This window comes from Pongo abelii, chromosome 4, assembly GCF_028885655.2.
Source record: "Pongo abelii isolate AG06213 chromosome 4, NHGRI_mPonAbe1-v2.0_pri, whole genome shotgun sequence".
Taxonomy (NCBI): Eukaryota; Metazoa; Chordata; class Mammalia; order Primates; family Hominidae; genus Pongo; species Pongo abelii.
The window spans coordinates 188,986,445-189,130,115 of NC_071989.2; the positions used below are offsets into that span (position 1 = coordinate 188,986,445).

The window sequence follows — 143,671 nt, forward strand, 5'->3', positions numbered from 1 at the left end:
TTTGGCCGGGCACAGTGGCTCATACCTGTAATCCCAGCACTTTGAGAGGACGAGGCAGGTGGATCACTGGAGCTCAGGAGTTCGAGACTCGCCTGGCTAACATGGTGAAACCCTATCTCTACTAAAAATACAAAAATTAGCTAGGCGTGGTGGTGCACGCCTGTAATCCCAGTTACTCGGGAGGCTGGGGCACCAGAATCGCTTGACCCTGGGAGGCGGAGGTTGCAGAGAGCTGAGACCGCACCACTGCACTCCAGCCTGGGTGACAGAGTGAGATTCTGTCTCAAAAAAAAAAAAAAAAAGAAAGAAAGAAAAAAAAGGTGCTCTTTACATGGTATCCACTGGGGTCCAGGGCTCCTCTGAAAGCTTGGCAAAAATTTTGTGCTTATGACATTTTTCTTAGAAGAAAGTCACAGATGTCAGCAGATTCTCAAAAGTGTTTATGACTAAAAGAGAAGAGTGAGATTTGAAAGAACACGCTACCCACGGGGTCAAGGCAGACCCACCGCTCCTTCTTGGTGCTGAGGCGCCCAGGCACCCTCTTTCTCGGGCATAAGGCCCCCTCACTGTTGTAGGGTGGGGGTTAGACAAAATGATTCTGGATTTCCCTTCCAACTCTCAAACACCAGGAAAGGGAATGGAAGGAGCAAACACTCTTGCTCACAGTGACCCTTGGGCATTCTAACTGCGGAAGAGCATGCGGTCTCCGGGCCTTGAGGACTCAGCCTGTGACCAGCTCCGAAGGGCTGAGACGCTCATCTCTCTTCCATCATGGTTACACTCAGCTGCAAGGAGATGTGACTGACCACTCTGTCACTGTTGTTACTGATTTTGTTACCAATTTTCCTGATTAAAACAGTATCAAAGAACAGCCTTATTGTCAAAGGTAACCACCTTATGCTTAAATTCAAAAAAGTAGCCACAGAATCTTCCAGATAACACAAGTAGCTAATTATGAAGTTATTTTGAAATATGGGCACTCTCCCTCCTCCCTGAAAACCCCCACCCCACCTATGTGTATTACTTCAGTCAATAAATAAAAAGCATTTCAGTGCTGTCTACAGTGAAAGAGGGAAGAGGGAATAGGACAGAGAAATGGAACCCAGACCCAGACCTTAGTATCTCAAGAAACATCTTCCTTCTTTCAAGACCTTTAAAAACACAACTGGGCTGGGCGCAGTGGCTCATGCCTGTAATTCCAGCACTCTGGGAGGCCGAGGCAGGTGGATCACAAGGTCAGGAGATGGAGACCATCCTGGCTAACACGGTGGAACTCCGTCTGTACTAAAAATATAAAAAGTCAGCCTGGTGTGGTGGCGGGCGCCTGTAGTCCCAGCTACTCGGGAGGCTGAGGCAGGAGAATGGTGGGAACCCGGGAGACGGAGCTTGCAGTGAGCCAAGATAGCACCACTGCACTCCAGCCTGGGAGACAGTGCGAGACTCTGTCTTAAAAAAAAAAAAAACACACACACACTACTGGTACTCATCTCTCTGGAACGATTCTAGTCCTTTTAAGCAGAGCCACTGAGTGTCCTTCTAATCCTGTGGTATTAAGTACTGAACAGCCTAAAGTGCTTCAAAACCAGATGTCAGATGAACTTGGCTCATCCCATGCACAAAGCCACAAGCACCATGAATGACGTTAAGTAATACAACTAAGGCTGACTGGCGAATTCTCCGGGCCGCGCCTCATGCGGAAACAATTACACCAATACTCTGAATTGGACCTGTATGTCGGTGAAGTCAAAACTCACTGCCATTAGTTTTGAAAACACAGATTTAGGAATTTGCAGAATGTTTTCAATAAGAAAACAAACAGCAATGTTTCTGCCTTTCAGTGTGAAACCTCTTGCTAATATTGATCAAAAGCATGACACTTTATCATCTATCTGTGTTCATGTTAAATCTGTCATCAGAGATGGTGATGGAGAAATATCTAATTGTCATGTAAAAACACACAAAAATTGGACATGCTATACATTTATCTTTTAAAATGTAGTCTGTATTATTTTCACCAACCAAAACACACATAATATATTTTATTATAAAACATTAGGCAATGTTACTTTTGAGATACGCAATCTGAAAGGTCACACTTGTATTTATTACCGGGAGGAAATACCAGAGGAGTCACATTAGAAATCAACCAGATAGACTCGTATGTCGTTATCGTGACTTACACAGCGTTAAACGCGGGTTGAAGCAGCACCCGCTCAGCGTTTCAGACACGGACTTGGGGTGGGCAAGGGGCCCTGTAAGAGGGCTTCCTCCTCTCAGTACTGGGGCTCTGCATCTCACCTGCTCCCATCTCCAGGCCCACGGCTGGCACAGTGTGCACACAGCCAGGGTTTCCAGACTGCTCTCCTGCTCTCATACAACTCTGTCTGCTCTCTGGACTCTGCACTTGAAATTGAGACCTGGACATAGGGGAGACAGTCATTTCCTTCTTGGCTGAAAACTAAGTCAACAAATGAAACAAACCTAGTCTAAATTCCAGGATAATAATAAATTACCTGGTTTATAAAAATACATGTCCAAAATGGTTACTTCCTGGGTTGTGTACAATATAAATTACAAAAATAAAATAGAAAAGATGAAAAAGTTGAGCACATTTTTCAGTTCTTTAACCAACATCAGCATTTATCCATAGAGATCAGTTTGAAACCATTTGCGTGGCACCATGACCCTGGCAAATCTAGGCTCAGGAGAGAGAACCCTGAAGCTGGGGTGAGGTATTTCTGTGGAGCCCTGTGGCCTGTCCTAGGCATGTTCGCCTCTACCTGGTGGAAGATGGCCTTTCCAGGAAACCCTCCACACCGTCACGGGCTCCATCTGTGGCAAGTGGCTCGCTGAATGCACACAGGACTGAGCAGAAGGGCGTCTGCGGGCGCCTCGTCCCCCGTCCACGTCTCCCGGGAAGGGAGCATCACACAGTGCAGGGCAACTCGTGCATTTCCAACCTCTCCCTTTTGTTTTTCCTTTTAAAGATAGATTTAGTGAAGTCTTTTAAAAGAATGTGTATTACAGAGAAGGCCATTTTAAGATGTTTAGATAGATAGATAGATAGATAGCCATAAAATAGGTGTTTCCACCTCAATCCAAGTTATTATTACCATTTTGTATTTGAAAGTGTCTAAATGACACAATATAAAAGAACTATTTATTTCAATATTAATTTTGCTAATCAAGGGTTCCAGTTTCCAGTGATATGACCAACCAATAAGATATAACTGGTGCAGAGAGAGCCATATATTTTAGATAATATTTATAATAAACTTTCTTATCACAGTTCCTCCTCAGAACACATTCTATATATAGAATGTTGACTGAAAAGCTTCCAAAATAATTGAACACAAGATATGAATCAGCAACAAAATAAGCTCAAGGGAAAAATCATGGGCACAGGCAGGCAAAATGTGATCATCATAGCTCCATTTCTGCAGTGACACTTAACATACTCAGTATCTTAATGAATTCTGAATAATTTACTGATGGTAAAGTCTAAAAGTATCAATTTCAGGTGAGCAGTTTTAAATCAGAAAATAGTCAATAGTTAATCATGACTCTTCAGGTATTTCCTTCATGTCCTCTGAAGAGTTTCCCAGAACATTCTTGTGAAAAGGAATGCCTCCCAACAATGGAGAGCAACAATAGCAACAGGCATCTGAATCAGCCTGGCCTCTGAAAACAGACCGAGGAGGAATTTATCTGCTTTCTTCCAGTGAAGAAAGAAAATCAAGAACGTGTCATTGGCCGAGGGAAAGTGAATGAGGGAACGTAAGTAAAGGACCCAGGCCAGTCTCTGGCAAAGGAAGCACTTAGGAAATGACTGCAGTGATCTCTAGTGAGCATTTTATAAAATTCTACTCCAACGTTAGGCCATGGATGCAGGAACCTATCTGCCATCATATTTAATTAAGATGGAGTGTTACACACCTAATAAAGAAGGTGAAGTTCTAGGTAGCATTTTAAATTCATAAGAAGTCTAGAAGACCAAGAAGAAGAGAGATAAGGTAGCTAGGATTTCAAGCCGCACTAAGCAAAACTTAAAATTGTATCGTGCAGTAAAGCTGAATGTACAATCATCCCAGACAAGATAGTTTAAAGAAAACAAGATGTCCACATAAGCATCTTGGTTTTAGCCGTGATAATTCTCAGCCCCAAACATCACAAATTTAAGAAAAGCTATATATTTTATTTATTAAATAGATTTAATTATATGTCTTCTGAAATACAAAAGATAGAATAAATCATGGCATAAAAGGGAATAAGATATGATAACATCATGATGGCCAATTAATACACATAAATCGACTTTTTCTGGACAGACACCAAATTACTTAAGAGGATTAAGAGAGAACTTCAGAAGCAGCACTACCTGGAAGATTATTTGGCATTTAGATGCTGATCTCCACAGTGCTAGACGGGCAAGTCCAAGCAAGCATTTGTGGCACATGCACACACACCTCAACAGCTACAGATGATGAGAAAGTGTCACTATTACAATGTGAAACAAATTCACCTACTCTAACTGCTCACCTGAAATGATCTTGAACACAATCTCTAGAAGTGTGGCTTGCACTTTTTTCTTCAGACATATTCTGCCTCATTTTATCATCTAAGTAGGCAATCCTATCAGGTCTGAGTAGGGGCAAGGCATTGTGTTTCTTACATGCAGAACATGGAGTTTTTCTATTTGGTTCCATCAACTCCCAAGCATTTCAGGCCCACGGAGGTGAGAGTTCCTTCAATGATGACAGGTTTGCTATTTCTAACTTATCATCGACAGCCTTCAAGGGGTCCCGTCGAGGCATCAAGACTGCTGTCTGTGTCTGAGGCCAGCGTCTGCTCAGTGGACATGGATGAAATGTCATTGATAGATGAAGACTGAGAAGGAGTGGCGTTGCTACTTACTGCTGCATCTGTGCTAAGAAAACCAAATATAATAAAATCTGAGGCACGACATTGCTGCAAATCCAGGCAACGAGACTTCAGGCCATTTCTCGGCTCTGTACTTCTGCAGTTTCCCAATCCTAACTATGAGTATAAACAAGAAGTCAGTCAGCTGGACTTTCTGAACTTTTCCTTGAGTCTTTCTTTGGGCCAAGAGTCCCATATTCCTGTGTCTTTCCTTGCAAGATTCTTCTTTTTTTCTCAGTAGCTAAACATATATGTGGCCATGTGTAATCATGTTAGCTACTTAAGAAATACCTGCTGCTTTCAAGCAGACACCAAAAGGAAACAGCCGTATTTATCTGAAAACGCAGTATCACAAAAGCTTGAGCCTGAATAGGATTCAAGTGTCACCAGACACTTGAATTGTAACAATTTATAACGTAAACACTAAATCTACAGAAAAAAAAGCATCAACATTCAAAGAAATCTTTTGCAATAAATAAAGACTATATACTAGAAAAAGGAAAAAAATTAGTGGCTTTGTATTTTTTATTGTTTTATAACTCCAGAAAACTGACATTTTAATCTTTTAAAGCAAATGAAACTATCCTACTTCCTACTATCCATATTTTAGTCTGGTTTGAATAAAAATACAACGTGCACTCTCTGAGATCGACGTCTGCAGTCATACATGTGTGCTCAGTTAACAAGCACTTAAGTTCTTGCTGAAGTTATATAATCTCTAGATGCTTGACACATACGTCATGTTGAACATAAAATTCAAGAATAAAAAGTAAGCTGTGCTCTCTGCACATCTGCACGCATGTGTGTGCATGCTTCCCAGTGGGAGTGGGAGAGAGACAATGATATAACATGAGCGTTTCATTTAGTAAACAGGAAGAATCCTTCAGACGTAAGTGAACACGACTCATATTAGAGTCTCATGATCATACAACTACCTGGTCATTAGAGGCTTCCACCACTATGAAGATCAGTAGATCAAACAGAAAAATGGGAAAATGATATCAACAATTTTCTCAAAAGAATACCATACTCCATTTTACTTAGATTGGCATTTTGGGTGGAACCAGTACAAAGGGTTATCAACATTGAAAAGGCTTTAAATTCAATTTCTTCATCTGTAAATGGAGGTGACAGCAGTTATTGCAAAGATGAAAGAGAAATGTTTATAACAAAGTTCAGTGCCTGGCACATCAGTAAAATGTCATCCACCACCAACACCACCACTATGACAAGCCAAAAAGGGTGGCTATTCATACAGTGGTTTTTAAATCTGATGCTAGCCAGGCTGGCATTTCACATGTTGCTGCCATTTATAAAAGTTGAATCAGGAAAGAGGCCAGGTGCAGTGGCTCACGCCTGTAATCCCACCACTTTGGGAGGCTGAGGCGGGCGGATCACGAGGTCAGGAGATCGAGACCAGCTTAGCCAATATGGTGAAACCCCGTCTCTACTAAAAATACAAAAATTAGCAGGGCATGGTGGCGTGTGACTGTAGTCCCAGCTACTCGGGAGGCTGAGGCAGGAGAACTGCTTGAACCCAGGAGGTGGAGGTTGCAGTGAGCAGAGATCGCGCCACTGCTCTCCAGCCTGGGCGACAGAGTGAAACTCCGTCTCAAAAAAAAAAGTTGAATAGGGAAAGAAAAATATCATACAATCAATTAAAGCAATCACTAACCTGAAGGCTGATCTTTTACAACACCATTCTTGCTTCTTTCTTCCCAATCCATGACTTCTTTGTAAATTAGCTCTTTAATAAAAATACAAGTTAAAATGCTTAATCAGTTTCTAAAGAGTTTCACTGTATCTCTAAACTCTGCTTCCAAATCAACTGGAACCACTCCAAAGGCACTGCGATTTGTTATTTTTAATCCTAAGATAGAGTCAATTCAGTAATATAGTCTACCTGGACCAAAATATTCATGTTTTGATACATTATATCTTTTCTTTTTTTTTTTTTTTGAGACAGTCTCATGCTGTCATCCAGGCTGACGTACAGTGGCATGGTCTTGGCTCACTGCAACCTCCACCTCCTGGATTCAAGTGATTCTCATGCCTCAGCCATCCAAGTAGCTGGGATTACAGGTGTTCACCACCATGCCTGGCTAACTTTTGTAGTTTTTGTAGAGACAGGGTTTCGCTATGTTGGCTAGGCTTGTCTTGAATTCCTGGCCTCAAGCCATCTGCCCCACTTGGCCTCCCAAAGTCCTGGGATTACAGGTGTGAGCCACTGCGCCTGGACTACATTACATTTTTTTCAATGCAACTAGTAAGGCAGCAAAACATGTAGGGTGGTTCTGGATCCATAAGGGGGCTTTATGAAGTGGAGTGGCTTCCACAGAACACTGTAAGGGATTGGATATTCTCACACCCATTTGAATATGTTTCTGTATGTGGTTACTTGGGGTTCTCCAAAGGTAACCAGCATCCACATGTGGGTTAGGGGCCCCCCACACTGGCCAGAAATGAATCCACAGGCCTAAGTCTTTTCTTAATTTCAACTTCAGTTTTCCTCAACTTTCATTTGTAAGAAAAACTAATTACCTACTAAGTAAGTGATTAGGGATGCCTAAAATTTCAGTATTCATAAACCAACACTAGCACATTGCAAGCATTGACTGAGGCCAGTGAGCACTGACTGAGGCCAGTGAGCGTGCTGTGTGCATGCGCTGCTGAGCACAGGCACATACAGGTAACCGGCACTCCCACACCCCAGGACGGCCCTGGGGCACGAGCCATCATCAGTGTTGACTCACTCTGACTGTGGTTCTCAGTTACTACTGATCCTGCTTCTTAATGAAAAATTGTTAGTTCAACCTCTTCATTACAGGTATAGTTTGTTGTGGGTTGTTTGGTTAATCTTATAGTGGTAATACCTATTTGCATATTTTCAATCTGCAATTTCCCTCAAACTAGATTTTAAAACATACGTACAACTACATGGCTTAAAAAGAACAGGCAGAAGTTCACATGACCCCCCCAGCCCTGGCTCCCCATTTCTGCATATACTGGGAATTCTATAGGTAACATGCAGCCTGTAAATTGGCATCACCTGACAATTTGCAACGTTATCAATATAAGTGTGATACAATTACTAAGCTCAGTTTAAAAACCAATATGTGAAAAGCCATGAAAAAAATACTATTTTTCCCTCTTGAAGCAAATGATAAGAAATTCGTAAATGTTCCTCTCTAACTCTGTTCTCTTCAACTTCATTTTCTACTGGAAACTGGGGAGAAAGAGGCTAAGTGGGTCGCAGGGTTTCTTGCCCCTTCCTGAAGGGAAATGTCACAAAATGAAAAGCCTCTGCTTTACAGGATTGGAAGAAATGTCATAAGGAAAGATCAAAATAAGCTCCATCTTTACCTTTCCATTCTTCAATTGCATGTTCTCTTTCTTCCAACTGGGCATCATAAATTTGAGGTGGTGGCTAAAAATCAAATCATATGTAAAGTCAACAGTAATGCCTCACTAAAAAAGGTAAAATCGCTTGGAAGACGTCTAGTCTATTTATGATATGGATTTAGTTTAATTCAACACGTGGTTTAATAAAGATTTGTCATGTGATATTATATCAGCTTTAGAATCAAAATAATTATGAAAAAGTTAACCAAAGAAGAGTTATTATGTTCCTCTTAATAATCACCTGACCTCAAAACACAGACATCTGCCCAGATGTCATTAGAAACTCATCATCACAGGCTGTTTCCCAGAGACCCATTACGGACAAGGCACTGTGCTGGCAGCTACGGAAGGTACCGTTGTTTCTTAGAACAAATTTTACATTTTCTTCATGGGAGAACTCCCAAATCCAATGTCCAACTCATAAATGGACTGTTACAAAAGTCTGCTTATAAATTGGATTCTTTTTATATAAAACAATGTTGAAATTGATGGCAAAACCACAGGCCATGACATAAACATGTATTTCACTCATGGCATGAAGGAAGCCTGCCACTAAGCAGTGATTTCCCTCACAGCTAAAGTTCACTCACACCAGTGCTGACACAGAAACACGCACGTGAGCACCAAACTCAGAGGGGAGCTCCTCCAGCGGGGGAACCAGGAGGCACAATGTCTTTAGGGAAGGATAAACAGACGTGTGATTTTTCAGCAAGTTGCTCAGCCCCTCTGGTTGAGTGGCCTAAACAAGAGGATGTAACCAAAGCCAACGGCACAGAACAGATGCTTAATAAACTATGAGCTCACAGCAGCATCTGCAAAATGGAGACTGGTAGCACCAAAGCGGAAGTTCATTCCCGAGGTCCTCTGAGCTGGGGCTCCAGCTGCAAAAGAGCAGGCGACCCAGGTCTCAAGACAACACTTGGCCTTTTTGTAACTGGGAGCCCCCAAATGGAGAACTTGCTGCCCATATGTAGCCACTCTGGACGGACAGACAAGATCCAAGGAAATATTAGCCTGGCCTCTCTATATAAATCTTTTCAAAACAGATACTCACGGCTTCTGCTTCAGCGGGGTCATACCAAACAGTGATGTATGGGTGACGCAGAGCTTCGTCTACAGAGATCCGCTTGTCAGGATCAATCACTAACATTTTTGATAACAGATCTCTGGCTTGACTTGCTAGGGTGACAACAAATATTAAATTAATGCTGTTAATATGAAACAAACAGAATCATACAATAAAGAACTAAATATGACAGCACAGATAGAACAAAGATATATTAATTTTGAGAAATGTTTGATAGGTTCAAGATGAATATAACCCCCCAATTTTTTTTTTTTTTTTTTGGAGACGGAGTCTCACTCTGTCGCCCAGTGCAGTGGCGCGATCTTGGCTCACTGCAAGCTCCGCCTCCCGGGTTCACACCATTCTCCTACCTCAGCCTCCCGAGTAGCTGGGACTACAGGCGTCCGCCACCACGCCCAGCTAATTTTTTGTATTTTTTTAGTAGAGAGAGGGTTCCACTGTGTTAGGCAGGATGGTCTCGACCTCTTGACCTCATGGTCCGCCTGCCTCGGCCTCCCAAAGTGCTGGGATTATAGGCGTGAGCCACCGCACCCGGCCATAACCCAAACATTTTTAAGAAAAAGTCAAATGTCCACTTTCATGACAAACCAGGTTTCCAAATGTAGTTTTACGCCTCGGGATCTACAAGGGAAAGAGAAACCTGGGCCCCCAGGGTGGAGGGGAAGAGCACCAGGCAGCCTCAGACCAATGTGTGGGCAGGGCCCAAGGCTGGGAAACCACAGCAAGGAAGGTGGCAATTGCCGAGCTGCGGGTGGCACTGCCCAGAGTGTGGGCATGAGGCACGGGGGAGTATTTTTCTCTAAGTCACATCAAAATGAAATTAGAACAGACTTTTTAAACCACACAACAATCTCACATTCCCACAGGATAAAACACTCACAGATGCTTCTGGCTGGCCTAGCTGTATACAGTGCTGGCAGCTTACACTTTTTTTTTTTTTTTTTAATCTACAGATTGGTATTTAGGAAAAAAAAAACCAAGTTCAATAACTTAGTTAAATATAAGGCTCACCTAGGTTTTGGCAATTAAAGTTCACAACCCGAATAAGCAAAGACTGGGGCTTTTCTGATGAAGGCACAGTTTACCTTCACGTGGACAGAATCAAATCTTTTCTTTTTCCTTAAGCGACCACACTGTAGTAAAGGGTGCAGGAGAAGGTGGGGAGGACGTTTTTCATCGAACGACTATCACATGGCTTCTGACTCTAGAATCTGCATTCAAGTGTTCTTTTTACCTGAAAACTTTTTGAATTCCAGTTGCTTTAACTGTAACATAAGATTCTTTCAGACTGATTTGATTATTTTTATTTTGGCCAAAGGCTTCAATTAAGCCATCTTATAGAGGATAAAGCTTCTAGACCTTTAAGCTTCCTCTCCTCAGTGCCTTCATACCTCAGACTTCAGGCCTAAAATGACTTTCTCTCCCAAAACTCACAGGTTTTTAGAATACAAACATGAAAGAGTGAAAGCACCACCTGAATTACAAAACACAAGTATAAGAAAAAAAGCGTATCTTACTTTTTATTTTGTCTCGCTCAGATTCTGATGGGAATATCCAATCTGGAAAGAGTTCTTCGAATTTGATTCCAGGATACTTTGGTCTGTTTTCGACATAATTCCTCACAGTTGGCTGAAGTTTCTTCATGAACTCTGCTGATGGTGTTCCAAGCTGCTCAATAACTTTATTCCACTGATCAATATCTAAGGAGTCTCTTGAGGAAAATACAACTGAAATGCCTTGTATTCATAGTACATGCAGCAGCATCGCTTGAGTAATATTTAAACCTATCGACTAGGCCACCCCACTGCATCAGCAGCAGAATTTTGAAATAATATTCAAATAAGGTTTGGGTTTCCAAGTTACACTATTTTTTAAAACTCTTACACTCTGCATCTTCATAAACTATGATCATGGTTTATTAAATCAACACAATGAAGTCTACACACCTTCCCACTCTAGTTCAAAATAAAGTTTATCTTGTAACTAAGAATACCTATGGCAAAAATGATTAAACATGAAATTAGATAAACATTACACAAGCAAATTGAAATCGGTTTTCATACTAATGCTACCTTAGATTCATTCACAGATCTCTAAAGAACAGAGGATCTCGAGGGACCTGTGGAGAGACCTATCTGACCTCCTCAGTTTACAGCTGGGAACCAACCAACCGGGCTTAGACTGAGCCCAGTGACAGCTTTCAAACGATGCTCTGTTTTACTTGGAAGTGACTCTTCCCAACCATCACTGCGATACCTAGGTAATGCATTTTATTTCCTATCAAAGTGCCTGACCTGGGTTTCAGACTCAACTCTGCATTAAACACTCAGTGTGTCAGGAAAGTCAGGCTTCCTTGGGGTCCGTTTCCTTATTTGTTCAATGCAGACATTACCAGCTTTGCCTATTCCACAGGGTGCTTGTTAGGCTTGGGATAATTAGGATTACATGTGGGAGAGTGACACTGAAACTGTACTCGCTATACAAGAGAATGCAAGCGAGAAAAAAATAGCATCAACAGCAGCTTAAAAAAGTGCTTACTGAGGCATGTCTTAGAAAAATGAACTTACATCACCATGAAATAACCTAGGGAACCGGTACATGAACTCAGCTCTTCCAAAATGTTATACTTCCAAAAGACCTGCTCAGGGAATGGGTTTCTGGCATTCAATTCACTAGCAAATTCTCCTTCCTACTCCTGATTCATACATATCGTCAAATCAGAATTATGCCCACATTTTATTTACCTATTTAGCCAAAATGTGAAAACCGTCTCACACCTTTTCCTTCTGCCATATATACATATATAAATAAAGACAGAGTCTCGCTCTGTCGCCCAGGCTGGAGTGCAGTGGCATGATCTCGGCTGACTGCAACCTCCACCTCCCGGGCTCAAGTAATTCTTGTGCCTCAGCCTCCCGAGTAGCTGGGATTACAGGCACCTGCCAGCACGGTCAGCTAATTTTTGTATTTTTAGTAGAGATGGAGTTTGCCATGTTGGCCAGGCTGGTCTTGAATTCCTGGCCTCAAGTGATCTGCCTGCCTCGGCCTCCCAAAGTGCTGGAATTATAGGTGTGAGCCACCGCGCCCAGCCCACCTTATACTTTTGATACCTCTTCTGCATGCTCACTCCCACAGACTCCCCAGGATGCACCCACCCAGCATCTGTGCGCCATTTGCCACACAGCAACCATCTGGGCTCCCGGCTACACTAAGCCTGCTCAGCTCTAGACCCTTACCCCCGTGCTGACTCAAGGATGAGCTCCCTCAACTCTTCCTTCTCCAACATCGTCAACATTTTGCTCTCTACCAATACATTCCATCACGTTGGTAAATGATGGTGTTAACACAGTAGCTGCTTTCTTTTGGCCCTCTTTTGGCCCCCACTACCTATCGCTTTATTTCTTATTCCTATTTGCAGCAAAAACTTCCATAAAGAGCTGTCGGTCGGGTGCTGTGGCTCACACCTGTAATCCCAGCACTTTGGGAGGCCAAGGCAGGTGGATCACAAGGTCAGGAGTTCAAGATCAGCCTGGCCAAGACAGTGAAACCCTGGCCCTACTAAAAATACAAAAATTAGCCAGGCGTGGTGGCGGGCGCCTGTAATCCCAGCTACTCGGGAGGCTGAGGCAGAGAATGGCTTGAACCCAGGAGGTAGAGGTTGCAGTGAGCCGAGATCGCACCACTGCCCTCCAGCCTGGGCAATGGAGTGAGACTCTGTCTCAAAGGGAAAAAAAAAAAAAAAAAAAAGAAAGAAAAAAGAGCCGTCTATACTTGTGTCTCTAATTCCCAGCCTCTCATTTTCTCTCAAACATACTCCCATCAGGCTTTCTTCCCTCCACTCCGTAAACGCTGTGCTCATCATGGCTGCCAGCAGCCAATCCTCCGTCCTCATCTCCTCACGTGAATGAGCCTCCCTCAGTCACCGTGCTCTAGGAGGAGGGGTCACCTGAGTGCCTTCTCCATTTCCCTCCCTATTCCCTTTGTCCCTCCACCTCCAGGGGGCTAAGTCCTGGGTCCTGGTCTCTTCCTCCCTGCAAGTGCTCGCTGCCAGTCCCAGGCTTCAAGGCTACTGACAGATGGATGACACCCACTTTGATCTCTCTATCCCAGACCTTGCCCCTGAGTTCCACTGTCTAACAGACATCTCCAAACCCTAGCAAGGCTCCTTGAAGGGTCCAGCTTCAAAGCAGAGTACAAGCCCATCTCCCCGGCCACACCCCTACCCGCCTGCTGGGGGCCTCCACCTCTCCTCTGGATGATGGCAGCCTCTGCTCTGGTCTCCTGCTCTGCCCTGCCCTTGACGATCCACCCTCAATTCAGCAGCTGGGAGGAGCCTCTTCGCATCTAAGTCAGACTAGGCACCCAGAAATGGGCAGGTGAGAGAAATATCTGCTGGGTTAATGATAAAGGACTAGAAATTAAACCAGTTGTGAGAGAAGACCCACAGATTCCCCAAGAGGCCTCCACCCCAGCATCCTACAGGTGGGAGGGACGGGGGACAGATGAGAGGGACGGGAGAAAGGGAACAATAATTCCGACAAGCCCAGTGGACCTTGTTGTCTAACTCTCGTGAAGCTGCAGGCAGACCACAGGTCTCCTATTTTACAGAAGGGGAAACCAAGGCTCAGAGAGGCCCTAAATTTCCCAAGGATGCATGGCTGCCAAGGGGAGGAGTCTGAGCTGGGGCCCGAGGTGGCCTGGCTAAAGCTTTCTCTTTCTCACAGACCACCGTAGGGACAGGAGTTCCTTTTCTACCCCGAGTCACAAATTAAAGCAAATCTCTGAGAGCCTCAGTCTGATTTCTGCAACTTTTTTCTATCTCCCAAATTTCAATCTAATATTTGAAAGAGTTGGCAAAATTTTCTTTAGAAAATGATGTTAAACTCTGTGTGGCTTTTAGGAATAACATTAGGTAACCTTATATATAACACCATTAATTACTGACATTAATGTTCATATGTATAGCAGGAATTTTAATTTTACTTACTAAAATGTACCAAAAAGTACTCACATTTTTCATTTTTGTACTTTTTAAAGAAAACATTTTGTAATAAAACAAGGAATGGTACAAAATGAGTAAGAATTGAGACAAACTCAACATTAAGTAGATATTTCTAAATTATTAGTCTTTTAATTTTTCAACTTTTCCCCTTTTTAATTAAGTTTACTTGCAAAATAAAGACGTCCTTATTTATAGGTTGAAACAAGTGAATCTGAGGTGAGGCTATGGAAACTGCTAGAAAATTTAGTAGACCAAATAAAATATCTAATTTGACATATTATATAATCTATGATATAGAAAATGTAAAGAAAGGTAAATAAAATGAGGAATAAAAATATTTTCAAGTTTGCATTGTGAAGAATTTATATTATGAGACCACTTTGATAAAATTATTAAAATCTGAAATTATTTTCCTAAGATACGTACAAAACACTGACTATAGAGCTTGATTTCCTTAAAAGCAACCATCAATCTGCCCAAGGATGGAGACCAATTTAAACTTTCATAACGAAAACAAAGTCAAAGACTAATGAAAAACTAAGTGGTTAAAACACAAATGAAAAAGGGAAGATGTGAAGAACCACGTTAGGGTAAAAAATACTAAGGATGGAAGAATGGCAAATGAGGAAAGAAGGCTACTGTAACAATTACAGTGGTTACTCTCCTTTCTGCTGTATCTCCAACATGACTTGCCGACTACAGTATGAGTTTATCTCTTTCATCTTACATTTATTTTGACTTCCCCAGTGTGTCACAAAATAACCCACTAGACAGATTTTTAAAAAAAATTCTACAAAATGTCAGCAAAGTAACAAACAAGAAAGTTTAACATATTGTTCCTCACAAAATTTTCATTTTATTCTCTTTCACTTAGGTCTTTTGTAATGTGCTTCAGTTCTTACTTTGGGGGAAAATATTTCAATGCATACCAGTAACTAACAAAATAGTACTTAATTAAAGCACACAAGCACACTAGCCTATTAAATTTAGATAGCGTCTTTCCTAGTTAAATTAATGGAATAAACTAAATAATACAGTATTTTCATTTAAATATCAGAATATACTTATCAAAGAGTAAATAATTTCTTCTATATGTCCACCTATTTTTGGTAAAATTAAGAGCTAATATAATTGGTTTAACTTAACTCTAAGTCTCAAAATCATCACAGGTAGTCAAGTTAAAAATAAAGAATAAAATTGAACCACTTGGTTTGTGACACTAACGAACAAATACAGTAAAGCCCCCCTTAGAACACAGTCTGGAGTGGATTTTACGACTCTGTCCTGGTGAGCGCTCGTGTAAGCAGGTGGTCATGCTGCCTGAGGCATTACAGAAAGCATGGCGGGACCAAGGTCGCGGGGAAGGATACGGTCAGTGCCTTGGAATATCACACAACCTTTCACCAGCTCTCCCATGATGCAACCCACTGACCAGATATCAACTGAAAATAAAATGAAATGATAAAATTATGAAGTGCCATGAACAAAACAAAAGTGAGGAAAAGGAATTCTAACAGTGCACTAAACACACAAATATGGAAAAATAAACTGCTAGCTAAGGGTGACATTTTACATAATATGAATGATTGCTGACCTCTATTTTAGCCTTCAGTTTGTAGCAATCTGGGGTTTTAGTGCCAAAGAGTCCAATACTTTATAGCTTAAAACAAACAAACAAACAAAAAACCAGAAACAAGAAGTGCCTGTGAACACAAAGCTTTTCAGGGTCACACGCCCGCCCCCAGCCTCCATGGCCAAGTGCCAGGTCCCCCGTGAAGGATACAGTCTCTTCCCGGGAACAGGACTTTATGGAGGACCATTTCTGCCATGATGCACCCGACAGACCAGATGTCCACTACCAAACACCAGGGGATTAAAAACCAGCTAGAGTCCCCCATCTTTTCTTCAAACCCCCTCCCAGAGACAAACCCGGTACACGTCACTAGTTTGCCAGTGGGAGCCTCTGTGCATTGCTGACACCACACCTCCTGAGCGATCATTTTTTAGACTGCCCCGTCAGACAGGCAACAGCACTCAGTGGGGGAACTGGCGGCACAGGCTGGCTGGCTTGCAGGACTGCAGGGGAGGCCCTGCTAGAGGGGCCCAGACTTCGACTTTCACGGTGCCCACCCTCATCTGTGGGGCCTCAGACAGACAGCAGAGGCCTCTAAGCGCCCTGCTGGTGGGCCGAGGGGAGAAGTGAACAGGGGATCAAGTTTTCTCTCCCTTCCACAGGAAGCACATGAAGCTGTGCCTCTCAGGTGGGAACACAAGCTACAACGCAGCAAGATGAACCTGTAGCAAAACTCATTTCAGATGACCTGGGCAAACTTTCAGTCTTTTTAAAAACAAGTAAGCGTGATTTCGTTATTTTCAACAAATTTGCTAAAAGCCAAGTTTCAAAGAGCTCTGATATTGCTAGAATAAGCTAAGTTTTCATGTAAAAAGACACCAATTTTACATGAGAACATGTATTATTCTATTTATATCAAATTCAAAAAAACAGTATGCAGACCAACAAATAAAGCTGATCCACGGCACTGGAGACCAGGAGATCGGCCATCCTCGTGGGCTGTGAGGAGAGGGGTCCATGGCGAGGCCAGAGCTGCTGGTGCTGTGGGTGTGCTCACCTCAGCTGAGCTGCACACTCAGGATCTGCACACTTGGCTATAGGTAGGTTAACTCTGATCACAAAGTTCAAAAATAATAATTTAAGTGAATTTTTAAAAGAGAATGATTTTAACCAATGGAAAAACACAATTATTTCTTATCTCTGGATCATGCTATATTCTACGTGTAACAGTCCCCACAGTATACATCATATGTTTCAAAGGAAAGAGAAAAAACTCGAGCCCACCGCTAGAGCCATTTCTCAGCATCCCAGCCTCTCCCAGCCCCGGCTGCGCTCACCGTTCTCTTTGTAGCCCATGCCCAGGATGACTTCGGGCGCCCGGTAGTACCGTGTCACCACGTAAGGGGTCATCATGAAGTTAGTGCATGCTGTCCGGGCCAGGCCAAAGTCAAGGATCTTCAGGCTGCAGTCCGATTTCACAACAATGTTGCTAGGCTTCAAATCCTAGGAAAGAAATGGCTTAAATTAGCAAAATGAATGAAGCGTGCTAAATAAACTATTTCACATCTGTGAGGGTTGTAAAGCCAGTGTGAGAGTGTAGGGAGTGAACTGAACTCGGAGATTTAGGAACAATTTTGGAAAATCTTACTCTCAAATTGAAACTAAAGCAGATCACCCTAAAGCCGTCAGATGGTGCCCCTCACCCCCAGTGGAAACCTTCATGGCCCTCATTTGCCCTTTCTGTGGTCTTGCAGGCCCTCAGGCTGTCCCATCCACCCTCCATCCATGCATCTACACGTCCAGCGCACACACCCCCCTCCCGCTCTCCACGCCTGGACTTGAGTTCCCCAGTACTCTGACTCTCTCTTGCTAAGGTCCTCATGCTCTCTATCAGTCCAGGGCAGTGCTGTTCCATAGACAATGTCATACTAGCCATGTTCAACAGCATGAATAAAAATAGGTGAAATTAATTTTAATCCTACAGCATATTTTATTTAATGCAATATATCCATAATATTATCCTTCCAAAATGTAATCAACATAAGAAAAATACTGAGCTATTTTACATTCTCTTCTTAGTACCGAGCCTTTGAAGTCTAGTATGTATTTTACAACTGCAGCACGGCCACATCCTGAGTGCTCCACAGCCTCTTGTGGTTAGTGGCTGCCATACTGGACAGCACAGGTCTAGAAACCTCTGACCCTGGAATCTTCCCCTGGCTCTTTCTCTCCTTGGAAGAGCAATTCCATGATCATCCACCTCCAGTCTTCTCACCTCCGCCACAAAGACCCACCAGCACTGGTGCTGCTGTCTCCACCTGTATGTGGCACAAAAACTCACCTGCTCATGTACTGGTTGCCACCTCTCTTCCCCTCCCCAGTGCTGACTCTGTGTGAGCTCCCAGCACTCAGAAGCATGCCTGGCGCGAGCAGACACTTGGGAAGTGTGTGCTGAATGAAGACATGCATCATATTCCACCCGACTTGCAAAGCCTTAACACAACTTCCGCAACCTTTTCCCTCATAACTAAGGGACTTTCTTCCTGCTGGTCCTCCACCCTAGCCCCTTCCTCAGGCCTTAGGAATTTGACTTTTGCTTGGGGACTTCGGCCTGCAAACTCACCCTAGAAACTGTGACTTGTAAACAACCCACACCCATTCTTTTCACAAGAGTAGTGGACCTGCAATGTCAAACTGCCAAGCCACTGACACGGGGTAAGGTGTGAGGATACTTTACTTGGGGAGTTGCAGGTTCGGTAACACTGCCTAGCACTGTAAGACATCCCAACTGATGGGCCACAAGGGAGTTGCAGGTGTGCCTCAGTGAAGGCTGTGGTGCTGTTATCAGGACAAGCAGGAAGCCATTTCAGCATTTACAACAGTCACAATTTGCTAAATTTCTAGGCTTCCTAGATTCTGTAAAATTTAAATGATAAATATATAATGTTTAAACATGCAGTCACAACCTCTACCTGGCCCCAAAAAGAGGCCCCCAGCCCCTCCATTCCACCTTACGGTACTGTGCAGACACCCCCAGTTCCCAGAAAGGCCTGAGAGGAAGAAGCCGGGCTGCCTCCCTGCATGAAGGAAAGCCGGAGAGAAGCAGCCCACATTCAACCAGGGACTCTCCGCTGTGGGGACCCGGTCATGGAGCTAAGACCAAATGAACGAATTTGCTTCTTGTTTCCTTTTTTAACATCAAAGAATACGGCAAGAACAGGCATTTCAGAACACAAATTACTAACAGATAAAATAATGCTCAATCTCACAAAAATCTTCTTTAAAAACCCAAAATGAATGCCCATTTTTAGTCTATCACATGGCAGTGATGGAAAGTAAGCAGACTCGGTGCTGGTGGGAGAAGCAGAAAGAGGCGCTTCCTCAGGCCACAGACGGTGTGCAGTGGGCACTTTCTCTCCAGGAGGCTGATTTCTGAGGTGTGAAATGCACACACTTCACCAGCCAGCAGGCCCTGCAGCCCAGCCCACCCAGAACTAACAGCACAGCCGCAGGAGCAAGGATGACAAGGACAGCCTGGTTCTACCAAGGACAGACACAGCAGTGGAACCATCTCCACAGGCTGCCTGCCAGCTCTGTGAACTCCAGTGCGCCAGAAACACGCTCATCTGAAGACACTGCCATCTGTCAAAAAACTGTCATCACATACTAATTTAGCAGGAAAAGCACACTTTACTGCCATCTGCTGGAAGACTGTGGTGATAAAATCCCAAGCTTGAGTGGGTGCTCTGTGTGGCCAACGGGGAGGTGGCTAAGGAGGTGCTCTCCCCGCACCCTGGGACCCTCTCTAGTCACCCCCGAAATACAACCTGAAGCAGCTTCCCAATGCCTCACTTCAATTTCAAGACAGCAGAGGAAAGACAGTTCTGCCCCTTCGAGTCTTGAAAATCACTCGGAACAAAGAAGACAAATGCCAAGTACAGATCCAAGTGACGCCTGGATTGGGGCTTGGCTCCCAAAGAGCCTGGAACCCAACGCTACCCTGTGGGCAGCAGTGAGGGCACCCACAGCACCCGCAGCACGAGTGGGGCAGGTGCTGACCTCCCCCACTGCCCGCTCAACTCTGGGATCCAGACCCACTGCTTGAGAGGTATCCCAGGAAGGAGCACATCATGACAGGTGTCCACTGTCTGGCCTTCCCTGGTCCTTCCCCACAGGTACCTGTGGCCATCCACCGGGTAAGGAGAACAGCCAGGCACTCTTGAGGATGAATGGACACAGTTCTAAGTAGACACTGAAACCCGAAGACCCCAAACACTATCATGGGTCCTCCACTTGTGGGGTTCGTGGGGTCAGGGGTCAGGTCATAAGTGAAATCTGGGCCAGGTCTCTTCCGGCCATGTTATGGGAGGGTGGGAATGTTAGCGAAGGCTTAGAGCAAGGCTGTGAGAGAACATTGCTGTCCAGCTGCAGCAGTGTGGGCGCTGTCTGGGCCTCTCTTCTAATCAGTGTGGAGGATGCATTTGCCCAATCAACATGTCGGACCTGAGGCCTTATTAATCTGCTCCAGCAACTGCACCTCGACCTGCACAGCAGCTGCAGCCAGGACTGCCAGTGCCGTAAGCCTGTGGCTGTGTAGGGTCATTCTCCAGAATCCATGCGGTTTCTTCAAGGGCTGGACTTGAGTTAGACTGGGATGCAAGAGATCACTGTCCCAGCTCCCCTGAGGCTTCCATGGTGGCACTAATCTCCTCCACCCACCCCGAGTCCTGCAGGGTGTGATCTTGTTTTTGATTTACTATCTTGGGGACAGTTTCAGGTTTCCATTTGGTCTTCCCATTGTGATGACTCTTACTCACAGGCCAAGGAACTCGTGTGGGCGTTACTCCAACTGCCAAGGGCCTCTGCTCCAGCAACACATTGAGGACTGGGGAGATGGCCACCGGGTGGCCTGGGACCCTGTGGCCCACTGAGAGCCAGGAATGAAGGCCTGGGACACATGCCAGGCAAGCCACAGAGGCCTGAATAACAGGAAAGGGCAAGGAAAGAGCCAGCAGAGAAACCACAGTGACAGGGACTATAGAGTGTCCCACCAACCTCTGTCTTCCAGGTTTCCCCTGAGGAAGAGAGAACCGTGGACGCCACAGGAAAGCCATTCCCAACTTATGTGGAGAAGTAGAGCTGAGGGGGCCAGGGTGGACTGTGGGGGCCACGGAAATGCACTCCTTGGTCTCCCGCCACAGGAGTGAGAGTGACCGATGGCCCAGTGCGGTGTCTGCACCCACGCTCTGTCCCTGCCAGGGCATACCTCCCACAGAGCCGTCAGCCAGGGGGCGACCGGGCAGGGGTGCTGAGGCAGGCCCGTTCCTGTGTGACACTGGAGGCCGTCAGAGCTGCACCGCAGTCTGGACCAGCCCTCTGAGGGGCCAGGACTGCACCGCGTTCAGCTAGCATTCGCTGCCTCCTCCGGCTGCTCCCCCTTCCTTCTCGCACAGGCCTCTTTCCAGCCAGTCCCTCACCTGTCTAACCCACCATGGCATGCTGAAGCCGCCCATGAAAAGCCCCACGCTACAGGGACAGGAAGCTGCAGGGCCGCACCAAATGCCCTAGCTGAGCGAAGGGAATGCCAACCTCCATAAATGGCCACAACACCCAGAAAAGGCTCAGCAAGTGAACCGCAGGTGCTATGGAGGCGGAACGAGGCAAGGGCAGCACTCGGAGAAGTTTTCATTTTATTGAAAGTCCAGGTACGTAGCAGTTAGATGTCCCAGATCCCCACTTCCATCCCAGAAGTGAGGCTCCACTCCTTCCTCACTCCTGCTGGCCCTTCATGCAGAGAAACTGATGCCCAGCTTCCAGGTGCAGGGCCACAGGCGCCGTACGCACAGTCCTGTGGGTACCAACAGGGAAGGCACGGCGAGGCCTGCCTGCAACAGGGCTGCCTGGTGAGTCTGTGCTCTGCTACATGAGAAGCCCAGCCCCACCCCACAGCCCTGTACCCCAGCAGCCAGGCTTAGATCCCTCCACCAAGGGACTGAAGGGGCCTTCTCCAGAGAAATTAAATGGTGCCCAGAGAAAAAACCTACAGAAGGTGACACCTGTGGCTGCCTGTGGCCCAAGAGACACCCATTCTTTAACAATTTACCCATTCACTCAGCACTTTCAGTCAGCCTTTAATGCTTCAATCTTTTTTTTTTTTTTTTTTGAGACGAAGTCTTGCTCTTGTTGCTCAGGCTGGAGTGCAATGGCGCAATCTCGGCTCACTGCAACCTCTGCTTCCCAGGTTCAAGAAATTCTCCTGCCTCAGCCTCCCGACTAGCTGGGATTATAGGCGCCTGCCACCACGCCCGGCTAATTTTTGTATTTTTAGTAGAGACAGAGTTTCACCATGTTGGCCAGGCTGGTCTCGAACTCTTGACCTCAGGTGATCTGCCGGCCTCAGTCTCCCAAAGCGCTGGGATTAGTGGCATGAGCCACCGTGCTTGGCCTAATGTTTCAATCTTAAACATGATCCAACCAGACATTTGGGGAAAGCCTTGCGTGTGACAGGGAGGGACCTAACACACTAAAAAAGGAACTCTGGGTAGAGGAAGACAATGCAGGGAGTGATAAAACCCTTCAACAAAAGCTTATCCTCAGAGATGATAGTATATCCATGCAACAAGAACAGAATGCTGTAAAAAGGAACTTTTAAGAGCAAATGAGTGTCAATTAACTCGTGCTTCAGAGAAAAAGAATAAAGAATGGAGTTAAGAGGACATTCTGAAAGAAATGATATAAATTTCTCAACCTCTATAATATGTGCTTCCAGACTGAAGGCCAAGTGCCCAGCAAAACTGAAGAAAAAATGTCCATATCAAGGCATACATCAAAACATCTCAGAATACAGGGAACAAATAACTGAGTTTAAAAGTTTCCAGAGATAAAACCAAACCAAAACCCAAAACCACAGCACTTAAAAAAGGTTAGTCATCAGCCAGGCGAAGTGGCTCATGCCTGTAATCCAGCACTTTGGGAGGCTGAGGCAGGTGGATCACGAGGTCAGGAGATCGAGACCATCCTGGGTAACACGGTGAAACCTTGTCTCTACTAAAAATACAAAAAATTAGCTGGGCGTGGTGGCGGGCACCTGTAGTCCCAGCTACTAGGGAGGCTGAGGCAGGAGAATGGCGTGTGGCGGGCACCTGTAGTTCCAGCTACTAGGGAGGCTGAGGCAGGAGAATGGCGTGAACCAGAGAGGCAGAGTTTGCAGTGAGCCGAGACCATGCCACTGCACTCCAGCCTGGGTGACAGAGCGAGACTCTGTCTAAAAAAAAAAAAAAAAAAAAAAAGGTTAGTCATCAGATGGCACTAAGGAACTCCGGAGCCATGCTAGATGCCTCACTACCAAAGGCACTGCCTCCGCCATTCTGAGCGCAACTGATCTGTAACTAAGAATTCTACACACATTTACACACAACCACACTACTCATCATGTGAGAGGGCAGAATAAAGAGTTTCAGACATTTGAAGCCTCAAAAAATTTCTCTCCCCTGTGGCAATTTAGGAAGCTTTTGGAGGATGCGTCCCACCAAAACAAGGGGGTAATCTGAGAGACAAGGACAGCAAGCAAGGAATCCAACATGGGAGGCAGATGAAGGAAACCCCCAGAAAACCACCAAGGGAGATCCAGGACAGCCCCTTTGAGCAGGTGCAGGGGCAGCCAGTGCAGAGGGGAACAGGGCTGAGGCTCAGGAGAGGTTCCTGAGAAGATGAAACTGATGAAATACCCAAGACATCTGCATGTGCTGAGAGAAGATTTAGATGCCTGATAGAAGAGTTAGGGTTGAATTACCAACAAGAACATAGAAAACTACCCCCCAAAACAAATAAAAACCTCACACAAATAAAAGATAAGTGTTTGTTAACTCCAGGGAACAAAAGGTGAAAGGGGAAGGTCTGCTGTGCAAAGCATTCACACGCTCACGATGATGCAATGAGCCAAACACCATCACATCCGCCAGCCTGGGAGGAGGGCGAGGAAGGCCGAGGGTGAGGGCTAGGTTGGTGAGAAGCTGAATCAGCATCTTATGCCCCAAACTGAGAAAGGATCAATGAACAAAGAGCTAAGCATATTATTTCAATATGGAAATAGACACCAAAATAATCAGCTACGTGAACTGAAGGAGTTTGCTTCTAGGGAGAGAGAAATAAAGGAGGAGGTGGAGGTATCTGTTTTTCATAAATATTTATAGAAATATTTGATCCTTGATTAAAAAAAAAACAAACCAAGCTACTTGTTTAGCAAATTGCTACACAGTTATATACAAGGTGATCCTGTCTTCGAAGAATATAAGTTCAAAAGGACATAAGTACAGATATGTTGGTATTAACATCAGTCAACAGAGAGGTGCCATGCAGAGTGAGGCAGGACATACACCAGTGTGCTTTCACTGGCCATCTCCAGGTGCTAACAGAGGGCTGGGTTACTTGCATATCATTTTTTGAATTATATAAAGTATATACTTCGGTGGGATATCATGGGCAAAACTTTATCTTTCAAATACTTAAAATTTATGTTTTGTATTAAACCATTTTAATAGGCAAAATTAAAAGTGTGTCTATCTCTGTGCATGGTACTGTAGATGGGACAAAGGATGGTGCAGTCCACACAAAACAGTTAACTTAGGGCTCCTCCCTTCCTGGGATGTGGGCAGGGGTGGGGCGGGCGGCAGGGGGCAAGAGGGAGTTTCCCCCTTTGCTTTATACACCTGTGCAATGTTTGGAACTTCCCCACAGTGAGCGTGCATCACTCTCCCACATGGACACAGATGTGGGGAGAGCCTGGCAAGGCCATGGATGTGGGAAGCAGGAGGGAACAAAGTGACAGGGAGGACACAGCAAGATGCCAGGTGGGTGGGGGTGGTGAGCAGGAGGCAGGGATGGCAACGGGGTCATTTTCTGAAGGCTTCTTAGGTTCCTATACCTCGTGTTGGGCAAACCAAACACTCCTTTGGGCCCCATCTGACTCAGGCTGCAGGCACCGACCATTCCATAAAAAAGGCCTGCCAACGCTGCAGCTCTCACAAGGCTCCCAGTGACAGGAGGCCACTGTTTCCCACTTACCTTGGGGCCCAAGGGGGAACAAGTCAGACAAACCACTTCCCCTCATAAAATGAATAAGGCCCAATGTAGTAAGACTAATAATCTGGGAAATTATTCTAAAGCATAAATAAAATGTATTTAAGATATATTAAGAGTACCTTAAATTATATGAAGGTCTGTGGAAATTTCAGGAACAGAAATAGAATGGTACATCAGGAGATCTTTAATTCAGAAGCCTAGAGTTACTATTTTTAAAGCAAAGTCACCAATATATTATTTTAACTGACCATCTGATGGCAGCAAAGGTTCTATTTTAAAAAACAGTACACTAGATGGCAGATGGGAGGCTGTCAGCTAGCCCTGGGAGGACAAGAGCTATCCCTGACGCTGGCCTTGGGCCACAGACCTGAGGCTTGAGATGAGGTAACCCTGCCCTCTGTGGGTCGGTGGGCTCTACCCCCAAGGGAGGCCTTCACTGGCTGTGATGGAACCAATCTTTCCTAGCACAACCGATCTGAAAAAATTATTACCACTCCACCATCTAAAACCCATCTGCTTATTTCTGTAATAACAGGCTCCGCTGTTCTTGTCTCTCACTAGCTTCTTCCCCACAGATTTCCATTCAGCAAAAAGACGACCTCTTGCTGTTGGAACATAAAATCTAATGGCAATCTGTCAATAAAATTAGTACAGTAATAATCCAGGGAATGCTAAGAATATCTATTTCCGATAAAATTATATTATTTCTGCCTCTAGTCTCACTCAATATTTTAGTTGTTTTTTAGAAAAAATTCGGGCCAGGAGGCCCTAGGTGGCTCTGCCACAGACTGTCACCCTGTGGCCTTGGAGACCCCTAAGCAGGATGCCATAGAGTCCTGGAAGCTAGGAAATGGAAACAAATGGGAAGACCAGAACATCGAAAGTCATTTCAATAATTCTGGAAAAAATTTATGAAGTCCTATGGTAGAAGGACTCTGTGAATGTAAAGAAGGTAGTCATTGTGGAGAAATATTCGGCCAGATTCCAAATCTGAACCTGAAGAAAATTTCTGCTGATGTAAATTCATGTGAATGCAGTGTGTGTGGACAAGTCTTCATATGTTCTTCATCCCTTAATAGGCACATCTTATCTCATTCTGGACACAAACTATATGAATGTGAGAAACGTGGGGTGAAGCCATACAAATGTAAACAATGTGAGAAAACCTTCATTTCTCTCATAAATGTCCAAAGACACATGGTAACACACACTGGTAATAGGCCTCATAAATGTAAGAAATGTGGGAAGACATTTAAGTTTCTCTGTTTACTTCAAAGACACAAAGTAATTGACAATGGAGAAAAACCCTGTGAATGGAAGAAAGGTGGTAAAGCCTTGAGATTTTGCAGTTCTTTTCAAAAACATAAAAGAACTCACAGTGGGAAAAAACCTTATAAATGTCAGTAATGTGGTAAAGCCTTTGGACATTCTGGTTACCTTCATAACCTAAAGGTGCTCATGCTGAAGAGAAACCCTGTGAATGTAGGAAATGTGGGAAACGATTCAGTTTTTGTAGTTACTTTCAAAGACATAAAAGAGCTCACAATGGTGAAAAATCTTTGATGTGTTTAAGAAATATGGTAAAAGACTCAGTCTTTCTAGTTCCATTCAGAAACATAAAAGAAATAATACTGGAGAGAAACCCTATAAATGTAAGAAATGTGGCAAAGCCTTCAATCATCCCTGCTCCATGTGAAGACATAAAAGAATACATATTGGAGAGAAATCCTATAACTGTAAAAAATGTGGCAAAGCCTTCAGTCAACACAGTTCCCTTAGAAGACATGAAAGAACTCACACTGGAGAGAAACTCTATGAATGTCGAAAATGTGATAAAGGCTTCAGTCGGTTCAGTTACCTTCAAACACATGAGAGAACTCATACTGGAGAGAAAATTTATGAATATAAAAAATGTGGCTGGGCGCAGTGGCTCATACCTGTAATCCCAGCACTTTGGGAGGCTGAGGCAGGCAGATCATGAGGTCAGCAGTTCGAGACCAGCCTGGCCAACATGGTGAAATCCCGTCTCTACTAAAAAAAAAAAAAAATTAGCCAAGTGTGGTGGCAGGTGCCTGTAATCCCAGCTACTTGGGAGGGTGAGACAGGAGAATTGCTTGAACCCGGGAGGTAGAGGTTGCAGTGAGCTGAGATCACACCACTGCACTCCAGCCTGGGCAACAGAGCAAGACTCTGTCTCAAAAAAAAAAAAAAAATGTGGTAACACCTTCAGGCATTCCAGCTCCCTTCGAACACATGAAAAATCTCATACCGAAGAGAAACTCTTTGACTGTAAGGAATGTGGTCAAGTCTTTAGATATTCCAGTTCTCTACATAAACATGAAAATCTCACACTGGAGAGAAACCCTTTGACATAAGGAATGTGGTCAAGTCTTTAGATATTCCAGTTCTCTACATAAACATGAAAGAACTCACACTGGAGAGAAACCCTTTGACTATAAGGAATGTGGTCAAGTCTTTAGATATTCCAGTTCTCTACATAAACATGAAAAATCTCACACTGGAGAGAAACCCTATGACTGTAAGGAATGTGGTCAAGTCTTTAGATATTCCAGTTCTCTACGTAAACATGAAAGAACTCACACTGGAGAGAAACCCTATGACTGTAAGGAATGTGGTCGTCTTTAGATATTCCAGTTCTCTACGTAAACATGAAAGAACTCACACTGGAGAGAAACCCTGTGACTGTAAGGAATGTGGTCAAGTCTTTAGATATTCCAGTTCTCTATGTAAACACGAAAGAACTCACACTGGAGAGAAACGCTTTGACTATAAGGAATGTGGTCAAGTCTTTAGATATTCCAGTTCTCTACGTAAACATGAAAGAACTCACACTGGAGAGAAACGCTTTGACTATAAGGAATGTGGTCAAGTCTTTAGATATTCCAGTTCTCTACGTAAACATGAAAGAACTCACACTGGAGAGAAACCCTTTGACTGTAAGGAATGTGGTCAAGTCTTTAGACATTCCAGTTCTCTATGTAAACATGAAAGAACTCACACTGGAGAGACACGCTTTGACTATAAGGAATGTGGTCAAGTCTTTAGACATTCCAGTTCTCTAGGTAAACACGAAAGAACTCACAATGGAGAGAAACCCTTTGACTGTGAGGAATGTGGCAAAGCCTTTAGACATTCCAGTTCTCTACATAAACATGAAAAATCTCACACTGGAGAGAAACCCTTTGACTGTAAGGAATGTGGTCAAGTCTTCAGACATTCCAGTTCTCTACATAAACATGAAAATCTCACACTGAAGAGAAACCCTTTGACTGTAAGGAATGTGGTCAAGTCTTTAGATATTCCAGTTCTCTACGTAAACATGAAAATCTCACACTGGAGAGAAACCCTATGACTGTAAGGAATGTGGCAAAGCCTTTAGATATTCCAGTCCTGTAGGTAAACATGAAAAAGCTCATACTCTGTAGAAATCCTGAGAATGTAAGGATTTGGGGAAAACATTCAGTTAATTCAGTTATCTTTGAAAACATGAAAAATTATACTGGAGGAAAACAGTATAATTTACACAATATGCATAGGAGAAATGTGATGATGCCTTTATATGTTCCAGTTACCTTTGAACACATTAAAAAGCACATGGAACTTTTCCATTTCCCTTTGAAAATACGAAAAAAAAACTACTACTGAGGAAAAATTCTGTGCATGTAAACAATGTGGTAATGTCTTCAGTCTTTCCAGTTCTACTTGAAGACATAAAAGAACTCATTTCTAAAAAACCCTATAAATGTAAAGAACGTGGGGATGCCTTTGTTTCTCTCGGGCATATTCAAAGACATGAAGTATGCAAACTGGAGACAGATCTTTAAATACAAGAAGGTATTCTGTATCTAAACCCTAGCAGTTTGCAAGTAAGTTTTCATTTTAATAATTGTTTCAAAAGTCATCTGAGAACTCCCACTGAGAACAGATCTTATAAATTTAAAGGAATTTGGAAAGCCTGATACAAATTAAATATTCCACAATGCTCGAAACATGCACAAGAATGAAATGTTATACAAATTATAAATATATTGTGTTTGTCAGTGGCTCATTTCTAATGACGCTCTCCAGACTGTTGATTTCCACCTTATTTAACACGAAAATATTGAGGTGAGAATTCTGGAGATACCCTTTAAGCAACATGAATTCAACAGGTAGTGTGGGTTTTTTTGTCAGTTAATACAAAATTTTGTCATATGTCTGATCTACGGGTGAATTAAAATGTATTTCTAATAAGTAGGTAACATTGATTTTTACGTAGCTTTTTAATTGTTCTGTAATATGTCATTGAAAACAGATTTTGTTAACTGTTGGGGTTTTCTTACTGGCCTTATTTGACAAGTTTTAATTGTTCTTCACCTATTACATCAATTCCAACTTTCTTTTTTATGAAAAATGTACTGTTTTTTGGCAGGAGGAAGTTTATTTCATTTTCTTTGCTAATGAAGTATTGGTATCAAATTGTAAAAAAAAAATCTATCATGATAGTCTGCTTACACAGCTGTACAAGTAATAATAAGAAAAACTTGTAAAATCAGCTTAGAGAGAATTATATCACAGCTCCCTAGCTTATTAAATGTTTTTCCTGACAGTACAGTCACACTGTTATTCAAATCCCAGCCTCTGCTGAGCCCACAGGCCTGCTCTGAACCGTTGTGGCGCAGGGTCTGGCCATTCCCACCAGTGATGCAGGGAAGCTGGCATGGCAGAATTTTAGGATAAGAGAAATGGATATGTGGGTCATTATTTAAGAAAGAGAGTTCTGAAGCAGCTGTCTCACTGACTACTTGGCCTTTAAGTTCCTTGCTCATTAAAAATGAGATTTCAAATATGGCAAATATATTAACCATAGGTGAATGTAGATAAATGGTAGTTGGAAGTTCTCTGTCCTATTCTTGAAATTTTTCTCTAAGTTTTAAGGTACTTTAAAATGAAAAGTTTAAAACAATGTATTCTTGCGCAGTATCTGATTGAGAGCGCAGTAGCTGGCTGTGTCCACAGCAGCTGGTCTAGCCTGGCAGGCCAGGCGGCTCCACAGATGCTTCCTAGAATGACTCTCTTAAAACACCATATGATTCCATCATCTATTTGGATTTTCAACCCTAACAATTTTTTTTAAATGTTATTTTGCATGTAAAGGATTATGACAACCAAATGATGATGTTTTTAAAAATAAAATTAATACATCACTACTTACTCTATGAATTATACCAGCTGAATGCAGATGTTTAATACCACAAAGCATCTGGTAAAGAAGGTAGGACATTCTTTCATGATCCAGCTCCATATGAATAACCTGACATAAGTTAGCATCCATTAATTCCATAACCAAATACCTGAGGGAGAAAAGGTCAGTTATTTATTTGAAAATTATCCAAAGTTCCTTTATGATTAAATTTCATGAAACTGTAACTTACTTCCAATCACTACACTGGCTAAAGTAAAAAGATAACTTGGTATAATGGAACTTTCTAAAAATTTTCCAAAGAATATATAAATAACAAACTTAACGTCTTAGAAGTTAAAAATTAAAAAAAAAAAAACCAAAAACCTTTTATAGCATGGTAAATAGAATCTCAAACACACAAATTTTCCTACTTCTTACATTTTTGGCTGAAATTCTTCTTACCAGCCTAAAGACCATGCTGTTACAGGCTCATCAATCATAACACATGTACCCTCTGGTGGGAGATACTGATAATGGGGGAGGCTCTGCATATAAGGGGCTGAAGACAGACAGGAACTCAGTACGTCCCGCTCAATTTTGCTGTGACTCTAAATTGCTCTACAATATATACGTTTTTAAAAGTGATTATACAACAACAACAAAAAGGACACTTGACCCCACTCCCCACTTAGCAACTCCCCGATTCTTTGCTCCCTTTGCAAGCAAAACTCCCCAAAGAGGTGTTTCATGTGCTATCTTCAATTCTTCTCCCTTCTTTTTACTTTTTAAATTTTTTTGAGACAGGGTCTCACTCTGTCACCCAGACTGGAGTGCAGTGGCGTGATCTCCCCTCACTGCAACCTCCACCTCCCGGGTTCAAGCCATTCTCATGCCTCCGACTCCCAGAACTGAAAATTAAATTAAAAAAAAAAATAGCCATCATGCCTGGCTAGTTTTTGTATTTTTAGTAGAGACGGGGTTTTGCCATGTTGCCCAGGCTGGTCTCGAACTCCTGACCTCAAGTGATCCACCCACCTCGGGCCTTCCAAAGTGTTGGGATTATAGGCATGAGCCACTGCACCCAGCCTTCTCCCATTTTTTTCTTAATCCCACTTGGATCAGGTTTGTGCAGCCACCACTCTGCTGAAACTGTCCTCCTCAAGGCCACTGATGGCTTCCATGCTGCTAAATCCACTGGCCAGTCCTATAATCCTAGCGGGTCCTGCCCTGTCATGTCTCCAACTTCTCGCTGTCAAAATACCCAGCAACTGGTCCTTGACCCTCTTCTCTTCTGTAACCACACTCACTTTCTTACTGATCTCAGTTATAGGCCATCAGCTCCCAAATTCCTACCTTCAATTCAGACATATCTCCTGAACTCCAGGCTCATTCCTCTGCCTCCCTATTCCCAGTTCCACCTTGATGTCTAACAGGCATCTTAAAGCCATGTCCAGAACTGAACTCCTGATTCCACCCCTAGCCCAATCTGCTCTTCTCACAGCCTTCATCATCTCAGTTGAGAGCTCCTTCATCCTTCAGGTGCTCAGGCCAAAAATCTAGGTGTCATTCTCAATTCCTCTCTCTCACACCACACATCTTATCTATCAGCTAATACTGTGGCTCTATCTTTAGAACCATTTCAGCACCCAGTCTCTTCCCCTCTCACCCTTCCTATTACCCCTCTGGGCCAAACGGACCCTCCATCACCCCTTAACAGAACTGCTGCAATAGCAGTAACTGATGTTCCGTGCCCCCACCCCTTACAGTGGGTTACCAACCCAGAAGCCAGAGTTATGCTTTTAAAACAGAAGGCAGGTGAGCTCACTGCTCTGCTAAGACTCTTACTCTGACTTGCCTTAGAGCAAAAGACATCCTTACAATGGCTTAGAGGCTTGTAGTGTTCACCCTCTTCTCTTCCCCCGCTCCCTCATCTCTAGCCACACCACCTCTTGATGGTCTGGGAAAACACCAGGCAGGCATCCACTGCTGTCCTGAGCGCTGTCTGTTCCTTCTATCTCCATTCTACTTGCCCCCAAAGTATCTGTAGGACCAACTTCTTCTTCTTCTTCTTTTTTTCTTTTTTTGAGACAGAGTCTTGCTCTGTCGCCCAGGCTGGAGTGCAGTGGTGCGATCTTGGCTCACTGCAAGCTCCACCTTCCGGGTTCACACCATTCTCCTGCCTCAGCCTCCTGAGTAGCTGGGACTACAGGCCCCCGCCACCATGCCTGGCTAATTTTTTGTATTTTTAGTAGAGACGGGGTTTCACCGTGTTAGCCAGGATGGTCTCGATCTCCTGACGTTGTGATCCACCCGCCTTGGCCTCCCAAAGTGCTGGGATTACAGGCGTGAACCACCGCACCCCACCAGACCAACTTCTTTATCTCCTTCAAGGCTTTCTTCGCATGTCACCAACTCACGGAGGTCTTTCCCCAGCCACCTTATTTAAAACTGCAGCCTCAAGTCCAACCCTCAGCACTTTTGATCCCCTGACCCAGCTCCACCCTTTGTCCACAGCACCTAGCACATTCTAATGGACTACATGCTTTCCTCATTTATCATGTTGCCTGTCTATCTTCCTTGACAGGCTCCAGGGAAGCCAGGTATGCCAAGTCCCAGAGAGTGCCCAGCACACACAGGGCAATCAGATATTTGTTAATGACTGAACACACCAATAAATTAAGGATGAAGTTGGGCATTATGCCTCTCAATAGATGAATACTTCATTTCACTGTTACTAAGATGATTCTACTTAAGATTCTGGAAATACAGAATCTTAAATAGAATTAGTGACTTAATCATTTCAAGTAATACTCATAAACACCTGAACCCTAAAATCCTGTCTATCAGGGATTTGAGAAAAACATTTTATAGTTCAGCAAAACACATTAGTGATCCTGGTCTGCTCTGAAGAATTCTTTCCAGTCATCCTTTATCTGCTATGAAGATGAAAACCCATGTGGTACAAATAATTAAATATTACCATCAAATTTTCTAAATATTTCTCTGCAACAGAGAAAGTTATTTGTGATGTCACAAAAGGTATTGCCACCTACATTTCCTAAGTATAAAAAGCAGTGGCTGTCTTTTCTAGATGTTCATTCTTTGATGTACAGTGCATTACTGAATAAAAATAATACTTACACATCTTGAAATTCTTCTAGAGTTTTTTGTGGTGTAAACACATTTAACAAACTAATTATCTGAAAAGAGAAAATTAATTATACTTCAATATGTCAGATTACTTGATTACAAAAATTAAGTTTAATATTGAAATACATTAAGACGGGAAAAAAAATCACAGCAGAATTCAGTACTTATTACTGCTTTTACCAATTACATGGCATTTGAGAAAAGTTAAACATCAATTAAAGGAAAGATGCACTTTAATCAAATCACTTTTATGTGTCCCTAGTAACTTAATCACTACAGAATTTAAACACATAATGTCTTTTTAAACATAAAAAAGTAGAATTTATGGGTAAAAAAACAATAAAGCAGTATGTTAACTCTGAAAACTTAAATACTATGCACAAATTTCTAAAAAGTTTTGAAATATGAAGGCTAAGCTCATATTTTTGGTGTGATAAAGTGAAAGGCCTCGTAGCATCGTATTTTTACCTAAAGAGGGTTGAAGAGCTGACCCTGCTGCAGGCCTCCATCCTGGCACCCTGACATGATCTGGCTGTGTCCCCACCCAAATCTCACCTTGAACTGTAATCCCCATAATCCCCCCGTGTCTAGAGAGACCTGGTGGGAGGTGACTGGATCATGGGGGCAGTTTCCCCCATGCTGTTCCTGTGACAGTGAGTGAGTTCTCATGAGATCTGATGGTTTTATAAGGAGCACTTCCCACTTTGCTCTTTACTTTTCTCTCTCCTGCTGCCTTGTGAAGAAGGTGCCTGCCTCCCTTTCGTCTTCCACCATGATTGCAAGTTTCCTGAGGTCTCCCACACCAAGTGCAACTATGAGTTATTTAAACCGCTTTCCTTTATAAGTTACACTGTCTCGGGTATTTCTTTATGGCAGTGCGGGAACGAACCAGGACACACCCCATGGTGTAAACAGCAAGTCCCACGGCTTAGGCACCAAACACATAACCTCAGTCATTCCAGATGACTGAGGGAAAGATGAATTATCCATTTTACAGGATTGGGGTGATTGGTTAGCTAAGGACAAAAATAAAACTGCATCCATATTTCAATCTTTATACCAAGAAAAACTCCAAATGGAACAAAGATTTAAATCTAAAACATGAAATAAAACATCAGAATATAGCTAAACATTTATATAATCCTAGTGTAGAAAATCTTTTCTAAACATGAGAGGAAACCTAAGAGATCTGATTACATTAAAATGAAACAAAAAATGGGTGATAAAAATCAGTATGTCAACAACATAATGTCAAATGGAAAAAAAAAAAAGTAAAGGGCAGTAGTTTTAATATTAAAAAAAAACCCTCCTACAAATGCAGAAGAGACCAGCAGTCCAAAAGAAAAATGGATAAAGGCCATAAAAATTAAATTACCAAAACACATAAAAATAAAGGACAACCTCACAAATAAAAATAAAATATCATTTATCTATCAAATTGGCAAAAGCAAAACAAAAAAAAATCAACTGCATGTAGTGCTGGGGGATTCTGAAGTAACAGACATTCTCAGACACTTTTTTTTTTTTTTTTGAGATGGAGTTTCACTCTTGTCCCCCAGGCTGGAGTGCAATGGTGCAATCTTGGCTCACTGCAACCTACGCTTCCTGGGTTCAAGTGATTCTCCTGCCTCAGCCTCCCAATGAGCTGGGATTACAGGTGCCCGCCACCATGCCCAGCTAATTTTTGTATTTTTAGTAGAGACGGCGTATCACTACGTTGGCCAACCTGGTCTTAAACTCCTGACTCAAGTGATCCACCTGCCTTGGCCTCCCAAAGTGTTGGGATTACAGGTGTGAGCCACAGCGTCCGGCTGATACTTTTTTTTTTTTTTTTAGGAGATGGGGTCTTGTTTTGTTGCCCAGGTGTGCCTTAAACTCCTGGCTTCAAGCGACCCTCCTGCCTCAGCCCAAGTAGCTGGGATTACAGGTGGAAGTGACCGTGCCCACCTTCTCAAATGCTCTTAATGAAAATATCAAACTAATAGTCTTCCTTGAGGTCAATTTGTCAGTATATTTTAAACTAGAAGTGTGTGTACTCTGACCCGACAATGTTGGCCAAGAAATTCACCTGGACGAGTGTGCAAAAATTCAGGCGTTAGAATGTTCATTGCAGCACTGCTTATAACAGTGAGACACAAAACAATCTATCCAACAACAGGCGGCTGGCAGTCTCTTAAATAAATGACTGTGCATCTGCGCCATGCAACCATTTAAAAACTGGCTCATATCTATGTTCATTAAAGTATATGAGGTCTACCAACATTGCACGAGGAGAAAAGCAGGATGAAGAATAACATGATTAATCTTGTTTATGTACTTGTGCACATGTATGCATAAGAATGCTCACCAAATTGTTAATGCTAGTAATCTGTGGGTGGTGGTATTCAGTTTTTACTTTTTTATATTGTTTGAATTTTTAAAAATAATATATTTTTTGTAACCTGAAAATTTTTTTTAAATAAGTAAGTAAAATAAGGCCGGGTGCGGTGGCTCACACCTGTAATCCCAGCACTTTGGGACGCCGAGGCAGGCAGATCATGAAGTCAGGAGATCGAGACCATCCTGGCTAACACGGTAAAACCCCGTCTCTACTAAAAATACAAAAAATTAGCTGGGTGTGGTGGCGGGCGCCTGTAGTCCCAGCTACTCAGGAGGCTGAGGCAGGAGAATGGCGTGAACCTGGGAGGCAGAGCTTGCAGTGAGCCGAGATCGCGCCACTGCCCTCCAGCTTGGGCAACAGAGTGAGACTCTGTCTCAAAAAAAAAGTAAAATAAAGCATGCATTAGAGAAATTAAAACCAACTCAAGCCACAGACTCAAAAGAAGGAAGCTCAGGAGTTTAAGACCAGCCTAGACAATGTGGTAAGACCCCGCCTCTACAAACAATTTTAAAAATTGCCAAGCATGGTGGCACATGCCTATAGTCCCAGCTACTTGGGGGGCTGAGGTGGGAGAATCACAACTTGGGTGACAGAATGAGACCCTGTCTCAAAAAAAAAAACAAACTTCCAGATTTAACATTTTATATTTTATTTATTTTGAGACAGTCTCGCTGTGTCGCCCAGGCTGGAGTGCAGTGGTGCTATCTCAGCTCACTGCAAGCTCTGCCTCCCGGGTTCACGCCATTCTCCCACCTCAGCCTCCCTAATTTTTTGTACTTTTTAGTAGAGATGGGGTTTCACCATGTTAGCCAGAATGGTCTCTATCTCCTGACGTCATGATCCACCCGCCTCAGCCTCCTAAAGTGCTGGGATTACAGGCATGAGCCACTGCACCCGGCCAACATTTTATAATTTTATAACATGGCAAGGTTATCAACATAATGCTCAGCGACCACTAGGAGAACATACAATGTGCTTGAGCACAACTTCATTTTCTAGAAACATCATTTCTCCGTAAAATTTAGTGCTTTCATTTCTGTGGAGCTTCCAAGAATAGCTACTCTAAATGTAACATCATCTAATAACGTGTATTTGAAACTGATATGTCATATACAAGATAAAAAGCTACTTATAGAACAACAACTTTCCACAAAATATTTAGTTGTTTCTCAATTTGTTACATCAATACTGTTCCTATTTTATAGAAACAGGGTATCAATTGATATTCCTATTATGGTTAAGTGACCTAAATTCCTATGCACCATAATGATGCCTCTTTCTAGCTTTAATTTCCTCAATGTTTATTAAGAATTTTATCAGCCGGGCGCGGTGACTCACGCCTGTAATCCCAGCACTTTGGGAGGCCGAGGCGGGCGGATCACGAGGTCAGGAGATCGAGACCATCCTGGCTAACACGGTGAAACCCCATCTCTACTAAAAATACAAAAAATTAGCCAGGCGTGGTGGCAGGCGCCTGTAGTCCCAGCTACCTGGGAGGCTGAGGCAAGAGAATGGCATGAACCCGGGGGGCAGAGCTTGCAGAGAGCCGAGATAGCGCCACTGCACTCCAGCCTGGGCGACAAAAAAACAAAAAAACAAAAAACCAATGTTAACAGCCACTTTCATCCTTAGCTTATCCTAGGTCTGAACTCAGTGCATCTCCAGAAGACCCTGAAGATTTCCACATTACTGACAATATGGAAGCGCACAGACAAAATATATACATAACTTACATTTTTATGATTGACACATTTTAAGAGGACGAGTTCACGATAAGCTCTCTTTGCATGAGTTTGGTTCTGAAAAGGACGGCTTAGTTTCTTGACTGCAACATTTATCCCAAGAACTGTATCAAATGCAGCACTAGAATTAGGAAATATAATGCACAATCCATTAGAATGGTTTTGGAAAATATAGCAATGCCAGAATATATATTGAATATATTATCTTTTTAATAAGTAACAAGGAAAAATCTCCTTATTTCATTCAAGGTACTTGCACATATGAAGAGCAGAGTGAGTTGGCTAAGACTACAGCATGGACTAACTCCTTTGCAGAGACACATTTCAGCCACAGTTAAGATGGGGTTCAGCAATCCTTCACACACCAAGGTTTCATAGTTTAGATTACACTCAAAACCAGGTAATTTAATACAGAGTGCAAAAAACCAGTCAAGAAATGAAATCTTCAGTTTAAACATGACAAGAAGTTGGAAACAAAGTCACTGTTTCCTGTCTTAAAATGCGTATATTTTGGAATATCACAGTAGAGGAAATGGTTGAGTTCATGAGGAGAATAAATCTAAATTTTGAGTCACTGTCTTTTTTTCCCAGATAACAGTATCTAAAAAGAAAAGACGCCAAAATTTCAGCTCACGGTAAATGTTCAAGATACAAAATCTCTAACGTAAGCAACTGCTATATAAAGTTCTTTTAGAAATATCTCCTCCTACTACCATAGTAAGAATAAAATCTACAGGCTGTGTTTCCAGCATCTCGTTTCCTGTTGAAATTCTGTTCATTTTCCTCCAGAAAATAGACATGAAGAATCGAGTAGCCTGATTGCACATTTTTAGGTTTCAAACTGGTACTAAATAGTATCATTTGTGTTATCACCTCTGGGTTATTCATGAGGGCTAACAGCTACTAAAGGCCACCTGAGAACCTAAGCACTGATTTAAATATTGTTTCTATTTATTTATTCCATTGAGTTTATAACATTGTTTACATTTATGTTCTATTAATGCTTTTTGCCAAACTCGAACTTAATTCAATCTGTTTTAAAGTTGAAGGCTATCTGCTGTAGCATTTGGTTAAGAAGCTACCTTACTTTAATTCAGTTCATATTATGTGTCTGTCTACATACATATGTAAATCCACAGGCTCATATGCAAATTGCGCCATTTATATGAATTATAAAATGAGGAGGATATATCCACTTGTGAAACAAGTCATTGACATACATGTAGCCATGTATGTATTTACACTTATATACTTCTCAGACTCAAGAATTTGAAAATAGGCCAGGTGTGGTGGCTCATGCCTGTATTCCCAGCACTTTGGGAGGCCAAGGCAGGCAGATCGCTTGAGCCCAGGAGTTCGAGACCAGCCTGGGCAATATAGTGAAACCTTGTCTGTACAAAAAATACAAAGCTTAGCTGAGTGTAGTGGTGCGTGTCTGTAGACCCAGTTACTCAGGGGACTGAGGTGGGGGGATTGTTTGAGCCGCGGGTCTAGACTGCAGTGAGCACTGATCCCTCCACTGCACCCCAGCCTGGGTGACAGACTGAGACCCTGTTGCCCAGGGTCTCAAAAAAAAAAGAAAAAGAAAAAAAGAATTTGAAAACAGACACACTTTTTTGGTATCAAAACTTTTTGTCCAAAATTTCAGTTAGATAGGAGGAATAAGGTCAGGAGGTCTACTGTGAGATACGGTGACTGCAGTTAATAACAATGTATTGTATTCTTGAAAATTGCTGAGAGTAGATTCGAAGTGTTCTCGTCAGAAATTTTTTAAAAATATGTGAGGTAATGCATACGTTAATTCACTCAATTTAGCTAGTCCATAATGTATACATATTTCAGAACAATATGCTGGACAAGATAAATATATACAATTTTTATTTGTCATTTTAAAAAAGTTTTTGGCTAAAACAAGGCAAATGGACCAGGTCTAAGCATCTGAGTGGGCATAAGCTTCCCTACTTGTAGCTCAGCTCCATGAGGAACTACCTTCAATTATTCCTGGTTTTGGTTATTGTGGTCACTCAAAGAATACATTTTTATCACTATCTCTTCATTTATCAACTTTAGAAATGATCTACCTACTCCCCATTATGAAAACTGAGTAGCCACTTCCTTGAAATCCCCAATCCCCAACACCTCCTATTTTTTTTTGTTGTTCTGCTTTTTGGGTTTTCCCTGGTTACGTCTTTAAGTAACCTCCCTAATCTTCACGCTTCTTCAACTCTGAAGGGAACGTCTTGACTTCTGCACATGTAAAATGAGACTGTTCCATCCCTTTCTCCTCCATTTATCATATATTTATAACTAAGTCTTCTGTATTTCTTTTTCAGGATGTTTCTAGAAGTTGAAAATCAATACATGGAGTGTAGGTGTGTGTGTGTACACATGTAAATATCACTAACGGCCAGAGTTGGGATTACATTTCATTTTCTAAAGATCACATGGCTCTTGCTGCCACTCATAAGAGGGTGAGACTATTTCCAGGATCAAGGACAAAGGATTCTCTTTTCTTATATTTCATCAACTGCTCAAACATCATGTCCTTTTTATTTGTTTTATAATTAGACCATGATTTTTTCTAGTTTTCCCCACACATTTCTAATAAATAATAGATTATTTTATTACATTTTAGATTATTATTTATTAGATTAGTTTTTACTAATAAAAAATGCCAGTTTTAGCCTATCACTGACACATCCTAGCTTCTCACATTATCTGTTGTTTGGCATCTACTCCACATGATTTGCAGACACTCTAGCCTATCACTGGTACTTTCTAGCTTCTCACATTATCTGTTGTTTGGCATCTACTCCATATATGTTTTGCAGACACTCTTTAGCCTATCACTGGTACTTCCTAGCTTCTCACATTATCTGTTGTTTGGCATCTACTCCATATATGATTTGCAGACACTCTTTAGCCTATCACTGGTACTTCCTAGCTTCTCACATTATCTGTTGTTTGGCATCTACTCCATATATGATTTGCAGACACTCTTTAGCCTATCACTGGTACTTCCTAGCTTCTCACATTATCTGTTGTCTGGCATCTACTCCACATGATTTGCAGACACTCTTTAGCCTATCACTGGTACTTCCTAGCTTCTCACATTATCTGTTGTTTGGCATCTACTCCATATATGATTTGCAGACACTCTTTAGCCTATCACTGACACTTCCTAGCTTCTTACATTATTGTTGTCTGGCATCTCCTCCACATGATTTGCAGACACTCTTTAGCCTATCACTGGTACTTCCTAGCTTCTCACATTATCTGCTGTTTGGCATCTACTCCGTATATGATTTGCAGACACTCTTTAGCCTATCACTGGTACTTCCTAGCTTCTCACATTATCTGTTGTTTGGCATCTACTCCGTATATGATTTGCAGACACTCTTTAGCCTATCACTGGTACTTCCTAGCTTCTCACATTATCTGTTGTTTGGCATCTACTCCATATATGATTTGCAGACACTCTTTAGCCTATCACTGACACTTCCTAGCTTCTTACATTATTGTTGTCTGGCATCTCCTCCACATGATTTGCAGACACTCTTTAGCCTATCACTGGTACTTCCTAGCTTCTCACATTATCTGTTGTCTGGCATCTCCTCCAAATGATTTGCAGACACTCTTTAGCTTATCACTGGTACTTCCTAGCTTCTTACATTATCTGTTGTCTGGCATCTCCTCCAAATGATTTGCAGACACTCTTTAGCATATCACTGACACTTCCTAGCTTCTCACATTATCTGTTGTTTGGCATCTACTCCGTATATGATTTGCAGACACTCTTTAGCCTATCACTGGTACTTCCTAGCTTCTTACATACATTATCTGTTGTTTGGCATCTACTCCATATATGATTTGCAGACACTCTTTAGCCTATCACTGGTACTTCCTAGCTTCTCACATTATCTGTTGTCTGGCATCTCCTCCAAATGATTTGCAGACACTCTTTAGCTTATCACTGGTACTTCCTAGCTTCTTACATTATCTGTTGTCTGGCATCTCCTCCAAATGATTTGCAGACACTCTTTAGCATATCACTGACACTTCCTAGCTTCTCACATTATCTGTTGTTTGGCATCTACTCCGTATATGATTTGCAGACACTCTTTAGCCTATCACTGGTACTTCCTAGCTTCTTACATACATTATCTGTTGTTTGGCATCTACTCCATATATGATTTGCAGACACTCTTTAGCCTATCACTGGTACTTCCTAGCTTCTTACATTATCTGTTGTCTGCATCTACTCCACATGATTTGCAGACACTCTTTAGCCTATCACTGGTACTTCCTAGCTTCTTACATTATCTGTTGTTTGGCATCTACTCCATATATGATTTGCAGACACTCTTTAGCCTATCACTGGTATTTCCTAGCTTCTTACATTATTGTTGTCTGGCATCTACTCCATATATGATTTGCAGACACTCTTTAGCCTATCACTGGTACTTCCTAGCTTCTCACATTATCTGTTGTCTGGCATCTCCTCCACATGATTTGCAGACACTCTTTAGCCTATCACTGGTACTTCCTAGCTTCTCACATTATCTGTTGTTTGGCATCTACTCTGTATATGATTTGCAGACACTCTTCTTGCAGCTTCCTTAAGACCTGCCATGCAGCCACCATCTTGGGATTTCTTTTCAGTCCCCACTGCTTCTTGCATTACACTCTTGTGTTGCCTCTCTTGCTGGAGTACATCCTCAAGGAATTTCCTCAGAAAAGGTGCATGGAAGATAGATGGTATTGCTCTGCCCTCACCCTTGATTGACAATATGTTTTCAGAGTTTAAAATCCATTTTCTGTGAGAACTTTGAAGGCACTGTTCCACTGATTTCCACACTGAGTGCTGACGGTGAGAAGGCTTATGCCTGATACTGTACTAATTTCCACACTGAGTGCTGACGGTGAGGAGGCTTATGCCTGATACTGTACTGATTCCTCCACACTGAGTGCTGACGGTGAGGAGGCTTATGCCTGATACTGTACTGAGTCCTCCATGCTGAGTGCTGACGGTGAGGAGGCTTATGCCTGATACTGTACTGAGTCCTCCATGCTGAGTGCTGATGGTGAAGAGGCTTATGCCTGATGCTGTACTGATTCCTTTGCTTCTTTTTTTGTTTCCCAGCTCAATGATTTATCAGTCATGTTCTCTCTGTATCCCCAAAGTCTCTCACACCCCCAACTAATTACTGTCCCTCCTGTCCAGCAGTGATAACTGCTTTGACATGTACAATAATCACTTTCTTGCTTTACCAGCTAAAACACACACCCTGGAGCTCCCAGTTTATTTTTGCCTGTTTTTTGAAATCTTCTGTGTCTGACTTCTTTGGCTCAATATTATGGCACTCATCCATTGTTGCTGTGTGTAGCTATAACTCATTCCATCATTGCTATATGATTCCTTTGTATAACTATATCTCATTACATTGATAGATATTTCAGTTGTTTTTAGTTTTCAATCAATTACAGAACACACAGTCATCACCATTCCTGTACGCAGCTCTGGATCCTCTGTGCATGTGTTTCTGATGAGTAGGCAACTAAGAGTGGGAATGTATCCATTGTATTTCAGTACATAATGTCAAACTCTTTGCCAAAGCGGTTCTACAAATTTGTAGAGCTGCCAGCAGTGCACGAGGGGTCACATCTGAGAGCTGCCTCTGGGTGGTTCCACATCCTCACCAACACTTGGTATCACCAACAGCTTAGTTTCTAACCATTCTGCTGAGTGTGTAAAGGTAATTCATCGCAGTTTTAAATTGCACTATCTTGATGAATAACGGCATGAGCACTTTTTCCTGTTTATAGGTTATTTGGGTATCCTCCTGTGACAACCTATTGACTACCTGTTTGTCTGTCTTTATAATCTTCTTGACTTGTTCTTTACATATTCTGAAGAAGAGATTTTTTTTCAGTCATACATCTTCTCACATCTATGCTTATCTTTTCAGTTTCTTGATCTTGGTTTTTTAAAATAAACAACATTTCTTAATTTTAATACAAAATTTATCAATCTTCTATGATAAATGTTTTTTTTTTTAAATGGAGATGGGGGGGTCTCATTATGTTGGCCAGGCTGGTCTTGAACTCCTGGCCTCAAGTGATCCTCCCACCTTGGCCTCCCAAAGTGCAGGAATTATAGGCATGAGCCACCACATCCAGCAGATAAATGTCTTTTTATGTTGTGTTTAAGGCAGTCCTTCCCTACCCCAAAGATCATGAAGACATTCTCCTATATTATCTTCAAATAGCTTTACTGGTTTGCCTTATACATTTACAGCAATTCAACTGATGTTGATTTTTGTGTATAATATGAGGTTGGGGTCAAATTTCACTTTTTTCCATATGAATATTCCTATGTCCATTTATTTAAAAGACTATCCCTTCCTCATTGCTCCACAAGGCCACCACTGCCGTAAGGCAGAAGCCCACACATGCATGATTCTGTTTCAAGGTTAGTCCACTGTTTCTCCTTACACCACACAACACCATCTTGATCACCAGTTTTCTGGTGAGTCTTCACATCTGGCAGAGGGAGTGTTCCTCCCTTCTTAATGGGTGTCTTGACCTTTCTAGGGTTTTTATTTTTATATATAAATTTTAAAATCAGTTTGTTCATTTCTTTGTTTTTTAAGACTACTGAGATTTGATTGCAATCACTCTAGACAAGTCTGAAAAATGACCTTCATGGTATTAAATATTCTAACTCATGAAAATCAGACATCCCACCACTATTTCAGTTTTATTTTTTCTAATTTTTTTAGCTTTTTGTATACAAGTCTTTCATATTGTTAGATTTTCCTCCAGATATGATAATTTAAAAGTTTTTATCCTATTTTAAATGGTATCCCTTTCAAATTTTCATTTTCTATATGCTGCTAGTATATAAATATGCAATTTGGGAGGGAAGGGTACAAATACTGACCCTGCATCTTGCAAAGGGGTTAAACATACTCATTAATTTAACAAAAGGCAGATTATCCAGGTGGGCCTATTCTTATCACGAGAACCCTTTAAAGGCCGAGTTTGCTCTGGCTCATGGAAAGGGTGGAAAGTCAGGGAGATGTGAGTATGGGAAGGACTGGACATGCCACTGCTGCCTTGAAGATGGAGGAGGTCACTTGAGGAGGAAAACAGATAGCCTCTAGGAGCAGACAGCGGCACCCGACTGAAAGAGATGAAGAGATTGGGAACCACAGACCTAAAGCGGTAAGGAACTAGACTCTGCCAACTGCCTGAATGAGCTTGGAAGCAGATACCCTTCCAGAACCTCCATCTGCGAGCCGAGCCCAGCCCAGCCGAAATCTTGACTTCAGCTTTGTGAGATACTGGGCAAAGAACCCGGCAAACCCACCCAGGTTTCTGACCATAGAACTATGAGATAATCAATGGGTGTTGTTTTAAACAACTAAGTTTGTGTTAATGTGTTATGCAGCAATAGAAAACTAACACCTTCTCTCTTTTGTGCTCTTCTACCATTTTTGCCTCTGCAGCTTTCATTCTGGATACTTTTCGCTGACCTCTCCTTCAGGTCACTAAATCTCTCTTCGGTTATATCTAGTATGCTGTTACACACATTAAATTCATAATTCAATTACTATAGTTTTTACTTCTAGAATTTTGATTTATTCCTCTTAAAAAAAGTTTTCATTTCTCCACCAAAACTTTTAATGTTGCCTTTATCACCTTGAACATAACATCATAGCTATTTAAAAATGTGGATCTAATAATGCCAATATCTCCTATGGATCTGTTTCTTTTGTCTGCTGTTTCTGCAGGATTTTATTCATGTTGTCATGTCTCCTCGTGTGCCTAGACTGGGCCTTGCACTTGTAAAACTGTTTGCTATCTAGAAATAATTTTATCTAATATGATGCTGTCTTCCTCCACAAAGAATTTAAATTTATTTCTACTAGGTACCTGGGGGCACTAGCAATTTTTGTTTACCTCCATACAAGTTCAGCAAATGAGATGACAGTCTGAAGCTGAGTGGCAGTGCCTATAAGGGCCAATCTCTGAGTTACCTTTACTTCTAGGAAGCAGCCTTTTATTGGTCCCAATAAAAGTCCCACAAGGCAAAAGAAGTTTGCTACGCAATATTAGAGGGCCCTGGACTCTAATCCCTGTCTCCTAGCCACAAGGTGTCCAAAACACTCTCTCAGCAGCCCCTTCCAGAATTTTCAAATGCCCCCAAGGGAAAGACAGCCCCACATGCTGAAGCTCCCCTCACTAGGCTTCTGTGCTTCCCCAGATCCTGACCTAGTAACTCCTCACTAACTTACTAGCTCTCTAGGGGAAAATGCTGAGCATGGGGGACAGTGGGAATGTTGGGAGAAAACTGGCACAGCTGTTTCACAGGCACAATTTTAATTAACAGCCCTAGTTTCATCTCTTTTTCATTGTCATCTCTATGCCCACAGCCCCTGTAGTTTTACTATAGCTAGGTTCTCTTCCTTACGCACATACTTCAGCTACTTATTCTCACTTTATCTGCTGTTTTATCTGTATCACAAGATTCAAGCTACTTTCTATATTTCATAAATTTGTTAAAACTCTCTTCCACTCATTACTGCCCTCTTATCTTTGTATAGGTGTTTGGGCCACCATCTTAAATGAGAAGTTCCAAACCACTCATTTGACAGGTGAAAATACTAAGGCCCATAAAGAAACTGACTTGCCTTGGTCACAAAGAACTCTTCGCTGAGGAAAAGAGCTGGACTCAGAACTCAAGTCTCCTGAATCACAGCCATCCTATGCCTCAAACCATGTCTCCTTTATCACAGAAATTTTGTTGTGAACATTGTTATGTTTTTATTTTTTATATTAATAGAAAATAAACCATGTTAAGAATAGGCCAGTACTCATGTTTGTACAGAACTTGAGGACACAAAAAGGACACACTATACCAGTTATTTCATGTTAAGGCTGTAACTGTTACTTCTAAGTACTGCCAGACTCAATATTAAACACTTTTAAAGGTTAAACATTTCATAGAACGGTTTCATAAAACAAATAATCTTTATTATTTTGGCCAAACAACTTGAGATTTTTGAAGGAGAAAGAAAAACTGACTATACGTATGAAAGAAATGTACACACATTTTCCCCACTAGAGCTTCAAAATCTTAAATTACTTAATTGTACTATAACACAGTTGATATTTATGAATACTTCAAAATTATATTTTAAAACTTATTTAGGCCAGGCACGGTGGCTCACGCCTGTAATCCCAGCACTTTGGGAGGCCGAGGTGGGCGGATCACAAGGTCAAGAGATCGAGACCATCCTGGCCAACACAGTGAAACTCCGTCTCTACTAAAATACAAAAAATTCGCTGGGCGTGGTGGCGCACACCTGTAGTCCCAGCTACTCCGGAGGCTGAGGCAGGAGAATCGCTTGAACCTGGAAAACGGAGGTTGCAGTGAGCCAAGATCACGCCACTGCACTCCAGCCTGGTGACAGAGCAAGACTCCATCTCAAAAATAAAATAAAATATTTTAAATTTTAAAAACTTATTTCCTAATAAATTTTACTAACATTTTTAAAGGAACAAAAGCAAATAAACAAATCAAAGACAACTATAAAAATTCAAAATTAGGAACCAGAATATTTTCTTCTGGTTCCAGCTCTTCCATTTAATCCTGTACAAGTCACAGGCCCTACCTGCACTTTGGTTTATCTGCACAACTACCCTTCATAAAGCTCTAATTTAAATAGAAGATTAACTAGTTGCATAAACCATACACTGTTGCTATTATGTTTCTCAAAAATGTAAAAATACACATGCTTGTGAATCAGTTTCCTATTGCTATTGTAACAAATAACCACCAATTTACTGCTTTAAAGCAACACAGATTTACTATCTTACAGTTCTGGAGGTGAGAAGTCCAAAATGCATCCTATGGGTCAAGAGGTAAGCAGGGCTGCGTGGCTCCTTCTGCAGGCTCTGGGGGGAGTCTGCTCCCTGCCTCTCTCAGCTGGTTGGAGGCTTCCTGTGTTGCTTGGCTGTGGCCCCACATCACTCCACACTTCGCTCTGTCATCACATCTCTGACCACGACCCTCCTGGCTCCCTTTTGTAAGGACCCGCCCAGCTAAACCTGGGATAACCCTCCCATCTCAAGACCATTAATGTAATCACACCTGCTAAATTCCTTCTGCCATGTCAAGATACGTACAAATTCCAGGGATTAGGACGTGGACATCTCAGGCGGGACCATTATTCTGCATGCTACACCCCCCAAAGAATCACTGACAGATGATTTTCAAGTACAATAATGATGAAAAGAAGTTTTAGATCACCAATTAACTACATAATGCCAATATTTTAATATGAAATGTGATAGAAAATCCAATTCCTCTTGTCAGTGTTAGCTAATCTACTGTTGAGCTTATTTTTGGAAAAGTAAGCTTTTTTTTCTTTTTTGAAACGGGAATGTGCCATAACTAGATTTCCCAATTCTACTTGGTGCCTCATAGCCTGGTGACGGATAGAGAGAAAAGAGAAAGGGGGAAAGGAAGCTAAAATCACTTACAAAGTGTTTACTTTCCCTATTGGAACATAAGATAGAAGGAAACCATAAAACTGAAAGTCAGTTATAGCTATAAAAATTGAAACTGTTCTTGAATATAACAATTGTCTTATAGAGATAAATACAATTAACTGAAAATTGTTTAATATGTGTTTAGTGAATATTTGTTCATTATTACTAAGATTCTAAACAAAGGTTGGGTCAGAGGCCTTGTCCTATCAAAGTATCCGTGGTTCAAAGTCTTCAACAAGTCTCTCTGTGGTACAGGCAATAAGGTCCCAAAGGCCCACAGCTTGTTTTGGTCCCAGGCCTACCACTAACACCCTGTGAGATGAGAGAAGCAAGTGAGCCTTCCTAGTCCTTCGTTTCACCACCAGTGAGGGTTATGGCAGAGTTATGGCAGAGCTCATGGTGATTCTACAATATACACTATTCACATTACTACCAACCTTCAAAAGCAAGTGAATGACAAGCCAGCTGGGATAAATGAAGCACGTATTTAAAACAGCTACCCGTAGGCCGGGTGCAGTGGCTCACGTCTGTAATCCCAGCACTTTGGGAGGCCAAGGTGGGTGGATCATGAGGTCAAGAGATCAAGATCATCCTGGCCAACACGGGGAAACCCCGTCTCTACTAAAAATACAAAAATTAGCTGGGTGTGGAGATGTGTGCCTGTAGTCCCAGCTACCGGGAGGCTGAGGCAGGAGAACTGCTTGAACCTAGGAGGCAGAGGTTGCAGTGAGCTGAGATCGCGCCACTGCACTCCAGCCTGGTGACAAAGCGAGACTCTGTCTCAAAAAAAAAAAATAAATAAATAAATAAATAAATAAATAAATAAATAAAACAGCTACCTGTCTATAGCCACAAACAACTCCCCAAGACCTCCGACATTTCTCCCTTCCTGCTCCCTCTCTCCTTTTTCTCTCTCTCTCTCTCTCACGTGCACACATCAAATTATCTGTCAAATTATCATCTAATTCCAAATAGGAGATGGATTATAAACCAAAAGAATGTTTTGTTGTTTACAACTTTCCATTACCATCAGTTTCCTCATCTGAACCATCATCCACTGACTTTAAAACTTTTTTTTTTTTTTTTTTTTTTTTTGAGATGTAGTCTTGCTCTGTCACCCAGGGGTGCGATCTTGGCTCACTGCAACCTCTGCCTCCCAGGTTCAAGCGATTCTCTTGACTCAGCCTCCCGAGTAGCTGGGACTACAGGTGTGCACGACCACACCTGGCTAATTTCTGTATTTTTAGCAAAGACGGGGTTTCACCATGTTGGCCAGGATGGTCTTGATCTCTTGACCTCGTGATCTGCCCAGCTTGGCCTCCCAAAGTGCTGGGATTACAGGCGTGAGCCACTGCGCCCGGCCACCTTTAACACTTCTTGTGGCACACTGGACTTAAGTGCCGATACAGCATGTGTCATCGGGAAGCTCAGATCACCATTACTTTAGATGCAAGCTGGGCATTTCTTCCCAACAGTCCCTTTCCCGCCTTAGCTTCTCAAAGAAGCTCTGGACTGCAATTTCCTCTTAGCTCCCATGGCCTTCAGCCGCCAGGGCTGAAAAAAACAACTGTTTCCCTGATCATAGGTCTCCGCAACAGAGGATCAGTTAAAAATCATTGTTAAAGATTGTCCAAACCCAACATCTCTACAAGGAAATGTAAACTACCCTACTAGACCATCCAAAAGAGTTTTCTTCTATCTCAAATCCCCTCTTCCTACTAGCTGTAAACATTAGATGTTTAACTGCATCACAGTTTCTTTAGGCACAAAGGTAATCCTGTTTTCATTGACCAAAAAAAAAAAAAAGAAAAAAAAAAAGTTCTGCGCAGAAAAATAAGGGATAAAAAGTGTGGGAAGTGCTGATAACTGCAGTCTAGGAAACATGTGAAGAGCTTTACCTTGAGCTGGCCCGTGACGCCGCGGCGGCTGACCATCTTACCATGCAAGAGACTAACGTTCAGGGTCAGACTAACGATTCTGACGTTCTGGGCTGGACACACAGTTGAAGTGAGACACCAAGGAAGAGACGGCCAGCCCAACCCCTCACACAGCATCCCTTCCTGGTTAATCCATGGAGTGACAATGACACTGACTGGCCTCATCCTGCCAATGAATGGCAAGGCACTGCAATGATGGCGCCTAGAAATGAATAGGAGTGATTGGGAATAAAAGGGGGAGGGGGGGAAAAGGTGGCCATGATGAAGAAATGAATAAAACTCCAAATTTCTGTTACAACTCACTGTCATACCTATTACTCTGATATCATAATGACAGGAGAAATGAAAAAAAAATGAAAGAAAAAAGAAACAAACAAAAAAGAAAACTTGCTACCTATTTAAATTCCTGCAGCATTCTAAGAATATGGGTTTGTACCCTACAGTCTGACTACAGAGAACTAGAGCAAGCAGTTGATTCAATTTAGCTCATAAACCTGTAACAGAGTTTTGTGTTTTTTTCATCATCAATGTTTCTAAATCCTGACACTTTAGTTTTACTTTTTATTACAGCAAAAACTCAATCCACGCTATTAAAACAGACCAGACTTACCAAACAATCCCTTGGGCCCCAGAGCCAATTGGTTTCAGCTGCTGGTAACGTTTTAGGACAGTGAAGGTTGAGTCTGCCACTTGCACACTGTAAAACTGACTGTCACATTTACTGTCGCTCATGATGTAGTGTCATGCAGTATTCCGAAGGGCGGGCAAATTTCAGATTCCTTCAAAGAAAAACAGAATGAACGTGCATTCTTACCCAAAGTACATACACAGCTCACGTAAGAGAGTTCTGAACTTACTGGCATGTAAGACAATGTGGCTGTACGTTGATAAAGTCAATCTGACCAAGTTCTGAACTTGAGCAAGACACAAAAGAATGCAGACGTTTCAGTGGCACCAGACCATTATGAAAGGAAGGAATTTTGAGGCCCAGCAAGACCACACTTTAAGGGGTTGGACTAGAAAATAACCACCTTTGGAGAAAAGAATTTATGCATTATTACTGGCTATGAAAAGACTACTCTGTGCTTCTCATCAGCTTGCCCCCTGTGGAACCATTTACACCTAACTGTCTCAACTAGAGACGGAGGCATTGTTTAAAAATGATCACTTCTAGAATGCATAAAGAGAAGCAAACGGACCAGTCTTCTGCTCAGTGTATAGATTCTGGTTGAAATGACGAACCAAAAAGCAAGATTAATATGCCAAAGTTAAAGGCTGTCAGAGGCCTGGTGGCATCAGTGTGCTGCACGTGCCCAAGCACGTGCTCCTGCCTCAGGAGGTGGGTCCCAGAGCCGGCATCAGCTGGCACAGCCCCAGAGTCCCACATCACCACCGGACTTCAGGGTAGAGATCTGTATATGAAGAACTCTGCTGTGACCGACAGTCCATAATAGTAACACTATGAAGTCTATTCACTATGTCTGAGTGTAGGCCAGCAGGCCCAGAAAGCAGCTTTTCTGTGGTTGAGGCACAGGCTGAGATTGCTACTCTGCAGGAGCCTAGATGATTTTATACAGAAAACAAGCAAACAAATTGACAAGTGGTTCCCAGGCTCTTGTCTGGTTATGCTTATTTAAAAGTCAGCAAGCTATTTATTTGGTCTTTTAAAACTATATAGCCAACAATAAAATCATATAGGTAAACATTCTATACTGTTTAAGACTACAGAATTTATTCTACAGCTCCGTCAAATCCCTTGCCTTTATGTTCTAGTATCTAATATTTAACGTCAACCCAATGAGATTTTTGTGGTGATGACTTGTATTTCAACACAATGATGTCTAGGATTTTCCTTAAACATGGAAATAAATGGATTAATAACAAGTCTAAATAAAGAACTGAGTCAAATTAATAATTTCTCCAAGTGACCACTGCCCCACGGTCTTCTCCCCATCCTCTGGGTGGTGGCTGCAGTGTGGCTGCCACTCTGACCACTCCAGCCGAGATGTGTTAGCATGCCAGCCAGGGAGTGACTCCAGGGATGCCACAGTGCTTTAGATGCTGGACAAACAGCTGGTCATACAACCCGCACAGCAGGAGTATCAGTCCCGTGTTACCTGGGAGCAATCTAGGGCTGAGTGAGCTGAAACACCTGCCTAGCCCACACTACTGTGAGAAGGGGACTCGGGAGCTCTCCAGGCTGGCAGGTCACTGTACCCTAAGCTGTAGGAGGTGCAAGGCAGGTCTGTCTTGCTCATGGCATCTCATACTCCAAGGACAGGAGGACAGGAAGCTGGTCTTTGGGGCACCGTGAGCATTCAATAAACCTTTGTTGATCTGATTCCCCACAATGCTGCTCCATTTTACTGACATCTAAAGGAAGATCCTTTTCTAAAGATTAGCTTATTTACAGTTTGCAAGAGGCTGAAAGAATTCCACTCAACATTTAGGGGGTGGCTTTATGCACGAAAGTGGTAAGTATTGCAAGAGACATGCCATAGTCAGCTAGCAACCAGTCTTGAAACAGCACGTACTTAGCTATTTGGGGGAGAAGCATGAGCAGTGAGTCCATTATCTATATTACAAGTTACAGTGCGGTAAGGGCCATAAGCAAAATGTAAACAAAATCAAAAGGCAAAAGAGATCCTACCCACGGCAAGGGTGCAGAAGACAAGGACGGCTTCACGGAGGAGGCAGCATCCGCCCTCAGACTCTTTTGCCAGAGATCAGAGATGGACAGTAGAGGCACAGAGCTCAAGCTGACTGTGTCCAGTCACAGCGAACTGCTCAGCTTGGCTAGCAGGGTACAAGTGCAAAGGATTAGAGACAACTCAGCAAAAAGGCAGGCACCCACTACCACCTGCTTTATGGAGGGTGGCTGTTCCTCTGCTATACCGTAAACACACCAGCAACACAGTTACTTGCAAGCATGTACTGAGTACCCGCTGTGGATGGTGAGGTACCATGCCAGGACACGTTGCCTGCCCTCAGTAAGTGCACACTCAGGAAGAGGCCCTGCACACCAAGGGTCCTAAACCCAGTAGGGTGAAGAAGATTTGGGGGAATGGGAGGAGAAGCAGCAGAGGTGGAGGCACATTCGGAATGTGACAAGTCACTAGGGACTTTGCTGGGTAGACGGCGAGTGAAGCTGGAGAGAAAAACGGAGGCCAGATCACTATGAGCCCCAGAAGCCACACAGAGCCATCTGGCCTCAGTCCTGAGGGCTGTGGAAGCCGTCAAAGCATCAGAGGTGCGACACAGGCGCTGGGGTGCTGCAGGATCCATCCCTCCCTTCCTCGCTTTCCTAAGAGAAGCCTTCCCCTTCCTGCTAGATAAATGGCTGCCCAACTAGAGACGATGCCTGGCAGCTTTCCCAGTAGCCAGGTATAGCCAGATGACCAAGTTCTGACTAATAAGATGTGGGTAGAAGTGATGTATGCAACTTCCAGATCACTTTTGTTATTTTTCTTTACAGAAAGCTGCTTGCCCTCCAACCTTTCTTCCTGGCTGGGAGATCAGCTGTCACAGACCCAGAGACAGAAGTCACACGCTGTAGATGGGAAGCTGCCCACCAGCCGGATTCCTTAACGACCTCAGGGCACAGAGCCACCCCCCATTCAGGACCCCCTCCCACGTTGGGACTGACAGATCAATCTCAACCCTGCTGACCAACTCTGGAACTCTCCCTGCTATAACTGCTTTCCACCTACACTTGGACTATGACAATATTAGGTTAACTTTTTTAAATTTGGGGAGTATATTCAATCGTATTGGTTTTAGAATTGTAATTCCATCTCAAGATTTAAAATAGTCCGGGCATGGTGGCTCACACCTGTAATCCCAGCACTTTGGGAGGCCAACGTGGGGGGATCACTTGAGGTCAGGAGTTTGAGAACAGCCTGGCCAACATGGTGAAACCCCATCTCTACTAAAAATACAAAAATTAGCCGGGTGTGGTAGTGCGTGCCTGTAATCCCAGCTACTTGGGAGGCTGAGGCAGGAGAATCATTTGAACCGGGAGGTGGAGGTTGCAGTGAGCCGAGATCATGCCACTGCACTCCAGCCTGGGCCACAGCGAGACTCCATCTCAAAAACAAACAAACAAAAAGATTTAAAATAATTATAAAAGTAAAATAAGGTGCCCTTATTAGGCAGGAGAAAAAAGTCACTAAGTGAAAACCTGTTAAAGCCACCTTCTCTGTCACGCTTGGGCTTTGTGAGAGCAACAAAAAGAACCTTAAGGCCACCTGAGAAAGTATGTAATTTAGCTATTCATGAGTCAACTCTACTGAGATGATATTTCAACAAAATGGACCATCAACTGGGCTCAGAAAACAGTTTTACAAAGCGGGAAGTACAAGAATTCTTCATGCAACCACATTAGCAATACACCAAACCCTGCATTCGCTGCCTCCACTTCCCACACCAGCCGGTGCTGGTTCCTCCCCCTCAGCTCCCAGGCTGTGTTGCCACCGTCCGTCCAGCACAGGGCTCCCTCCTTGCCACTTGTGCACTCAGCAGCGCCCGCCAGGCTGTACTGTCACAGCCTTTGTAGGGTCTGCCTCCCTTCCAGGCTACGAGCAACTCAAAACTCGGAGGGAACGCTACAAGGAGGTTTCCTGGAGGAGGCAAGACCTGAGCTCAAGTTTGTTCACAGTATCGACCAAGGCATGAGGAAACAGGCACTCTCATACATGTCAGTGAGAGCTGTGAAGTGGTAAAACATTTTTTGGATGGAATATAGATGATAGCTAATAAAAATGTTAACTGCACATCCTAAACTGGCAAACACAATTCTCTAAGTGTATCTGACAAATATGTGTACAAGTATCCAAACATATTTGTGCAAGGATGTTTGTAACACTTCTTGTAACAGGCAAAAAACTAGAAGTAATCTAAAATGCACACTGTGGATGGACTGAATAAATTATGGCACAAAAGTACAACAAGGCCATTCAACAGAATGCAAGGACTTTATGTATCAATGTGGAAAGATGTCTAAGATACAGAAAGGAAATACAGCAAGTTGAAGAAGAGAACACATAATGCCCAGCTACGTAAACACACACACACGCATACACACGCACGTACACAATGCTAGCAAGTAGAGAAATAGTGGGAAATGAGAAACTTTCTTCCCATTATAACTTTCTATTCTGTTTTTCAAATGTACATATTTCACATTTAAAAACTGATTAAACAAAAAATGTTAAATGAAAAGCTGCAGAATGATCATTTGACACTTGTATGGAAGATGGGCTTCAGGCAGATAAGGCTAGAGGCACGAGAGTGGGCCTGGCTCTGAGGTACACATTTATAAACACCCTTATAACAACTAGTGAGGAGCATATTACTATCCCCACTCTGCAAATGAGGAAACTGAGGCTTAGAGGCAGTAAGGAAGTTGTCCAAATTCCCAGCATGGCTCAGATTTGAATTTAGGAGTGTTTCACCACAATATTCAAGTTCCTCCCAAAGCACCATTCTGATATTCCTTTAGAAAGTGAAGCTATTTGTACGTGGGCTGGCCAGGACCACAACACAGTCCTGCACATTTCATCTTGCTGACTTCCCCTACCAAAACAATTTTTCCTCTAACGATGACAACAATTCAGTGATCCACAGACTCAAGTGAACCTTTAATCACACTAAAACTTCAGAGTACCCAGGACATGCGATATTTAAATCAACTGACTACTGTGATTAAAAGCAGATTCTCACAATCGCCCTCTGTCTGAATGCTTGCTGCCGACATTTTTTTCATTAAATTGTTCTGTTTTCCAGCTGAGCAAGATGGCTCACACTTGTAATCCCAGCACTGTGGGAGGCCGAAGGTGGGGGGATCGCTTAAGCCCAAGAGTTCCAGACCAGCCTGGGCAACATGGTGAGGCTTCATCGCTATATTAAATAATAATAACAATAATAGTAAAAATCTGGCCGGGTGCGGTGGCTTACACCTGTAATCCCAGCACTTTGGGAGGCCGAGGTGGGCAGATCACAAGGTCAGGAGACGGAGACCATCCTGGCTAACACGGTGAAACCCCGTCTCTACTAAAAAAATACAAAAAATTAGCCGGGTGTGGTGGTGGGCGCCTGTAGTCCCAGCTACTAGGGAGGCTGAGGCAGGAGAATGGCGTGAACGCGGGAGGCAGAGCTTGCAGTGAGCCGAGATCACACCACTGCACTCCAGCCTGGGCGACAGAGCAAGACTCCATCTCAAAAAAAAAAAAAAAAAAGTAAAAATTTAAAAAGTTCTATTTTCCTACTGTAATTCTTTTTTCTTTCTTTCTTTTTTTTTTTTTTTGAGACGGAGTCTCACTCTGTCGCTCAGGATGGAGTACAGTGGTGCGATCTCGGCTCACTGCAAGCTCCGCCTCCTGGGTTCACACCATTCTCCTGCCTCAGCCTCCCGAGTAGCTGGGACTACAGGCACCCACCACCACACCCAGCTAATTTTTGTATTTTTAGTAGAGACGGGGTTTCACCGTGTTAGCCAGGATGGTCTCCATCTCCTGACCTCATGATCCGCCCGCCTCAGCCTCCCAAAGTGCTGGGATTACAGACGTGAGCCACCACGCCTGGCCTCCTACTGTAATTCTTATGAAGAATAGCTTGGTATAACAACGTAATCTTTCTTTGATAATCAAGAACCTTGCAGCTCTCAGGGCCATCCTCTGCAGTTCTTAAGCCACAGTATATACCACAATACAGAACAACTAGCATTTGGTTATCACCTCACGCACTGTTGGATCCACAGGACCCTGCAAGGATCTGTGTCACCAGCCCCACTTCCAGGCACCCAGGCCTGCCTATTTCTCTCTCAATCCCCCACTCCCAGGGCCCTGGGTAAGGGCTTCTCGTGGCTCCTTGGACCAGCGACGCAGAAGCATTCTCCCAGCCACCATTTCTGTGACTTCCAAACCACTGCACACATGCCACTTTAGAAAGAGAAATCACTCCACGTGAGAATATGTACACAAATGTTCATAGCAGCTTTATTTTTAATAGCTCCAAACTAGAAACAACCCAAACCTGTCCTTCAATGGGTAAATGGTTAAACTAACTGCTGTATACCCATACCATGGAATACCACTCGGCAACTGCTGAAACATACCACAACTTGGGTGGATCTCAAGGGCAGTATAGTCAACGAAAAAAGCCAATCTCAAAAGGTCACATCCTGTATAACTCCATGTATATAACATTCCTGAAAAGACAAAAGTATAGAGATGCAGACTAGATTAGTACTTGCCAGCAGTTATGAATGGTGGGGAAAAGGGGGTGCTGTGGCTGTAAGGGGGTGGGACAAGGAGATATTTGGGATGATGACATCGTTTTGAATCTTGATTGTGGTAGTGGTTATATGAATTTTCACATGATAAAAAATGACAATGAACTCTATACACATTGTTCCGATGCCAGATTTCCTGGTTTAGACATTTTACTATAGTTGTATAAATATATAACCATTGGAGAAAGCTGGGTGAAGGGTACTGGGACCTCTCTGTGCCATTTGTGCAACTTCTTGTGAATCTATAATTATTTCAAAATATGGAAAGAAAAAAGAGAGAGATTTGTTGAAAATATGCAGTGATCACACCATTCTCCCATTTGAATTCCTTCAACAGTGACTGACTACCTTGAGAATAAGATTCAGTTCCCTAGCACAGCACAGGAGATGGCAGTCCTCTGGCCCAATCTTAGGCAACATCAAACCACCTGGGATCAGCAGACACACCCAGCTACTGCACACCTTCAGGCCTCTGCCTAAGCTGTTCCATCTGCTTGAAATGACTTCCCCCTCCTTTTTGACCTCCTGGTCAACATTCATCCTCCTTTAAAATCTAGTTCAAGCACCTGCTTCTCTTACATGTTTCCTCCTCCAGCCTTTCCCTTCAAACCATGCTGGGCATGCCCCCATTTTTGCCACCCTCCCTGTATTCTCTTTAGATTGCATTCCGAGTCTACTTACACTTCTACTCTGTAAGGGCAGAAAATGGGTCTGATTTATTTCTCAATCCTCTACTGATTACACAGTAGGTGCCCAGTAAATGTTTGTTAAAGACAATTTAGCTAAATGGGAGAATAAATGTGGTAGGACAGCTGGGAGCAGTGGTTAAGATGGGGACTTTGAGTCAGACTCCCAGTGGGTCTGCTATTTATCTAGGTGATGTGCAGCAAGCGATTGCGCTCATCTGTAAAACGGACAAGCAGAGAGCCTCAGGGTACCTCTAGATAAGAAGTGCACAGCCCACTTAGGAAGGCATCTTGATGCAGGAATGTACCCTAAATCTGACCAAGCCTTGTCTAGATCCAATTACTAACTTACAGAGATTACAGAGAAACACATTCAATTACACTGCGGAGATGCAATCAATCAAATACCAGCTACGGAAATGCTAAGAACAACTCGATTGCTTCAACAAATAAACTACCAAGAAAACAGAGAAATAGGAGGGGGATCTACAGATTAAGAGAAACTTAAAAGACGTATCAACCGATCAACAATGTATGGACCTTATCTTGCTCTACCTCCAAACTACTAAGGAAACTTAAAATTCATGGGGCAGCTGGAAATTTGAATATTGACTAGTTATTTGATGATATTAAGGAATTACTACTTTTTCAACTTTAAAAGAGTCAGTACCTTTAGAGACCTACCGAAGTGTGAGGTATAACCACTGTATACCTCCTGAGCACCCTGAGGTTGTGCCCGGATGTTTTACAGATGAGCGCAATCGCTTCTGCACATCACCCAGATAAGCAGCAGACTCACTGGGAGTCTGACTCAAAGTCCTGATCTTAACCACTGCTCCGAGCTACCCTACCACATTTATTCTCCCATTTAGCTTTATCTTTACCAAACATTTACTGGGCACCCCACTGTGTAATTAGTATCCCGAAAAATAATGAATGAAATGACATGATATTTAGGATCTGCTTGAAAATAATTATGGGTGGTAAGCGTGCAAGTAGATAACATTAGAGATGAAACAAGATTGGTCAGGAGTTAATAACTGTTAAAGCAGGACACTATTCTGTTTATTTTGTATATGTTTGAAAGTTCCCATAATAAAAGTTAAAATAAAAAGAATGATGTTGAAACTGGTTCATACAATCAAGTACAAAGTATCAGGAATTAATTATTCTGAAGGAAAATTATGTAAAAATGGCACCTTCCTAACCAAGTGTGAGTTGAAACTACTGTATGTTTGTAGACCAAAAATAGTTGCCCTATTGGCAAATCAATAGTCTCAAGAAGAAAAAAAATCTGGTCTCTGTTTTATCTTATGCCTCATGAAAACAACTGGTTTACTCACTATTAACTGGTTTGTCTGGTCCTTTTCTTTATCCGGAAAATTAAGAATATTTTATCTTAGACACATTCAAGTATCCCCTCTAATGTTTATTTAGGAGACCAAATAAACAGATTTTAATCTGTGAACAAATTAAAGTCCTGGCACCCTGAAAATTAAATTACCAGGAAAATCAAAGCTGTCAAGAGAGGTCTATGTAAAAATAGTATTGTTTTTAACTCTGCAGGATCCTTTTGAAGGAAAAAAAATAGTTAAATAGAGGAAAACATTAAATAGACTGGTGGTCATTCTTCCAGAACAAGTTAAAAGCCAAAAGAGAATACTCAGAGCTGAGGGACCCAGGAAAGAATCTTTATCTGGGAAGTGATCTGGGTTCGAACTCCACTCACCAGCTGCTTGCTAAGAAGCAGACAACTCAGACTCCTGAGCTTCCGTTTCCACAGGGCTCCTGTTACAATCAAATGAGTATCTGGGCTGGCACCTGGGCAAACAGGGCCTGCTTCCCCTGGCCTTAGGCTACCTTTCCTGCTCTCCTCACAGCTCCTCCTTCCCACACAGCCAGTCCTGGAGGATGACAATCCTGCAACCAAGCTGAATGAATCTGTATTTGGCTTGGCTCACGGCATTTAAAAAAAAAAAATTTAATTAGCTATTGCCAACATTTAAAAACCAGAACAAATGTGGAGTGCTGCCCTCCTTTTTAGAGACAGGGTCTTGCTCTGTCACCCAGGCTGGAGCACAGTGGTGTGATCATAGCTCACTGCAGGCTCCAAATCCTGGGCTCATGGGATCCTTCCACCTCAGCCTCCCAAGTAGCTAGGACTACAGGTGGATGCCACCACACCTAGCTAATTTCTTAAAATTTTTTGTAGAGACAGGGATCTCGCTACATTGCCCAGGCTGGTCTTGAACTCCTGGTCTGAAGTGATCCTCCCACATCAGCCTCCCAAAGTGTCTGAGATTACTGGTGTGAGCCATGGCACCCAGCCAAATTCCACCTTCTTCTAGAAAACTGCTGGGTAAGGTTCCGGTTCTTCAGGGTCCCCACGACTCTGTGCCCTTACACCTGGCCCTCCAGACTGATTCTCAACTCCACAGTAGGCTACGGTCCTTCCTTGGCCCTGCTCCTTCACACCTCTGTGCCTCTCCCTGCCTAGCAAATTTCTCATCACCCTCAAGGCCCCCCAGCACCACCTGTCACCTCCTCCACATTTCCATGGCATAGCCCCTCCCCTATAGCAAGGGTTGTACAGTCCTGGAACTAAGTGTCTGCATGCCTGCCTTCTCTACTGGGCTCCTGAGCTCTCTTGGGAAAGGGACCCTGTTGCTATCTGCCTTGTGTCCCTAGGGTCTAGCAGAAAGCATGACCTAGATAATGCAGAATTCAGTAAATGTCTCTTGTATGTGTGGAAGAAAGCTAGAGCTAAACCATTATAAAAATGTGAGATTTTATATCACAGCGTGTTCCAACAGTTAGCAATTAAAGGGGTCAAGGACACCAAAATGTTTCACAAAATAGAACAAGCTTCCATCTGCTTACAAGTTTCACATGTTAATCAGAAGTCACTAAATGAACAGATAAAGCAGAGACAACAGGGAGGCTGGGCCATTTCTTTGATCATTCATTCATTCATTCATTGAGCTGATACTACTGAATACTTACTGTGTGCTTTCTAAGCACTGGGGATAAAGCAGTGGACAAATCAGACAGCTACCTGTTTTCACAAAGTTATATCCTAGTCGGGGAGACAGAAAATAAACAGGCAAATAAACAGAATAGTTTCAAACCAGGTGAGAGCTAGCAAGGAAATTTTTTAAATAATGAAATAACATGACTAAGGGAAGAAAGAGGGTGGTCGAGGAGGGCCTCACCCAAAACGAGACACCTGACCAGAGGAAGGAGCAGAAAGAGCTACTTGTGCCAAGATCACGGAGACAACTCCAAAGACGGGGAAACAGCAAATGCAAAGGTCCTGGGGCAAATGCGGGCTGGCATGTTCAAGGCGGGCGAGATGAGTGGGATGGGGCAGCAGTCTTCTGGGGGAGGGGTGTGGTGGTAAGGGATGTGGGCTGGGTCCCCTCTGGCACTGCTGGACACCGAGTGTGCAATGACAAGGCAAGAGAGGAGTGCGCGGGGAGGCGGGAGGCTGGGCGGATGGGGAGGGGGTTCCTACACCACTCACACCAGCAAGGGCCAGCACCCTGCCCAATCTTCCACAAATGTACACCGGGGTCCTGCCCAGGCGTCTGCATACATTCACACAGCCTGACAACAACCCTGTCCAGAAGAGACATTTCCCCACTTTCCCGAAGGCAAAACCGCGGCAGAGGGAGGGTCAGTGCCTTGGCCAAGGTCGCGGGGACGCGACCCCAGGCCCCTGGGCACCCGGCGCAGGAGTGCAGCTGTTTGCCCCACCTCCGGGAGGGATGGCGCCCGCAGACCCCACGGGCAGGTCGGCCGGGCCAGGCCGGTGAGCAGGCCCGCAGCCCGGGGCTGCTGACAGCCGGGCGGAAGGGGGCGCCTGCGGCATCCCCGAGCACAGGGGCGACGGCTGCGGCTGCCAGGGCCCCGCAGCCCCCGGCCCGCCCCGAAGCCCCCGGCCGCGCGGTTCCCTCACCGCCCCTCCCCGCGGGCCCGGCCCGAGCAGCCGCCGCCAGGCCTAGCCCGCCCGCCGGGCTCACCTCGCCTCCCCGCCGCCGCGCCACGGGGAGAGGGCGGGCGGGCGGACTGGCGGCGCTGCGTGCTAGTCACTCCTGGCTCCGCGGCCCCGGCTCCGCCGCCGGCCCGCCCCGCTCCGCTCCGCCCCGCCGCCGCCGCCGCCGCCGCCGCAGTGGGTGTGAGGGGCGCCGGGGCGCTGCGACCCTTCCGGTCCCGCTCCCTTCTCCGCCGGTGCCGCCGCCGCGGCGCCCGGTCTGACCGACCCTCGCGCCGACCAATCAGCGCGCGGAGAGCGGAGCAGGCGCGGCCAATGGCGCCTGGGGGGCGGGCCGATGGAGGGTGGCGCGGGCGGGGCCGGGGGCCGGGGGCCGGGGGCCGGGGGCCGGGTCGGGCGCCCGAGGTCCTGGGCCGGGGTTCCGTGGGTTCTTCGCCCCCAGGCCTTTCAGAGGCGCGGGCCGACTGGCCGTGGCGCTCGGGTGCGCGCAGTGCACGCGGTGAGCTGGAGACGCAGGCATTGCGCGGCCCACCAGCTGAGCCGGCTGTCCCTGCGAGGGGGGCGCAGCTCGATGGAGAGGGTGGCCGGGAGGGCCGGGAACCCGGCTGGAGGCGCGCGGGGCTCACACCGCGGGGTCCGCGGGGGGCCGGGCCTCGGGCTGCAGGTGCAGGCTCGTGGCGGTGAGGCGGCCTGGAGCGGCACGAGAGCCCGCCCGTTTCGGGGAGAGCTCGGGGCGATCGCGGGGGGAGGCCGGCCAGGCGTCCGGGAGCCCGGCGTGCTAGGGCCCGGTGGGCGGGGCGGGCCTCGGACTCGGCTGCTCGCTGCGGCGCCGGAGGAACGGGTCTTTGGGGGTGTGGGTGAGGCCAGAAGTCGGCTCGAAGAGGGGGAGGGGGTGCGAAGAGATGGCCGTGTGTAGACAGGTGACCCGGTAGGTCGGTGACGCAGGAGGAGACTGCGCTTGGTGGCGGGATGACTTAGTTGACAACATTTAAAAATTGGGAGGTGCGGCAGGGCGCGGTGGCTCACGCCTGTAATCCTAGAACTTTGGGAGGTCGAGGCGGGTGGACTACCTGAGGTCAGGAGTTCGAGACCAGCCTGGCTAACCTGGTGAAACCCCGTCTCTATTAAAAATACGAAACAATTAGCTGGGCGTGGTGGCGGGCGCCTGTAATCCCAGCTACTCGGGAGGCTGAGGCAGGAGAATCACTCGAACCCGGGAGGCGGAGGTTGCAGTGAGCCGGGATTGCGCCATTGCACTCCAGCCTGGGCGACAGAGTGAGACTCTGTCTCAAAAAAAAAAGAAAAAAAATAGGGAGGTGCTCCTCCTCTGAGAGGAGTGGGGGGCGGGGCGAGGAGTCCCTTGCTCAGAGCCCCCTAGGGACTGGGACCCTTTGACTCTGAGCTGCTTTTGAGGCTGGATCAGGTACCAGCGGCCTGGGGGTCGTACAGGATGGGAGAGGCCGGGGCTTGTTGCCAGATCTACGTTGAAAAGTGAAGCAGGAAGTGAGGCACCGAGGCTGGGCACATGGGGAAAACGGTGGAGAGCCGGCCTTTGGGGACTAGAAGAGTGGGAACAGTGGTTGACAAATGGTGAGTGTGGGGGTAGAACAGCAGTAACACAATACCAGGATCCACAGAGTGGCCAGAGCCAGAGTGGGGAGAAGGAACAGGACTCTGCAGATGGGGAGGGTAAGGGGCTGGGTGGCGTGAAGGGTGGTTGCAGAATTTGGGGAGGGCAGCTAGCCTGTGACCCAGGTTCCAAGGGCACTGAGGTCTGGGCCAGGCCGCTTGGAGGCACCAGAGCCTCAGAGGAGGGGTCGGGTAGAGGAACGGACCCAGCACGGTGTCCCCCTTGGCCACCAGAGGGAGTTTTCTAAATTTGAGCATGGCTCATCGCTGCTTGAAATTCTACATCGCAGTGTGGCCTGCACTGAGGAGGGCCCACACCTGTCGCTACCTCGGACTCACCTGCCACCTGCCTCAGGTGCATGAGAGAAAACAGGAAACCAGAAATTGTCAGGATCGAGGATTGTGGGAAAAGAGTAAAAGCCTAGCTGTCAGAGCTGAGGTTCCACCAAGGAGCACTGATGGGTGCTTCTCCTCATTAGGAAGGCGGTGCGGTGGCTCACACCTGTAATCTCAGCACTTTGGGATGCCGAGGTGGGTGGATCACCTGAGTCCAGGAGTTCGAGACCAGCCTGGCCAACATGGTGAAACGTCATCTCTACTAGAAATACAAAAATTAGCTGGGCGTGGTGGTGGGTGCCTGTAATTCCAGCTGTTCAGGAAACCAAGGCAGGAGAATAACTTGAACCCAGGAGGCAGAGGTTGCAGTGAGCCGAGATTGCTCCACTGCACTCCAGCCTGGGTAACAGAGCAAAAACTCCATCTCAAAAAAAAAAAAAAAAGAGGGGACACCAATTTCCAGCACTCCAGGCCTAACTTCATAGCACTCACATCATGTCAAGTGAGTAACCAAAAATCAGTGTACATATGTACACACCCATACATCTCACACTAAGTTTTCTGTAAGGGTTCTTTTCATTGCAGAGACACTGCTTTTTTTCTGGTTTATGAAATACAGTGAATATTTATGGACACAAAGCTGAGGTGACAGGGTGGGGAGGGGAGCCTTGGAACAGCACCAAGAATCCTGGTTGAACCCTCCAAGTGAAAAGATCCTGCCACAACATACGTGAACCAGGTGGGACATGTGACCATGTCTCGCCTGATCCGGCCTGTGGTGGGGAGAGGCAATTGAGGAAGGCCTTCTGGGCAGGAGGAAGCTGTTGCTGAAGCTGCCGAGCAGGATGTGTTGGGCCTGTGACCTAGGCAGAAAGGGCACTCAGGCCCAAATGTTCAGATGTGAGGACCTGCTTGCTGTGTTCAGGGAGCCACAAGTCACCTGGTCTTAGGGAAAGGTGAGGTGACTGGAGAGTTCTGAGGACCTTGAGGTAGATTGGCACTGCCAGGCATGTAGGCTGGATTTAGCTCACTGAATGCCTTGTTTAGCCCAGAGAGGTTTTCTTTTTTTAATTGATTAGTTGATTTAAGAAACATTTAAAAATTAGGACGTGCTGTTTTGAATGTTTATCCTCTATGAAACTCATGTTCAAACTTAATCTCCAATGTGGCAGTACTGAGAGGTGGGGCCTCTAAGGGTGGTTGGGATTAATCTGTTGATGGATTCATGGATTAAAGGGTTATCACTGGAGTGGGACTGGTGGCTTCATTAGAAGAGGAAGGAAGACCTGAGCTGGCCTGTGAGCATGCTCAGCCCCCTGGCCATGTGACACCTGTGCCACCCTCAGGACTCTGCAGAGTCCCCAGCAGCAAGAAGGCCCTCACCAGGTGCAGCCCCTCAACCTTGGACTTCTCAGCCCCCAGGGCTGTAACAAATAAATTCTTTTTTAAAGTAAATTACCCAGTTTCAGGTATTCTGTTATAAACAACAGAATAAGAAACACACTAAGACAAGAGCACAGCAGGGTGGAGGAGCTAGGGGTGCCTGGGGCATCAGGGACTTGTCCGGAGGCCAGCCGTGTATGCAGCCACAGTGCCGACAGGTTTCTGTGATCCTGATATCCCCCACCCTTGACTGGCCTAGATTCCAATCCGACTCTTGTCAGCTGTGCTCCTCTGGGCAAGGGATTCACTTCTGCCTGCCTTGGTTCTGTAGGAAGTGGCATGGAGAAGGAGGGAAGCAGGAAGAGCCGGGTGCAGCCCATGCAGCAGGGATGGTGTAGGTCCTTATGCTGACTGCCTCTGTCCCCTCGACACCTTGCCTGCCCTTCCCTCATTGCACTAACCCACATCTTCCCTTCTCCCCTACAAGAACCCAGAGATGTGCTGAAGGGTGTAAGTCAGGTCTGTCCCAGCTGTGTGTTGTAGAAAGCTAAACTGCACTTAAGCCAATGGGGACATTTACTGGGAGGTGCCTGCAACATCATACCCAGGAGAGGCAGGGGCAGACCTGGTCTGGAAACTCTAGGGCCATGGAGGCCACTGCAGGTGCAAATGGAGTTTGAAAACCCACAACAATGGACTCTGATGGTCCCCCAGACAGGGCTTCCATTCTGGAACTAGTCAGCCATGCTGGGCAGACAGGCTCATGTGAGGACATGGCAGGGAAGGGCAGAATTGGGAAAGGCAGAAGTCTGGAAGTTTCTTCTATGGTGATGATTAGAATGAGGGCATCTGAGCTGGGGCATAGCTGAGGGTGTGGCACTGTATGGAAACAGGGAAATTTGGGGGCTGTGTAACTGAATGCTGAACCCAGTGGCCCTTAGCCCTCCTCCTCCGGGAATCCCCCAGAGCACCCAGGGCCGTCCTCTCAGGCAGGGAGCCAGCAAGCTGTTCTCCAGAAGTCTGACCAGCCCTAAAGGGAAGACCTGAGATATGAACACTATGACATGCCCACCCCCTTCCAGATTTCCCAGCCGTGAATCTTGCATTAACCAGCCCTACCGTGCGCTTAGAACTTCCAGTCAGCCCACCTTGAATCTGAACAGACAGCTCAATGCCATATGGCTAAGAAAAGTAGACAAAAAACTGCATCTTGAAAGAAACAGACTCTGTGGAGAAGGAAAATTCAAAAAATAAAAAACTATTGCTAGCTTCAGAGAGAATGAAAAAATATTGCATCCTTAAAACAAGAACCAGCCATTTAAAAATTATTCAGCACAGGTGTATGCAACATGGCCTTGCTCTGTCAGCTGAGAGGGCCTAGAAGCAATGACATCTCAGCAGCAGCTGACACACCCAGAGCCCAGATCTCGTTCTCTAATGTCATTCGCCATAAAAGGAACCAGGGATCCCTGGAGAAATGGCTGATTCTAGGGCTGGGGCAGGGTATGGACGAGACAAGCCTGGAGAATATTGTTGTGCAAGTAAGGAAGTACTTAACAACACACACACACGTATGGAAGTACTTACAACACACACACACACACACACAATGATGGGGCTATGTCAAAGAGACAAAAGAGCCAACTGAAAGAGCCCCCAGTGGCTGTTGATGGAACCATTGGAACAACAAACTAACATAGTATTGGGTATGACTCAAAATATAAAATAAATATCTATGGTTCCTACTAATAGAAATAATAAATGGGGAAGAATAGACAAGTTTGTGACCGGGCGCGGTGGCTCACGCCTGTAATCCCAGCACTTTGGGAGGCCGAGGTGGGCGGATCATGAGGTCAGGAGATCAAGGCCATCCTGGCTAACATGGTGAAACCCCGTCTCTACTAAAAATACCAAAAAAATTTAGCTGGGCGTGGTGGCGGGCGCCTATAGTCCCAGCTACTCGGGAGTCTGAGGCAGGAGAATGGTGTGAACCCAGGAGGTGGAGCTTGCAGTGAGCCGAGATCACGCCACTGCATTCCAGCCTGGTGACAAAGTGAGACTCTGTCTCAAAAAAAAAAAAAAAAAAAAATATATATATATATAGTCAGAGCAAAAAAAAACCCTCGAAAATTAAATCATGTTGGCAGAAATGAAAAATCTTAGTAGCAGGTTGGGAGATAAAATTGAAGAAATCTCTCAGTAGGGCAAAAAGACAACAAGTGAATGATAAAAAAGATAAGAAATTAGAGGCCAGTCCAGCAGCTTCACCCTGGGAATAATAGACACTCCAGAGACAAACAGAGAAATCCACAACAAAGTAATTCAAGAAAATTTCCTAGTCTGAAAGGCAAAAGTTACCAGACGCAATCAACCCTAAATGAAATGTGACTCTAGGCAACTTGTGGTATTTCAGAACACAGGAAACAAAAAGGAGACCAAAAGGTCACCTACAAAGACATCAGACTTTGGACTCAATAGCAGCACTGGGAACAAAACGATGAAGCAGTACCTTTAAAATTCTGCAGGAACATCTTTTTCTGACCTAGAATTGTGTGGTTAGCTAAACCCTCTATCAAGTATAAATAAAAAAATCATTTCCACACCTGCAGATTCTCAAAAAACTTGCCTTCTGCTGTGGCCTGAATATTTGTGTTTCCCCAAATTCATATGTTGCAATCCTAACCCCTGCCACATGTGATGTTATTAGGAGGTGAGGCCTTTGGGAGGTGATGAGTGTGAGGGTGGAGCCCTTATGAGTGGGATTAGTACACTTATCAAAGAGGCTCCAGAGAACTCCGTTGCCCCTCTGCCACGTGAGGACACAGCAAGAAGGCTGCTCTGTACAAACCAGGAAATGGGCCCTCACCAAGACTCCACATCTGCCAGTGCCTTGATCTCGGACTTCCCAGTCTTGAGAGCTGTGAGAAATAAATGTGGGATTTTTATAAGGCACCAGGGCTGTTACAGCAGCCTGAACTGACTTAGACACCTCTCAAGCACCTTTTCTCAAGAATGGGCTTCACCGGAACAAAAAAGGAAACTCAGGAGAAGGAAGACACAGATACAGAAAACAGAAGCCCAGGCCGGCACGGTGGCTCACACCTGTAATCCCAGCGCTTTGGGAGGCCGAGGCAGGCGGATCATGAGGTCAAGAGATCGAGACCATCCTGGCCAACATGGTGAAACCTTGTCTCTACTAAAAATACAAAAATTAGCTGGGTGTGGTGGCGCATGCCTAGAGTCCCAGCTACTTGGGAGGCTGAGGCAGGAGAATTGCTTGAACTTGGGAGGTGGAGGTGGCAGTCAGCCGAGATCACGCCACTGCACTCCAGCCTAGCAACAGAGCGAGACTCTGTCAAAAAACAAGCAAGCAAACAAGCAAACAAACAAACAAAAAAACAGGAGCCCGACACAGAAGATATGGCCTGGAAGGCCCATGGAGGGTGGTGAGAAGTGACCCTGGGGTGATGGCTCTGCACCAGACATGGAGGGCAACTGAGCCACACTGAGCAGTGTGACCCACGGGGTGAACTGTCTTCACCAAGACCCCACCTCCATCAGGCCATCTGTAGCCTGGGGACAAAATGCCCAGGAGAGCCTGGTCTAGGTTCTTGGCAGTACTTGGCTTGGCCATGTGCCGATGAGGGGCGCTCCCCTCCTCTGCTGAGGATGCACAACATTCACAGAAGTTTCCAGCTTTCCCCCCTGCCGAGAGCTGGAGGCAGGCCGTGGTGATGTACAGAAGCAGGATGTACAGGTCAGCCCCCTCCCTCTGACTATTTCTGCTGCAGGTCCAGCGCATGGTCCCCACCTTGGCCCTGCCAGGTGCCTGACTGTGCTGAGCCCAAGACTTCCTTGAGACCTTGCTCATGACTTCCCCAAGAGGGGTCTTGACAGCTCCCAGAGAAGCAGGAATCAGACCACGACCTGGAGACTGATCTGCTCACCTCCTGGAACTTCCGTCCAGTGGAGGCAGTGTCGCCCTCTCCTTGCACTGCTAGTGTGCACTCGCCCTCCACTTTCAAACTAGACAGGGTATTCGGGGATAGATACACAAGTGGAACTATAAAGAAAAGCAAGGGAACAATGAGTACAAAAGTCAGAGTGGCCATCGCTTCTTGGGCATAAGGATGAAATACACTTTCTAGGTCTTGTCCAGAGGAAAATGTTCTGGCTAGTTTGTAGTCTCCTAATCTTGGAAGTTGTATTGGTCATGGATTGATCAGTAGGACAGAAACTATTCTAGCCATTTCCTTGGGACTGACCCAGCGCCTGGAGGAAAGAAGTCAGGAAAAGCCCCTGCGGCGCCCGGTTCCTGCCAGCTCTCCAGAGTTGGGATTTTAGAGGAGCCACAGGCAACCTCTGTTCATGGTCACCACTGCCTGGCATGCTGAGGTGGGTGCGTTTTGGGGAGCCCCTAAGGGCCATAGCGGAACCCCGTTTGCTGAAGCCACATTTCTATCTGCTTCTGCCAGAGAGAAATACAAAATATGATTTCTGCCACTCTATCTTCCAAGTCTCCCACAAATGCCTGTCACTGGTGGATAACCTGGAAATGTAGTTCCCAAGTTTCCAGCCCCTGTGATACAGCTGAGGACATAGGACAGGATGGAAATTTGCCGAGTAGCCCATAGGTAATCCTGAACAGGGTTTAATGAGATACTAGGGCTACACACATCAGTTGTCATGAAGACCTCATTCAGCGTGTGTGTGACAGCACTTACGTAGGGAGCCTAAGTTCTGACTTCACAAAACTTCAGAACTCTCTGGCTTTCAATCTTCCCGTCTGATTGTATTAATGGAACCAGGGACTATAATAGGCTTATTGGGAAAAAAATACAAATGTGAGAGTTTCACCCCTCTCTGCTGTCTACAGGTTCTGGCCAACCCCTTCCAGGTTCAGTGGCCCCTCTGCTGAGTCCCAAATCTCTTGCATTTGTTGTATCCTGGAAAACAGCCCTCCTTTTCCTACTAGAAACCCATAGGTCTCAGGTGTGGACGAGGCCAATGGTTACTAACAAGCAGGGCTGCCCCTCCAAACACTGCCGAGCTCCTGCACAGTCCTCAAAATTCAAAGTACACAAAAAGAATGAGGTTAACAAAATGCAAACACACACAAAAAATTGTATGTTCTTTATTGTCCTAAAATTGCATAGTACTTTGATTGTGCACACTTTTAAATAGAGAGCAGAGTCGCCCACTTGAAACTACTCTCTTGCATGGGATATTTCAAGCTGTTTTACTATGGGCAAGGAGCAGGGACCAAAATGCTGCCTGGGCTTAAAAAGAGCTGTGATCAGATTAAACAGAAGTTGGAGAGGTGGAAGGATTTGGGCCACACACGAGAAGAAAATGTTGAAGGAGGTTGAGATTTCAACTGGACTTATAGGAGGCATAGGTGGATGCAAGAGGGGCTCCACGGATGTCAGGGAACAGGATTCAGGAGCAGCCTACAGAGGAAAGAAAATGAGAAGGAGTCCAGAGGGCCAATGCCTTGTGCTCACATCTGAGATGAATGCCACCGGCCAGGAGCAAGCCCGGACACAGTGCATGGGTAGCTAGGATGAAGAGTTTGGCCGTTACCACGGCTACAGAAAGCCACATACTAGAAAAATAAATTAAAAGCTATACAATCGTCATTATAAATATTTTGTCTTTTAAAACTAACTCTAGTGTTGGTTATAAAAGGTTCACAGTTACTCTGAAGAGAGCTGTATCTCTATTGCACAGTAGTGGAGAAGTCTGCTCTGATCCCCATGTGTAAACAATGATTCCCTTCTCCTCTGGCGACTTCAGGACACAGAGAAACAGTATCTGCTGTAAGCAAAAGCACTTGGGTAGAAGGCACGTGGAAGCTGTCAAACTCTACAGGAGCACGCAGAACATGTGGGATGCCCACTTCTCTTCCCATGTAGCATCCCTGCTGTTGGGACAGGTCTGGAATCAGATGAAAGGTGGTGATGGTCTTGTCACGGTCTCATCCTCATTCCACAGTTACAGACTTGGCCAGATTTCTGGGGAAGTCAACCTAAAATGAAAGAAAGTGACTGTTCAGGACCCCAAAGATCTCAGCAACATGCTACCTCTCAAAGACAATTTTCAGAGTACTTAAAAACAAGAGACAGATGTTCACCATGGTCACCAACCTAGAGACCTGCATCTTGGAGGCAGATTCCTTAGTCCAGAAGCTTCATTTAACTGTATAAGGCTTAGTCCCTCAATAAACATTTACTGTGCACCTGATGTGTGTCATGATCTGTTAACATCATTTAAAGAATACAGTTCGTGCTTTTAAACACAGGTAACTTGATGATATGTACTGTTAAAAATTCACTTTTCTTGCAAGAATATATATGAATTCCATGTGACTTATTTGTTTAGGGTGGAGTGGGAAGGAAATATAGGAATGGCTCATAAGTAGGCTTCTACTGGGCCAGGTATGGTGGCTCATGCCTGTAATCCCAGCACTTTGGGAGGCCGAGGCAGGCGGATCATCAGGTCAGGAGTTCGAGACCAGCCTGACAAACATGGTGAAACCCCATCTCTACTAAAAATACAAAAAAATTAGCTGGGCATGGTGGTGCGCGCCTGTTGTCCCAGCTACTCAGGAGGCTGAGGCAGGAGAATCGCTTGAACCTGGGAGGCAGAGGTTGCAATGAGCCGAGATTGTGCCACTGTATTCCAGCTTGGGCGACAGGGAGAGACTCCGTCAAAAAAAATAATAATAAATAAATAAATAAATAAATAAATAAATAAAGTAGGCTTCTACTGTATCTGGTATCTGCAATGTCTTACTACATTTAGATATTTTAAAAGATGAAACAAATATGACAACATGTTAGCAAATATCAGTTCTGGATGATATGTACATATTCAGATATTCATTATATTCTTTGTACTGTTGTGTATCTTTAAAAGCTTCAGAATAAAATTGTAATAAAACTTCTATTTCTTTGCACTACGAACTGTGTGTTCTTACTTGCTGTGAGATCATAAATTGGTTCTTTTCTGGAACATAATTCAGCAATATATGTTAGGAGTCCAAAATGTTAGATCATAGCTCATTTGTTAAAGCACAAATCTTTTTTTTTTTTTTTTTTTTTTTTGAGACCGAAGTCTCACTCTGTTGCCCAGGCTGGAGTGCAGTGACATGATCTTGGCTCACTGCAAGCTCCGCCTCCCGGGTTCAAGCAATTCTCCTGCCTCAGCCTCCTGAGTAGCTGGGACTACAGGTGCCCGCCACCGCGCCCAGCTAATTTTCTGTATTTTTAGTCAGGGTTTCACTGTGTTAGCCAGGATGTTCTCGATCTCCTGACCAAGTGATCTGCCCACCTTGGCCTCCCAAAGTGCTGGGATTATAGGTGTGAGCCACCATGCCTGGCCAGGACAAATCTTAAATGTGGGACAACACCGTATGTACAAAGATGTTCGCTGCTATGTTATTTATGAAGACAAAAAATTGGGAACAGTTTAAATAGTAGAAGATTGGCTAAGTAACCATTAAGAAAATCGTGTTATAAGATTGTGATGGAATATTATGCAATGATTAAATGCTACATATAACAAGCTCATAAAGATGTCAGAAAATACTTGCAATATAATAATAAAAGGAAGATGCAAACATTTTATCCTTGACATAATATTAAATAACATTAAAAAAAACTCACATGCACAGGAAAAATCCGGACTAAAATATTACATTTGCTAATTGACATTGCCTCTGGGTGATGAGGTTGTTTTTGGTTTTTGGTTTTGAGACAGTCTCACGCTGCTGCCCACCCTGTGCAGTGGTGTGATCCTAGCTCACGGAAGCCTTGAACTCCTCAGCTCTCCTTCCACCTCAGCCCCACAAGTAGCTGGGACTCCAGATACATACCACCACATCAGGCTAATTTTTTAAAATTTTTTTGTAGAGGCGGGGCCTTGCTGTGTTGCCCAGATTGATCTCAAACTCCTGGCCTCAGGCAATGCTTCCAGCTTGACCTCCCAAAGTGTTGGGATTACAGGCGTGAGCCACCTCACCTGGCCAGGTTATAGTTTAGTGCCATGACCTTCTCTATACATTTTGCAGTTTCCAGCTTGTTTTGCGGGGCGGAGGATGGTATAAGCTACTTTAAAAAGAAAGCGACTTTAGGCCGGGCGCAGTGGCTCACGCCTGTAATCCCAGCACTTTGGGAGGCTGAGGCGGGCAGATCACGAAGTCAGATCAAGGCCATCCTGGCTAACACGGTGAAACCCCGTCTCTACTAAAAATACAAAAAATTAGCTGGGCATGGTGGCAGGCGCTTGTAGTGCCAGCTACTGGGGAGGCTGAGGCAGGAGAATTGCTTGAACCCGGGAGGCGGAGCTTGCAGTGAGCCAAGATTGTGCCACTGCACTCCAGCCTGGGCGACAGAGCGAGACTCCATCTCAAAAAAAAAAAAAAAAGAAAGCTACTTTAAATAAAATTATTTATTCTATGACTATTTACTCCAAGTATTTAGAGAACAGAAAGGAACTCTGGGGTTATGTCTCTCCTCTCTGCTGTTAGGTGCAGTTTTTAGACGTACATCATATCCTCGGAGAACAGCCAGGTGGAAGGACAGCAGCTGCAGCGGAATCACGCTCAGGATGCCCTGGAGGCAGTCCACAGTGTGGGGCAGCTCGATTGTCTTATACGCAAACTTGGAACTTTCAGTATCGTCCTTGGAGCACAGTATAATGGGGCGACCCTAGAGCAGAGAAAAAGCATCATAAAATAGATCATCCCTGAAAGAAGCAATCCCTGACGCATGCGGAGTATCTGGAAGCTACATTACTGTGATGAGAAGAGTCCTCTTGCATTTGCTGGAATCATGGGTGAGGTGGTATGTGTGGGACACCAATGCTTGGAAAGGATAAAGTGTCTGATGCTTTTTGGTGGGTTTCCTCCCCTTCCCTGGTAGGGAGATTGCCATCCTGCTGCATCCGTTGGCACCCATTTGTGCCTTGCCGAGAGCGGGGCAGACTCACTCCTAATTCTAACGGGGCTCGTAGTCTAGTGGTAGAAAACAAAAACCTAGACAAGCAAACCAAAAAATAAAGATGAATTCCAGGCCAGGTGCAGTGGCTCACGCCTGTAATCCCAGCACTTTGGGAGGCTGAGGCGGGCAGATCACGAGGTCAGGAGATCGAGACCATCCTGGTTAACATGGTGAAACCCCGTCTCCACTAAAAAATACAAAAAATTAGCTGGGTGTGGTGACGGGCGCCTGTAGCCCCAGCTACCTGGGAGGCTGAGGCAGGAGAATGGCGTGAACCCGGGAGGCGGAGCTTGCAGTGAGCCGAGATCGCACCACTGCACTCCAGCCTGGGCGACAGAGCCAGACTCCATCTCAAAAAAAAAAAAAAAAAAAAGAATTCCAAAGAAATGCCACCAAGGCAAGAAAACAGGATAATGTCACTGGGAGACTGGTGAGGTCTCCAAAGCTCTCTCAAAAACAGGTGACATCTGGACTGAACCCTAAATGATGAGGGGACAACTCTTGGCAGAGCATTCTGTGGGAAGGGTGTTCCAGACAGCAGGAACAGCCAGTGCAAAGGCCCGGAGGCAGGTGTGGGCGCAATGTGAGTGGGACGCAGAAGGAAAGCTGGAGTGCCTGGAACTCACTGAAACAGGAGGAAAGGGCCAGATAACGCAGGACTGTGGGTCTCTGTGGCTTGACAGGCAGCTATGGGAGAGTTTTAAGTGGGGAAATGATGCCATTGTGTTTTATACCCTCACTCTGACCTCTGTGCTGAGCCAGGTGTGGCAACATCTGGATGGGGCACCTCGTTGGATTTCACCTCCCTGAAATTTCATGAATTCTGCCCTCCTACCTCAGGGCAGCTGCTGTGTACAAAGCACTTGGTTGGTCTTTGTGGCCGGATCCAGGAAGGGAGCTCCTAGCCTCTGGACTTTCCCATGTGACAGAAGCATCTTTGTTATTTATGGGAGGTCCCTTGGACTATACCTGACTTTATGCTAAGATGATGACTCGTGGTGGGCCTGTAGATAGTTCCAGGATGGGGTCTCCCCCTGCTAGAAAGGCCAGCCACATGATTAGAAGGTTGGCGCTTTGAGACATGAGCCTGTCAGCCTGATCTCCCAACCTCCAAGGACAAAAGTGGGGCTGGCGACTGAGTTCGATCACATGGCCAGTGGTTCACTCCATCGTGCCTACTTAATAAAACCACAGTACAAACTCTGGACACTGAAGCTAGCAGCTCAGGGGAGCTCCCGGGCGACACACAGTGATGTGCCGGGAGGGTGACACATCCTGAGGACACAAGCTTCACATCCAGGGCTTTCAAACTATGGGTCTCTTCTTTTGGGTTGGCTGTGATTTATATCTTTTATAATAAAACTGTAATCGTATAGTCATCTCCTGAGTTCTATGAGTCGTTCTAGAAAATTACTGAACTTGAGGGGAGAGTGGGAATCCTCGGATTCATAGTCAGTTGCTCAGACGTGTGGGTGGACCCCTGGCTTGCAACAGGTGCCTGAATCGAGGGCGGTCTTATGGAAAGCTGTGCCCCTGCCCTGTGAGACCTGACCTAACTCCAGGTAGTTCCCGTCGGAGCTGCTTGGCCGCAGAACCTGGGGAAACCCTGCCCCAGGGATCTCCACCAGGAGCACCTCCCCTGAGCTCCAGGCCAGGATCCGGTGCTGCTCACGGCAGTGTGGGTCCCTGGGCCCCACCAAAGAGCTGTGTGGGACAGCTGCAGGCTGACCAGCTCCTTTCCAAGTGTGTGCATTCCTCGCAGGGGGGCCCAGGGGAGGGTGTGTGGTCACAGCCACTCACTGGCCAGACCATCCATCACTGGCAGACAGTGGTGAGGTGGCATGCATGGGGAAAAGCAGGAAAGAGCTGGCCCAGTCCAGAGGAGAGCCCTCACCTGGCGGGCTGTGACTTGCTGCAGGGCGTTCTGGCATTTGGCGAAGCAAGGATCCTTCATAATGACCATGATGACGGGCATCTGCTTGTCAATCAGTGCCAGGGGCCCGTGCTTCAGCTCCCCAGCTAGGATGCCTTCTGAGTGCATGTAGGTTATCTCTTTAATTTTCTGGAAACAGGAGGTGAGATCAGAGTCACACTGGGTAGATGGGGCTGGAGCAGATCGGCTAGAGGGGAGGAACGGGAATCAGGGGAAGGATGACTCTGGAAGGCAGAGATCCAAGAGTTGCAAGGCAGACAGATGCCTGGAGTGGTTGACAACACTGAGGACACCCAGCAAGGGCCTGGGGAGAGGCCTGGCTATCATCCAGAGCATGCACCAGCCCAGGACACAACCTCTGTGTCCCCACACCAGCCCTGGGCACTGCTGCTCTGTCTCTCTCCGGTCCCACGCACAGCCACCCCTTAGGACAGACAAGTCGGAGTCAGCCTAGCTCGCCCTCTTCTCCTCTCTAGCCAGCCACGTGTATAACGACGGCATTGTATTCTGCTTAGCTACACCTTCAATTAATCACCTGATTAAGAATTCACCCATTAATAACTTCTAAAGAGTGGTTCCAAGCAAAATCGCACAAACTGGGGTGTTATTTGAATTAATTTTTTTCCTATGTTCAGGTAGATCCATCTCTATTCAGTTACCACAAATCCACGTCATTGAAATGGTGAGACAGTCGAAGAAATCATCTCTTGACTCCCCGCTAGCACTGCTGATTTAGGTCAGGGCCACACTGTAAGGAGTGCGGCTCCACTCTGGAGGCTGCAGACAGCTGCAGTGCTGGCCTCCCAGTGGCCAGAGGACCATTGGCTCCTGCCAGCAGCCACCTAAACGCTTCTTTCTTCGGCAGACTCATGTGGCGGCATAGGTGCAATGTGCATCTCTTGCCAGCACGTTCAGCCACCGCAGCTCAGCCCCCTCCCATGACGCAGAGTCATCTGGGGACTGACAGTGCACCCCAGGCCTTGCCTCTACTGCACCCCAAGAAGCAGCACTTGCCTGTCCTTTAACAGGAGTCAGAATCTCCAGGGGGCGGGTGCAGGAGATGGAACTCACTGAGGTCAGCCCTGCACTCCCCACCAAGACCAAGGAAATCAACTCTGAATGTTTCTGGTAACCACTTGCAACTGGCATTGTCTTTCTTCTTTCTTCTCTTCTCCTCTCCTCTCCTCTCCTTTCTTTCTTTCCTTTTATTTGTTGTTGAGATGGGAGTCTCGTTCTGTTGCCCAGGCTGGAGTGCAGTGGCGTGATCTTGGCTCACTGCAGCCTCCTCCTCTTGGGTTCAAGCGATTCTCCTGCCTCAGCCTCCCATGTAGCTGGGATTACAGGCGTGCACTACCACGCCCAGCTAACTTTTGAATTTTTGGTAGAGATAGGCTTTTACCATGTTGTCCAGGCTGGTCTTGAACTCCTAACCTCAAATGATCTGACTGCCTTGGGCTCCCAAAGTGCTGGGATTACAGGCATGGACCACTGCACCGGCCTAGCATTGTCTTTCAAATGGGGGTGGTGGGGAGGAGATGGGAGACGATGGCAGCCCAGCTGGGCCACGGTTAATGCTCTCATCTTGGTGGCCAGTGCAGCCTCAACTGGAGCACTGTCCCCGTTACCTGGGCTGAGCATCTGCTCCGTGCATGGCACGCTGACAGTGAGGAGAGGGCAAGTCCAAGATGCAGGGCCCTGCACGGCTCTCTGCCAACCCTCTGGGCAGCCCTGTGGCCCTGGCACCCTGTCCCTGCCCCATCAGCTCTCTCTTTCCTGGCGTGGATCTTTAATGCTGCAGGGGGCAAACGGCCTGTCACCAATTTTTGAAAAAGCAAGGCCTTCGAAGTTAATTCCTGCAGGATCTCAAACTCCCCTTGGAAGTTTGAGGGGTAACAAGGAAACTCTGTGGAGAACCCACCCCTCAATTTTGGTGGAAAAAAGCAAAGGCCCCATGGACTCAGGTCTGATTCAGGTCCTCTACATCATCTTGAGTGAGACACTTAAGCTTTCAGAGGCTTTGTTTCCTCCTGGATGAGAGGTGAATAGCAACTGCCAACCTCTCAGAAGAAGCTCATGAGGTCTGAGTGAGCTGTTCCAAGTGGACCCTGGCAGTGGCTGGACAGCTGGAGGGGCACACACCAGGCGCCCTGTCCCTTTCTCCTCAGTAGATTGGGAGATCCCTGAGGGCAGGCACCTGCCTCACCCATCTCTGTGTGCCCAGGGCTAGAAACCTGGTGGAGAGCTGGTGCTTAGCCCAGGCTCACAGGAGTGGCCAAGGGGTCCTTAGGCCCGGACCTCCCCAAGCCCAGCGCCCTGCCCTCCTTCCCACTGGTTCCTCCGGGTCCCCTGTGCCTGTCCTACGTGGGGGTGGGGGCTCACCAGGGCTCCTTCCAGGCAGGTGGCGTAGTTGTAGCCCCGCCCCATCACCAGCAGTGACCTCTGTGTGTAGAGCTCCAGGGCTAAGTCGTGGATCTTCTCGTCCAGCGACAGCACTTCCTTGATCAGCTCTGGGCCATGCACGGAGCAGAGGGAGAAAACCAGTCATGCCGATTTTAAAGCAATTTTCATGAAGACAAATGCTGGGGTTTAAGAGGAGGTTTTGAAACCTACATCACTTAGCACACTTTGCTTCCTCGCATTCGTTTAAAACGTAGATTACAGGAAATAACTTGGGCTCCTGGCCAGGATTTTGTTAGGGTGGGGATTCCTATCGTGTGAACACTTTCTTGAGCACCAACAAGGGAGGAAATACCATTTCTCACTCCGTTTTGCAGGTAAGACAACTAAGACTCAGAAAAGCAAAATCACCCACTGGAGACAGAGCTGACACCACCAGTTAACACCCCTCTTTCCTGCTGTGTCTCAAGACAAGGCCCCTGTAAGTGGGACCACCGGTTCTCAAACTGTTTGGTCTCAGGACTCCTTTACACTCTTGAAAATTATTGCAAGTCCCTCAAATTATTGCACATCCCCAAGAGCCTTTGTTTTTGAGTTAAATCTGTCAACATTTACCAGATTAGAAAATAACACTGAGGACCAGGCGTGGTGGCTCATGTCTGAATCCCCGCACTTTGCGAGGCCGAGGCGGGCGGATCACAAGGTCAGGAGATCAAGATCATCCTGGCTAACGTGGTGAAACCCGGTCTCTACTAAAAATACAAAAAATTAGCCAGGTGTGGTCGGGAGCGGTGGTTCACGCCTATAATCCCAGTGCTTTGGGAGGCCGAGGCGGGCGGATCACAAGGTCAGGAGATCGAGACCAACCTGGCTAACATGTGAAACCCGGTCTCTACTAAAAATACAAAAAATTAGCTGGGCATGATGGCGGGCGCCTGTAGTCCCAGCTACTCGGGAGGCTGAGGCAGGAGAGTGGTGTGAACCCGGGAGGTGGAGCTTGCAGTGAGCCGAGATGGCGCCACTGCCCTCCAGCCTGGGCGACAGAGCAAGACTCCATCTCAAAAAAAAAAAAAAAAAAAAAGAAAAGAAAAAAAAGAAAGAAAGAAAGTAACAATGAGAAATTTAAAAATATTCACTTTAAAATAACAACCCTAAATCTATTACTTTACTTCATTTTCAACAAGAATTAGTGAGAAAAGTGGCACTGCTTTTTGTTCTTGCAAATCTTTTGTGTCTGCCTTTTTAATAAAAGACTGTTGACCCTCATATCTGCTTTCACATTCAACCTGTGGTGATATGTTCTTTTGGTTGAAGTATAAAAATAAAATTCAGCCTACAAATACAGATTTGTAGTTGGAAAAGCAAGGAGTATTTAAATTATTTTTCAAATAATTGTGAATATTGTTCTTCGACACCACAGTACATCAAACTTGAGAAACAGTAGGTTCTTGAAAGGGTAGGTGCCAATATAGAATCTGAAATCCTATCAATAAACTTTTTCTACTTTGTTACGTTAAAATTTATTGTTCTGTCTTGTGCTTTTAAATGGATCATTTACAAGTGCATAATTCTGTGACATCATGAACTGGCCACAAAGATATGTAAATCTTCTTAAAATGGACACTTTTATTATAAAATGTTTTTTAAAAATCACCTTGTTGAGGTCACCTTGATCTGATCAGAGAAGTCTTTTTTTTTCTTTTTGAGACAGAGTGTCATCTGTCACCCAGCCTGGGGTGCAGTGGCGCGATCTCGGCTCACTGCAACCTTGACCGCCTGGTTTCAAGTGATTCTCCTGCCTCAGCCTCCTGAGTAGCTGGGATTACAGGTGCCTGCCACTATGCCCAGCTAAATTTTTTTTGTATTTTTAGTAGAGACAGGGTTTCACCATCTTGGATAGGCTGGTCTTGAACTCCTGACCTCATGATCCACCCGCCTCGGCCTCCCAAAGTGCTGGGATTACAGGCATCAGCCACCGTGCCTGGCCCTAGAGAAATCTTTAAATGTTGGGAACTGGTCAAGCTCATGGTAACAGAGGTGTTTTCTAACACTCAAAGTTTTGCTTGGGAGCTCAAAGTTTATCACTGGCAACAAATACCATGGGTTGCTTCTACTGATGCGTCAGCTGATTGTTCATTTTGAGAAAATGTCTACCAAACACCAAAATCAGCTTGCTACTGAATGGGATGGCTGCTTCTCTTGAGACAAGCATCACACTTCAGCGTAGAGCAGAAAGGCTTCTTTTTTAAAATTTTTTTTCCCAGACGGAGTTTTGCTTTTGTCGCCCAGACTGGAGTGCAATGGAACGATCTCACCTCATTGCAACCTCCGCTTCCCAGGTTCAAGTGATTCTCCTGACTCAGCCTCCCAAGTAGCTGGGATTAAAGGTGCACACCACCACACCCGGCTATTTTTAGTAGAGATGGGGTTTCACTGTGTTGGTCAGGCTGGTCTCGAACTCCTGACCTCAGGTGATCCAGCCGCCTTGGCCTCCCAAAGTGCTGGGATTACAGGCATGAGCCACCGTGCCTGGCCCCAGTAGAAAGGCTTTACGCATACTCCCCATTTCATCATAAAGAATATTACAAAGAGTTGCAACTTACAGACTATTAATTTTTACCACCTCATCAAGGCCATTCCTTTTTTTTTTTTTTTTTTTGAGGGGGAGTCTTGCTCTGTCACCCAGGCTGGAGTGCAGTGGCGCGATCTCAGCTCACTACAAACTCCGCCTCTCGGGTTCACGCCATTCTCCTGCCTCAGCCTCCCGAGTAGCTGGGACTACAGGCGCCCGCCACCACGCCTGGCTAATTTTTTGTATTTTTAGTAGAGATGGGGTTTCACTGTGTTAGCCAGGATGGTCTCGATCTCCTGACCTCATGATCTGCCTGCCTCGGCCTCCCAAAGTGCTAGGATTACAGGCGTGAGTCACCGTGCTCGGCCTTTTTTTTTGAGATGAAGTCTCGCTCTTGTCACCCAGGCTGGAGTACAATGGCGCAATCTTGGCTCACTGCAATCTCTGCCTCCTGGGTTCAAGCAATTCTTCTGCCTCAGCCTCCCAGGTAGCTGGGATTACAGGCACCCACCACCACGCCCAGCTAATTTTTGTATTTTTAGTAGAGATGGGGTTTCACCATGTTGGTCAGGCTGGTCTTGAACTCCTGACCTCAGGCGATCTGCCCACCTTGGCCTCCCAAAGTGCTGAAATTACAGGCGTGAGCCACTGCGCCTGGCCATCAAGGCCATTCTTTTTTTTTTGAGATGGAGTCTTGCTCTGTTGCTCAGGCTGGAGTGCAGTGGCAGAATCTTGGCTCACTGCAACCTCTGCCTCCTGGGTTCAAGTGATTCTCCTGCCTCAGCCTCCCGAGTAGCTGGGATTACAGGCACCTGCCACCACATCCGGCTGCTTTTTGTATTTTTAGTAGAGATGGGGTTTCACCACGTTGACCAGGCTGTCTCAAACTCCTGACCGCAGGTGATCCGCCCACTTCGGCCTCCCAAAGTGCTGGGATTACAGGCGTAAGCCACCACGCCCGGCCATCAAGGCCATTCTTAAGGGAAACTGGGTGTGTGCTGGTGAAGGACACAATGACCAGTAGGCCTTCTAGTGTGCTGGGTGCCAGGCACAGCCACCACTACCTTTGCAAATGTGGACACAGGCGAAAAAAAAAAAAAAAAAGATCTACTATAAAGAGTAGAGCCAAGACAGCGTGCTCCAGATGTGAACAATTTTGCTCAAAGGGCTTTGTTGACACCCAGGACCTGTGGACCACATCTGGAGAACTGCTGACTTAGACGTCAGAATTGGGTCCTGTTTTGCATGGTTATGACCTGGCTTAAAGGAAGAATGCTTTTCTCAGAAATAAACCTTCAGCAAGCTGTCTCGGCCAGTGTCAGGCCCCGAGGGCCTGGAATTGACCATTCTCTATGGTGGCCCTTCCCCCACTGCCTGCTTTGGGGTTTGGCCCTGGCTCCCAGGGAAGCTCCAGCGCCCACTCTGTCTCTGGGAGGGCACCCCCCAGAAGCCCTGTGATGTCCTGTCCGCAGTGAGCGTTCCATGCCAGCCTGGGGCGAGGCTCGATTCATCTCCGCCTGTCAGGCCTGCACAGAGGACTCTCTCCTACTCTGGCATGTGAGTGACTGAAGGAGGTGAGCCGCTGCTTATCTTGGCGGGCCAGGGATGGCACATGGGGCAGGGCACGGCACTGGTTCTTAATATATATGTGCTGGATGAATGAAGAAAGGGGAGGCCACGGTCCCCAAGGAGGTCATGATTTAGTGCAACAGACATTGTATCTCACAAGCTACAACAGCTGCGACCGTGTTGCTGCCCAGTAAATGGGGAAAGTGTGGTGGGGCTGCAAAGAGCGCCTGGCATAGGAAGGGCCTGGGGCCATTTGCTCGTTCTCGAGTACTTACTGAGCACCTACTGTATGCCTGCCCTGTGCTGGACACCAGCTGTCCAGTGGCGGCTCTGGCAGACAAGGCTGTGTGTTTGCGGAGCCGACATGTTAGTTGGGGGAGACGGGCCAGTCAACAGGTGAACAGGCAATTTCAGGTCATGAGGTGTGTTATAAAGAAAATAAACAGGCTAATGTTTCACACAGTGCTGGGGTTGGGGCCTCTGTTAGCGTGGCCAGGGAGGGTCTCAGGAGGTGACATTTGAGCTGAGGTTTGGGAGATGAGAAGCTGTCAGCTGTATGCAGAGCAGGAGGAAGATGGTTCAGCAGAGGAAAGAGCCAGTGCGAAGGCCCTGCGGTGAGAAAGCACTGAGCACTGCTGAGGACCAGGGAGGCAGGGAGGCAGGGAGGCAGTGCAGGGGGAGGCGGGGGCCAAGCAGGATGAGGTCAGAGGCAGCAAGGCCTCCAGGAGGGAGCTGGGGAGGCTAAGAAGTTTGAGGAGGAGGGAGAAATGAACAACATCCTGTACAGGTGAGAGTCAACAGAGGATGGCCAGCAACAGTCCACTAGATCCGAAAACATGGAAAGCTGAATTCTAGAACATACCAGGTAAAGATCTCAAGCCACGGATGATCTCTTGCCTCCTGTTTTGTAGTGAAATTCTGTCTTCAGACATCATCAAACCAAACATCACCAGAGAGATGAACTGACTGGTATAAGCCTGTGCACAAAGAAGGAGGTGGCAGGGACCTTATTTTCACTTTTTAAATCAACTTTTATTTTTGAGACAGGGTCTGCTCTGTTGCTCACACCGGAGTGCGGTGGCGAGATCACGGCTCACTGCAGCCTCAACCTCCTCAAGTGATTCTCCCACCTCAGCCTCCAGAGTAACTGGGACTACAGGTGCCACCACCCTGCCCAGTTAATTTTTACGTTTTATTTATCTATTTATTTATTTATATTTTGTTTTTGAGACAAAGTCTGCCGTGTCACCCAGGCTGGAGTGCAGTGGCTCGATCTCGGCTCACTGCGACCTCCACCTCCCAGGTTCACGCCATTCTCCTGCCTCAGCCTCCCGAGTAGCAGGGACTACAGGCACCTGCCACCACACCCGACTAATTTTTGTATTTTTAGTAGAGATGGAGTTTCACCATGCTGGCCAGGCTGGTCTCAAACCCCTGACCTCGTGATCCGCCCGCCTCGGCCTCCCAAAGTGCTGAGATTACAGGCCTGAGTCTCCACACCTGGCCTAAGTTTTATTTTTGAAGAGACGGGTTGCCCGGGGCGGTCTGGAACTCCTGGGTTCAAGGGATGCTCCCGCCTCAGCCTCCCACAGTGCGGGGATTCCAGGTGGGAGCCCCGTGCCAGCCCTAAAGGACTTTAAAATAAGCGTCTCCAAGGTGCTCCAAGAGCCACAGGACAACATGGACAAAACACAGGAACATGACACGGGAATAAAATGAGACTAAATGAAGATATGGGGGCCGGGCGCGATGGCTCACGCCTGTAATCCCAGCACTTTGGGAGGCCGAGGCGGGCGGATCACGAGGTCAGGAGATCGAGACCATCCTGGCTAACACGGTGAAACCCCGTCTCTACTAAAAATACAAAAAATTAGCCGGGAGTGGTGGTGGCGCCTGTGGTCCCGGCTACTCGGGAGGCTGAGGCAGGAGAATGGCGTGAACCCGGGAGGCGGAGCTTGCAGTGAGCCAGGATCGCGCCACTGCACTCCAGCCTGGGCGACAGAGCAAGACTCCATCTCAAAAATAAAAAATAAAAAATAAAAATAAAAAAATGAAGATATGGGAATCCAAGAGGGGAGGGGAAAGGAAGGGAGGGGAGAGAAGGGGTGAGGTGGGAAGGGGAAGAAAGGCGGTGGCGCGGGCAGAGCAGGGCGCAATTGCCCGGCGCGTCCAGGCCGCAGGAGGGCGGCCTCTGGTGCACCTGCCTCCGCCAGGCTCTCCCTGGGAGGGGCGCCCGTGGCTCCTCCTACCTTGGCTCCTCCTACCTTGGTGCTGGCCACGCCGATCTCCGGCCCTGCGTTGATGTGGACGCCACAGTCGGTCTCGCGAGAGATGGAGCTGCCCACGGTGTTGGTGACTCCCACGGTCAGGGCGCCGCGGTCCTTACAGTAGCGCAGCGCCAAGAGGGTGTCCGCGGTCTCGCCTGCCGCACAGGGGCCCTCTCAGTGCCGCCCTCCGCCAGCAGCCCTACCCCAAACCCCGTCCTCCTTCACCTCCGGCTCTTACAGGGAAATCGGCGCCCAAGACACAGCCAGCAGGTGTTCAGAAAGGAAGACGCACGCTCAACAGCGTTTTCGGTTGATTCTTACATTCAAGATGTGTTACTATTTGTGGCAAGCATTTTTTCATTTAAATCTCGTGACAACCCCGTGAGGACCATCGTCCCCATTTTCCTCTTGAGGATGAGGGCTCAGAGACAAGAGGAAACCGGTGCTCTGATCAAAGCCATACAGCTGGTGACAGGTGGGCCTGGCTCCCAGCGCCCTTTCTGCAACTGAATCAGTTGCCTTATTCAGAACGTGCTGAGATGGAACAGATTTAACATTTGAAAAGCAGGCATGTCCCCAAGTGGTGTTTCTCAACTAGATCCTGGTTGAAAGGACACTTCTTGCAGGCCTCTCAGTGTGGACTCAAATTGTTTTGAGAATAAAGCTAAACAGCTTTATGCATAAACCAGCACAAACTCCCTATATTTGTGAGTCCTAACGAACTCAAATTAAATTCAGCATAAGCCAGACTATAAAATCTATAAACTATAAAATGACTATAAAATCAAAACTGTTGAAACCCTCATGAGTTGGGAGGCTGTTCTGTCTGCAGGGCCGCTGTTCTGTCTGCAGGGCCACTGCTCTTGGCTGTGTCTGTCCCAGCTTTGCAGGGCAGGCAGGTGCCACCTGGTACTAGGTGGCCCAATTCTCTTCTGCTTTTCTTTCTTCAGAGCCCTGGGTTATGGCACTGGAGTGTCACGGGGTACTGCGGTGAGGGTGGGGGAAAGGGGGTTCTAACTTCTGTCACCCGCGCCCTAGGGTTTGATAGTGTTTTTTCAATCTCATTAAAGGGCTGACTTCTATAAACACAGAGATTCGGAAGCTGCCACTGCATTATTTTCATATTAGGTCCACCTCTGTTCTTTTGTTAATGTCTCCTACCAATTTATAAACTAGTTTTAGGCTCTGCTGGGATCATAAACCCAAAGGTGAATGTGGCAGCAGCTCCTGTGTCATAAGGTGGTGGGCTGGATGGTTGCTGTATCTGTACTGGTTTTTCTTCATTTGTCAACAAAATGGAAATGGTATTTAAAATTGAAAATGGTAGTAGTACTAAAAATCCCAATAGATGATAGAGCATTACAATCAGTATTTTAGTTGTGGTAGTAACACTGTGGTTATATGTTTTTCTTTTTTCTTTTTTTTTTTGGGAGACGGAGTCTGACTCTGTCACCCAGGCTGGGGTGCAGTGGTGCAATCTTGGCTCACTGCAAGCTCCGCCTCCTGGGTTCATGCCATTCTTCTGCCTCAGCCTCCTGAGTAGCTGGGACTACAGGTGCCCACCACCACGCCCGGCTAATTTTTTTTTTTTTTTTTTTTTTTTTTTAGTAGAGATGGGGTTTCACCGTGTTGGCCAGGATGGTCTGGATCTCCTGACCTTGTGATCCGCCCGCCTTGGCCTCCCAAAGTGCTGGGATTACAGGCGTGAGCCACCGCGCCCGGCCGGTTATATGTTTTTCTTTTATCATTTTAATAATGCAGCCTGAAGTATTTATATGGATGAATATCATGATGCCTGGGATTGGCTTCAAAGTAACCCCACAGAGAAGAGGGGTTAATATGAGTGTGTCCGACCGGCACAAGATGGGCTGGATGAGGCTGGGATATTCATCATATGAAAATTCTACTTTTATAAAGGCTTGGAATTATCCGTAATTAAAACATTTCAAAAATCCTCCGCGAACTCAAGGAGACTCCAAGCCTATGGCCCTGGATCACCTCCCTGAGGCAGCTGGAGCGAATGTCAAGCCCAGTGTTGGGATGGCACCAGATGGGGTGCATGTAGCTCAGGAGACCTTCCTTGGTCCTAAAAGGGAGCACTGTCTCCCCACACCTCCCCCTGCTGGGCAGCGTGGGCACTGCATGCCGCAGGCAGCTGGGCTTGGACACTTGGGCACAGAGCCCATACTGGGTCCTTCACGTGACTCTCAACCTAACAGAATGTTAAAGGAGACGTTTTTTCTATTAACATCAATCAGCAAACATTTATGAGCACCTTGGTAAGTGGTCCTTGAAGTCTTGGATAGGCAAGAAGAGGGAAGCCACAGGGCAGGGGAAAAACTAAAGTGCGTGGATTTCCAGCCCAATCCCAGCTCTGTCACCCGCTGACTGCATGGCCTTAGACATCTCTTGCCCTCCCCATACAACGGCGACAGTAATCCACAGCTCTAAGGGTTAAATGACCGCTGCAAGAGAGGGTTCGCAGCACAGGGTAGCCATGCAGAGGACTTATCTGAAGGAAGGAGGAGAGGAGACAGCCCAGAGCTGACCTGACGCAAGGCTGGCCACACTGCCTGTGTCCCTTACCTGATTGGCTGATGAAAAAGCAAACGTCATCCCTGAACACAGGTGTGTTCCTGTCCAGAAAATCACTAGCAAGTTCCACCATCACAGGAAGCTCAGTCAGTTCCTCCAAAACTTGCCGTGTCTGAAGCCAACAAGCATGGAGACTAAAGTCAGTCACAGGCACGACAGGGACATGGGGCAGCTGGGCTTCTAGGGATAGTTTGTGACATGGAACCTCACTGTCCAGGTGGCGAGGGGACTTCGGTCACCCACAGGCCACCTTGAAGATAAAAGGGCTCCGTGTCATTTCTCATGCTAGCTCATGGGAATGGGTACAAGGGCTTAGCCAAATTCAGAAGGCTAAATGAGTGATAAAACTGAAGGCCAGTGTCTGGTCCTACACTGCTGTCGATTTCCCCACACACACGTGTCACACTTACAGCCACGGCAGCATGGTAGCTGGTTCCACAGCCAATCACGATGAGCCGTCGGCATCGTCGAATCTCCTTCAAGTGGTCCTTCAAGCCACCCAGGAGCACTGCAGGGCACACGGCAGGGCGTTAATGCTGAGTCTACCCAGTCACCGCATTCCCTGAGACTAGGCACAGGTGGAGGCTCCCCACCGAGTGTAGGAATTACCTGTGTTGGTTTCAAAATTCACCCGACCTCTCATAGTATTGAAAACTGATTCTGGCTGTTCGAAGATCTCCTTCTGCATAAATGCACTGAAGTTACCTGGTCAAATAAACGTCTGGTCAGTTTTAATTTCATTATATTTCACTGCTTTTCCTTATGCAGCAGTGATAGCAACTCCTGTAAAGCTTACTGCAGATTCCCAAAGGTATCCCCAGGGATTATCCTGCCTGACACTCACTACCATCAGAGGGAAGCAGGTCAGGAACCAGGACTAACTCCAGTTTACATATTGGACCCTGCAGCTTGAGGAAGGAAGGGATTTGCCTGAGGCATGCAAGTAACAAATGGCCTGGCTGATCCCTCTGGGCCATGCTCCCTTAGCAAGGCCAAAAGAAAGTAAAGTGCTTCCCTCCCAAAAAGCCACGCAGCTAGGAAAGTACAGCTAAGCAGGCCCAAAGAAACAGGCAATTTTCCTTTTAATAAATACCCTCCTGGTTTCTGTAATAAAAACCTTTCCAGCCACACAGGCATTTCCAGGGCTCTGATTTGAGTGGGATTGGATGGCGCTGATGGGACAATGGGGCTGCAGGGTGTTCGAGCCCCTGATGCAGCAGCTGCACCTGATGCTCTGGAGGTGCCCACAGGCGGGGTAGGCCGTGTTCTCTAGGATACACACACTCATGATGCCAGCATCGCCAGTGCCCCCGGCCTGTCGCCTATGACCTGGTACTTGTGCGACGAGCAAATGAAGCAAGTGAGGGGAATGAGGGGTGGCCACCATAGGGGAGGGGCTGGGGAGGGACCATGGCAGACACAGGAGCAGAGAAGGACTCTCTGAGGGGGTGACATTTCAGGGGAGCTGGAGGCAATGAAAAGGAGCCAGTCCTATGAGAAGAATAGCGAATGCAGGGGCTGTGGCGGGGCACAGTGGGACGGAGGGCTGAGTGTGGGGGGGCCAGGCTTTGGCTCCACTGGGGTGTGGAGTTTGTGGGCTGCGGCAGGGAGTTTGGATTTTATTCTAAGAACAGTAGGAAACCATTGGAGGGCCTTGAGCAGCAGGATGATCACAGGCGCTGATTCAGGTTCTTAAAAGTTTGCTCAGGCTGCCCTGTGTGGTAGAGGTTGTAGGGGACGGAAGTGGGTGCAGACAGAGAGGCTCTCCTTGTAGGGAGAAAGTGTACCCCCACCCCCCCATTTACTGCAGACCTGCAGACTTCCACCCAGAGGAGAAATAATGCCTGAGGGTGGGCATGCGTCCCGTGGAGTCGGTGAAGGAAGGCAGCTGCCACACTGGGCTCAGTTCCAGTAGGAAAGACCTGGTGGCTGGCTGCAGACAGGAGCCCCCGCTTGGAGGTGCCAGGCCAGCCTCCCCACATCCCGTCACCTGCGCAAGCCACAGGCTACCTGCAGCCCCGCCCTGGTGGCCACAGAAGGCAGGAGGGCTGTGGCCTCTACTAGGGCCAGGCAGAGAGTGTCAGGAGCTCCACCAGGCGCGCTGGCTCCCAAGGCTGCCCACATGGACGCTAGAGGACTGTCAGGAGCTCCACCAGGTGCGCTGGCTCCCGAGGCTGCCCACATGGACGCTAGAGGACACCTGCCTTTCATGATTTGCTGCAGCTCCATCTGCAAGGTCTGGATGGCTCGAGATGGGTCATCACTAGCCGAGCGCTTGACCCGGTGAATGGAGAGTTTCCCATCAGCCACTGCGGCGATGTCATCGTCCTCCAGGAAGATGACCCGGTTGGTGTGCTCTATGATAGCACTGGGGCAAGGGAAACAGGCATCATCAGTGCCCTGCCCTGAGCAGTTACGAGGCAGCAGCCCCTTGCTGGTTCCCAAGGGTGGGGGCCACATTGTTGGCATTTTAGGAGGGACAGAGATTTGCAGGTGAATCTTCCTTTTCTTCTCCACTCTTCCCTCCCGTCCCCATGGAATTATTTTGAAGCCAGTCCCAGACATTATATCATTTCTTCTGTAAACACTTTACCATATAGCTCTAAAACTATTTTAACCTACTATAATACCATAATCATATCTAAAATTAATAGTCGATCCTTTATATCGTCAAACATTCAGCATGCTCACATTTCTCCAATAATCTCATGGCTGTCTTTTTATAATTGGTTTCTTCAAATCAGGATCCAAACAAGTCACCTCTGGAAGATACTCGAGAACTAACACATTATTCTGAATCGTGAAGGGAAAGAATAAAGCATTTATCTTGCTTTTCTAAACAATCTGTCTTTCAGAACAAGCACCTACTTTATGAAGGCAGGTTTCTCTAAGAAGTGATACAGCTAGTAACAAAGAAATAATAGAATTAGAAGAATCAATTTATGAACTCCTAATTATTAATAGCTCTAATCAAGGACCATCCATGGCTGTTGAAACCAGAAGGTGAAAAGCTGGACGAAGCTTTATCATGGATGGATAAGGCTGGCAACACTCAAACCCCTGATGGCTCTTAGCACAAAAAGAGAGATGGTGAGACGTCACCTGCCTCCTGATGGAAGGACACACCACCAACTATGTAGTCTTGCCAAAAAAAAATCAAACCTGAATAAGATCGAGCTTTTAACACTTGTAAACTCCAGTGTACTGGAAACACAGGGGACAGAGGAAGATGGTAAATGACACCAGGGGGTGCACTCAGCAAAACCCAGACAATGGGAAACTCATCAAGACAAAAGACCTAGTTTCTTACACACGTGCACACACGTACACAAAGGAGCCCTAAAAGTAATCTACAAGCTATGCTTACCGAAGAAACATAGGGTCATTGTCTTTATTTATTTATTTTGAGACGGAGTCTCGCTCTGTTGCCCAGGCTGGAGTGCAGTGGCGCGATCTCTGCTCACTGCAAGCTCCGCCTCCCGGGTTCACGCCATTCTCCTGCCTCAGCCTCCCGAGTAGCTGGGACTACAGGTGCCCGACACCACGCCCAGCTACTTTTTTGTATTTTTAGGAGAGACGGGGTTTCACCGTGTTAGCCAGGATGGTCTCGATCTCCTGACCTCGTGATCCGCCCGCCTCGGCCTCCCAAAGTGCTGGGATTACAGGCGTGAGCCACCACGCCCAACCCATTGTGTTTATTTTTATAACTTTCTCTGTATGGAAAGGAATAATGATTTTTTTTCCCTTGAGATCATAATACAAAGTATCTTTTAAAATAATTTTAAGTTTGAAAAGTTGCTAAATGAAAAAGAAAGGTAATTAATGGTATACAGTTGTGGTATAAACCATCAGGTTGTGCTTGAAGGACTACTGGAGAAAACACTCTCAGCCGGGAGCCCTGGCTCACGCCTCTAATCCCAGCACTTTGGGAGGCCGAGGCGGGCAGATCACCTGAGTTCAGGAGTTTGAGACCAGCCTGGCCAACATGGCAAAACCCCGTCTCTACTAAAAATACAAAAATTAGCTGGGTGTGGTGGCAGGCACCTGTAATCCCAGCTACTTGGGAGGCAGGAGAATCACTTGAACCCAGGAGGCGGAGGCTGCAGTGGGCTGAGATTGTGCCACTGCACTCCAGCCTGGGTGACAGAGCAAGACTCCATCTCAAAAAAAAAAGAAAAAAAAACACTCTGATTCTATCAAGAGCCACACCCACACGTGACTGCCTGAAAATGAACACTTAGACTCCTGGTGCAAAGGTAAGGAGAGAAACTATCAAGGTCTAAGGCTCTAAGAGAGGTATATCCAGCCAGATCCTAGGGAAGAAAGAGAAAGAAGGATGGCAAGCCACTGTACTGGAAAAAATATTTGAAACAAAACTTTGTATAAAAGTACACAAATAACTTTGTATACTTCGTATAAAAGTACACAAATAACTTTGTATACTTTGTATAAAAGTACACAAATAACTTTGTATACTTTGTATAAAAGTACACAAATAACTTTGTATACTTTGTATAAAAGTATACAGAGTTTTATACAAGATTTTGTATAGAAATATACTTTTTTTTGTATAAAAAGTAGAAATATGGAGTGACAAGAAGTAAAAACTGCCCTATCCTGTCTCCAAGAGATCAACACTGCTTACATTGTAGCATTAACCAACCAACAATGCATGATGCATGTGTGTTTATATTTATGTGTGCATGTACCTGTTTGTTTAAATATAATTATTTTATTTCCAAAATGGGTAGTCACGTAATCTAGTCATTAAGACCGATGGCCCACCAGTTAGGCTTGAGGTGGACTCGGGGCCTCTGTCTCTTGCCAGTCCTGTGCCTGTGGGCAACATACATAACTCCCTGGAGTTCCCGTCTTAGGTTCCGCCTCTGTAAACAGAAAACAGCTGTGCCTTCCCCAGAGGTCTGTCATAATTATTGCATGGGATCCTGATGAGGCCCTCATACCGTGCCCCGCACACACCGGCCACCGTTGCCCAAAAGCTGGACAGTGTGCTCACATCTGGGAGGGCCACCTGCCATTCGTCTTTCTCAGCATGTGTTGTCTTTCTTGTCTCTACACTACACGTGACAGAATCACTTCCTGAAGTTCCAAAGGCATAAACAAATAAAATAATATGCAGGGGTTTTTTTTTGTTTTGTTTTGTTTTGTTTTTTTGAGACGGAGTCTCGCTCTGTCACCCAGGCTGGAGTGCAGTGGCGCTATCTCGGCTCACTGCAACCTCTGCCTCCCGGGTTCACGCCATTGTCCTGCCTCAGCCTCCCGAGTAGCTGGGACTACAGGTGCCCGCCACCATGCCTGGCTAATTTTTTGTATTTTTTTTAGTAGAGACGGGGTTTCACCGTGTTAGCCAGGATGGTCTCAATCTCCTGACCTCATGATCCGCCCGCCTCAGCCTCCCAAAGTGCTGGGATTATAGGCGTGAGCCACCGCGCCCGGCCTGGAGGGTCTTAGTTACAGCACAGAATTCACAGATTAATTTGGGTAGAGTCAATATTTTTTAAAAATAACTTGTAATCATTAAATTAGTTTTAAATTTTGAGTGCATTAATTTTTGAAAATAGACACTCTGGAAGCTGAGGCAGGAGGATCCCTTGAGTCCAGGGGTTAGTTCGAGGACAGCCTGGGCAACTTAATGAGACCCTGTCTCAAAAAAAAAAAAAAAGAAAAAAGAAAAGATAAGAATATTAAGCCTTCCTACTGAGGAATGTGGAATCTCCTCCTATATTCAAATCTCTTACTTCCTCATGGTAAATTTCTGTAGTCTTCTCCAAATATGTTCTGGAGTATTTTTGTTAAAATTTACTCTAAGGAATTTAGTTAAAGCATTTTTTTTTCCAGCTATGGTGAAGAGTATTGCTTTTTTGGTTCACCTTATGTTTGCTCACTGCCTCTCGCCCGGTCACATGAGGTGACACCTGAGAACAAGGTGGACATGGTCCCACTCGAGCCAGATACAGCTTCGTGGCTAAGGCCAGGATATAGGATTTCCAAACCTTTACTACCAGCTGCTAGTACTATCAGTTCTAATAGCCTTTTGGCTGGATTTAAAAATGTATAATAGTATTGCCTACAAATAATTATTTCCTCTCCTTTCAGGCATTCATGCCTTTTTTTTAAAAAAAGAAACATCTGGCTGGGCGCGGTGGCTCACACCTGTAATCCCAGCGCTTTGGGAGGCCGAGGTGGGCGGATCATGAGGTCAGGAGATGGAGACAATCCTGGCTAATACAGTGAAACACCATCTCTACTCAAAGTAGAAAAAATTAGCTGGGTGTGGTGGCGGGCACCTGTAGTCCCAGCTACTTGGGAGGCTGAGGCAGGAGAATCACTTGAACCCAGAGGCAGAGGTTGCAGTGAGCCAAGATCCCACCACCGCACTCCAGTCTGGGCAACAGAGTGAGACAAAATAAATAAATAAATAAAAATAAAAAAAGAAACATCTATTATATTTCATTGAATATAAGTTACTATTGATCATTAAGATCACAATTATTTGACAAACTTCTAAGAAATAAAAGCTTCAACAAATTCTAATGCTACTATCCAAAATCGACAATTCTCTGTTTCAGAATCACTGAAATAACACCAGCGTCTCGTTGGTATTCTTGGCGTGTTCTAAGGGGCACCATTTGGGAAGCGCTGCCTCGACCTCAGCGTTAAGTATGATGCTGGCTGTGCGTTTAACCAGGCCTCGCCTCCCTGTCACTCTGTGCGTTTAACCAGGCCTCGCCTCCCTGTCACTCTGTGCGTTTAACCAGGCCTCGCCTCCCTGTCACTCCCGTTTCCCAGGAGACCTGGCCTGGTGTCCTCCCTGCCTCACAGCACAGCTCAAAGAGAAAACCCATCAAGAATGGAAACATAACAAAGGCCCAAGCCTTTGGGTCTTTGAAGAAGGTACCAGAGGTGATTACAGTGGTTTTCTACTTCAAATGGCAGGAAAGTGCTTTGGTTCTCTCTCTCTCTCTCTCTCTCTCTCTGTGTGTGTGTGTGTATAACTTTTTTTTTCTGAAATGAGTATAAAGCAGAATTTCTCAAATTTCAAAATCATTATTCAGTGCATTGATGGGAACATGGACTTTCGAATCAATTGAAAAACTCCCTACGTCTTGGCTCTGTCTTTCACAAATGGTCTCACCCCAGGCAAAGGCAGGGAGGGGCATGGGAGGGACTGAGGTCTAGACACACTTGTCTCATCTAAAGGGGGCAGCCTTCGAGCAGATCTAGACACCTGCGACCCGAGAGAGGGCTGCACAGCGTGCCCAGATCTGCTAGTTCTTCCAGAGAAGCTAGAGATTCAGATTTCTCTGTGAAATCTCCAAATTTTACAACATTGGCAACTAACCCATTCATTTTGTGTAGGCTCGAAGCACTGTGCCCACCAGTGCACCTGGCCTTTGGCCTCCAGGGCTGCCTACCACAGTCACGCAGGCGCTCCTAGGACAAGGACTCCAGGCCCAGGCCCAGGGATGGCTGAACTCTTCTTCGGCCCTGCAACTTGCGGAGCCATGACAGCTCACATGGAAGGATGAGTAAGAGCCGGCAGTGTTTAGACAGGCATTCTTTGATTACGTAATCCCAGGAAGCGAAGAGAAGAAGGCTCAGTTACCTTGCATCAGAAGCAAAGAAGAACTCCACGGCCTTGTTGCCCACAGCATGCAGGCAGGCGGAGCTGTCCAGCCTCTTCATCCGCGTCTTACAGATATTCTTCACATTCTCCAGAGTGCCTAGCAAATGGAGGAATGGGTTGCAAATCCCACTGGGAAGTTTTGTTTGCATAATATGCAGCAAGGAACCAATTTCCCCTCTGAATATGTGTGGGAGAAATTTGCAATTTTTAGCTTTGGCTGTGTCAGCCAAATCGTGTAAAAGATCCCCAAATAGCACACTACCACTGCAAAAGCATTTTAATGGCTACAGTGTGAGAGGAATGCAAACAAAAACAAACCAAAGAAGCACTCACATCAAAGCCCAGTTGCCGTTATACAACGGCACTTTTGTGTATGTTTGACAATATACAAAATCATGATAAATTCATGTCCGTAATGAAAAGCTTAAAAAAAATGGAGCCAAGTCTCAGTTGCACAAAAACCTTTTAGACCTGGAGCTGTGCGCCTGTTGGGTCTGGCTCAGAGTGGGGCTTCCTTGCCTCAGAGGGCAGCTGACCGTGCCAGAGCAGCTGCCGAGTCCTGCGACACCAGGCAGCAGCTGTGCTATTCCAGTACTTCTTGAGAAACTTACATGTCCTGTATAAGATGGGGATCTGTTCTGTGGAGAGCTTGTATTTGCTCCGGACTCCGATGAGCAGGGGGCTGCCTCTCCTGTAGGGAGAAGGAGGCATCCCATTACCCATCGCCTTTGACGCCCAGGGCTGGGTGTCTGCCCAGCATCTGTGGTGGGATCCCCAAATCTAGCCCTTTCCCAGGGGTGGAGGATCCTGTTTAGGTCCCACAGGACGGACGCCTGGAGCACAGGATGGAAAGGCCAGCTCCTGAGTCCCAGGTCCCTGACTTGGCATCACCCACTTGCCCAGTAAGCCTGGTAACCTGTCCCACTCCCACCCTCCTAGGCCGGGCCTCCTCCAGTCCAGTCGAGTCCCCACATGTGACCAACCCACACGGTTAGATGGCGGAGGCTGAGCGTTCGGCAGCGGAGGAGGTGCTGGTGGGGCACGGGGGCACTCTGGGTCTCCACCCAGCCTCGACAGCAGCGCATCCCTATAACAATAGGACTCTGCACCCACCATCTGCCCAAAGACCCCCTGTTGTTCCTTCCCTTCCTCTATCCCAGTTCTCTGGCATTAGTGGGCACTAGTCTGACTGACTTTTGTATATTCTCTACTTTGTAGGTGACATAAGGCGATTTCTTGGGTGGTTTTTTGTCTCTGCCTAAGTGACACCCCGTGGATGTAAGTTTAGAACCCTCACCCTGTACCAGGTAGACTTCATCATAAAGGGGACATTGCCTGTCACAGGCAAAATCTCGGGGAGTCTGCAGCTGGCCAAGGTGAGGGGCCCTCACTCAGGCCTCCTGTCCCAGCGTCACTGTCTCAGCCACTGGAGCCCGGCTCTCTGAGCACCGCGGCAGGGGATCTTTAGGAAAGAGCTTTAGGATATTTCCTTCTGATTCACAACTTCTAGTGGTGAACGTGATTAAGATCTCATGATTTGGCTGGGCGCACAGTGGCTCACGCCTGTAATCCCAGCACTTTGGGGGGCTGAAGCGGGTGGATCACGAGATCAGGAGTTCGACACCAGCCTGGCCAACATGGTGGAACCCTGTCTCTACTAAAAATACAAAAATTAGCTGGGCATGGTGGCGGGTGCCTGTAATCCCAGCTACTCGGGAGGCTGAGACAAGAGAATCACTTGAACCCAGGAGGCGGAGGTTGCAGTGAGCTGAGATCACGCCGCTGCACTCCAGCCTGGGCGACAAAGCGAGACTCCATCTCTAAATAAATAAATAAATAAATAAAAAAGATCCCATGATTTAAATGACATCCTGCTTCCAAAATCTAATCCTTTTCTCATTCTTATAAATTACAGCATGCAAATAAAATTTACCATAGGTGTGCACAGAAATAAGCGGCTCACTCTGGTAACACATGCGCTCTAAACCTGCAGTTCTTAGAAACTAGGCAGGTAAAACTGCAGTAATTACTAAAGGATGTGTGCCTTTTCCCCTCTACACATTAATTTATTAATAAGAAGAAAACACAGATGAACACTGTAATAAGACAATTTAAGAGAGCTGTTTCAAACACATGAATTGGAATACAGTCCGGTAACATTTTACCTTAGGTGATTTCTTGCTAACTTAGATCAATGAACTAACGAAGTGCTTGCTCATCAGCTTGAATCCAGTCCACCTATATCCATAATCTGTTAGCCTGACTCAATGCAGTTCCTAAATTTTTCTTCAACAATAACAGACCTTGTTTTCCAGTCACGTTGGCCTGTTTGGACCCCACTTATGGCTTCTCAAAGAGGGGGACAAAGTCTGGGGCTTTGAGGAAGGTGCTATGAACACCTTGAATATTTTAATCATTTATTGTCTAAAGCAAATCTGAGACATAGTTCTGGGGCCAGTGGGGAACTAGCATAAATAGTTTATAATAATGGCAGTGAGAAAGTAGGTGGTTATCTAATTTTCTTGGCAAATGACTCCCCCAAATGTTATTGCTGTAGGTTGAGCTCTGTGGTTTCTCTAGACCTTGAGACATATAATTCTCCCAAGACAACCCGAAGATTGTCCTGCAGGTTATAGAGCCCTCAGTTATAGGCAATTTAGAAAAATAAAGCTTTATTGCTTCTTCACGCTGCCTTCTTCTGAGTTCATTTAAAATAGTAAATCATGATAAAATTGGATTTTAAAAAGGCCTTCTAAATTTGATAGGAACCAACTGATATTTTATAATTCTATGAATTGAAGGAATTAAATTCCAAATGGCAAATTAGTTCCAGCCTTAGAAAAGGTTAAAAAAATGATGATAAATTCCTGTTGTTTCCTGCTGAGATACTATGCCAGTCTGGAAGAGACAGCCTCACCCTCTCCGGCCATCTCCCAGGCCACAGGTTCATTCTAGATGGCTCCCCTGGGGCTTCAGATGAAGCCCGCAGCCCGCAGGGCACTGAGGCCATTTAGAGCCGGCCTCTGTCCGCCTCTCCACTCCCCACAGCCTTTGAGGCCCCGGAGCAGTGTCCACACCACCTTACTCAGCACTGTCTCCCATGCCTGGCACGCAGCAGGTGTCAGTAAACACACACTGGGCCCAGAACGCCTCCGTCCCACCAATGTCCTTGTACCATGCCTCCCACCTTGCCAACGGGGATCCTGGGAGGTCCCACTCCCTCGGGGCCCCTTGCCTTTGCTCATGCTGGTTCCTCTTCCCACTGCCTGCCTGCCCCAGACAGCCCCCTACCTGGGGCTACCTGCCACTGCCCCCCTGCCAGGTAGGATGACATCCTGTGCTAGGGCCGGGCATAGGGCACCACTATCCTCTGCCCTTCTCTGCCCTCCTACACAACTGTTCAGCCCTTCAAGGCAGGGACCAGGTCAGCTGTCACTAAGTCCCCAGGGCCCAGCACACAGTGTGCACAGCAAATATTAGTTGCATGGTTGGATGGATGATCAATCCATGTGAATATAAACAGGATGGCACTTAATCTGCTTCTGTAAATCCATGCAGCACTGGGGGCCCACTGTAACAGAGGGACACATGGGGGCAACCAGGCTCTCTGAGCTGATTCCTGGGATGCTCCTTTGTGAAGGTGAAGCTTGAGCTCCGGGCCTTCAAGGCCTCTTCTGTACTGGATCCAAATCAATATTCACCTTGCTCCCTAGTTGCATGTTCATAATTTTGCATGCTTTTTCTTAAAGGGGGGCCCCATATTGTACAGGCTTCAAGCCCCACAAAACCTGGATCCACCATGTCCGTACAATTTTGTTTATAACTGGAATTTGTTGCCCACCTCTAAAAATCTGTGGAGATTTCAAACACAAATCCAACTTTCTGGTTTCTTTTTTTTTTTTTTTAATTCAGAAGTGTAGCACCACCAGCCATGGAGATGGTGGGGCGCGGTTCCTGGGTCTGAGTCGCAGTTGTCCTTTAGACACCACAAGCACCTTCCAGCGTGCCACAGGCCCTACCTCTCCCTTCTCCCTCCAGCTAAGTGATTTTATTTTCCTTCTTTCTTACAGGAAATGCCAGTGTGTTTTGCCTCACCGTGTGGCAACAGCTTCTCCTGGGTAGTGGATGCTCTTGAAAACCAGCGCGAATGCACCTTCCTGAAAACACACAAACAGAGACAGTGAAGGCCAACGCGTTCCAGCAGCCGCTGCTGCAGCCTGGCCACAGCCCAGATGCGTTTCCCTGGGCCCTCTTGATGCGGGAGGTCCTGGGGTCCCTCGGGGAGCTGAGTGCAGGACAGCGCATCCGGGGTGACATCACGAGGGAAAGCAAAACAGACGGTGCCACGGGAACTACCACAAACCAGAACGTGTGAATTCCACGGTGAGCAATGTGCGGCATGCTTGCCCAGGCCCACAGGGAGCCCGGCAGGGGTGCCAGCTGGGTGGACGGGGCAGTCAGAGTCACAGGAAATGATAGCTGGGACCAGGCTGCCCTGCCCTGCTCAGGGACAGCACCTACTCAGCAAGCCCCTGTGAACTGCACTTTAGCTCAACACACGGTAGGGCCTGAGTTCAAATCCTGGCTCCACCCCTTCACTGGGCTATCCCTTTAGCCGTCTTGGTGCCTCATTCTCCTCATCTGTGGAGGAAGTGAGAACAGCACCACCTGGTGTGGCTTCTGTGATGATGATAAGCTAATGCACTGAGCCTGGAGTACGGAGACCCAAGAGAAGCACAGGTTGTTATGACCGTTACTGCTATTATCCTTTCCATGGATATGACTGTCACTTGCCCTCCGGGCCTCAGCTGGTTGGTTTGTGCAAAGCCAGAACTAGAATCCAGTTCTCCTAACACAAGAGGCCAGATGGTTTTTTGACTTAAATTCTTGTTGTAAATTTCTCCCCTACGTCCTGACCATCCTGTACTAACTTACCGCAACCCTAGCAGAGCTCAGTTATATATAAGCAGCTGCAAATCTGAATTTCCACATGAAATCCTCCAAGTGTGGAAGCCATGGGCAGCCCCAGGCCCTGTGTGGTCAGCGCGTCGGATCTAGGTTGCCAACTCAGCTACAGGGCCAGAGGAACCTGAGTCAGCGTCCCCAGGCCTCAGCGGGGCTTTCAAACTGCTCCAGACCAGGGGGCTTCAGGCACACCCTGGTGCTTTTGTCAACAATAAGATAGGACTGAATGGAAAAACACTGCACATTCTCTGCCAAAAAGAGCCCGGTACCGTCCCAGGTAGGAAAAGTCTTAAGTTTAAAAGTGTCATTATGAGAGAGGTATTTCTGAGATTTCAAAATAAAAATGGAAAAGAAGAAACAGCATGCTGTAATACCTAATTGGCTCACTGTACATTATCCAGCACATTAAATGTGGGATAGGCTGTTATTTATAAACACATCCTCTAAATGACGGACCTCCAAAAACGGGAGTTAGAGGACAAAAAGGGCTTCAACAGTAGACTTACTTTTTAAATCAGGCTCTGAAAACACCTGCTCAAGAATGATGTATTCTAAACTACAGGGTGGTGCCTGCCAGATGTTCTGGACTCTGGGCCAGTGTCCAGGCTGCCACAGCCCTGGGGGAGCTAGTGGGTGGCACTGCTGTCTGAGAGGATGGGCTCTGAGAGGGCTGGACCCCTCTCGTCCTCCCTCACCCCACATGGGCCTGTGTCTGCTCCACCTCCTCCTCAGTGTAGGGGCCACCCCTTGGACAATACTCCCAGTGTGTGCTCCCTTCTCAGGGACTTCTGCTCCCTGGGCCCTGTCCTCTGGGATGTCCCCAATCTCTCTCCCTCTCTCCCTCTCTCTCTCTTTGGGGCCATTCCGTTCCACATTCAGACATGCTCTGATATCGCCTATCACAAAAACAGGCCGGGCATGGTGACTCACGCTTGTAAATCCCAGCATTTTGGGAGGCCAAGGCAGGTGGATCACTTGAAGTCAGGAGTTCGAGACCAGCCTGGTCAACATAGTGAAACCCCGTCTCTACTAAAAATACAAAAATTAGCCAGGTGTGGTGGTGCGTGCCTGTAGTCTCAGCTACTCGGGAGGCTGAGGCAGGAAAACTGCCTGAACCCAGGAGGTGGAGGTTGCAGTGAGCCAAGATCACACCACTGCACTCCAGCCTGGGCAACAGAGTGAGACTCTGTCTCAAAAAAGAAAAACCTAGAAACACATCCTCGCTTGGTACCACAACTCTCTCTGCAGACCACCACCAAGTTCACGTGTGCATCGTAAAAAGCCCTGGACTCTAATGCCAGTCACAGTTTCAGAAGTGTCACGATGAAGCAGGGCACTTTCTATTTGATGTTGACTACCCAAACCACAGAACGTCTTCCAGTTCTACAAGAGTGTAACATCTTAAGGCCAGGCACTGCAGATGAGCTGTCTTTTATCCTCAGGACTCTGTGCAGTTTGTCTAATAAGGGCTTACAAGAAATGAAGGATTCCTTGGCACTTGCTGCTTGAAAAAAATGTTTTTAATGAAAGAATGAAGGAATGAGTTAGACAGATGGGTTTGTAACTCACCAACTGCTGAATGACTCTCTCGACCAATGTTGAAAACGTAATGTCCTCAGTTTCTCTGTTGTCGAACACATATTTAATCAGCTTGGCGATGGTCTCTGTATCTGTTTCTGACTCAAACTCGTAGCCTTTACTTTCCTGGAATATGCAGTCAGCACAGTGTGAGAGATTGGTCATTGCACAATGTCTGCCTGGCCAACTCCCTCTCCTCCCTGGTGATCTGCCCTTGGAGTGATTTAAGTCAAGAACAAGGAAAACTGGGAAGGGACGAAAAATGTTTGCCAGCATCACACAGCCAAATACCTCTGAGTCACTCCGGGAGGCCCTGAGATCATCCCACCTCAGAAGCTCGCCCTTGCCACTAATCTGGACATTGCAAAATAACAGCAGTCAAAATGATAAAATATGTTGAGTCAAATCCACCCACATCCCAACTAACACCACAAAACCTTTCAAACTTTAGACATTCACTGTCTGACTTTCCGTCCCAACTCCACCGGTATACGCGTTGCTGTGTTATATAATGCAGACAGTTTAATAAAACGAAGTTCCTGTTATTTTGATTCTGGGAATCTGCAGTGGCCCTTGAGATAAACACTAATGCCCTGTTATCTCCTCAAACGAGATCTGCAGGGCCTGGCTCAGCCAAGGCAGAGGTTTCTTCTCAACACAGTGACATGGCTGAGTGTGGGTCTCACTCAGTTCCCACACTGGTTTCCGCAAGGAAATGAGCTGGCTGGAAAGTTTCTGGGGAGACCAATCCCACCGGACTGAGACATCACCTAGGGGAAGCATCTTACCAGAAATTTCCTCAGATCTTTGTAATTTGTGATGATCCCATTGTGGATGACAACAAATTCTGAAAGAAAAGTTAAGAGACAAATGCTACTGAGAAGGAAGTTCATGTCAGATGTGAACAGAGATGATTTCAAGGCTTGAGAGCTCTCTGCAAACTCCAGGCCTCAAGACTTCTGTTAAGCACACTTTGTTTACAGTGATTAGCACAGATGTTTACGGCGGCTACTACAATGGAACCGGGGATTAGCACCAAGGATGTCTAGGGCAGCGGCTACTACAATGGGATCTGGAGGAAATACACATCCCTCTTTCAGTGACCGGCAGCCACCAGCCTGACCGTGCAGAGAGCTCTCCCCTGTGGGCTACTAGAGTATCAAACAGGCTTTGGGGTTGATGTCCCACGGGGATGATGAGTCCAGGCACTCTCAACTGCCTTTAGGCACAAAGAGGTCACAAAGAACAGTCCAGCCCCGTGCTGTGTTTGACCCACATTGTGTTGTAAAAATATTTGAGTTTTTAAAATTCTGAGTGTTCACTTTAAAATCCTGGTTTCCTTGGGGGAAAAATCCCAGAAGTTCTGGCATCCCCAGGCTCAGCCACATTCCTGCACAGCAGGATCTGCCAGCTGCAGCTTCTCCCACCTCCCCCAGGCCTGCCGCACACCCAGCTCACGCGGGCGGCTTCCTGCACAGGTAGCACCCGCTGATCCTGGCGGAGGGTGGGGGGTGGGGGGGATGGGGGATGCGGTGAGGGATGTCTGCCTCCACCCCACTGCATTTTCTCCATAAATAGCGGGTGTATGAGTGCCTTGAGGGAAAGGTCCAAGGCCAGCCTGAGAATTTTTCTGGGCAAGTAGCCCTGTTTCCCTCTCCTCCTAGAGGACAGAAAGATTCCCTATTACCCTTGAGGTTCAATAATTCCACCAGGAGGTGTCTAGATGTTGGATATGCTTCATAAATATTGACTATTTTTTTCAAAGCATCACTGTGAAGTCTTATTTGTTTTTATTATTATTATTATTATTTTTTTGAGACGGAATCTCACTCTGTCACCCAGGCTGGAGTGCAGTGGCGCGACCTTGGCTCACCACGACCGCCAACTCCCGGGTTCAAGCGATTCTCCTGCCTCAGCCTCCCAAGTAGCTGGAATTACAGGTGCTTGCCATCATGCCTGGCTAATTTTTGTATTTTTTTAGTAGAGACGGGGTTTCCACATGTTGGCCAGGCTGGTCTCGAACTCCTGACCTCAGGTGATCCACCCACCTCGGCCTCCCAAAGTGCTAGAATTATAGGCTTGAGCCACTGTGCCTGGTCTATTGACTATTTTTTATTTCTTTGGATCTCCAACTCAAGTTTTCCTTCAGTTCAGGAAAGATTTCTCCCACAGCATCTTTTGAAACCTTTTCCATTATTCTTTTTCTTTATTCTCATCATGATTTCCTCTATTTAAAAAAATCGTACTGTTTGTTTTTGTGAGGTCACACCCAAAAATGGGAGGGCTTAAATAAGAAAAGCCCAGTTTCAACAGATGTGCTGACCACAGCTCAGCTCTATTTTTTTTTTATTTATTTATTTATTTATTTTTTACTGCTCTGTGCTCCGATCGCTTCTTGTGCACACCAGTTACCCATATGTTGGATCCATATTAACTGTCTCCACATCTATCCCCTTCTCCATTTTTTTTATATCTATGGTGATATTGTTTCTTTTTCTTTCTTTCTTTTTTTTTTTTTTTTGAGACGGAGTCTTGCTCTGTCTCCCAGGCTGGAGTGCAGTGGCGCCATCTCGGCTCACTGCAAGCTCCGCCTCCTGGGTTCACGCCATTCTCCTGCCTCAGCCTCCCAAGTAGCTGGGATTACAGGCACCCGCCACCACACCCAGCTAATTTTTTGTATTTTTAGTAGAGACGGGGTTTCACCGTGTTAGCCAGGATGGTCTCAATCTCCTGACTTTGTGATCTGCCCGCCTCAGCCTCCAAAGTGCTGGGATTACAGGCGTGAGCCACCACGCCTGGCCAGTGATATTGTTTCTTTACATTATTCTCTTAATTCTGTTATACTTTCTTTCATCTCAGTCTATGATCCTATCATTAATTTGTTTCCTGGAATCCATGCTGTCTCTGCAGAATCTTTGTGTAATTTCCTTGTGCAGTGTAGTTGCTGAGCCTTCAGACTTCCTTAAAAGCACCCTCTTCAGCTATGACTGCTAAGTTGTTAAAGAAATTTTATAAATCTTTGCTTATTGCCCTGTTGTTTTCTTTTCAATTACTCATCCTGAGTCAGGGTTGGAGTGTCCAAGTTTGGGTGTGGGTGGGCCTCCTGGGAGCCTCCTGCTTTGGGGACACAATGAGAATCATCGTCTGCACTGAAGAGGGGGATTTTCCAATGAGGTTCATTTTGTCACTGGGAAGGGCAGGAGGCTGTGGCTGAAGTGGCAACATCTCAGGGCACACGGTCTGGGCACAGTGTTTTCTCGGCCAGCACGACTGCCCCAGGGACCAGCTTCTGCACTTGACCTGGGCTCTGGCCAGATGTACATTCTAGGTCCTCAGCACCATGGGGTCTGCTGTCCTCCTCCTGGACATAGGGTGTGTGCCTCAGTCACGAAATGCCCTATGGTTCAGGGCATGAGCCAGACCCAAGGAACAGGCCCTCGCAAAAACCTCACTCCCTCAAGACCCTGACCACGTGGATGCATGAGTAGCCCTGGCTCCTGTGCTACTAGCAAGCTGCTCTGCTGAGCAGGGTGGATGGGGCTCTCTTTCCGTTCTCTGGGGGACGGCTTCCCTTCCAAATTGGGCGGGGTGAGCTGGTGACACCCTGCAGAGTGCTCTGGGGAGAAGCGGCACCACTGCACTTTCTGTGGGTGGTGGGGGTGCCTGCCCATCCCACCCAGTTACACTGCCTCGGAGAACGACTGATCAGCAGTGGGTGGGGGACACCAAGCAGGCTGGTGCTGCTCTCCTGCAGCCTGACTTCCACAAGGATTAACTGCAGTGGGACTTGTCAAGTGTCAAGGCTTAGTGCCTGCTAATAAGCTCCCAGTAACTGCTCTGATATATTTGGTCCTATCTAACATTAGGCTTGACACAAACTTACACTATGCCAGAGGATGTCTTGGGTTGGGGGGTCCAGTTGACCTCAGAAATCACTCTCTTTGCTGTACACCCTCCCCTGGCATGTCCAGGTTGGGGGCTTCAGGGGCTTGTGACTGGACCAGGCCTCACCTAGAGTGGGGGACCCCCTGGAAGGCCCAGGTTATGTCTTAGACTCCTGCCTGCCCTTGGAGGCCTGGGAGGGACAGGGATTAGATCCTCTCTTCCGCTCCATGCTTACTGCATCCCACTGCAGGGGACCCGGCACCCTGGGGCTGACCACAGACCCCTGAGAGCTGCCACCGGGAGCTGCAAACCTACCAGTCTTTCCCCCATGAGAGGGGGCAAGGGTGTCATTTAAAAGAATCACGCGTGGAGAACTGTCCTGGCGACCCATGCACGTGACACACACCCTGTGAGCCTGAGGGGGTGACGGGGCGAACAGGAGAGCCTGAAACCCACCAAGGACAGCAGGTGCAGCGACCTGGCCTGAGGGGGTGATGGGGCGAACAGGAGAGCCTGAAACCCACCAAGGACAGCAGGTGCAGCAACCTGGCCTGAGGGGGTGACAGGGCGAACAGGAGAGCCTGAAACCCACCAAGGACAGCAGGTGCAGCGACCTTGGCCCTCTGCCAATCCGTGGAGCTCCAACGCGCTGTCAGCTCAGTGTTTCCAGATCCTCCAGTTTTTCAAGTGATGCCAGAAGTCTGGACTTTTATGCACAGTGATTCTCAATTTTTAAGAACATGAAGCAAGCTGAGTTGAGGGCTTCCCACCTGGGAAGGGCCCTTGGGCTTCGGGCTGCAGCCCCTACTTCTCCAAACCCTAAGCCCCTGGCTGCTGAGGGCTCCTGCTGGGGCCCACAGTGTGTCTGGTGGCACCAATCAAGACCAGTACAGCCCCTGCCCTCACCTGGACCATTCTGCGGGGAAAAGATAGGTTTAGCTGCATAAGAACAGAACCCATCCTTGCTTGAAGGGCACAGCCTTCTGCAGCATTTCCGTCACTTGGGGAGGAACAGTGGCCAGGCCCCTCAGTCCCTCATGCGGCCTCATCCCACTCATGGGCTGGGTTCCAAGGAGCCAGCAGCTCTCCTGGTTAAGTGCCATCGTTTTCCTGTGCACTCCTGGGAGGCCAGCACCACCCTAGGACCAGGCTGCCTGCCTCCTGACTGAGGCCCAGGCCACTGGGCCGAGCTCTGGAAGAGGGGACGCCCGCATTCTCTTGGGAAGACGAAGCAGGCTGAGAAGTCAGTCAGAGGTGGGCGTGGAACTGGCTTTAGCGGGCACTGGCCCTGACACAACTCAGGGTGAGGTGGGACCATGGGGACAGGGAAGCATGCCACGCACCGTTGCCTTTGTCCGAGCGCTGGGGGTGGCTGTTGACAGCACTGGGGACCCCGTGGGTGGCCCAGCGCGTGTGGGCAATGCCAAAGTGTGTCTCAAATTCCACTTTTAAGTCCATGCTGTCTTGTTCTAAATGAAAGGAAAGTCAGTTTGCCGCACTGGAACAACAAGCCTTGACCCAGGACTGTGAGTGCCACCTGGTGTCGTTACCCAAGTCACATCACCCACACCGACGGCACCTCCCCACCAGCTCCCACCTGGGAGTCCACGCGGGCCCACAAACCACCCGTACTGAGGGTTATTTACTACTTGTCTGTAGCTTAGCTCACTTCTTCACAGAAATAAACTTGCTTTAAAAAGAAAATAATATATCCCTACCGTAAACAGAAAAGCAGTATCATTTGCCGGAATAATTAAAGTAACTACTGTATATAACTCTTAACACTTAAAAAAATTATCCACGTGCCGCCACCACCTAAAATAAACCATCCCATACCCTGCGAAGCCCGGTTTTACAGCATGGGCTTAACCCTCCTTCTGTTTATCTGAGCTGGGACAAATGAGAATCTCCAGTCTCCAGCGCTGCTGGAATACAGTCCTAGAAAGCGGCTGGCGCTGCACTAGCTCCTCCCACTCAGAGGTCCTCCACTTACTGTAAAGTTCTTCATCGAGAGCCTTGACTTTCCCCCTTTTCTTGACCAGCTGAATGTGTCTTTCTTTGACTTCATGATTATTCCCATCGATCGCCAAACCTGTGATGTAGACATTATTTGTTATATTGGAACTAAAGCTTTTTCTCACACACTTGGCACAGGTGCTCCACAGGGTCAGGGCTGCATGCCCTGGGCTGTCCATTTACGGTAGGTTGGAGAGCTGTATAGTTTTCAGGAAATCTGCTTTGAAAGAGGCTATGACTGCGGCCAGGCTTAACAGCAAGTGAGGAAGCCCCTGCCTCCTCCTGGGCCGCAGCTGCCCCCAGCCCCGCTCCTGCCTAGGGTGAGCCCCTCGGGATGCTTCCCCACTGCAGGCGCTCCCAGGCCCTCAGCTGATGGCGATGGGCCCAGGCAGGGCATTTATCTCAAGGGCTCCTTGCATTGTGATATTTCGTTGGTATCTCCACTGCGTTAGTGTTCCTCCCATCGTCTATTGGACGTGCCTCCTATTAAGAGTTGACAGGGATCTAAAATCATCGGGCTCCCCCTTTCTCCTCAGGCTGCATAATTAAACAGGGTGAACAGACAAAATATCCACCTCTGTAGTGAATGGAGGCCTGAACTCTGAGACAGCCACCCAGTGGAGCATCGTGTAGCCACTTAGAAAGCTACTTAGAAAGAGTTTAGGATCAGCCCAGGGTAGTGACTCACGCCCGTAATCCCAGCACTTTGGGAGGCCAAGGTGGGCAGATCACAAGGTCAAGAGATTGAGACCATCCTGGCCAACATGGTGAAACCCCGTCTCTACTAAAAATACAGAAAATTAGCTGGGCGTGGTGGCGGGCGCCTGTAGTCCCAGCTACTCGGGAGGCTGAGGCAGGAGAATGGCCTGAACCTGGGAGGCGGAGCTTGCAGTGAGCCGAGATCGCACCACTGCACTCCAGCCTGGGTGAGAGCGAGACTCTGTCTCAAAAACAAAAACAAAAAAGAATGAATGAGTTTAGGATCCTAGAAATGCTAAGTGAAAAGAGAAGAATATAAAATTACAAAATTGCATAATTGTAATTAGGTAAAAACAAAAAATATCAACGTACAACACCTCCACCACAGACCGCCCCAACAGACAACAGCGACTGGAGAAGGGTCCTAAAGACTGATGGGGGGTCCTTTTTTAATGAAGCCACCTCACTGAGGCAGGGCTGACAAACACAACGCTGCGCATACTTAATGTCTACAACTCGATGAGCTTGGAGGCTCGTGTGCCCCCATGAAACCATCACTGCTGTCTATGCCATCAACCTATCACCTCTGAGAGTCTCCTCCTACCCTCTTTATGTATTGTTCTGTGTGTGATAAGAGGACTTAGCATAAGCTCTACCCTCTTGGCTGGGCTCGCTGGCTCACACCTACAATCTTAGTGCTTTGGGAGGCGGAGGGCAGAGGCAGGAGGATTGCTTGAGACTACGCCGGGCAGTACAGTGAGACCTCATCTCTACCAAAAATAAAAAATTAGCCGGGTGTGGTGGTGTGCGCCTGTAGTCCCAACTGCTGAGGAGGCTGAGGGTCGCCTGAGCCCAGGAGTTTGAGGCTGCCGTGAGCCAATTTCTTGGAACTGCACTCTAGCCTGAGTGACAAAAATGAAAATAAAAATACAAAAATCTACCCTTTTGGCAAATTTTTATGTGCAAAATACAGTGTTGCTCAAGTCAGTCACCGCGCGGCAGAGCAGCTGTCCAGGACTTACTCATGCTGCATGACTGCAGCTTTGTACCCTCTCTGCTTCCTGATTGGGGGACTTCTGATGAAGGGGGTTTTCTGGGGTTTTTTACCCTTGTTTCTTCTATTTTTCTATAGTTTTCGAATTTCTTTAACGGACAAGTGTTATTTTTATATTGAAAAGAGATGTTAAAAAGTAGCAGAAAAATGCCCTGGTTGTAAACCCCCCTGCAGAAGAGATGGGTGAGACCAGAGCAGCGGAGCCCCGTCCCCAGCCATGAGGCAGGCGGCAGCACACCCACCTGCCGAGTCGTAGCCTCTGTACTCCAGCCGCTGCAGGCCCTTGATGAGAGTTTCGAAGATCTCCTTCCTCGTCCGGGGGACTCTGTAGTTCATGTAGGCAAAGATTCCTGTTCAAAGAGAAAAAAAAGTGGTGCATTCATGAAATACTCAGCTCATGTTTGGAAGAAAACGCTTCTGGGGATGCACCAAGCTGGCATCACAAAGGTCTCCCAGGGGCTTGCAGAGGTAAGTATGCCCCTCCCTGGGCACAGCTGAAGAACGGCGCACCCCTTTTTCCTCCTGTGACAAAAACCCCCAGAAAGCCTGTGTCACATGTCTTGGGCTGGCAGTTCCACTGCTGAGAACTTATCCTATGCTGAACTTGCAGGAGGCAGCTTTTAGCATGGCAGTGTCCATAATAGAAAAGGCAGCAATGAAACCCAACCACCTTGGGACATCCGGAAGTCCCCACCTCCATGCACTCCCTGATTTGCAGAGCACGCATCTAGGAGTGCCATAGGAAGGGACAGCAGCCCCAGGGGCAGATGGGACAGGCGCGGGGGCCTTTGCTTCCACAGTCCCCTTCTCTGTAAGGCTGGAGCTTGACCTTAAATAAGCACTACTTGAGCCGGGTGCGGTGGCTCATGCCTGTAATCCCAGCCCTTTGGGAGGCCGAGGTGGGTGGATCACCTGAGGTCAGGAGTTCGAGACCAGCCTGGCCAACATGGTGAAACCCCATCTCTACTAAAAATGCAAAAATTAGCTGGGCGTGGTGGTGCATGCCTCTAATCCCAGCTACTCGGGAGGCTGGGGCAGGAGAATTGCTTGAACCAGGGAGCTGGAGGTTGCAGTGAGCCAAGATCGTGCCACAGCACTCCAGCCTTGCGACAGAGCTAGACTCTGTCTCAAAAAAAAAAAGCAGTACTTTTATGACAGCAAGAATAAAACCATCTCATGCCCCTTGGCCCCCGCAGAATCCTTATGTTCAAGGTAGGCCTATGAGTCAAGAAGATTTTGTTCCATTTGACTTTCTGTATTCGTATTTCAAGATAATATTTTTCCAAACAGAAAGTTAGCCGTTGTGTTGGTTCTGCCTTCCAGATTCCTCCACTCCTCGTTTGTGATGACAGATCCTTGATCTCCTCTCTCCTGCCCTGTGCATGCCCCATCCCCATCCCGTCATCCCTCTGTCCTTTCGTCCTCGCTCCCACCGCTTAGGAAAACCTGCCCACTTCAAAGCTCAGCTCCAGCCCCCACCCTGGGCAGGTGTGCTCCTGGCTCTGGCCACTTCAGTGCTCTCACATCATGGGACACCCACAGTCCCCGCCAAGGGCACAGGCTGGTGCTTCTATCTTTGTATTCCTCACTGTGTGTTGGCACCCAGTCCTGTTCACATGTGGAACAGAATATGTGATGAGTGTGTATCCATATCCATGGAGGGAGGCAATAGTATGGATCATACAAACGTCACTGGGTTTCAGGCATATTCACGGTAACTGTCCTAGTTGGCTTGAGCTGCTGTAACAAAATACCACAGACTGCCTGGGTTATAAGCCACAGATGTTTATTCTCACAGTTCTGAAGGCCGAGAAGTCCAAGATCAAGTTGCTGGCAGATTCAGCGTCTGGTGAGGGCCCATTCCTCACAGACAGTGACTGCTCATTCCAACCTCATACGGTGGAAGGGGCCAGGGTCTCTCTGGAGGTTTTTTTTTGTTTTTTGTTTTTTGTTTTTGAGATGGAGTTTCACTCTTGTTGCCCAGGCTGGAGGGCAATGGCATGATCTCGGCTCATGGCAACCTCCGCTTCCCGGGTTCAAGCGATTCTCTTGCCTCAGCCTCCTGAGTAGCTGGGATTACAGGCATGTGCCACCATACCCGGCTAATTTTGTATTTTTAGTAGAGATGGGGCTTCTCCATGTTGGCCAGGCTGGTCTCGAACTCCTAACCTCAGGTGATCCGCCCGCCTCGGCTTCCCAAAGTGCTGGGATTACAGGCGTGAGCCACCCTGCCTGGCCTGCAGTATTTTTTTTTTTTTTTTTTGAGACAGAGTCTAGCTCTGTCGCCCAGGCTGGAGTGCAGTGGTGCAATCTTGGCTCACGGCAAGCTCCACCTCCCGGGTTCACACCATTCTCCTGCCTCAGCCTCCCGAGTGGCTGGGACTACAGCTGCCCGACACCACGCCCGGCTAATTTTTTTTGTATTTTTAGTAAAGATGGGGTTTCACCGTGTTAGCCAGGATGGCCTCAATCTCCTGACCTCATGATCGGCCCACTTCAGCCTCCCAAAGCGCTGGGATTGCAGGCGTGAGCCACGGCGCCCGGCTCTGCAGTTTTTAAATAAGGGCACTCATCCCATTCGTTAGGCCCATGTCCCTATGACCTAATCACCTCCCCAAGGCCCCACCTCCTAGTAAGATCACCATGCAGCTGAGGATTTCAACAGATGAATGACGGGGGAACACAAACTCTCAGGCCACAACAGCAACTCGCCTTACTGAGAACTCCCTGTGGGCCAGGCCCTGGGCCACCAGTTCCCACAGAGTCATCCTATGCTCGAAACAGCCTCTGAGGCTAGTCCACAGCCCTCCTCTTAACTTCTGGACCAGAGCCACAGGGGAGCCTGTGACTCGTCCAGAGCCAGAGTGGAACCAAGAATCCCCGACTCAGGACTTAAAACACTCCTACCCATTGGCCAGCGCCCCGGGATGGATGCCACGAGGGTTACAAGCAGGTTTATTTTCCCAACTATGTTTTGCTGGGATGAGAGAAAGATCTGATCAGGATTGAAATTTTTCCAGAGGTGAACCTCAGAGAGGACAACCTGCCCATAGATAATGGACAGCTGACTGATTATACACGAAACCACCTGGAATATCTCTGGTCATTAAGAAGATCAGATTCATGTCAATATGCTACATCTGAATAAATGATAAACTTCAATGAAATGAATGTTATATTCCTAAACAGTGAGTGGGGTCCCATCATATAACCTTAATCTATAAACAGTCAAAAATAGGCAATAAAATTAAATAGTACTATAAATTATACTTAAATTCTTACTGAAAGCTACTGTACACAGGATATGTTTGCACATATGTATTAAGGTAGGGGATTTATATATAAAAATATGTACACTGTGCTTTCTGAGCAGTTACAGGCGTTTTCCTTTAAAATCAGCCAAGGGCAATTTTCTCGGTAGGCTATTTTTGTCCTCCTTGCCGTCTTTAGATCAGGTGAGAGGAGCTGAATGTAAGGGCTGTGTGTGCAGTTCAGGCCCTTCTCCGGCAGGGCCGAAGTGCCCCCAGCAAGGGCCGCGCAGCACTGCTGCTGAGTATTTATGGTTCCAGAAGCTCACACGACAGCCCCCAAACATCTGGGCATGGGAGGTACTTTTGTCACCTTATTTTTTAAAAAGATAGTTATTTTTTGATATGGTTTCGCTGTGTCCCCACCCAAATCTCATCTTGAATTGCAGCTCCCACAATTCCCACGTGTTAGTATGAATCATGGGGGCGGATCTTTCCCATGCCATTCTCCTGAGAGTGAATAAGTCTCATGAGATCGGATGGTTTTATAAAGGGGAGCTTCTCTGTGCACACTCTCTTCTCTCGTCTGCTGCCACATGAGACGTGCCTTTCACCTTCCGCCATGACTGTGAGGCCTCCCCAGCCACGTGGAACTATGAGTCCATTAAACCTCTTTCTTTCGTAAATTGCCCAGTCTTGGGCGTGTCTTTATCAGCAGCATGAAAATGGACTAATACATCTTTTAATGTCAATTAAAAAATTTTTAACAGCTTTCTGGAGACATAAGTCATGTACCATAGCAACCTCCCATCTAAAGCATGCGATTCAGTGGTTTAGTATATTCAGAGTTGTGCAATTATCACCATTCATGTTTAGGTGAAACTTTTTTTTTTTTTTTTGAGACAGGGTATCGCTCTGTTGCCTAGGCTGGAGTGCAGTGGTGTGATCTCGGCTCACTGCAACCTCGAACTCCCAGGCCCAAGCTATCCCCACAGCCTTGGCCTCCCAAAATGCTGGGATTACAGGCATAAGCCACAGTGCTCAGCCTAGGTGAAACTTTTCATAACATTAATTCTTCTAAAAACAACCAGAGGCCAGCGCAGTGGCTCACGCCTGTAATCCTAGCACTTTGGGAGGCCAAGCTGGGCAGATCACGAGCTCAGGAGTTCAAGACCAGCCTGACCAACATGGTGAAACCCTGTCTGAACTTAAAAAATAGAAAAATTAGCTGGGCGTGGTGGTGGGCACCTGTAATCCCAGCTACTTAGGAGGCTGAGGCAGGAGAATCTCTTGAACTCGGGAGGCAGAGTTTGCAGTGAGCTGAGATCGCACCACTGCACTCCAGCCTGGGTGACAGAGGGAGACTCCATCACAAAAAGAAAAAGAAAAGAAAACAAAACAAAAGAAAAGGAAAGAAAGAAAGAAAGAAAGAAAGAGTGAGAGAGAGAGAGAAAGAAAGAAAAAAACAACAATAACCAGAAAGTTCCCTTTGGGGACATGGTCAAATTCTGGTCAATGTAAAGACCACAGTTAAGCGAGGGAGGGAACAACTCAATAAAATCTTTGTTAGAGTCTTTTACACTGAACTTTCCTGGCATCCTGGGCTGGGAATGTTCTAGAATTAAACTTGTACCACCCTAAGGGAAGCAGACGGACATCACAGATGACACAAAGGTTCAGAAATGTACCCACTGCCAACTCTGAAAAGGTTTTGCATCTGAATGATGTTCCCGAGTGCTTCATGAGTCAGCTCTGCAACTCCCCCCTGCAGCTCCCCCACCTCCCAGCCACGCTTCACTCCTGCACACACGTCAGGTGAAAACGTTCGGCACGCTCTGCAAGGCGCCACTGACTTTCAGACCCACGACAGCCTCCTGGACAGCAGTGGGGGTGTAAGGGGTCCTTGTCCTCAGGACCACCAGCTGTGTCCGTACCCAGCTGGGAGGCCCGGTGCCCACTCAGGCACAGCAGGGGAGCTGACTGCAGTGAGAAAAGCTGCCAAGGAGTGGTTTTCACCATCTTTGCGCAAGAACGCATACATCTCATTTTCACCACGAGCCCTCTTGCATAGTGACATCCCTTCAGTCATTTCTTTCATGAAGGAAGCTCTGTTTCTTTCCTTTTGCAGCTCATCCTCTTGGCTAGATCCTCCCTGCACTCTACTGCATTCAAGTGAATAAAATAGCGTTCACACTGTGCTCTTAGTATTTAAAAATAAAACACACAATAAAATGAAGCTCCTTTCCCAGAAATTTCTCCTGCTATTTACATCAGAATTCCCTTTTGGAATTCCTTCCATCCATAAATAAAAGCTACAATGAGCTTCCATCCATAAATAAAAGCTACACCCACCTCATTTTTTTAAACCTATGAGGTCGGTAAAGATCAAACAGTTTGACAGTGAGAGTTTAAATTCACATACCCTCTTTGGAAAGCAATCTGGCAATCTCTCAAAATTAAAAATGTACACATCTGTGGACCAGAGCTGTTGGGCTTCTAAGAAGGTATCCAGCGGACTTCTTTGCAGAGATGCACGTGCACATGTGCGAGGACAGCTGCTCAGGGCTCTTGTGGTTGCCAAAGACTAGTGACAGCCCGATGTCTGGCAAGGGACAGGCAAAGGACAGTGCAGCCACACAGCAGGGCCTTTTGCAGGCAGCCCTCAACAGAGAGCAAGGGAAAGCTGTGCATTCTCTTGGAAGGCAATGTAAATCTCCAAGATGTGTCAAGGGAAAAAGAAGCTTGCAGAACATGAGTAAATTATGCACGGGCTGGGGGAGGCGCAGGGAGCATTTCCAGAAGGGCACCACGCCCAGAGGGCAGTCAGGGGTAGCCTCTGAGGTCACTGGATGTCGAGCAGAAACTTCCTTTCCACTGCACGTGTCCTCTTTATATGGTTAAGACATTTCACCATGTGCCCTTATGTGAATGAGGTGGTGGTGAGTACATCACCATTATCTAGATGCCAGATAATGTCTAAATAAGCAAAGACTTCATTCTATCCACGGGGGGATGTCCTAGCCAAGGCCTGAGGGTTGACATGGACCGACTGTTTGGACAGCGGTGTACACGACACAGACCTGCCTGGTTCACCTGGATTTCCTGTGGCACAGGCATTCTGCTGAGGGGGACCTGAGAGCTTCTGGGGACAGGAGGAGTGACCGTGAGGCACTTGGGACCCCCGGCCAGGCCGGACTTCTGGCTAGTTCTGCTTTCCACCGGTGCTTGAACCCTCCTGGCATGTCCGAAGCACGAGGGCCACAACGGCCCTTCCCTCTGCAGGGGACGCCAGGCCTGCCCTGGCCAGGCCCTCTTGCCCCTTGACAAGAGGCGCCGGGCCCACCTGACTTGGCTGGTCCCCAGTTCCACTCCCCTGGAAGAGCAACAGCCGTAAGAGGGCTACAAGCAGGGGCGACCTGAGCACATGCCCCAGCCTTAAAAACACCGGCTCAGGGCCACCCGCCTGGGTTGGCTTCCTCCCTGCTGCTGCCATTCACCAGCCAAGGCATACTCAGAAGCACAGAGGCCGTGGCCAGTGCCGGAACCCACCTCGAACCCCAGCTCTACCCCTTGATTTCGGTGCAGTCGCCAGCAAGTCACTGAATGTTCGGACCTCAGTTTCCCTGCCAGTGAAACAGGGTGATGGCTGCAATAGTGCCTGCCACAGGGGAAGGAGCTTGAGAAATTATCCCTTGAGAGATTATCATTCAATAAAACCAAAGGGGAAATAGTGCCATTTACTGTCATTTCATCTTGGCCTTCTGCCTGGGGAAATAATGGTTAAACCAAATGCGTTGTTTGGTTGTGGCTTGGTCAAGATTTCATTCATCTGTGAACAGTTCTCGGGCCCACAAGGCCGCGTTGCTGTACTAGGTGCTGCAAGCTACTGGGATGGACCCATCAGGGGGCCTCACTGAGGGCTCCAGAGAAGGACAGGGATGCACAGGGACCTCCCAAGTCCACAGGGGAGGTGAGAAAGGGCTTCCCGCTGGGGTGGGAGTAGACAGCTCTTTGCAAAACTGGCTCTTGCTAGCTCTTCGCAAAGGCAGCTCTGACCCATTCTGCAGGTTTTAGCAGACTTTCCCGCCACCTTTTCCAGCCACATAGCCCTGACTATTCCACGCTGCCCTTGCTTCCTTGTCTTTTTCTTCGGCTCCCCGCTGGATTGTAACCTTCTGGAGGTTGGGACCACATCTGTCTCATCCATTGCTGAGTCCTCAGCACCTGGCCCAGGGCCTGGCACATCTTAGGTGCTCAATAAATCCATGTTGAGTGAATGAATGAACAGATAGAGGAATGCCAGAGAAGGTAGCCTTTGAGCTGGGCCTGAGACAGCCACATTCAGCCAAGCATAAGCAGCTCCGCTCGCTGGGACCCACAGCAAGGACAAGAGGGACCCAGAGGCAGGAGGTCCCTGAGTGCCAGCCCCTTACAATGGGAGGATGGCGCCACCAGAGCTCTCAGTTAACCCCAAGATAATCAAACACAGAGGCTTACGTCCCCCCGCACAACACCCCCGGCCCCATGTGCCATGGGGATCCCAGGACTGGCATGAGGACAGCCTTCTAATCAAATGAGCCAGGGCCTAGGGAAGGCCCCCAGAACCCTGCTGGGTAAATCACCATCTACAGTGACTCCCCACATGCTAACCCTTCCTGAACCTCACCTCCTCTAATCCTCATGACATCCTGTGCCAAGAGACTGTAGTTCCCAGGGACAGAGATGGCATTGGAGGCTCCACCTCCAAAGACTTGAGTAATTCACAGCCAGGTCTGCCTGATTGCAAGCCTGCGCTCACCACTTCTACCCCCACCTCCCCACAATCAGCATAGAAACCTATCCCAAGGAGAGAGGCCTAGCTCACACAGAGGGTTCCTGGCTTCTGGCGAGATGCCCGCCTAGCACGAGATGGGTCCAGGACAGGTGCTGCCCCCTGAGAGCCGAGCCCCACCACGGGACACTCCAGCTTCCAACTCCACCTTTCTCTTCCTGTTCAGGCCCCTCCCCACCAGGGCCTCGGTGACCACGGCAAGGCAGGTTCCAGCTACATCCCTCTCTCGTCTTCTCTGCCCCGGGGGCCCACCGTGTGGCGTCAACCCCTCTTGCTGTCTGGCCTGAGCCCGCCTTGCTCCCCATGCCACCCTGCAGTGTTCGCCCTCTGGGTCCCACTCCTGCAGGGTGCCTCAGCCCAGTGCGTGTGCCCCTGGGGCCCCCAGGCCTATGCACATGTGATGCCTTCTCCAACCCCCTACCCCAAATGAAGATCTTTTCCCTCCTCTGAACCCCTTTTTCCAACTTTCCGTCCCCTTTTCAAGGCATCTGTCACTTTCCACCTTGATCTACTGCTCTTTCCTAGCCTCCACTCCCGGGGCTGCCCACGGCGTAAAAGAGGCATCACTGGCAGGCGACAGGGTTTTAAGTGAGCTGAGAACGGGGCAGTAAATAACACCAAATTTCTTTGGGGGAAAGTTCTCCCCTTTCTGTTACTCTTCTTAACTTGGAAATCTCCTTGCAGAACTGAGAGGGAACAGACATCAGGCCTAGCAAACCTGGGAGCAGTCTTATTTCTCACACTGAAGAGGCAGGAGATGGACCCAGCCAGGTGGGGGATGCTGAGCACCCAGAGGGGCTGGACAGGGAGGTGCCTTCAGGTTCCCAAGAGCCTGCAGAGGGTTGGGATTGAGAGGCCAGGAGAGCCGAAGGCAGGAGAGCCTGAAAATGCAGGCTTTATGGAAAGTCTGAGATACAGGATCCTGGAGTTCTTTTTAAAGAAAAGGAGCACTTTGCAACCTCTGCAAAGATGGCCCTGGGCCAAGCATCCTTCCCACCAGCAGGAGAGCCCAGGTGGCTTGGAGAAAGGCCCAGCCTGGGGGCAGAGGCTGCCCTGGCCCCACCACCCAGCTTGGTCATGTGCCCTGTGGTCACCCACCCAGAGCTTCCAGACAGCCTTTCAGGGCCCTATCCTCAAAATTGATAGATAAAATGAACCGGGAAAGGTCCCAGAAGGAGAGGGACCGAGAAAAACTCAAGGGGATTCCAGAAAGGACTTGACGTGAGCCCTCCGAGAGGAGACTGTAGCCTCTTGGCCCCAGCTCACTGCTATGATCTGGGGCTTCCAGCACTTTCTCTACACAAGGCCCGAGAGATCACACAGGAAGTCAGGAGCAAAGACACCAAGAAGGGGCAGGCAGGCAGGGCCTCTGAAGCTCAGGGTTCAACCCCCAATTGACAGACAAGGACAACGGCCAGCGCAAGGAGGTGACATTCCCTGGACACCCAGCCAGAAGGTCAGCCACACTGGGGAACTGAATTCCTGGGATTTCCCCTACACCCCCTGGAGTGCTGAGGGTGGGGGTGGAGGGGAGGAATGATTTGCGGCCTGGGGGATGGGGAAGACACCACTTCGCAGCAGCCAAGTTGGGCCCATGTTCTGATTCTGGTGACGCTGTTTTGAAAAATCTCTCCAACTTTCCAAGCATCGGCTTCCCAACGAAAGCCCAGCCTTCACTGTGAGTGAGGGGACCGCTCCAAGGAGAGGCCCAGCCAGTGCTCCACACAGGAGAGGCTGGCTCTGGGAAGCTATGTCACCACCCACCCAGGCCGGGACTCACCCCTCAGAGAGTCTGTCTTTCTCCCACCATCTGTTGCTTCTCCGAACTGAAGGGGCTGACCTTTACAGTCCATGAGCCTCCTAGAGATTAGATATCATCCCAGGTCCCAAACTGGATTACTTCCTGCCTCAACAGAAGAGTACGGCCAAGTTGAATGTCTGCCTCAATGAGTGCTCGTGAAATTCCCGAGCATGTACACGTGTGTGCCTGGGCCTGCCTGTGTGTGTTGGGGGAAGAGGGACAGGTCCACTCTCCAGGGTGAGGCCCACAGGTGTGGGTAGTCCCCTGGGCCTTGGGCAAGGGCTGCTGAGGAGCTGTAGCCTCTCTGGCCCTCCAGCCTTCATTCTCATACACTGGGAAAGGCCACTTGGTGAAGCAGGGATGACAATTCCTGCCAACTCCTTGCAGAAACAAGATCAAAGCTGGAGGTGCCGCAGATGCATGTGATCCCACGCCAGGCTCTTACAGAAAGACAGAGGAGCCTGCGGGCCTGGCGGGGGCCCTGAGCAGACCCGGCACCTGGCTCAGGGTAAGAAGGGGACTTGGCTCCCCTGGAGACAGCCCTAGACTGCCCCAGGCCTCTTTGGGACCCCAGGAGTTAAAGTGACCTCACCATTGGAATCCATGAGATAATAGACTCTGCTTCCTGCGGTAACCTGGACAGGACATTTCTTTTCTTTTTTTTTTTTTTTCTTTTTTTGAGACAGGGTCTTGCTCTGTCACCAGGATGGAGCGTAGTGGCACGATCTCAGCTCACTGCAACCTCTGCCTCCCAGGTTCAAGCAATGTTCCTGCCTCTCCTTCCCGAGTAGCTGGGACTACAGGTGCGTACCACCACACCCGGCTAATTTTTTATATTTTAGTAGAGACGGGGTTTCACCATGTTAGCCAGGATGGTCTCAATCTCCTGACTTTGTGATCCACCCACCTCGGCCTCCCAAAGTGCTGGGATTACAGGTGTGAGTCCCCGTGCCCGGCCATTTCTATTTTTTAATAGAAAAGTTGCCAGTGTCCCTTTCATTCTTACAGTTTCACCAAAAACAAAGTGGGAAGTGATATATACTCTAAAATTTAAGTAAAGGAAAAAAAATCTTAAGAAAAGAAGGGGACAGGTGCAGTGGCTCTTGCCTGTAATCCCAGCACTTTGGGAGGCTGAGGTGGGAGGATGGCTTGAGCCCAGGAGTTCAAGGATGCAGTGAGCCATGATTGCCCCACTGCATCCCAGCCTGGGTAACAGAGTGAGACCCTGCCTCTAAAAATAAAAATAAAATACCTAAATAGTTTAATTGTTTTATCGTGAAATTCATTTTCAGAATTTTCTCTCAAACTTATAACCTCAAATTAATCTCTCTTTATAAGCTAATTTTGCCAGATACAAAAATAATCTCTCAATTGAAAAGCACTGTTTACTGACGCTATACCATAAAGGTATAAAAAGAAGGTTTTTCTGAATTTGGGAAAACCCTGAGGAGACAGTGGAGGGCTGCAGCCAGCCCAGAGACTGGAGCCACACGGCTACAAGCCAAGGAACGCGGCAGCCCCAGGAGCTGGGAGAAGCCGGGATGGATTCACCCCTGGAGCCTCTGGAGGAGGCACAGCCCTGAAGGTACCTTGATCTGGGCCCAGTAAAACCGATTCTGGACTTGTGGTTTCCAGAACTGTGAGAGAATACGTTTCTGTTGTTTTAAATCAGCAAGTTTGCAGTCATTTGTTACAGCAGCCAGTGGAGACGAACACACCAACCAGGACAAAAGATGGTGATGTCAAGGCAAGGGCTTCACCTTCTGGCAAGAACTAAGAATTCTCCAGTTCTTCACAGTGATTGTGTTTTTTTTTCCTCCCTCACAGATTACTAAGTGCAGTATGGGAAGCACAGGGACCGTTTACAAATTGGTGGATGGGAAGCGCAAATCCTTCCTGCCAAATCCCCGTGCGTGCCTGGTCCATGCTGCCATGCCAGCCCTGGCTCATGCTGTGCCCCAGCCCAGCGTGCCTGCCACCCCTCCTCTCTGCAGGGCCCGTGCCTGTGTCTGGGTCCTTGGGGCACTGCCCCAGGTCCCTCCCCTTCTTCCTAGGAAAGTCAGCTCCTGCCTCTGTTGCACAGAGTCCCATGAGTGAGGGAAGCGGCTGGGAAGGACTGGGAGGACAGGGGAGTTTGTGTCCATCACCCAAGGGGTCACCCAGGCCCTATTTGGAAATAAGGACTCCAGGTTGCTCATCTTCAGATTTTATCAAGAGAAGCCAAAACTCCCACCTACTTATGTGAAATCTCCCACTTTTGTACTTTGGTAACTAATATAGGAAAAGGTTTAAACCCTGTGCACCAAACAAAAAGATGTCTGTCTTCCCTATTCGGCCAGTACTCTACCAGGCTGTAGCCCGTGCTCAAGATCTTCCCTCCGCAGCAGCACTGCCCTGATCAACATCCCGTCCCTGCTGGTGACTAGTCTCTGGACTAGCCCTGAGGCTCACCTGACCCTTCTTTGAGGGGAGGACCACACCCATGAGATCTTCGACTCCCCCAGGGCCTGGAAAACACTGGGCATTTCCACTAGTGGCTGAACGAAAAAGGAAGGAGAGAAGGAAAGGAGAGAGAGAGGGAGGAAATATTGTAAATTTTCTGTCGCAGAAAGTCAGCAAAATGCCAGCAACTTTCGGATGTCAATAAAACCTAAGTGTCATTTCAGCTAAATTCTCAGTGCACTGAAAGTTTTTGAGAATCATCTGCTGTTTGTAGAGGATCAACGACTGCTGAGTCCTGGCTTCCCATGAGAGAAGCAGCAGGATAAAGGACAGCAAGACATAATCTCAGCAGTGTCATCGGCCAAGTGATAAGGAAGGGCCTTAGGTCTCCGCCCCTGAGGGAACGGCCCAGGAGATCTGAGACCCGAGGCCTGCTCAGACGCCAGGTGCGCACAGACTTCGCAGGGCCTCAGCTTCCCCAGCGTAAAGTGAAGAGCTTATCTGGTTTTTTCTAGGAGCATGTTCACGATTCTTGCAGTATCCTTGTACTAACAGCATAATCACTACGTTTTTTCTGTAGAAATTGATTAAATTTTCAAAAATTTAAATGAATTCATGCCAAAAGAAAACAACCATAAAAGGAAAATCAGTATGACTTGTCATACATACTCAGACCATCATCCCCCCAAAACAGACCAATGTATTCAATTCTAGCCAGCTGCTGCTGCCTGCTCTGAGCCAGGAATGGCTTCTCCTCTGCAAAGGATACTTAGCAAGTGTCAGAGAGATGTTAAGGACACATTGGCACCAAGTTAAAACTTTCTCCTGATGTTCTTGAAAAGGAAATAACTTTCCCATGCAGGGATTCCACGACTTCCTGCTGAGCTGTGCCCTCCCCACTTCCCCCACCCTGCCCCCAGCCCCAAATCCGCAAATCTGGGAATTCTGAGAAGGCACCTAACCCAGCACACACTCTTTGATTCTGGCTCCGAGTGGGCACCCCCATGGACCACAGCCACCCCTGAGCCCTGGGTGTCCTTTGGGGACCTCAAGCTCCTTCTCACATACAACCACAAGTCAGTACCAGAAAATCTGAGGATACAGGTGGTCACACCCCAAGCTCAACCTTTCCCTAGGTGACAACGTGTGTGTGTCCCTTTAAGAAGTAGAACAAAAACACTTGTGATTTTGTGAGCTGGAGGAGGTAGAGCCCCCCCAAAGCTCAGAGAGACTTGGGAAAAAGCAAGATGCCAGTAGGAAGGAGGATGGCAGGCAGGGGTGGCAGTGGGGGCAGAGGAGCATCTGAAAGGAAGGGGAAGGGGAGCCTCTGGTGCTGTGGGGCAGACCCTCCTGGTTCAAGGGTCTCCTGCACAAGTCTGGCTCCAAGGCCACCAGTTTTGGCCAAGGGTCTTGAATGCTACACTGAGAGGTGTGGAACATTAGGGCTTGGACATCTGGCAAAACTACCACCTTTGCCTCATCTCTGCCCCCAGAAACACCCAAAGGTGGCTCTACACATGGCGAATGGCGTCTGGGAGAACGAGATTTTAGCTGAGGGTTCAGGAATTTCCACGGATGCCTGTTCAGCCTGGGTGAGGCGGCATCCCGAAGCACGCTGCCCGCTCCCCCGTAGGTCGTTCCCTTCTGCTGAGCAGCTGGCCTCCGAAACAAGGCCCGCACAGACCTCGGCCAGGGCTCACCGCGGGCGCACCCCATCCCGGCCCTCAGCAAAGTCAGAGAGAGGCCTTTCATGGCTTCAAAAGTTCCTCCAGGTCCTCCAGCCACAGGAGGCTGGAATTGGTAACTGAATCCTACTCAAGAAAAAAAAAAAGAGCACAGTGACCTTTTGTCCCAGCAGAAGTTCCCGGCTCTCTCCCGGCCAGCGGAGGCGGCCCAGCCAGGAGAGTAAAGAATTGCAGATGTGCGCTCCGGGCCGCGGCCGCCCTCCCCACGGCCCCGCAGCCACGCGGGACAGACAGCGCGGGACCGCCGCGGGAATCGCACGCCCGGCCCCGCTCCCCGCCCCGGGCTCCCTCTCGGAGCTTCGGGCCGAGGCTCGGGCAGTGACTGCCTCTTCCCCGCGCGAAGAGGCGGTAACACGGCACCAACCCTTCTAGGGACCACGTTCCTTTGGGGTGGCGAGGAGGGCGCGCAGGCCCTGCCTGAGGCACTGACGCAGCGGGGGCGACCGGGCGGGCTGCGGGGACGGCGGGGCGGGGTCGCCTCTCCTGTCCTCGGTGGGCGCGGCGGGCTGAGTCGGGGTGGGCGCCCCGCACTCGGGATGCGCCGGCCTGCGCGTGGCCGCCTTTGTGGGCGACCGGGAGACGTGGAGGAGAGCGACCTCGGGCGGCTTGGGGTGGGGACCCCTCTGTTACGGGGTCCAGGCCGGACCGGACCAAGTCCCTCCCCTCCGTGGGGACCGGGCCTCGGTCCCCCTCCCTGTGTTCGAGACCAAGAGTCGGGTTGGGCATCCCCCACCCACACCTCCGAGACAGCCACTCGGGGAACGGGGGCGAGGGGCAGGCAGGCCCGGCCGACGACAGCCCCTCGGTAGGGGCCCGGGGCAGATCGGCGCCCCCAGCCGGGTCCTCGGCGCCTGCTTGCGGGCGGAGGCGCTGAGAGGCTGCGGCGCCGGGACCCGCGGGCGGCGCGGAGGAGGCGGCTCGGGCGGGCGCGGCACTCACCGCACATCGTGGCTGCTTCTCGGGCTCCTTCGGGGCTCGGGGGCTCTGCCTGTTCGGACGCTGGGGCTCCTCCGTGGGTTCCGTGGGCTCCGCGGGCTCCAGCTCCCGCCGCTCGGCCTCCAGCCCTTATAACCCGGAGCCCTCCGAGAGGGGCGGGGAGGGGGCGGGGAGGGGGCGGGGAAGGGGGCGGGGAAAGGGGCGGGGACTCCAGCCTGCCTGCTCCCATTGGCCCCCGGTTGTCGTGACAACGACGGGACCCGGCCCCCAGGAGCCAGGGAGGGGGCCGAGGGGCGGCTCCCAGGCGCGGGTCGGGCCTGTAAGGCTGGGGCGCCCGACGCCAGATCCCGGAGGGGGGCTTAGGGCAACAACGGCCCGAGTTCAGACCCCGACTCAACCACGGAGTAGGCGTGGAAGCCGGGCAGGGCCCGATCGCGCTGTGCCTCCGCTTTCCCATCTGTGAAACGGGGCTTCCCAGGGAAGCTCCCTCCCGGGGGGTGCTGAGAAGTCAGACGGTCTGTGTAAGGGGCAGAGCAAGGGGTCCGGCATCACACGCGCGCTCAGGAAACCCGCGTGAGCCGCGGTTCCTGCCGCGCTCCCATCTGTGTGACAGGCTTGCTTCAGAGCTCCACAAACCTATAAGCCTGGTCCTCACCCTGCATGGAGAGAACTCCTGGGCTTGGCGGAGAGATGAGAAAACTGAGGCTCCCGGAGGCAGAAAAGGACTCTGCCAAAACCGGACCGAAGCGGCGGTGGCAGAATTCGAACCTGGGATTTACTGCAGAGCCCGAGCTTGAAGGCGACGGTTCCGCAGGTTGTGAACGAAGCTGGAGGCGCCCCAGGAAGCCCCGACCCCACCCGCGCCGAGCTGCCCCCGCAGATCTGCCCTGCGCTGCAGGCCCGCGAGGAACCCGGGGGTTCCCACGCCTGGGGTCGGAATCCGACCCCCCAGTGAGGCACCAAGGCCCGCGTTTCTCCGCCCTGGTTCCCGGCCGTCCCTCCCCTTCCCCCTGCACTCTGGGCCCCTCGTCTCCCGAGGAAGGTCACGAGAACCGGCCCAACGTTTGCGCACTTTGAAGCTTTTTTTTTTTCCTTAAAAAAATCCTGAAATTCTAAACAGATCCTCCTCAGTCGTGTAAAAAAAAAGATTTTTACATCTCGTCTAGAGCATTTTTCTGACATAATTCCTCCCTAGTTTCACCGCGACTCTGCAAGCCCTGGGAGAAGGAGGTTGTGCCATTGGACGGTTGAGAAAACTGAGGCTCCACGACAGCGAAGGAGGGGGCTTGGGTGAGTCGAGTTGTTGGGAAATCTCAGAGCGACCCACGAGCCGCCGCGTTTGCCCCCAACCCTCCACTATGCAGGGTCGCTTTCCTTCCTTCCTTCTCTCATTCCTAAGTACCCACTTCACACCTGTCGGGGTGCAGGTGCTAGAGACTTATTGATGAATGAGAACAGATCTGGCCCTGCCCTCCTGGCACTTACAAGTGAAGGGGAAGCAGACACTAAGCTCATGGTTACACAGAGAGCTAAAAATTCCAGGTAGGATACAAGGAGGGGGCTGGGCCAGCGGTGGAGAGGTTGCCAGGCTCTGCCTGGGACTGGGCAGGGCTGTGCTGGTGCAGGTGGTCCAGAGCCTCGCGAAGCCAGGAAGGAGAGAGCAGCAGGCAGTGCAAAGGTCCCCTGGGTGAGGGCTAGAACTTGAATGTGGAGATCAGGTTGTTTGGCCCAGACTGGCCTCCACTGTTGTAACTGAGGTGGGGACAGGGTGATGTCATCAGGCCCTCTGCTAGCACCAAGACCCCAGGAGCCCTGGGGTCCTAGCAGGGTCCCAATCTGTCCTTCATCCTCCTGGAGGAGTCACAGCTCCATGGAGAGGAATGGCATGAGTGCACACTACCACCCATGGGGATGTGTCTGTAGCAGCTGCTGGCCTAGCATCACTCCTGCTTTGAGCACCAGCCCTCTGAGAGTCGTTTGGGAGGTTGATGGCCTGGGCCTGGCCACATAGCCTGGGCAGTGGTTCAGAGGTCAGCATATGGCCCAGGTTGAGACGTTGACGACTTGCTCCAGCACATGAGGGAAACCAGCAGAAAAGATGAGCTTGGCCTGGCACAGTGGCTTGGGTCTGTCATCCCAGCACTTTGGGAGGCTGAGGCAGGAGAATTGCTTGAGGCCAGAAGTTGGAGACCAGCCTGGGCAACAGGGAGACCCATCTTTACAAAAAGTAAAAAAAAAAAAAAAAAAAAAAAAAATAGCCAGGCGCGCTGGGCACAATGGCTCATGCCTGTAATCCCAGCACTCTGGGGGGCAAAAGTTTGAGATCTTTGGAATTGCTTGAGCCCAGGAGTTCGAGACCAGCCTGGGCAACACAGCAAAACCCGTCTCTACTAAAAACACAAAAATTAGCCAGGTGTGGCAATGTGCACCTGTAGTCTCAGCTACTCGAGAGGCCCAGGCACGAGAATGGCTTGAAACTGGGAGGTGGAGGCTGAAGTGAGCCGAAACTGCACCACTACACTCCAGCCTGGGTGACAGAGCAAGACTGTCTCAAAACAAAACAAAAATCCAGGTGTGATGGCATGTGCCTGTAGTCCCAGCTACTCAGGAGGCGGGAGGACGGCTTGATCAGCCTGGACAACATATTAAAACCTTGTTTCTACAAAGTAATTTTTTTTAAATAAAAAAGATGGCTTATCCTCTCCTGAGTGGCGTGGCTGGTAGGAGGATGTCCTGACGACGCTGGGGACCTTCTCATCACTCTTGCACTGGGGTGGAGAGAGGCCACTGAAGAGCGGGGCAATTGGAGCAAGGCAGATGGATCTAGGATGGAGACGATACACATCAGAGCCCCTGAATTCGGCCAGGTCTGAAGCCAGGATTTATCCCTGGACTTCTCAGTATCAGGGCTCAATAAATTCTCATCTTTGCTTGAGGTGCTCTGAAGTGACTTCTGTCATTTGCAACCAAGTAGAGTCCTGACTCTTTGATCGTGCTGGAACTAAAGTCTGAGGCCCAGGGGAGTGGTTAGGCAGGAAGCCAGTGGCAGCCCAGAAAGGAGGCCTGGTCTGGATCAGGGGGCCCAAGCTTGGCCCTTCTGAAGGAGTGAAGATACAGGGCCATGCCTAGGTGCCTCTCTCAGCTGGACCCCATACCTGTGCTTACAGGGGGAGCAGGGTGCTGAGTCTGCTCCTAATGGTCCCAGTGTCCACTGCCCATCCTGCTCTCCACGGCTGGCCCCAGCCACACTTTCCAGGAGTGCCTCAAACCTTCTGGCCAGCAAGTGAGCCAAAGACCTGCCTGCTTCACTTACACAGCTTTTGCAAGCACTTGATAGTTGGGAGATTTGCTCATTGATCTGGCTTCTCCCGAACAACCCAGAGATATTTTCCCCTCCCCCAGGCTCTACCCCCAACACAAACTGCTCAGTTGGGTCCCATGGCTGTCCAGGTAGATGAGGAATGCACCTGCCATCCCCTGGCCACAGGTCCTGTTCAGCTGCTTTTCCCTGTGACATTTCCACTATGGTCTGCAACTCCTGTGGGGTCCAGGCTGGACTTTCGCTAATTCTCATGTTGTCATCAGGGTTCTGTCTACCACTTTCCACCAGCCCACCTCTGCCTGAATCTGGCTGGGCTATGGCTGCAGGGTGACCTGAAGTGGTCACCTGTTCTTCCTGGTCTCCTTTTGCCCTTCCAGATGTAGAAATGCCAGGCACATCTCAGTGTGGCCTAGAGACACAGCCCAGCCCAGGGACCACAGGGCCTCCTGAACTTCAGCAGAGGGCCCAGGGGGCTGGGGGTGCAGGTCGCTGAGGCCTGCAGCTGGGAGTCCTGCACTGGATCACTCCATGCGTGGGGAGGGAGATCCTAGGGGAACCTCTGAGTGGTGCCCACAGTGGGCAGTGGGTGGGGTTCAGGGAGCCCAGGGGAGACATCACAGGTGTCATGACTCGGACAAAGTGTCCTGCCTCAGGGAGGCCGATCCTCAGCTCAAACTTAAGATGATGGGGCACCAGGAGGAGCAGGACTAAGGGCCAGACCTGGGCATGGGGCAGGAAGCCACACCGCTCCACCACCCGCCCCTCTTCAGAGGCTGGGATAGGGTGGATGGGGCATGAGCAGGTCACAAGAGAAAAAAAAGAAAAATCCCCGGTTAGGAAAAATCTGAGAAAACTGATCTGGGGCCAGGATTCAAGGACAGCCAGAAGTGGAGAGCCAGGTAGGAAACCAAGGCAAGAATCCTTGCAAGGAGTAAGAAGCTTGTCTGGGCCCTGAGAAAGGGGCAGGGTCATGTAGCTCAGGTTTTGTCCCCCAGATGGCTTCACCACTGGCCCCCACCACCACCCCAGGGCTGAGGTGAGAGAGGGCCACACCACATCCCTGTTATCAGGGCAGGCCAGGGTGTGCAGTGGTCCTCTCTCTCAAGTTCCTGGGTGACATGGATCTGTTTCACTACCTTTCTCTCTCCTGTGGGAACTTTGGAGGAGGTCTGCCACAAAGCTGAACTCATGCATTCTTTTATGATTGTAGGGTTTGTTTTTTTTTTAAATAGGGCTACATATACATTTTATAACTTTTTTCTTTTTGAGACAAAGTTTCACTTTGTTGCCCAGACTGGAGTGCAGTGCCAGGATCTTGGCTCACTGCAACCTCTACCTTCCCCATTCAAGCAATTCTCATGCCTCAGCCTCCTGAGTAGCTGGGATTACAGGTGCCTGCCACCATGCTCAGCTGATATTGTTTGTATTTTAGTAGACACAGGGTTTCACTATGTTGCCCAGGCTGGTCTCTAATTCCTGAGCTCAGGCAATCCACCTGTCTTGGCCTCCCAAAGTGCTGGGATTACAGGCGTGCGCCACCACGCAGTGCCTGAACCACTGCACCCGGCCAATTTTTTTCTTACAGAAGAAATACATGTTCATTTTAAGAAATAGAGAATAAAAATGTTTTTAAAGGTTAATAACTCATCTTTTTACCCACCACCAAATGTTATTCTCTGCATCTATAGTCAGTATTTAAACAAAAATACAGTCATTCTGCAAACATTGTTTTGTAGCTGGAATTTGACTTCTGGTTAGAAAGAACTTCAAATTGTGCTGCAAAGCTGGGATCTGGCCCAGAGTCATCAGTGCTGTCCCTGATGCACCTCTGTGCCACGGCATCCTGGAAAACTTGGGCTTTCCACTCTGCTTGGCCAGGAGAGGGTGGGGGTTTGTGCGAGGCACTAAGCATTGGCTGTGAGACGCCGGTGGTGGGAGGGCAGCAGGCTACCCCATGTCGCTCCGTTCTTGTTAACTCTCTGGCCAAGACAAGGGGGCTGGGGCTGTGGGCTGAATGTTTGTGTCTCCCCAAATTCATATGTTGAAATCCTAGCCCCCAAGATGATGCTATTAGGATACAGGGCCTTTCAGGAGGTGACTCAGTCGTGACGACTGAGCCCCCATGATGGGGTAAGTGCCTTACCTGAGGGACCCCAGAGAGCTGCCTTGGCCCTTTGGGATGAGAAAGCAATCGCCCATGAACCAGGAAATGAGCCCTCACGAGACACCAAATCTGCTGGTGCCTTGATCTTGGACTTCCCAGCCTCCAGAACTGTGAACAATAACCTTGTTGTTTACAGGCCACCCGGTCTGTGGTGTCCTGTTGTGGCAGCCAAATGGTCGGGGAAGGTGCTGATGAAGGTAACGCCTGCCTTTCCTCACCTGTGTGGCCCTACCTATGCTCACCCCATGCCAATCACTCAGTTATTTCAGGCAAAGCATCTTCTCAGGGACAAAAAGGCACACGCTGGGGTCCTTGCTGCAGCAGGGAGAAGCCTCACATCCACGGACCATGTGGGGAAGTAAAGTATGGCTGTTCATTTATTTTCCAAATGTCCTCCGCACTGACGTGTGCCTGCCCTGTGCTAGGCCAGGGGGTGTAGAGAGGAAACCAACCCAGTTTCCACCCTTGAGGAGCTTATAGCTCACAGTCTAACGGCAAATACACACACACACACACACACACACACACAGAAAATAGGGAGTGGCATTCCAATTCTAACTGAATTTTATAAGTTGGAAGGCATTCAGCTGCAAATTGGGTGGGGAAGGGCACGCTGGGTGTAAGGCCAGCTGAAGCAAAGGCCACGTAAGAAAAGCAGGCCAGGGTGGGCGCGGTGGTTCACACCTGTAATCCTCGCACTTTGGGAGGCCTAGGCGGGACGATCACTTGAGGTCAGGAGTTCAAAACCAGCCTGGCCAAGATGGTGAAACCCTATCTCTACTAAAAACACAAAAAAATTAGCCACACGTGGTGGCGGGCACCTTTAGTCCCAGCTATGCGGGAGGCTGAGGCAGGAGAATCACTTGTACCTGGGTTTGTACCTGCGAGGCGGAGATTGCAGTGAGCCCAGGTCGCACCACTTCACTCCAGCCTCGGTGACAGCGTGAGACTGTCTCAAATAAAAAAAAAAAAAAAAGAAAGAAAGAAAAGAAAAGAGAGAAAGGAAGAAAAGCAAAGCAGGCCAGGCACAGGGAGTGCGCAGTGCCGATCCTGCACACCTTGTCTAGAACCACATGCCCACAGGGTCCGAGCAGCTAATGTAAGGAAGGAAGGTGAGCCGGAGGGGCGGCAATAGGGAGCGGTGGTGTGTCCAGAGCTGGTTCCCGCCGGTGGGCTCGTGGTCTCACTGACTTCAAGAACGGAGCCGCGGACCTTTGCGGTGAGCGTTACAGCTCTTCAAGATGGCAGGACCCCAAAAGTGAACGGTAGCAAGGTTTATTGTGAAGAGCTAAAGAACTAACATTCCACAGCCTGGTAGGGGACCCAAGTGGGTTGCCGCTGCGGGCTGGGGGGGGTGGCCAGCTTTTATTGCCCTATTTGTCCCCACCCATGTTCCGTTTTTGTCCTATCAGAATGCCCTTTTCTCAATCCTCCCCGGACTGGCTACTTTTAGAATCCTGCTGATTGGTGCGTTTTACAGAGCGCTGATTGGTGCATTTTACAGAGCGTTGATTGGTGCGTCTTATAGAGCGCTGATTGGTGCGTCTTACAGAGCGCTGATTGGTGCGTTTTACAGAGCGCTCATCGGTGCGTTTTATAAACCTCTTGTAGGACAGGAAAGTTCCGTAAGTCCCCACTCGACCCAGGAAGTCCAGCTGGCTTCACCTCTCAGTGGTCTTCCTGGTACCAAAAAAAAAAAAGGCAAGAGGCTGGTCACTGAGTGGAGACCAATGTGTGGTGAGGGTGCAGTGTGGAGGTGGGTAGGAAGCCTGTAAGAGCCTCTTTTGAATAATTCAAGGTAGTTGCGTTTATTTGCCCATTCTATAACTAGACCTTTCCTGAAAGGCCAGAGCCAAGTGCTCCTGGGAGCAGAGCTTTGCAGCCCGTCCCTGACGGAGGGCTGAGGACGACCCAGTGGCTCAGATGTGCTGAGGGTGAGAGGGCGGCACTTGCGTTCACCTTGGGCCGTCTGCCCCATCAGAGCCTCTTCTGTTGTTCGGGACTTCTCCCTGTAGAACCCCAGGGGGAGCCAGCCCTGGAGCACTTGCCGGGGCTTGAAGGCTGGGCAGTGGCCCAGCAGAGTGGGATGACAGGGATTCCTTAGGAAAAGAGTTTCACACTGTGGGCCACACAAGATCTCTTCTCTGTTGCATATTCTTCTTTGTGCGTTGTTTTTGTTTTTGATTTGTCTTTCACAGTCCTTTAAAAATATGAAACCATTCTTGGCTGGCTGGCTGGGTATACAAAAGCAGGCCAGGGTCAGGATTTGGCCTTTTGGGATGTGGTCTGTCTGTGGGTCCTTTCTTTCTTTCTTTCTTTCTTTTTTTTTTTTTGGAGACAGAGTCTTGCTCTCGCCCAGGCTGGAGTGCAGTGGCGCGATCTCGGCTCACTGCAAGCTCCGCCTCCCGGGTTCACACCTTTCTCCTGCTTCAGCCTCCCGAGTAGCTGGGACTACAGGTGCCCGCCACCACGCCCGGCTAATTTTTTTTTATTTTTTATTTTTTATTTTTAGTAGAGACGGGGTTTCACTGTGTTAGCCAGGATGGTCTCGATCTCCTGACTTCGTGATCCGCCCGCCTCGGCCTCCCAAAGTGCTGGGATTACAGGCGTGAGCCACCGCGCCCGGCTGTGGGTCCTTTCTTTAATGGCAGTGCTCAACCCAGGCCTGGCCATGGAGTTCAGCCCTCAGTAGAGGGTGCCTGCACTGGGCCGCTTGGGGGCTGTATGTGATGGACCTGTATACAGCTGCTGTTGGCAGGGGGTGAGGAGCTCACACACTCAATGGGAAGCCCTGAGAACCTGCCTCTGGAAATCAGCAGGGTTCCAGGGCAGCCTGGTGTCCAGAGTCCTCCAGGACAGCAGCCTAGGTGGAGGGCTCTGGCTGCCCAAGAGCTACTGTGGCCAGCAAAGGGCCGCATCTGCATGCTTTCTCAGGAAGATGCACGTGTGCTCTGGGGTTACAGCAGCCCTGGCCAGGAGCCCTCGGGGAAGGAGCCCCGAGTATGAGGAACTCCAGGCTTCCCAGAGCACATGCCCCAGAGGGGCTGCTGTGATGCAGGCCAGGGAGCCCAGAATCGCCTGGGCCACTCACTCAAGCTACCATGGTGATTGTGGAGAGGTGGGCCCTGCCCTGGCAGGTTTGCATTCTTCTGAGGGCCTATTTTTGGTTCTCTTGACCTAAACTTTGCCTCTGTGCCAATGTTTACCCTGCACCCCTGCAGATCCCCTCTCCACCCACTCCTCCTGCTCTGTGCCCTGTGAGTCTGGCTTCATCAGGGGTCCAGGGCCCTCTGGCTTCTGATGGGCTTTGGTTAACGAATGACACCTAACAGGAGGTCCAGGAAGGGTGGGGAGTGAGGTCAGGATATTTGCCCTCCAGGAGGCAACTGAATCTCTTCCATGGGCCTCAAGTTCTGTCTGGTTTTCTCTCCCGCAGCTACATTCTCGGGGTCCAGCCCCTTCAGGTCTAGGAGTGGCCTTTCTCCAGCTGAGCACCCCCTTACACCTGCACACTCCCATCAAGGAACGCTCCTCAATCACTCTGTCCAAGGCTGCAACCTCAGGGCACCAGCTGTCTGTGTCTGTCCAGGACTGTCCTGGTTCTAGCACTGAAATTGCCACGTCCCAGGGAACCCCTCAGTCCTGGACGAACCAGAACAGTTGTCACTCTGGCTGCCACCGGTTTCCTTGCATTCCTGTCTAGTAAGCTGAGAGTAAGAAAGGCCCAAGTTTGCGGCCAGGCGCGGTGGCTCACTCCTATAATCCCAGCACTTTGGGAGGCCGAGGCGGGTGGATCATGAGGTCAGGAGTTCAAGACCAGCCTGGCCAAGATGGTGAAACCCCGTCTCTACCAAAAATACAAAAAATTAGCCAGAGGTGCTGGCAGGTGCCTGTAATCTCAGCTACTTGGGAGGCTGAGGCAGAGAATTGCTTGAACCCGGGAGGCAGAAGTTTCAGTGAGCTGAGATCATGCCACTGCACTCTAACCTGGGCGACAGAGTGAGACTGTCTCAAAAAAAAAAAGAGCCCCAAGGTTGGACTCCCAGGGTCTCAGGACCACTGTGAGAAGTGCAGCAGTTGCCCAGCACTGAGTGTGGCTGTTTCTTCAAGGGGGTTGCCTCCAAGTTCTTCCTATCCCAATGCCTAGGCTGGGTGCTGGCTGTGCTACCTGCCTGGGGTTCCTGCCTGGCCCCGTAGGCAGCTGAACCAGCAACACCACATACTGCAGAAGTCCTACAGGTCGCGGGCTGGGGGGTGGGTAGGAAGAGTAGGGAGCGCTCTGAGTGTGGTGCTGAATGTCTCCTCTGAGTCTAGCAGAGGCATTTGGCTGTAATTCTTAGAACTCAGTACAGGGACAGAAGTTGAAGGTTTGGGACCCAGGACACTTCTGGTGTCTCTCTCCAGACAGTGGTTTTTAGGTGAGCCATGCAAACAGGAATGGGTAGCATCCCAAGCAAGTGTCAGCCCGGTGCCAAGGGGCATGGGCCAGACCCCAGAGCCTGCCTGGAGCCACTCCCTGCCCCCTGAGCAGCCTTGTTTCCCTGTGCGTCTAGGCAGCTGGGTGGGACATGAGACTCTCCCAGCCTCTGCTGATGCAGGTAGGAGGCTTAGGGAGGGTGTCCACTAAGTGAGCCAGCAATGGCACCTTCTGGAGTGACCAACAGGCAGGGGGATCATCTGTGCCTGCTTCCCTCTCCACTGGGGATAGCACCCTGACTTCTGTGGAATCACCCCTTCTCTCCACTCAGCCTGCTGGATCGTGAGGGGCTGCCAATCAACACAGTCTGGCTCCAGGCTGGACAGGAGACCTAAATCAGCCTGATGAGAACTAGCACATGTCATCTCAGAGGCGTTTTGCTGGACTCATCAGAAAAGAGAGGGTCTCTTTCCCAGAGTTACTAAGGTGTTAGCATGCAAGACTGGGGTTTTGCTTGTGGGGTTTCAACTTGATCCAAGTGGAGAGACTCTGAGAGTGGGGATAAAACAGGAAAGAAGATCTGTGTGCCTGGTCCAGCCCTTCCTATGGCCACACTTGCCTAGACTTCTCTGTCACCCAGGCTGGAGTGCAGTGGTACGATCTTGGCTCACTGCAACCTCCACCTCCCAGGCTCAAGCAATCCTCCCATCTCAGCTTCCTGAGTAGCTGGGACCATAGGCACACACCACCACGCCTGTCTAATTTTTGTATTTTTTGTAGAGATGGGGTTTCACCATGTTGCCCAGGCTGGTCTCAAACTCCTGAGTTCAAGTGATCAGCCTGCCTTGGCCTCCCAAAGTGCTGGGATTACAGGCGTGAGCCACCACACCCAGTCTTCTCAGGCTTTTTGTTCCTTGCTTGGATGGGGGCCTTGGCTTGCCTGGCGAGGTTGACCCTTGTCTGCAGGGACTTCTGCACCATTTGCCCTGTCCTCTGGCCTTTGCTGCCCTGGGCCTGGCAGTGTTTAGAGGTCTTCCAAGCAGCCTGCCCAGTCACTTAGGCATTCCTTATCTTCATGCACACTGCATGGTGGAGGTGGGCCCTTCCCTTCTGGGAAGCCTTCCTGTGATATGGTCTTCAAGCACTGATCTTTGTGAAATTCCTTGAGGTTTCTCATGGGATGCTGGTAGCACTACCACCTGTTTACATAATCTGTGAGATGACTGACACCATAACTTTAATCTTCCATGGAGCACTGAGAGTGGGGGTCTCACAGCCCATGATGCACCAGGAAGCCTCTTGCCGGAGAACCCATGAGTGCTCACTGGGGCATCTGCTCTGTCCTTTCACATAAGTGAGTTGCACTGTTGCTGAGGGTGGAGATTTTCTTTACCCAGCCTGAGCTGACATAAAGGGAGCTCGTAATGGCTCTAGGAGGGAAAACACCTCCTATTCATAGACAAGACAAGCCAATAAAACGGGGCTTCCACATTCTGAGGATATGGCCATGTGTTGCTTATGTTTGGAAGTAACTAGACCCATTTACAAAACTCATCTTCCTTTTCTTGTAAATGGAAACCACTTTTTGACTTTCTTTTCTCGATAATATTATCTTCAGAAAACCTTTCTGATCTTAAAGGATATGTATGCACACATGTATTTTTGTTATGAAAAATTTCAAGCATACACAAAAATAATCTGATGGATCTCCACGTACTCGTCACCCAGAGTCAGCTATTATCAACATTTGGCCTGTCTTGCTCCATCTATCCCTACAGTTTTTGCTTTGTTTTGTTTTGCTGGACCAAATCCTGATATAGTTTGATTTGCTAATACAGGCATACCTCATTTTCTTGCACTTTGCCTTATCGCATTTTTCAAATATTGAATTTTTCACTAAATTGAAGGTTTGTGGCAACCCTGCATTGAGCAAGTCTATCGGCGCCATTTTTTCAGCAGCATGTACTCACTTTGTGTCCCTGTGTTAGCATTTTTTAGCAATAAAGTATCTTAAGATTAAGATACGTGAATTTTTTAGACACAATGCTATTGCGCACTTAATAGTCTACAGTAGGCCGGACACAGTGGCTCACACTTGTAATCCCAGCACTTTGGGAGGCCAAAGTGGGCTGATCACAAGGTCAGGAGTTCGAGACCAGCCTGGCCAACATGGTGAAACCCTGTCCCTACTAAAAATACAAAATTAGCCAGGTGTGGTGGTGTGCGCCTGTAGTCCCAGCTACTCAGGAGGCTGAGGCAGGAGAATCACTTGAACCTGGGAGGCAGAGTTGCAGTGAGCCGAGATCGAGCCACTGCACTCCAGCCTGGGTGATAGAGCAAGAGTCTGTCTCAAAATAATAATAATAATAATAATAATAATAATAATAATAGACCATAGTATAAACATAACTTTTATTGTTGGTGTTGTTTTGAGACAGAGTTTTGCTGTTTCGCCCATGTTGGAGTGAAGTGGCGTGATCTCGGCTCACTACAACCTCCGCCTTCCAGGTTCAAGGGATTCTCCTGCCTCGGCCTCCTGAGTAGCTGGGACTACAGGCACGTGCCACCACGCCTGGCTAATTTTTGTATTTTTAGTAGAGATGGGGTTTCACCATGTTGGCCAGGTTGGTCTCGAACTCTTGACCTCAGATGATCCACTCACCTCAGCCTCCCAAAGTGCTAGGATTACAGGCATGAGCCAATGTGCCTGGCCTAAACATAACTTTTATATACACTGGGAAACCAAAAAACTTGTGTGACTCACTTTGTTAGGATATTGACTTTATTGTGATGGTCTGGAACCAAACACAAAGTATCTTCCAGGTATGCCTGTAATTCATGATGTGGATTTTAAAGTAAAGACTCTTATGACCACAATACCAGTATCGCAGCAAACAAAACTCATAATACCTTAATAGTATCTAACACTCACTTCCTATTCCTACTTTCTCGATTGTCTCAAAAATATCTTTTTACAGCTTATTGGTTCAAATCACTGTACAAACAGTATCCACACATGGCTAGTGTGTTTCTAAGACTTGTAAAATATGTAATCCATGAGAACATTCACAACTTCCCCATGCCATTCACTCTCCCATCTTGGGGTGGTCTGAGAGTAGCAAGCGTTTTTACAGCCTGCAAACCCCATGTAACTGTGCTTCTGTGAATGTCCGTTTCCTGCCTGGCCTGGAGCAGGCACTGAGACTGTGTGGGCACCACGTGCTGCTGGAAAAGCAGCAGCCCCAGAGCCCAGAGTGGCAGGAGATGTGAAGACAAGGGAGGGATGGGTAGAAGTGTCGGTGCATGCAGGAGGCGGCTGCAGGGTGGGGACAGTCCTGGCTCCATAGTTGGGCTGGCCAGGGCCGAGCCTTGACTCCCTGTGGCTTCGAGCCTCTGGCATTCTCCTCTTGCATCAGACGGAGGCAGCTGGCACTCTTATACACTGCTGGGGAGAGTATCCATGGGTACAACTTACTTTTTTTGTTGTTGTTGTTTTTGAGATGGAGTCTCACTCTGTCATCCAGCCTGGAGTGCAGTGGCGCGATCTCAGCTCACTGCAATCTCCGCCTCCCAGGCTCAAGAGATTCTCGTGCTGGGATTACAGGCATGCACCATCATGCCTGGCTAATTTTTGTATTTTTAGTAGAGACAGGGTTTTGCTATGTTGGCCAAGCTGGTCTCGAACTCCTGGCCTCAAGTGATCGTCCCACCTTGGCCTCCCAAAGCGCTGGGGGTACAACTTTCTAGAGAGAAATTTGGTAGTATGTATGAACGACCTTAAAAATGTCCATTTTCTGACACGTGATTCTAACGGGATAATGAACAACTGGGCAAAAAATATTTGAGATGTTCACCTGATGCTGTTTATACTTAGCAAACATTGAAAATAACCCACATCCATCAATAGGGACGGGTTACGTGAAGAATGGAACATGCCCACCAGGAAAGGTCACGCAGCCCTAAGACTCAGACACAGGCTATATTGCTAAGCAGAAAAAGAGGGCTACAGCAACGTTATTGTATTGCATAATCCTCATTGTGTTCTTGTTTTATTTTTAACAGCTTTTTTGAGATATAATTCACTTACATACAATTCACCCACTTAACATGTACAAAATAGGGAGTGTTGGTGAGTGGGTACGGTTTTGTTAGATAGGGGAAATGTGTGCTGGAGACCTCAGGTACAGCATGTGTGTACTGGAAAATTGCTAAGAGAGTAGATTGCGAATGCTCTCACCACAAAAACAAAACAAAACACCACAAACCCCAATAACGATGTGAAATGACAAACAAAACACCACAAACCCCAATAACGATGTGAAGTGATGGATATGTTAGTTGGTTGGTGTTAGTCATCTCACGGTGTCTATCTATATCAAAACATCACGCTGTATGCCACAAATATGTGCAATGTTCATTTGTCAATTATGCCACAGTAAAACTGGGGGAAAAAATAAAGTATACGATTCAATGTCATCTAGTATATGACCAGAGTTGTGCAACCTTCACCACCATCAGTTTGAGAACATTTTCATCATCCTCCAACCAAAACAGATTGGGAACCTCTGAATCTGGAGGGAAGGCTTCTTGACCATGGTGCTCCTGGAAGCAGAAAGGCTGGCCCCTTGCCTGGGAGAAACAGCGTCGTTTTCCCGTCCTGCCTGCAAAGTGGCTAGTGGCAGGCCTGTAAGCAGGGCTGGGGAATGCTGTGTGTCCAGGGGGCCGTGGAGGCATGTGCCAGGCCTTTGTCCTGGAGCCCTCATAGGCTGGACAGAACCACACCTACAGAAGTATAATGAGCTGGACCTCCCATCCCACCAGCAGCTCCTCTCAGGAGTCCCTGGTGCCTCCCTCATCTGCCCAGGCTGCTGAGTTGGGGTCACGGGCCTCTTGGCACCAGCCTGTCTGGCTAGTCTGCTCCTTGGCAGAGAAGTCAGGGCAGGGAGAACAAGGGGCTCTGTGTCCTCTAGGGGTGCAAACTGCCCCACATCACGATCTCAATCAGTGGAGTGAAATGATTTGGACCTTCTCATGAATCTGCAGATGTTGGTGAACAAAAATAACTGAAAACAAGCCAGCATCCAGACTCCTAGCCTTCCAGCCTGGCACGTCCAAGTGGTCCAAGTGCATAGATGGAGTCACAGCAGAGATCCTGATGGCAGGGGCCGCTTTCCTGGAAGGGACTCGGCAACCCTGTCTTGGCGCCCACTGACCCTAAACATAGGCAGTTCACAGTGACTGCCCACTCGGGGGTCCTAGATCCTGACTATCATGAGACTTCATGCCAGGTGCCTCTACACCTGCTGTCTGGAAAACCATTTGAGGTGCGACACTGTTCTCTCATTGGCCAACAAGAAGATCCCTGGCCGGGCGCCCTCGCTCACGCCTGTCATCCCAACACTTTGGGAGGCCAAGGCGGGCGGATCACGAGGTCAGGAGATGAGACCATCCTGGCTAACACGGTGAAACCCCGTCTCTACTAAAAATAAAAAAAAATTAGCCGGGTGTGGTGGTGGGCGCCTGTAGTCCCAGCTACTCAGGAGGCTGAGGCAAGAGAATGGCGTGAACCCGGGAGGCGGAGCCTGCAGTGAGCCGAGATCACGCCACTGCACTCCAGCCTGGGCGAGAGCGAGACTCTGTCTCAAAAAAAAAAAAAAAAAAAGTAAAAATCCTTGTAGTCTGTGACTGTGGTGCCTCGATGGATCACAGTGATGGGCCCCAAGAGCTCCACTGAGCACAAGACTGTCCTGGCCCACTCCTGCCTTCTCCTCCCAGCTTCTGTCCCCTGACTCTGAGTCTAGCCTGGAGACCCGCCGAACACAGCCCTCAAGCCTGTGGGGCAGAACTCACCTCAAATCAGCTGAAGCAAAAAAGAAAGGAAATGTACTGTTTCCGAGAGTGGGTCCAGGGGCTCAGGCAGTTCTTCCTGGTGCCGCCCGCCGTGCCTAGGAGTAGAGGGTTACTGGAGCCAGTCTTGATGCTATGCAACTGGGAGAAAAAACTCAAAGTGGCGCAAGTCAAAAGGGGACTTAATTAGTTCACGTAACTGAAAAATTCATGGGGCAGGTGCAGGCACGGCTGGATCCAGGCACTCGATACTGAAGTCTCCTCCTGTCTGCATCTCTCAGCTCTGCTTTTCTCTGTGCTGCTTTAGGTCGGTTTTCTTTGCCTGGTGGCCCTGAAAGTTCCAGGCTTGTATCCTACTGACTTAGCAACCCCAGTGGACAGCCAGCGTCCATCCCCAAAGGTTCAGAGGAAGAGCTGTTATTTCCTCAGGTTGTGTTGGGAATCATGCATCCCTGAGCCAGTCACTGGATGATCACAACAGGTCTGGGCTTCAGACCCATCGTGGGGTGGGGTGGGGTGGACTGGACATCTCCAAGACAAATCTGAGGTGCTGTTAACAGACCAAGGCATGGACGATGGCTTGTAAACAACTTTTTTTTTTTTTTGAGACGGAGTCTTGCACTGTTGCCCGGGCTTGAGTGCAATGGTGCAATCTCAGCTCACTGCAACCTCCACCTCCCATGTTCAAGTGACTCTCCTGCCTGAGCCTCCCGAGTAGCTGGGATTACAGGTGCACACCACCACGCTTGGCTAATTTTTTTGTATTTTTAGTAGAGACAGAATTTTACTATGTAGGCCAGGCTGGTCTCGAACTCCTGACCTCATGATCCACCCACCTCAACCTCCCAAAATGCTGGGATTACAGGCATAAGCCACTGCGCCAGGCCTTGAGCCACCGTGTCTGGCCAGTAAAAAACCTTTTGTCCATCACAAACGTGTAAGAGTTGGCCTGGGCCAGGGAGAGGGACGTCAGGGCAGGCAGGGCCAGGCAGAAGGGAAGCGTGTGGGGAGGGGAGCCCAATGGGTTGAAGTAGGAACCTTGTGGGGTGCTGTAGGTGGAGCCCGGGAGGCTAGGGTGTGGGGCCCACAGACAGGACGGGCTGGGCAGTCCCTCCCCACGCCCTCCGTTGTGGGAGGCTCAGCAGAGGGCCTTACACAGAAGTGACCTGGAGGGACCTGCACTTTAAGAAGATCCCTGGGGCAGTGGGATGCTGGGGGGGCAGGAGGCTTCAGGGGAGCACAAACAGGGTCCCAGAGCTGCTGGAGAGGGGAGGGAGGGAAGGAAGCGTGGCATGCCCCATGGATTCAGCCCTGGAGGGCACCAGGAGCGCTGAGGCTGGCTTTCAGAACAAAGACAGCAGCAGGCTGGGGAGGTGAGGAACAGGGTTGCGCCTGGTTGAATAGGTACCAGTGGACACCCCATTCTGCAGTGGAGAGGTACATGGGCAGTTGGATATGTATCTGGGGCTTAGAGAGGGAGCTGGGCTGGAGGCTGGTCAGAGTCGGGGGACCTGGATGGGAAGAGGTGGAGGGTGGGGACAGGGAAGATGCAGAGGAACCCATGTCAGGAGGCCTGGTCTGCACTCAGGTGCCTGCTCCTGCTGGCCTGTGAATTTGGGCAAGCCCTCGCATCTCCTGGAGCCTTGATTTCATCTGTAAAATGGGCTGGGAAAGCCTAGCTCCCGGGCAGTCATGAGGACCGAAGAGAACAGGCTTTGCAAAGTGCGTGGCACAGCGTGCATGCTCAGAGGACAGTGAGGAAGCCTGCAGGCAGGGCAGGGGCCAGGCCAGAGAAGGTCCCAGAGCCACAGCTCAGGGAGGGGCAGGCTGTCCATGGGGAGGGGCAGCTGCTTCTGGTTCCCTGTGAGCTAAACTCAAGTGTCCCTGGTGGAGTCCGATGGGTGCGGTTCAGGCTGGGGAAGGACGCTCTGTCAGTGGGGGTTCTGCAGCAGGGTCAGTGCCAAGAACAGCTGCAAAGCCACCCTGGCGGTGGCGTTCAGAGCCTTCATTATTTTCTTCAGAACACGCAGCTGGGAAATAAATGATCACTGGCTGCAAGGATGGGTGTTGGCCAGATGGCCTTTCTGTCGCCCCTCCCAGCTAAAAGGGATTTTGGGAAATTGTCTTGTCATCAGACGAGGAAAATGAGCTGTGTGCTGCCTGTTTTCGGATGGCGAGTGAGTCAGACAGTGGCGGGGCTACAGAGAGTCTCAGGCCTTTGGACCAATCCACCCACTGGACAGATGGGAGAGGGGCCGGAGAGGCTGGGCGCCTTGTGTGGATCATCCGGCAGGTCAAGGGCCCTCAAGGTGGCCACCAGCTGGTACGGATTCCTGCCCTTCAGGTGGGGCTGCACTCCGGGCTTTGGCATGAGCTCCAGCACCCCCTAAACTTGCCCACGGCCCACTTAGTTAGGGATGCTTTCAGAGGGGCCCACCGTATCCTGGGCAGTCGTGGTGTGAGAGGTTGTGTGTGTGTGTGTGTCTGTGTGTGTGCGCACGCAAAGTGGGAGCTAGAGGCCGGACATGTGTGATCTCCAGGGCCACGAGCGGTATGTGAGCTCCATTCTCTAATGGCAGGGAGAGTGGATGGCACAAGAAACTGCTGCTCCTCTTCCAGGCCTTGGCGTTTGCTGTTTCCCCAGCCTGAAGGCTTCCTCCCTTCCCAGGTGGCTGTTGTCCCCACTTCAGAGAAGCCTTCCTGGCTGCTCCGTTGACAGCAGTCACCTAATTCAACCTGGCTACTTGCCTGACGCCCAGACCCTGCCCAGTGCCCCTGGGGTGCCCCCTTGCAGGCCAAGCCGTAGCTTCCATCACCAGGCCTTAGCCAAGCTTCCATCCTGTTTCCAGCTCCCTCGGGGAGGACCCCGGCTGGGCCAGCAGGGCCTTAGTAACCTCCCTCCTAGAGGAAGGGACAAGCCGGGGTCCAGGGCTGCCCCTGGGATCTGAGGAGTGGAGTGGAGTGGGGTTGGGCAGAGGCAATCTGGTGTCTTACTGGGCCTGACAGGGTGACTGCACAGCCTCATTCCTCCGCCACCAACCACTGAGACGGTGCAAAGCTCAGGCCAGGGCTGAGAAGCAACTGCCCAGCAAGCGCTTCCCACAGAGATCTCCATTTCTGTGGCCTCCAGGCATGGCCTCCATACCTGGAACCCTCTCATGGCAGGGAACAGGGCTGCTTTGAGCCTGCTGGGTTAGGGTTTGGATCTCTGCTCTGATCCTAAGGCTCTTCATTGCTAGCTCAGCTCTCTCCAGACATGTTGACTCACATGTGAGATGGGAATTATACTCCAGCTCAGTAACTTGTGAGGATAACATAAGAAAAGGTAACAAGAGTGTTCATAAAATTGTATAGTAAATTTAAATATTTTCAAAAAAAATAGAAATCAAGCAAAAATACT

At 47.9% G+C, this 143,671-nt stretch overlaps 2 protein-coding genes across 16 annotated transcripts; both read right to left on the reverse strand.

Moving 5' to 3' along the window:
• Window positions 1-1,980: 1,980 nt before the first annotated feature.
• MAPK9 (mitogen-activated protein kinase 9) lies at window positions 1,981-62,251 on the reverse strand. Of its 13 annotated transcripts, none has more exons than XM_024247264.3 (13): window positions 62,019-62,251; window positions 57,134-57,226; window positions 50,630-50,798; window positions 37,514-37,643; window positions 33,392-33,450; window positions 30,281-30,419; window positions 17,322-17,487; window positions 15,782-15,853; window positions 10,927-11,109; window positions 9,377-9,501; window positions 8,284-8,347; window positions 6,596-6,667; window positions 1,981-4,922 (listed from the first exon to the last, which is right to left on the reverse strand). In XM_024247264.3, the coding sequence occupies exons 3-13, from the start codon at window positions 50,749-50,751 to the stop codon at window positions 4,780-4,782; spliced, it is 1,275 nt and encodes a 424-aa protein (XP_024103032.1). In that variant the 5' UTR covers window positions 50,752-50,798; window positions 57,134-57,226; window positions 62,019-62,251; the 3' UTR covers window positions 1,981-4,779. The 13 variants fall into 13 exon arrangements, with proteins under 13 accessions (XP_024103032.1, XP_054412644.1, XP_054412641.1 ...); XM_054556669.2 differs by having other exon boundaries at window positions 1,981-4,927; XM_054556666.2 differs by lacking the exon at window positions 15,782-15,853 and adding an exon at window positions 16,195-16,266.
• Window positions 62,252-70,456: 8,205 nt separating this feature from the next.
• GFPT2 (glutamine-fructose-6-phosphate transaminase 2) lies at window positions 70,457-124,683 on the reverse strand. 3 transcript variants are annotated; one of them, NM_001132805.1, is given in 19 exon segments: window positions 70,457-71,366; window positions 73,888-74,049; window positions 76,235-76,402; window positions 78,653-78,780; window positions 83,674-83,788; window positions 85,076-85,233; window positions 87,665-87,785; window positions 88,084-88,181; window positions 88,283-88,378; window positions 89,878-90,041; window positions 95,301-95,418; window positions 95,933-96,012; window positions 99,417-99,478; window positions 101,856-101,990; window positions 102,653-102,711; window positions 107,093-107,218; window positions 107,743-107,841; window positions 109,761-109,868; window positions 124,525-124,622. In NM_001132805.1, coding segments are annotated over 19 exon segments (2,049 nt in total). In that variant the 5' UTR covers window positions 124,532-124,622; the 3' UTR covers window positions 70,457-71,321.
• Between the last annotated feature and the right edge of the window lie 18,988 nt (window positions 124,684-143,671).

What these genes read in the sequence shown, in the direction of transcription:
- MAPK9 (XM_009241374.4), bottom strand. Translation starts at nt 50,751, where the DNA reads ATGAGCGACAGTAAATGTGACAGTCAGTTTTACAGTGTGCAAGTGGCA. An exon ending in GGGGCCCAAGGGATTGTTTG is followed by an intron (nt 37,644 to 50,629) that starts GTAAGTCTGGTC and finishes TCCTAATTCTAG; the next exon opens with TGCTGCATTTGATACAGTTC. An exon ending in TGTAAAAGATCAGCCTTCAG is followed by an intron (nt 4,923 to 6,595) that starts GTTAGTGATTGC and finishes TTCTTAGCACAG; the next exon opens with ATGCAGCAGTAAGTAGCAAC.
- GFPT2 (XM_063723890.1), bottom strand. An exon ending in TCTCGATGAAGAACTTTACA is followed by an intron (nt 107,219 to 107,742) that starts GTAAGTGGAGGA and finishes CCTTTCATTTAG; the next exon opens with AACAAGACAGCATGGACTTA. An exon ending in CCTGCCTGGAAGGAGCCCTG is followed by an intron (nt 76,403 to 78,652) that starts GTGAGCCCCCAC and finishes TCCTGTTTCCAG; the next exon opens with AAAATTAAAGAGATAACCTA.